This window comes from Salmo trutta, chromosome 22 (assembly GCF_901001165.1).
Source record: "Salmo trutta chromosome 22, fSalTru1.1, whole genome shotgun sequence".
Taxonomy (NCBI): Eukaryota; Metazoa; Chordata; class Actinopteri; order Salmoniformes; family Salmonidae; genus Salmo; species Salmo trutta.
The window spans coordinates 46,547,357-46,678,880 of NC_042978.1; the positions used below are offsets into that span (position 1 = coordinate 46,547,357).

A 131,524-nucleotide genomic window follows, 5' to 3' on the forward strand; every position below is an offset into this window, starting at 1 on the left:
TTAAAAGTCCTGGGGGCTTATATAAAAAAAACAATGACCTTCAAATAGCCAACACCATACTACCCACTCTCTCTCCATTACCCACTCTACTATCCACTCTCCTCACTACCCACTCTCTCCATTACCCACACTACTACCCACTCTCTCCACTACTACCCACTCTCTCCACTACCCACACTACTACCCACTCTCTCCACTACTACCCACTCTCTCCACTACCCACACTACTACCCACTCTCTCCACTACTACCCACTCTCTCCACTACCCACACTACTATCCACTCAATCCACTACTACCCACTCTCTCCACTACCCACACTACTACCCACTCTCTCCACTACTACCCACTCTCTCCACTACCCACACTACTATCCACTCTCTCCACTACTACCCACTCTCTCCACTACCCACACTACTATCCACTCTCTCCACTACCCACACTACTACCCACTCTCTCCACTACTACCCACTCTCTCCACTACCCACACTACTATCCACTCAATCCAAATGATACCTCTAACTAAACGTCTACAATGACATAATCACACTATACAATATGATTTATCCCCAAACGGAACATATTTGGGGAATAATAACTTTTCACATCAATGAAATATACTGTATGTATAGTATATACTTTCATAGGTATGACAACATTTCATTAGGAGATGTGGCCTCAATTCAAAACAGAGGATAGCACTTCAACAAATAACATTTTCTGTAGAGGATAACACTCCCCAAAGTATATTAGCACAGTGCAAACAGAAGTAAAAAAGAAAACGTCCAATAGGAATTCTTCATCGTAGCTGCACTATATTGAAAACAAAACCTAAAAACAGAGAAACAACGGTGACCCATATCAAGACATTTCATATGTTGAGTGGTTGGACTGCTTTAGCTTTAACACGTTGAAATTACTTCCTGAGTGTATGCCACTATTGCTGTAATCATTTCAATGGTATCACAGATGAGGGTGATAAAAGCTTGAATCAGCATGAAATACTTCTATATAAAGCCTCAAGAAAACAAAAGAGATGTGAGGGATGGAGACTGAAGAAGAGAAAGAGAGAGAGAGAGAAAGGGAGAGAACAACATGGCAGCCATGGGGTGAAAGTATTTGTGTTATGTTGGGGTGACTCAGGGTTCAATGCTCGGCCCCCTGCTGTTGCTCAGCAATTACCCTGGTAAGAGGAGTGTAGGGCCACAGTCAATCAGTCCAGACACACACAGAGTCTGGTCCTGGTCAGTCCAGACACACACAGAACCTGGTCCTGGTCAGTCCAGACACACACATAGCCTGGTCCTGGTCAGTCTAGACACACACAGAGCCTGGTCCTGGTCAGTCCTGGTCAGTCCAGACACACACAGAGCCTGGTCCTGGTCAGTCCTGGTCAGTCCAGACACACACAGAGCCTGGTCCTGGTCAGTCCTGGTCAGTCCAGACACACACAGAGCCTGGTCCTGGTCAGTCCTGGTCAGTCCAGACACACACAGAGCCTGGTCCTGGTCAGTCCTGGTCAGTCCAGACACACACAGAGCCTGGTCCTGGTCAGTCCTGGTCAGTCCAGACACACACAGAGCCTGGTCCTGGTCAGTCCAGACACACACAGAGCCTGGTCCTGGTCAGTCCAGACACACACAGAGCCTGGTCCTGGTCAGTCTAGACACACACAGAGCCTGGTCCTGGTCAGTCCAGACACACACAGAGCCTGGTCCTGGTCAGTCCTGGCCAGTCTAGAGACACACAGAGCCTGGTCCTGGTCAGTCCTGGTCAGTCTAGAGACACACAGAGCCTGGTCCTGGTCAGTCCTGGTCAGTCTAGAGACACACAGAGCCTGGTCCTGGTCAGTCCTGGTCAGTCTAGAGACACACAGAGCCTGGTCCTGGTCTTTGACCTTCAACAACCTTGACGGATATCAGAGCTGAAAACAAAATGGCTAAGTGACACTGACCATTTGAGCTAGCTTGGTATTGCATAATCCAAATCAAGGATAAGGGAGAAAACCTGATACCAAAGTTCAGTCAAATACATTTGAGTATATAATCGTTTAAAAATTATCTCAGATCTGTAGAAAATTAAAAAAAGAATGGAAGGTAAATAGAAACATGTGGCCTGTAGTTGTTCCATCTGTTAAACCGGTGGAGCAGAACAGACGTTTGTTTTTGTTCCATCTGTTAAACTGGTGGAGCAGAACAGACGTTTGTTTTTGTTCCATCTGTTAAACCGGTGGAGCAGAACAGACGTTTGTTTTTGTTCCATCTGTTAAACCGGTGGAGCAGAACAGACGTTTGTTTTTGTTCCATCTGTTAAACTGGTGGAGCAGAACAGACGTTTGTTGTCGTTCCATCTGTTAAACCGGTGGAGCAGAACAGACGTTTGTTTTTGTTCCGTCTGTTAAACCGGTGGAGCAGAACAGACGTTTGTTTTTGTTCCATCTGTTAAACCGGTGGAGCAGAACAGACGTTTGTAGTTGTTCCATGTTTTCAATTCCACTGTTCAATTGGTTGGTGGGAGTTACGGGTTTGTGCGTCAATTCGATTGGTTGACAGAGGTTACGCGGAACCCATGAGCACCTGGACAGGAGGCGTGGCCTTGCCGTCCGCAGGTGAAGCCGGGTACAGCGTGTCGGTGCGGTTGACACGCAGGAATGGTGGGATACTGGAGGACTTGATGTGGAGGATCCTGGTGTCTGTGACCTCACAGTCAATCTGCATCATCACCTCAAACTCCTTGTCCTTGATTACACGATCTGTTAACGAGACAGGGAGAATCAGTGCATTAGAAAAACAACAAGATTCCTCAGTCGAAGCCCAGCTGAGCCTGGCTATACCTTCCCTCCTCCCCCCTCCCTATGACAGAGAGAGAGAGGGAGTAGATGCCACTATCATAGTAGTAGAGTGGAGTGGGCAGTTAGTTAGGGGTTAAGAGCCAGAGAGAGGGATGAAGGAGAGGTAAACAGAGGAGAGAGGTGAGTCACCCACTGGCATTCTCTCCTGTAGAGAGAAACACAACAGCTCTAAACAAAGACAGACATGCAAACCAGAGAGAGAAAGAACATAAAGAAGTAAAGCCCCCTGGTGTGAGAGAAAGAGGGAGAGAGAGGAAGATGGGGAGAGAGGAAGAGGGGGAGAGAGAGAAAGAGGAAGAGGGGGAGAGAGAGAGAGGAAGATTAGGGGAGAGAGAGAGAGGAAGATTAGGGGAGAGAGGAAGATTAGGGGAGAGAGGAAGATTAGGAGAGAGGAAGATTAGAGGAGAGAGGAAGATTAGGAGAGAGGAAGATTAGGAGAGAGAAAGAGGGAGAGAGAGGAAGAGGGAGAGAGAAAGAGGGAGAGAGAAAGAGGGAGAGAGAAAGAGGGAGAGAGAAAGAGGGAGAGAGAGGGGGAGAGGGGGAGAGGGGGGGAGAGAGGAAGAGAGGAGGAGAGAGGGGGAGAGAGGGGAAGAGGGGGAGAGGGAGAGAGGGGAAGAGAGGGGAAGAGAGGGGGAGAGGGGGAGAGGGGGAGGGGGAGAGAGAGAGAGGAAGAGGGGGAGAGAGAGAGAGGAAGATTAGGGGAGAGAGAGAGAGGAAGATTAGGGGAGAGAGGAAGATTAGGGGAGAGAGAGAGAGGAAGAGGGGGAGAGAGAGAGAGGAAGAGGGGGAGAGAGAGAGAGGAAGATTAGGGGAGAGAGGAAGATTAGGGGAGAGAGGAAGATTAGGGGAGAGAGGAAGATTAGGAGAGAGAAAGAGGGAGAGAGAGGAAGAGGGAGAGAGAAAGAGGGAGAGAGAGGGGGAGAGGGGGAGAGGGGGGGAGAGGGGGAGAGGGGGGGAGAGAGGAAGAGAGGAGGAGAGAGGGGGAGAGAGGGGAAGAGGGGGAGAGGGAGAGAGGGGAAGAGAGGGGAAGAGAGGGGGAGAGGGGGAGGGGGAGAGAGAGAGAGGAAGAGGGGGAGAGAGAGAGAGGAAGATTAGGGGAGAGAGGAAGAGGGGGAGAGAGAGAGAGGAAGAGGGGGAGAGAGAGAGAGGAAGAGGGGGAGAGAGAGAGAGGAAGAGGGGGAGAGAGAGAGGAAGATTAGGGGAGAGAGGAAGATTAGAGGAGAGAGGAAGATTAGAGGAGAGAGGAAGATTAGGAGAGAGGAAGATTAGGAGAGAGAAAGAGGGAGAGAGAGGGGGAGAGGGGGAGAGGGGGGGAGAGAGGAAGAGAGGAGGAGAGAGGGGGAGAGAGGGGAAGAGGGGAAGAGGGGGAGAGGGAGAGAGGGGGAGAGAGGGGAAGAGAGGGGGAGAGGGGGAGAGGGGGAGAGGGGGAGAGGGGGAGAGAGAGGAAGAGGGGGAGAGAGGAAGAAGAGGAGAGAGGAAGAGAGGAGAGAGTAAGAGAGGAAGAGAGGGGGGTATGAGAGGCTTCAAACCGAACACCGATGGCATTACAGCATGTGTGGGCTAGAGAAACATCATGAAATATAAGCTATTCCTAAAACTGGGTTTCTGCACACTGTTGGCAAACATTTCAAAAAATGACCAAACGTCCCACCTCTCCTTAGCCCGCTGACTGAGTGGCCAAAACACTGAGACAGCCAGGACACACACACACACACACACACACACACACACACACACACACACACACACACACACACACACACACACACACACACACACACACACACACACACACACACACACACCAAATTCAAACAGCATGACTTTGAGGTACCTACCAAAAGACCCCAGGTCTGTGTGTGTGTGTGTGTGTGTGTGTGTGTGTGTGTGTCTCAGGTCTCTCCTTTCCCCTTTTACTAGTGCCACCTGGACGCCTTCCAGAAAGCTCCTTCCTTCCCACACGGACCGTCAGTGGCAGTCTGGCAGGATAGTCTGCTGTGTGCCAGTGTGTGCGTGCGTCACCCCCTTTGTTTTGATTAAGCCTCTGGGTCTGACAAAACAACATTAGTGGAAACTCAAGAGGGCATTTGTGATTCAGTGGTCAGCCAGCTTGACATAAAGATTATGGAGATAAGAGTGGGCGCTGGGCACAGTTTGGAATTGTTTTTTTTTCTGGCATCCAAAACTAAGCAATTCGTCAGCAAATTTAATAATGGAATTGTTAGAGGCAATTTCTGTCAACAAAAACAAATTATTTTCTAATAAGATAGTGGGCCATTTAAAATGCTTCTAACAACCTAGCTACCAATCCAGCCAACCGTGTTACCAATCCAGCCAACCGTGTTACCAATCCAGCCAACCTAGCTACCAATCCAGCTACCAATCCAGCCAACCCTCCAGCCAACCGAGCTACCAATCCAGCCAACCTAGCTACCAATCCAGCCAACCTAGCTACCAATCCAGCCAACCTAGCTACCAATCCAGCCAACCGTCCAGCCAACTGAGCTACCAATCTAGCCAACCTAGCTACCAATCCAGCCAGCCATCCAGCCAACCTAGCTACCAATCCAGCCAGCCAACCGAGCTACCAATCCAGCCAACCGTGCTACCAATCCAGCCAACCGTGTTACTAATCCAGCCAATTTAGCTACCAATCCAGCCAATTTAGCTACCAATCCAGCCAGCCATCCAACCTAGCTACCAATCCAGCCAGCCATCCAGCCAACCTAGCTACCAATCCAGCCAGCCAACCGAGCTACCAATCCAGCCAACCGTGCTACCAATCCAGCCAACCGTGCTACCAATCCAGCCAATTTAGCTACCAATCCAGCCAACCTAGCAAACAATCTAGCCAACCTAGCTACCAATCCAGCCAACCGTCCAGCCAACTGAGCTACCAATCTAGCCAACCTAGCTACCAATCCAGCCAGCCATCCAGCCAACCTAGCTACCAATCCAGCCAGCCAACCGAGCTACCAATCTAGCCAACCTAGCTACCAATCCAGCCAGCCATCCAGCCAACCTAGCTACCAATCCAGCCAGCCAACCGAGCTACCAATCCAGCCAACCGAGCTACCAATCCAGCCAACCTAGCTACCAATCCAGCCAACCGTGTTACCAATCCAGCCAACCTAGCTACCAATCCAGCCAACCGTGCTAACAATCCAGCCAATTTAGCTACCAATCCAGCCAGCCATCCAACCTAGCTACCAATCCAGCCAACCGTGCTACCAATCCAGCCAACCGTGCTACCAATCCAGCCAATTTAGCAACCAATCCAGCCAACCTAGCTACCAATCCAGCCAACCTAGCTACCAATCCAGCCAGCCAACCGAGCTACCAATCCAGCCAACCGTGCTACCAATCCAGCTACCAATCCAGCCAACCGTGTTACCAATCCAGCCAACCTAGCTACCAATCCAGCCAACCTAGCTACCAATCTAGCCAATTTGGTGCCAAATTGGTGCCAATTTCTGGATTGGTAGCAATAGGCTGAGAGAGGCTGGACTGAGGGCTTGTAGGCATCACCGGCAACAATGTCGCCTATGGGCACAAATCCACCGTGGCTGGACCAGACAGGACTGGTAAAAAGTGCTCTTCACTGACGAGGTTGTGTCTCACCAGGGGTGATGGTAGGATTCGCGTTTTGTCGTCGAAGGAATGAGCGTTACACCGAGGCCTGTACTCTGGAGCGGGATCGATTTTGGAGGTGGAGGGTCCATCATGGTCTGGGGCAGTGTGTTACAGCATCATCGGACTGAGCTTGTTGTCATTGCAGGCAATCTCAATGCTGTGCGTTACAGGGAAGACATCCTCCTCCCTCATGTGGTACCCTTCCTGCAGGCTCATCCTGACATTACCCTCCAGCATGACAATGCCACCAGCCATACTGCTCGTTCTGTGCGTCACTTCCAGCAAAACAGGAATGTCAGTGTTCTGCCATGGCCAGCGAAGAGCCCGGATCTCAATCCCATTGAGCACGTCTGGGACCTGTTGGATCGGAGGGTGAGGGCTAGGGCCATTCCTCCCAGAAATGTCCGGGAACTTGGTGGAAGAGTGGTGTAATCTCACAGCAAGAACTGGCAAATCTTGGTGGAAGAGTGGTGTAATCTCACAGCAAGAACTGGCAAATCTGGTGCAGTCCATGAGGATGAGATGCACCGCAGTACTTAATGCAGCTGGTGGCCACACCAGATACCGACTGTTACTTTTGATTTTGACCCCCCCTTATTCAGGGACACATTATTCCATTTCTGTTAGTCACATGTCTGTGGAACTTGTTCAGTTTTTGAATCTTGTTATGTTCATACAAATATTTACACATGTTAAGTTTGCTGAAAATAAACGCAGTTGACAGTGAGAGGAGTTTTTTTTTTTTTTTGTGCTGAGTTTATTAGAATTTACCGGTTTCTCGCAGTTATTTATCCCAGGAAAAGGGAGTTTGGTTTGGGCGGGAAATCTTGGTATCCCGGTTCCCGGTATTCAACCCTACAAAGTACAAAGCACGAGCTCTCAAACACCCCATAGGTGGCGTAAACAGATAGCTGGACGTCTATGAACACGCTGTCATACATCACCGCAACGAGTCATCACATTGATGAGAAGTTGGACATGAAGTCCCTCCCATGTACTGACCACTGAGAACATGGAGGAGAGGAAACACAGCAGAGAACCTGAAACGGCATTAACTACCATTGTTGCCGAGTGGGTAGGGGACAGCAGTAAGGTGAGCGTCGTCTGGTAGCCAGGACTGCGGTAGATGGACGGCAGCGTAGCCTAGTGGTTAGAGTGTTGGACTAGTAACCGAAAGGTTGCAAGAACGAATCCCCGAGCTGACAAGGTACAAATCTGGTCTTTCTGCCCCTGAACAAGGCAGTTAACCCACTGTTCCTAGGCTGTCATTGAAGATAAGAATTTGTTCTTAACTGACTTGCCTAGTTAAATAAAAGGTAAAAAAAATAATAATAATAAACTGCACTGCCCCCTAGCGGTCATACGCAGGACCATATCTGCATTATGAATTCACATGTATTTTAATGATTTTTTCCCCTGTCGTTTAAACTACATAAAAAAAATTGCAGTTTAAACATGAAGACATGTTGATGTTTTATATTTTTCACATCTCTAATGTCTGGCTAATAACCGGTCTGATATAGAGAGACGTCTATAGAACCGGTCTGATATAGAGAGACGTCTATAGAACCGGTCTGATATAGAGAGACGTCTATAGAACCGGTCTGATATAGAGAGACGTCTATAGAACCGGTCTGATATAGAGAGACGTCTATAGAACCGGTCTGATATAGAGAGAGACGTCTATAGAACCGGTCTGATATAGAGAGAGACGTCTATAGAACCGGTCTGATATAGAGAGAGACGTCTATAGAACCGGTCTGATATAGAGAGAGACGTCTATAGAAACGGTCTGATATAGAGAGAGACGTCTATAGAACCGGTCTGATATAGAGAGAGACGTCTATAGAACGGTCTGATATAGAGAGAGACGTCTATAGAACCGGTCTGATATAGAGAGAGACGTCTATAGAACCGGTCTGATATAGAGAGAGACGTCTATAGAACCGGTCTGATATAGAGAGAGACGTCTATAGAACCGGTCTGATATAGAGAGAGACGTCTATAGAACCGGTCTGATATAGAGAGAGACGTCTATAGAACCGGTCTGATACAGAGAGACGTCTATAGAACCGGTCAGATACAGAGAGACGTCTATAGAACCGGTCAGATACAGAGAGACGTCTATAGAACCGGTCAGATACAGAGAGACGTCTATAGAACCGGTCAGATACAGAGAGACGTCTATAGAACCGGTCAGATACAGAGAGACGTCTATAGAACCGGTCTGATACAGAGAGACGTCTATAGAACCGGTCTGATACAGAGAGAGACGTCTATAGAACCGGTCTGATACAGAGAGAGACGTCTATAGAACCGGTCTGATACAGAGAGAGACGTCTATAGAACCGGTCTGATACAGAGAGAGACGTCTATAGAACCGGTCTGATACAGAGAGAGACGTCTATAGAACCGGTCTGATACAGAGAGAGACGTCTATAGAACCGGTCTGATACAGAGAGAGACGTCTATAGAACTGGTCTGATACAGAGAGAGACGTCTATAGAACTGGTCTGATACAGAGAGAGACGTCTATAGAACTGGTCTGATACAGAGAGAGACGTCTATAGAACTGGTCTGATACAGAGAGAGACGTCTATAGAACTGGTCTGATACAGAGAGAGACGTCTATAGAACTGGTCTGATACAGAGAGAGACGTCTATAGAACTGGTCTGATACAGAGAGAGACGTCTATAGAACTGGTCTGATACAGAGAGAGACGTCTATAGAACTGGTCTGATACAGAGAGAGACGTCTATAGAACTGGTCTGATACAGAGAGAGACGTCTATAGAACTGGTCTGATATAGAGAGAGACGTCTATAGAACTGGTCTGATATAGAGAGAGACGTCTATAGAACTGGTCTGATATAGAGAGAGACGTCTATAGAACTGGTCTGATATAGAGAGAGACGTCTATAGAACTGGTCTGATATAGAGAGAGACGTCTATAGAACTGGTCTGATATAGAGAGAGACGTCTATAGAACTGGTCTGATATAGAGAGAGACGTCTATAGAACTGGTCTGATATAGAGAGAGACGTCTATAGAACTGGTCTGATATAGAGAGAGACGTCTATAGAACTGGTCTGATATAGAGAGAGACGTCTATAGAACTGGTCTGATATAGAGAGAGACGTCTATAGAACTGGTCTGATATAGAGAGAGACGTCTATAGAACTGGTCTGATATAGAGTGAGACGTCTATAGAACTGGTCTGATATAGAGTGAGACGTCTATAGAACTGGTCTGATATAGAGAGAGACGTCTATAGAACTGGTCTGATATAGAGAGAGACGTCTATAGAACTGGTCTGATATAGAGAGAGACGTCTATAGAACTGGTCTGATATAGAGAGAGACGTCTATAGAACTGGTCTGATATAGAGAGAGACGTCTATAGAACTGGTCTGATATAGAGAGAGACGTCTATAGAACTGGTCTGATATAGAGAGAGACGTCTATAGAACTGGTCTGATATAGAGAGAGACATCTATAGAACTGGTCTGATATAGAGAGACGTCTATAGAACTGGTCTGATATAGAGAGACGTCTATAGAACTGGTCTGATATAGAGAGACGTCTATAGAACTGGTCTGATATAGAGAGACGTCTATAGAACTGGTCTGATATAGAGAGAGACGTCTATAGAACTGGTCTGATATAGAGAGACGTCTATAGAACTGGTCTGATATAGAGAGAGACGTCTATAGAACTGGTCTGATATAGAGAGAGACGTCTATAGAACTGGTCTGATATAGAGTGAGACGTCTATAGAACTGGTCTGATATAGAACTGGTCTGATATAGAGAGACGTCTATAGAACTGGTCTGATATAGAGTGACGTCTATAGAACTGGTCTGATATAGAGAGATGTCTATAGAACTGGTCTGATAGAGAGATGTCTATAGAACTGGTGGGGGCTCCTCTGCTAGGTTTCTGTCCCCAGTGGTTAGGTTGAGTTAGGAGTAGGACCATTTGAACACAACTACTGCTGACAGCACTGTGGTTATTAACCTTTAACTCCTGTTACACTCTGCCACTATGCAGTGAACCTAGAATCCTCAAAATCGTAAAGACGCCGCAGGGTGTGTGTGTGTGTGAGAGAGAGACGATAGCCCACAGTAAAAACACCTGTAATCCAAAAATTATATCAGTCATTTCCAAACATTCTTCTGTTCTAAACATATCACTTCCAATTGATTGAGCTCCTTTCAAACGAAGGGGATCGTTAAACATAACACACACACAGACAGAGAGAGAGACAGAGAGACACAGAGAGACAGAGAGGAGAGAGAGAGAGACTCCTTCACTCCATTTAAGGAGCCAACCCTTCAGCCAGAAATATTTGGGAAATCATAGAACGTCAACTAACTTTTACAGAATCAATTAACCATAGACATACCACTGTTCAGAAATAGCCAATGACCTACATCAATCAATCAAATGTATTTATAAAGCCCTTCTTACATCCGTTGATGTCACAAAGTGCTGTACAGAAACCCAGCCTAAAACCCCCCAAACAGCAAGTAATGCAGGTGTAGAAGCACAGTGGCTAGGAAAAACTACATCAAAGTCCCAATCCCGAATTGCATGTTATTGTCCAGGACAGACCAACCGATGGTTCCCTATTAGCAAAACCGATCCGCTCCCTCCAGATGAAAGCCATTTGGTGACTGGGGGGGGGGAGGGGGGGGGGGGGGGGCATTCCTAATGCAGAGCAAGACAGAGCTGGAAAGAATTACCCTCCCTCCCTCCGCCATGGAGAAATAATGGTATTGAGACAGTTTTTTCTATTTTAAGGGTCTGGCTCAACTAAAGATGCATTCGGAAAGTATTCAGACCCCTTTACTATATCCATATTTTGTTACAGCCTTATTCTAAAAAGGATTACATTTTTAAAAACCCTCATCAACCTACGCACAATACCTCATGACAAAGCGAACAGGTTTTTACAAATGTTGGCAAAAAATAAATAAATGTAATACCTTATTTATATAAGTATTCAGATCCTGTTTCCATCGATCCTCCTTGAGATGTTTCTACAAATTGATTGGAGTCCACCTGTGGTAAATTCAATTGATTGGACATGATTTGGAAAGGCACACACCTGTCTATATAAGGTCCCACCATTGACAGTGCACATCAGAGCAAAAACCAAGCCATGAGGTTGAAGGAATTGTCCGTAGAACTTCGAGACAGGATTGTGTCAAGGCACAGATCTGGGGAAGGATACCAAAAAAATTGATGCAGCATTAAAGGTCCCCAAGAACACCGTGGCCTCCATCATTCTTAAATGGAAGAAGTTTGGAACCACCAAGACTCTTCCTAGAGCTGACTGCAAGGCCAAACCGAGCAATCAGGGGGAGAAGGGCCTTGGTCAGGGAGGTGACCAAGAACCCAATGGTCACTCTGACAGAGCTCCAGAGTTTCTCTGCGGAGAAGGGAGAACCTTCCAGAAGGACAACCATTTCTGCAGCACTCCACCAATCAGGCTTTTATGGTAGAGTGGCCAGACGGATGACACTCCTCAGTAAAAGGCACATGACAGCTCACTTGGAGTTTGCCAAAAGGCCCCTAAAGACTCTCAGACCATGAGAAACAAGATGATCTCTCTGGTCTGATGAAACCAAGATTGAACTCTTTGGCCTGAATGCCAAGCGTCATGTCTGGAGGAAACCTGCCACCATCCCTATGGTGCATCATGCTGTGAGGATGTTTTTCAGCGGCAGGGACTGGGAGACTAGTCAGGATCGAGGTAAAGATTAATGGAGCAAAGTACAGAGAGATCCTTGATGAAAACCTGCTCCAGAGCGCTCAGAACCTCAGACTGGGGCGAAGGTTCACCTTCCAACAGGACATTGACCCTAAGCACACAGCCAAGACAATGCAGAGCCCGGACTTGAACCCGATCGAACATCTCTGGAGAGACCTGAAAATAGCTGTGCAGGGTCAATGTCCAGTTGGAAGGTGAACCTTCAACCCCAGTCTGAGGTCCTGAGTGCTCTGGAACAGGTTTTCATCAAGGATCTCTTGCTCCCCATCCAACCTGACAGAGCTTGAGAGGATCTGCAGAGAAGAATGCAGGTGTGTCAAGCTTGTAGAAGACTCAAGGCTATAATAGCTGCCAAAGGTGCTTCAACAAAGTACTGTGTTCTTGGGGACCTCGACACAATCCTGTCTCGGAGCTCTACCGACAATTCCTTCGAACTCATTGCTTGGTTTTTGCTCTGACATGCACTACCAACTGTGGGACCTTATAGACAGGTGTGTGCCTTTCCAAATCATGTCCAATCAATTGAATTGAAGTTGTAGAAACATCTCAAGGATGATCAATGGAAACAGGATGCACCTGAGCTCAATTTCGAGTCTCAAAACAAAGGGTCTGAATACTTATGTAAATAAGGTATTTCTGTTTTTAATTTAAAAAAAAAGTTTTATATAAATTTGCAAAAAATTCTAAAAAACAGTTTTTGCTTTGTCTTTATGGGGTATTATGTGTAGAATGGAATACTTTCTGAATACTTTCCAAATCTGTCAGAGCTAAAGATGTACATTCACCAGCTTCAGTATTATATATACACACACACACACACACACACACACACACACACACACACACCTCTGTTTAAAACAAATATTATAGATCTACTATGTTCCTCAGACACGGTCATCCGTGTCACATGAGACTTTAAGGGTTAGGACAACCAAGGCCAACTGATGCCAGACTGGGCAGGAAAGGGTGAAATGGGGTCTTCTGTGTAGGTCAGTCTCTCAGTTAAGGAATGTGATCAGAGTAACACAGCAAATATGGAGAAATGGGATATTAGTACCCATGTTAGCAGATGTTCTCTATCTCAAAACACCACATGATAAAAATAAATAAATGTTTTAAGTGCAAACAACTAAGAGTCCTTGAAATAAGTGAGCAAAGTACATCTGGTATAAGACCGGTACATAGAAACAGTTTTGATTTGGCAGGTGGGTATGCATGCATCTACCACACTTCCTGTAATTCAAAAGGGACATGTTTTTTTTTTGTGGTATAATAAAACTAACATCTTACAGAGTCCGTATAATCTCATTGAATACAACCACAATCATTGTTGGGGATTCAGGACATTTAAACGGCTATCGGATTTCACTATTTACGTGACTTCAGTAAACCAAGTGACCAGTGTGGCCATAAGCATTCCACCCTGACGAGACGGACCAAGAACAATGTTTACCTTCATTCATCTTCTACAACGCCTCAGAGAGAGAGAGAGAGTCTTTCCCAATATAATGCCGTGCTCTTCCCTCCCTGCTGAGTAACAATATCAAGTTCCACTGACTGACTCACTCCCTCCCTGGGATAGCTCACCGCTAATCAATTTAGATGCTACATCCAAAGCCAGAATGAAGGGAGGAAGGGAGAGGGATAAATGGAGGGAAAGAAAGAGATCGAGAGAGAAAGACAAAACACAATTTTGCAACAAAAAAAAGAGAGAAAATGTGAAGAAGAGAGAGAGCAAGAATCATTCTGTAATAACGAGGCCAGTTGAAAAGCCAAGAACAACAGAATCATTCATTTAATTATTCACACTCATCTTTTGGCTCAGTATCTCTTAACACGACGAAACCCTTCCAAGTCAGTTTAATGCTCTTGTTCACTGGGGGGAGGGGGGGGGTTGAGTGGTACTGGGGGAAATGATACTAACCCACTCCAGACAGTACTGCAGAGATAAGGTACAGTACGTAGCCTACCATGGATGCCAAACATGGAGTCGGGTCATCTCTATGGCCTTTGTTCTCCCATTAAATCAGTATCAGTGGTCAAGCCAGCCAAGACAAGGACCATAGAGAAAACAAGACCACGATGTTGTCATGGAAATCAAGGCCAAAACACAAACAGATGTTCAGTTAGGACAACACAGAAAATACTTTGGGCCACACGAGAATGACAAATATAATAAACAACTAGTTCAGACAGAAATGTCAACCGATTACGTCTTGAGGTGAACAGGTTTGCTTGTGGATGAGCTAGAGAACTTTATCAGCAGAACTCTAGAGACAGCAGGAGCGGTAGAGATACTCTGAAAGATCGGCTTTACTCCTGAGGTGCTGACCTGTTGCACCCTCGACAACCACTGTGATTATTATTATTTGACCCTGCTGGTCATCTATGAACATTTGAACATCTTGGCCATGTTCTGTTATAATCTCCACCCGGTACAGCCAGAAGAGGACTGGCCACCCCTCATAGCCTGGTTCCTCTCTAGGTTTCTTCCTAGGTTTTGGCCTTTCTAGGGAGTTTTTCCTAGCCACTGTGCTTCTACACCTGCATTGCTTGCTGTTTGGGGTTTTAGGCTGGGTTTCTGTACAGCACTTTGTGACATCAACTGACGTAAGAAGGGCTTTATAAATAAATGTTATTTGATTTGATGGAATCCTGTGGTGCCCAAAGCAACAGCGTGGTTTTTGTGTAATAAATGACTGGTTTCTGAGACATCCTTACACCCTAGCATAGTGAACAACGACTTGGATGACTGCTCTTCAAATGAGCCGATAGCTCAAAACACACTTCATAATGGGTAACACGTACAGATCTATGTGAAAATACAGCCATGTGGTCTGATCGTGATTGGCTCTTGTGCATCTACTCACACTTTTTCCTTCCTGTTAAATTAGCCAATCAACAGCCTGATTGAGGTCTTACAGTACCATACTGTGGAATTGTTAGATTACTTGTTAGATACTGCTGCACTGTCGGAACTAAACTCAGCAACAACAAAAAAAGAAACGTCCTCTCACTGTCAACTGCGTTTATTTTCAGCAAACGTAACATGTGTAAATATTTGTATAAACATAACAAGATTCAACAACTGAGACATAAACTGAACAAGTTCCACAGACATGTGACTAACAGAAATGGAATAATGTGTCCCTGAATAAGGGGGGTCAAAATCAAAAGTAACAGTCAGTATCTGGTGTGGCCACCAGCTGCATTAAGTACTGCGGTGCATCTCATCCTCATGGACTGCACCAGATTTGCCAGTTCTTGCTGTGAGATGTTACCCCACTCTTCCATCAAGATTTGCCAGTTCTTGCTGTGAGATGTTACCCCACTCTTCCACCAAGGCACCTGCAAGTTCCCAGACATTTGTGGGGGGATTGGCCCTAGCTCTCACACTCCAGTCCCAGACGTGCTCAATGGGATTGAGATCCGGGCTCTTCGCTGGCCATGACAGAACACTGACATTCCTGTCTTGCAGGAAATCACACACAGAACAAGCAGTATGGCTGGTGGCATTGTCATGCTGGAGGGTAATGTCAGGATGACCCTGCAGGAAGGGTACCACATGAGGGAGGAGGATGTCTTCCCTGTAACGTACAGCATTGAGATTGCCTGCAATGACAACAAGCTCAGTCCGATGATGCTGTGACACACTGCCCCAGACCATGACGGATCCTCCACCTCCAAATCGATCCCGCTCCAGAGTACAGGCCTCGGTGTAATGCTCATTCCTTCAACGATAAACGCGAATCCGACCATCACCCCTGGTGAGACAAAACCGCGACTCGTCAGTGAAGAGCACGGTTTGCCAGTCCTGTCTGGTCCAGCGATGGTGGGTTTGTACCCATAGGCGACGTTGTTGCCGGTGATGTCTGGTGAGGACCTGCCTTACAACAGGCCTACAAGCCCTCAGTCCAGCCTCTCTCAGCCTATTGCGGACAGTCTGAGCACTGATGGAGGGATTGTGCGTTCCTGGTGTAACTCGGGCAGTTTTTGTTGCCGTCCTGTACCTGTCCTGCAGGTGTGATGTTCCGATGTACCAATCCTGTGCAGGTGTTACACGTGGTCTGCCACTGCGAGGACGATCAGCTGTCCGTCCTGTCTCCCTGTAGCGCTGTCTTAAGCGTCTCACAGTACGGACATTGCAATTTATTGCCCTGGCCACATCTGCTGTCCCATGCCTCTTTGCAGCATGCCTAAGGCACGTTCACACAGATAAGCAGGGACCCTGGGAATCTTTCTTTTGGTATTTTTCAGAGTCAGTAGAAAGGCCTCTTTAGTGTCCTAAGTTTTCATAACTGTGACCTTAATTACCTATCATCTGTAAGCTGTTAGTGTCTTAATGACCGTTCCACAGGTGCATGTTCATGAATTGTGTATGGTTCATTGAACAAGCATTGGAAAGAGTGTTTAAACCCTTTACAATGAAGATCTGTGAAGTTATTTGGATTTTTACAAATTATCTTTGAAAGACAGGGCGCTGGAAAAGGGACGTTTCTTTTTTTGCTGAGTTTAGAAGCACAAGCATTTCGCTACAATCACAACAATATCTGCTAAACATGTGTATGTGACCAATAAAAATGGCCTGATTGAGGTCTTACAGTACCATACTGTTGAATTAGCCAATCAACAGCCTGATTGAGGTCTTACAGTACCAGTGCCAACTCTCTAACATGGCAGCCTTCATCTGAGAGCTTTAAAGCCGGCATTATGACTTTATCCAGAGCCACTTACAGTAGTGAGTGCATCAATTCTTGTGCTTTTTCATACTGGTCCCTTCCCTTCTAGGCAGAGTTCCTCTGTCCAGTGTCTGTGTTCTTTTGCCCATCTTAATCTTTTCTTTTTATTGGCCAGTCTGAGATATGGCTTTTTCTTTGCAACTCTGCCTAGAAGGCCAGCATCCCGGAGTCGCCTCTTCACTGTTGACATTGAGACTGGTGTTTTGCGGGGACTATTTAATGAAGCTGCCAGTTGAGGACATGTGAGGCGTCTGTTTCTCAAACTAGACACTCTAATGTACTTGTCCTCTTGCTCAGTTGTGCACCGGGCCCTCCCACTCCTCTTTCTATTCTGGTTAGAGACAGTTTGCACTGTTCTGTGAAGGGAGTAGTACACAGCGCTGTACGAGAGCTTCAGTTTCTTGGCAATTTCTCTCATGGAATAGCCTTCATTTCTCAGAACAAGAATAGACTGACGAGTTTCAGAAGAAAAGGTCTTTGTTTCTGGCCATTTTGAGCCTGTAAATGCTGATGCTCCAGATACTCAACTAGTCTAAAGAAGGCCAGTTGTATACATCAATCAATGTGTGAAGAAACCCAGAGGACAGGAAGGAAAAAAAAGAGAGCGAGAGACAGAGTGGAGAAGCCATTAAATGTTCAGTGTATGGTGACAGATCTGTAGTAATCTGTAGTGGAGTTGACTTACCATTAATGTTCACGGCTGGCAACACCACGGACATCTTGGGCCTACTTCCTTTGTTGTGGCTGGTAGCGGGAAGTAAAAGGTGATCCTGAGAACAAGGAACAGTCAAAAAGGTCAAAGCTCTAACAGAATGAAGCACACATTGACCTTAGCGAAGACTTCAACACACCAGATCAACAGATGTCAAACTGGAGTTCAAATCTTAGCACACCTTGACCCACACATCAAATACCACGTAACATCAGACTGTATATGTTCAACTTTTAATTAATAACCACATGGCTGTCATAGAAACTGAAAAACACACTGGTGTTCATCAGACAGATGGCTTTCTAGTGAAGGTGGGAAAGGGACCCTATGGTTGCTACTTGTTAATCAAAGGGAAAACCCCATCGACCCACAGCTCCGTCTGTATGAGGTCAATCTCCGTCTGTACGAGGTCGATCTCTCCGTCTGTACGAGGTCGATCTCTCCGTCTGTATGAGGTCGATCTCTCCGTCTGTATGAGGTCGATCTCTCCGTCTGTATGAGGTCGATCTCTCCGTCTGTATGAGGTCGATCTCTCCGTCTGTATGAGGTCGATCTCTCCGTCTGTATGAGGTCGATCTCTCCGTCTGTATGAGGTCGATCTCTCCGTCTGTATGAGGTCGATCTCTCCGTCTGTATGAGATCGACCTCATCTCTCCGTCTGTATGAGGTCGATCTCTCCGTCTGTATGAGGTCGATCTCTCCGTCTGTATGAGGTCGATCTCTCCGTCTGTATGAGGTCGATCTCTCCGTCTGTATGAGGTCAATCTCTCCGTCTGTATGAGGTCAATCTCTCCGTCTGTATGAGGTCAATCTCTGTCTGTATGAGGTCAATCTCTCTGTCTGTAGCGTGTCTCCAAGACAGTTTGACCAAATTCAATCCAGTCAGTCAGTGGATGAGCTACTGACCAACTGCTAACTGTAGAAAGCAATGATATCTCTACTGCTCCACTAAACCCTATAGTACATCTATAGTGTCCTCACACTACAGGACAATATGTCTACTGCTCCACTAAACCCTATAGTACATCTATAGTGTCCTCACACTACAGGACAATATGTCTACTGCTCCACTAAACCCTATAGTACATCTATAGTGTCCTCACACTACAGGACAATATGTCTACTGCTCCACTAAACCCTATAGTACATCTATAGTGTCCTCACACTACAGGACAATATGTCTACTGCTCCACTAAACCCTATAGTACATCTATAGTGTCCTCACACTACAGGACAATATGTCTACTGCTCCACTAAACCCTATAGTACATCTATAGTGTCCTCACACTACAGGACAGTGAGGCGCCAATACAGACAATCCAAACATACTCCAGAGATTACAGTGAGGTCAGGAAGTCACAGCTAAAGGCCACAAGCAACATGAAAGCACCTCACATCTCTCGTCGTAAACATGCTAATCACAAATCAGATGGCTACCATATGGGATAGTCTCTGTCAATGGTCTCTCTCCCCCCACGGCTTCAATAAGTAGTTAAATACTTCAGCGGTGAAATAACCCCGCCAAAACACTTAATATTAATGACTGGCTGTGCCTTTAGATGTTTAGGGAGATTAACAACCCTTGGTCTCAGAGACGATTACAATTACATAAAGGCAAGGATTATAATCCGGATATGACATTCATCTTGAAGTGACAACAGAAATTGTAATAAATGAGAGAGCAAACACAGAGAGAGCACCATCGCCCTTTATGGTTGTGAGGGCTGGGGTTCGCTCACCAACCAAGAATTCACAAAATGGGACAAACGCCAAATTGAGACTGCATGCAGAATTCTGCAAAAATATCCTCTGTGTACAAGGCAAAACACCAAATAATGCATGCAGAGCAGAACTAGGCCGATACCCGCTGATTGTCATCACCTACAGAGAGATGAACCTGGAGATGAGTCCCCGAAGCAAGCTGGTCCTGGGGGGCTCAGTTCACAAACACAAAACAGACCCCACAGAGCCCCAGGACAGCAACACAATTAGACCCAACCAAATCATGAGAAAACAAAAAGATAATTACTTGACACATTGGAAAGAATTAAAAAAAAAAAACTGAGCAAACTAGAATGCTATCTGGCCCTAGAGATTACACAGTGGCAGAATACCTGAATACCGTAGGCAGACCTGGCTCTCAAGAGAAGACAGGCTATGTGCACACTGCCCACAAAATGTGGTAACGGAGCTGCACTTCCTAACTTCCTGCCAAATGTATGACCATATTAGAGACACAAATTTCCCTCAGATTACACACAACCACAAATAATTTGAAAACAAACCACATTTTGATAAACTCCCACGTCTATTTGGTGAAATACCACAGTGTGCCATCACAGCAGCAAGATTTATGACCTGTTGTCACTAGAAAAGGGCAACCGGTGAAGAACAAAGAGCACTACAAGTACAACCCACATACAGTTGAAGTCGGAGTCATTAAAACTAGTTTTTCAACCACTCCACACATTTCTTGTTAACAAACTATAGTTTTGGCAAGTCGGTTAGGACATCTACTTTGTGCATGACAAGTCATTTTTCAAAAAAAAATGTCAAACAGATTGTTTCACTTACAATTAATTGTATCACAATTCCAGTGGGTCAGAAGTTTAAGTTGACTGTTCCTTTAAACAACTTAGAAAATTCCAGAAAATTGTGTCATGGCTTTAGAAGCTTCTGATAGGCTAATTGACATCATTTGAGTCAATTGGATATGTACCTGTGGATGTATTTCAAGGCCTACCTCCAAACTCAGTGTCTCTTTGCTTGACATCATGGGAAAATCAAAAGAAATCAGCCAAGACCTCAGAAAAAAAATTGTAGACCTCCAAGTCTGGAAATTGCTCCCAAGAATGAACCAAACGCCTGAAGGTACCACATTCATCTGTACAAACAATAGTACGCAAGTATAAACACCATGGGACCACGCAGCCATCATACCGCTCAGGAAGGAGATAAGTTCTGTCTCCTAGAGATGAACGTACTTTGGTGCAAAAAGTGCAAATCAAACCAAGAACAACTGGATATAGGTATAAAAGTATCTATACCAACGGTAAAATGAGTCCTATATCAACATAACCTGAAAGGCCGCTCAGCAAGGAAGAAGCCACTGCTCCAAAACCGCCATAAAAAAGCCAGACTACGGTTTGCAGCTGCACATGGGGACAAAGATCGTACTTTTTAGAGAAATGTCCTCTGGTCTGATGAAACAATAATAGAACTGTTTGGCCATAATGACCATCGTTATGTTTGGAGGAAAAAGGGGGAGGCTTGCAAGCCGAAGAACACCATCCCAACCGTGAAGCTCGGGGGTGGCAGCATCATGTTGTGGGGGTGCTTTGCTGCAGGAGGGACTGGTGCACTTCACAAAATAGATGGCATCATGAGGAAGGACAATTATGAGGATATATTGAAGCAACATCAAGACATCAGTCAGGAAGTTAAAGCTTGGTAGCAAATGGGTCTTCCAAATGGACAATGACCACAAGCATACTTCCAAAGTTGTGGCAAAATGGCTTAAGGACAACAAAGTCAAGATATTGGAGTGGCCATCACAAAGCCCTGACCTCATGCCTATAGAAGATTTGTGGGCAGAAGTGAAAAAGTGTGTGCGAGCAAGGAGGCCTACAAACCTGACTCAGTTACACCAGCTCTGTCAGGAGGAATGGGCCAAAATTCACCCAACTTATTGTGGGAAGCTTGTGGAAGGCTACCCAAAACGTTTGACCCAAGTTAAACAATTTAAAGGCAATGCTACCAAATACTAATTGAGTGTATGTAAACTTCTGACCCACTGGGAATGTGATGAAAGAAATAAAAGCTGAAATAATTATCTACTATTATTCTGACATATCACATTCTTAAAATAAAGTGGTGATCTTAACTTTTACTAGGATTAAATGTCAGGAATTGTGAAAAACTGAGTTTAAATGTATTTGGCTAAGGTGTATGTAAACTTCCGACTTCAACTGTATATTATTACTTGTGAATGATGCCCAGATCGTGTGCAGTAAGGCAAGAAGCACATTAAACCTTGGCTGCGGGCTACACTAGTTAATTTAGCAGACATAGCAAGATCAGGACAATTCAGAGTATTCTGTTCTTCTGAAATAGACTACATTTTCTTCATATCATGTTTCTTTAGACCTGGCTAAAATAAATAAATAAATAAAAAAAATAAAAAATATATATATAGTAATGAAACGGCAGGGAGCAGGTTTCGAACCCTCGACCTTCAAGTCCGAAGTCCGGCGCGCTATCGACTGTGCCGCAAAAGCATGCTCCAGCGGCAGAGTCGATTTCCGCGCTTATAAACCCAGGGTCGTTACACACACACACACACACACACACACACACACACACACACACACACACACACACACACACACACACACACACACACACACACACACACACACACACACACACAGAGAGAGAGAGAGGTGGTTCTAATCTAGATGAAATGACAGAGGCAGAATGTTGTTTAGATAGAGACATACATAGCTAACATGTGTGACCCAGCCGGTCTCTCCTGAGACTGCCTACATATTGCGCCACCACTTCTGTCACTATCAACCTGCTCTGCTCAGGGCCCAAGTTTGAACCTACATGGTAGGGGAGGGGGGAGGGAGAGACGAGAGAGAGAGAGACAGAGGAGAGAGAGCGAGAGAGACAGACAGAGGAGAGAGAGACAGACAGAGGAGAGAGAGACAGACAGAGAAGAGAGAGACAGAGGAGAGAGAGACAGAGGAGAGAGAGACAGAGGAGAGAGAGACAGAGGAGAGAGAGACAGAGACAGTGAGAGGTAGAGAGACAGAGGAGAGAGAGACAGAGACAGTGAGAGGTAGAGAGACAGAGGAGAGAGAGACAGAGAGAGAGACAGAGAGAGGTAGAGACAGAGGAGAGAGAGAGAGAGAGAGAGAGAGAGAGAGAGAGAGAGAGAGAGAGAGAGAGGTAGAGAGACAGAGGAGAGAGAGACAGAGAGAGAGACAGAGAGAGGTAGAGACAGAGGAGAGAGAGAGAGAGAGAGAGAGAGAGAGGTAGAGAGACAGAGAGAGAGGTAGAGAGACAGAGAGAGAGACAGAGAGAGAGAGAGGTTGAGACAGAGGAGAGAGAGGTAGAGAGACAGAGGAGAGAGAGACAGAGAGAGAGACAGAGAGAGGTAGAGACAGAGGAGAGAGAGAGAGAGAGCGAGAGAGAGAGGTAGAGAGACAGACGAAACAGAGACAGAGGAGAGAGAGAGAGAAGAGAGAGAGTTCTTCTGCTGCTCTGGGGTTTATTCCTGCACCAACATTGACAACGTTTTGGCAAAATGGTTGATCATTACAAAATGGTTGATCATTACAAAGAATGAAAAGCTAGAGAGAATGAACAGGGTCCGTATCCACAAAGTCAGTTCGGCTTGCGAGGTATACCGTATACCGGGGTATCTGGAAATAGAAGGCCACGGAATGTTTTTTCAATAAATCTGAATATTTGTAGCTAATTATTAAGTTAACACCTGCAGTCAACTTGTGCAATACGTTAGGAGATAAAGCAGATTGTGTTATTAATATCACCTGTCATTTATTTTTATTTATATTATGAAGGTTACCATAGTTCCCCAGAACAGTTGAGCCAGTCACGTGTTGATTTGAAAATAGCACAACGGGAAACGGCGGGAGCTGATGAGACCATAGCGTTGTCATTCATACATTACATACATACATACATACATACATACATACATACATACATACATACATACATACATACATACATACACTGCTCAAAAAAATAAAGGGAACACTTAAACAACACAATGTAACTCCAAGTCAATCACACTTCTGTGAAATCAAACTGTCCACTTAGGAAGCAATACTGATTGACAATACATTTCACATGCTGTTGTGCAAATGGAATAGACAACAGGTGGAAATTATAGGCAATTAGCAAGACACCCCCAATAAAGGAGTGGTTCTACAGGTGGTGACCACAGACCACTTCTCAGTTCCTATGCTTCCTGGCTGATGTTTTGGTCACTTTTGAATGCTGGCGGTGCTTTTACTCTAGCGTTAGCATGAGACGGAGTCTACAACCCACACAAGTGGCTCAGGTAGTGCAGCTCATCCAGGATGGCACATCAATGCGAGCTGTGGCAAGAAGGTTTGCTGTGTCAGTGTAGTGTCCAGAGCATGGAGGCGCTACCAGGAGACAGGCGAGTACATCAGGAGACATGGAGGAGGCCGTAGGAGGGCAACAACCCAGCAGCAGGACCGCTACCTCCGCCTTTGTGCAAGGAGGAGCAGGAGGAGCACTGCCAGAGCCCTGCAAAATGACCTCCAGCAGGCCACACATGTGCATGTGTCTGCTCAAACGGTCAGAAACAGACTCCATGAGGGTGGTATGAGGGCCCGACATCCACAGGTGGGGGTTGTGCTTACAGCCCAACACCGTGCAGGACGTTTGGCATTTGCCAGAGAACACAAAGATTGGCAAATTCGCCACTGGCACCCTGTGCTCTTCACAGATGGAAGCAGGTTCACACTGAGCACATGTGACAGACGTGACAGAGTCTGGAGACGCCGTGGAGAACGTTCTGCTGCCTGCAACATCCTCCAGCACTGGGTCAGTCATGGTGTGGGGTGGCATTTCTTTGGGGAGCCGCACAGCCCTCCATGTGCTCGCCAGAGGTAGCCCGACTGCCATTAGGTACCGAGATGAGATCCTCAGACCCCTTGTGAGACCATATGCTGGTGCGGTTGGCCCTGGGTTCCTCCTAATGCAAGACAATGCTAGACCTCATGTGGCTGGAGTGTGTCAGCAGTTCCTGCAAGAGGAAGGCATTGATGCTATGGACTGGCCCGCCTGTTCCCCAGACCTGAATCCAATTGAGCACATCTGGGACATCATGTCTCGCTCCATCCACCAACGCCACGTTGCACCACAGACTGTCCAGGAGTTGGCGGATGCTTTAGTCCAGGTCTGGGAGGAGATCCCTCAGGAGACCATCCGCCACCTCATCAGGAGCATGCCCAGGCATTGTAGGGAGGTCATACAGGCACGTGGAGGCCACACACACTACTGAGCCTCATTTTGACTTTTTTTAACCTCTCTGCCAGTTGAATCCCGTGGCGCGATATTCAAATACCTTAGAAATGCTATTACTTCAATTTCTCAAACATATGACTATTTTACACCATTTTAAAGACAAGACTCTCGTTAATCTAACCACACTGTCCGATTTCAAAAAGGCTTTACAACGAAAGCAAAACATTAGATTATGTCAGCAGAAATCCAGACCTCCATGGGTTGATAAATTGGATTTCCATTGATTATTTTTGTGTGATTTTGTTGTCAGCACATTCAACTATGTAAACAAAAAAGTATTTAATAAGATTATTTCATTCATTCAGATCTAGGATGTGTTATTTTAGTGTTCCCTTTATTTTTTTGAGCAGTGTACATACATGCATACATTAATTGTGCGGCTCATATGAGGTGATGAAGCTCCACTTGTATGTAATTCACTGCTAAATGTTTGCCATCAGATATCTAAATAATGGCTTTCTGTCAGAAATCCAAAGAGCTCTGGATGAGTTACCTGTACAGTTGCCATTTTTTCCGTGCTTCCTGCTAGCGTTTTTTCCCCTCCTCCTCCGTTCTTCTCCCCTCTGCTCCATTTACACATGCTGCTCTTCCTTCAGACAAGCATGCATCGCAACTATGTTCATTTGCAACATTTTCTCTCATTCGCTTTCACCTGTAAATGTCACTTCGGTAGCTACCAGCTATGCTTGTATAGCTAACAACGTCTATGTGATTTCGCTATCATTTTTTGCAAATGTTGTTAGCATTCTGGTAATAGGGGCCCAAGGGGGTTTTCTTGCGGTTTTAGCGCCCCCTTGTGTACTAAGCCGGTAATACCCTAAATCCCGGGATGAGAGAAGGACGGTATGACGATATGAAAATCTGGATACCACCCAAGCCTAGTAGGAGGTGCTAATCTTATTCATTATGATCTAAAAGGCAAAACTGATCCCAGATCAGCACTCTTACTCAGAGCTTTGTGGATATGGGCCCAGGTCTACGTTTCAGTTATATCATTATGGAAAATCAGACTAAGTTGAGGAATTGGACCCCAGTCCTGCTGCTCTTCTCACCAGAGCCCTGCCTGCTGCAGAGGCTGCCTGCTAATCTGACATGGCTGCTGCTACCATGGCGACGGTCAGAGCAGGTTGCTGGAACTTTACTGGACGCCGGTCACAGGAACCGCTGACCTCACCTCAGCTCACACTTACATAAAGCCAGTAAAGGCACAGGTACAGCATACTGAGACGATGGTGCCCGCGACATGTCCGCAAAATCACCTAAACATGACTGGGTTTTGTCCAGATCTATTCTTTCCGTCACCTCAGTCTCATTTCACACTGCCACAAAACCACAGGTAACGTAAAGCTATAAATGTCTGTGTCTGTGCCTCGATCTAGGTTGGGCAAAATTAAAGATGGCAGTGTTCGCTTTAGCAATCTCACTAGTATAAAGACCTCCTCCATTCCTGCCATTATTGAAAGAGATTGTGATACCTCACATCTCAAAATTGGGTTACTTAATGTTAGATCCCTCACTTCCAAGGCAGTTATAGTCAATGAACTAATCACTGATCATAATCTTGATGTGATTGGCCTGACTGAAACATGGCTTAAGCCTGATCAATTTACTGTGTTAAATGAGGCCTCACCCCCTGGTTACACTAGTGACCATACCCCCCGTGCATCCGGGCAAAGGCGGAGGTGTTGCTAACATTTATGATAGCAAATTTCAATTTACAAAAAAAAAAAAAGACGTTTTCGTCTTTTGAGCTTCTAGTCATGAAATCTATGCAGCCTACTCAATCACTTTTTATAGCTACTGTTTACAGGCCTCCTGGGCCATATGCAGTGTTCCTCACTGAGTTACCTAAATTCCTATCAGATCTTGTAGTCATAGCAGATAATATTCAAATTTTTGGTGACTTTAACATTCACATGGAAAAGTCCACAGACCCACTCCAAAAGGCTTTCGGAGCCATCATCGACTCAGTGGGTTTTGTCCAACATGTCTCTGGACCTACTCACTGCCACAGTCATACTCTGGACCTAGTTTTGTCCCATGGAATAAATGTTGTGGATCTTAATGTTTTTCCTCATAATCCTGGATTATCGGACCACCATTTTATTGCGTTTGCAACAAATAATCTGCTCAGACCCCAACCAAGGAGCATTAAAAGTCGTGCTATAAATTCTCAGACAACCCAAAGATTACTTGATGCCCTTCCAGACTCCCTCTGCCTACCCAAGGACGTCAGAGGACAAAAATCAGTTAACCACCTAACCGAGGAACTCAATTTAACCTTGCCAATACCCTAGACGCAGTTGCACCCCTAAAAACTAAAAACATCTGTCATAAGAAACTAGCTCCCTGGTATACAGAAAATACACGAGCTCTGAAGCAAGCTTCCAGAAAATTGGAACGGAAATGGCGCCACACCAAACTGGAAGTCTTCCGACTAGCTTGGAAAGACAGTACCGTGCAGAATCGAAGAGCCCTCACTGCTGCTCGATCATCCTATTTTTCCAACTTAATTGAGGAAAATAAGAACAATCCGAAATGTCTTTTTGATACTGTCGCAAAGCTAACTAAAAAGCAGCATTCGCAAATGGAGGATGGCTTTCACTTCAGCAGTAATACATTTCTGAACTTCTTTGAGGAAAAGATCATGATCATTAGAAAGCAAATTACGGACTCCTCTTTAAATCTGCGTATTGCTCCAAAGCTCCATTGTCCTGAGTCTGCACAACTCTGCCAGGACCTAGGATCAAGGGAGATACTAAGGTGTTTTAGCACTATATCTCTTGACACAATGATGAAAATAATCATGGCCTCTAAACCCTCAAGCTGCATACTGGACCCTATTCCAACTAAACTACTGAAAGAGCTGCTTCCTGTGCTTGGCCATCCTATGTTGAACATAATAAACGGCTCTCTAAAACTATCGGCCTATATCGAATCTTCTATTCCTCTCAAAAAAAATTGAAAAAGCTGTTGCGCAGCAACTCACTGCCTTCCTGAAGACAAACAATGTATACGAAACGCTTCAGTCTGGTTTTAGACCCCATCATAGCACTGAGACGGCACTTGTGAAGGTGGTAAATGACCTTTTAATGACGTCAGACCGAGGCTCTGCATCTGTCCTCGTGCTCCTAGATCTTAGTGCTGCTTTTGATACCATCGATCACCACATTCTTTTGGAGAGATTGGAAACACAAATTGGTCTACATGGACAAGTTCTGGCCTGGTTTAGATCTTATCTTTCGGAAAGATATCAGTTTGTCTCTGTGAATGGTTTGTCCTCTGACAAATCAATTGTAAATTTTGGTGTTCCTCAAGGTTCCGTTTTAGGACCACTATTGTTTTCACTATATATTTTACCTCTTGGGGATGTCATTCGAAAACATAATGTTAAATTTCACTGCTATGCGGACGACACACAGCTGTACATTTCAATGAAACATGGTGAAGCCCCAAAATTGCCCTCGCTAGAAGCCTATGTTTCAGACATAAAGAAGTGGATGGCTGCAAACTTTCTACTTTTAAACTCGGACAAAACAGAGATGCTTGTTCTAGGTCCCAAGAAACAAAGAGATCTTCTGTTGAATCTGACAATTAATCTGGATGGTTGTACAGTCGTCTCAAATAAAACTGTGAAGGACCTCGGCGTTACTCTGGACCCTGATCTCACTTTTGAAGAACATATCAAGACTGTTTCAAGGACAGCTTTTTTCCATCTACGTAACATTGCAAAAATCAGAAACTTTGTCCAAAAATGATGCAGAAAAATTAATCCATGCTTTTGTTACTTCTAGGCTGGACTACTGCAATGCTCTACTTTCCGGCTACCCGGATAAAGCACTAAACAAACTTCAGTTAGTGCTAAATACGGCTGCTAGAATCCTGACTAGAACCAAAAAATTTGATCATATTACTCCAGTGCTAGCCTCCCTACACTGGCTTCCTGTTAAGGCAAGGGCTGATTTCAAGGTTTTACTGCTAACCTACAAAGCATTACATGGGCTTGCTCCTACCTATCTTTCCGATTTGGTCCTGCCGTACATACCTACACGTACGCTACGGTCACAAGACGTAGGCCTCCTAATTGTCCCTAGAATTTCTAAGCAAACGGCTGGAGGTTGGGCTTTCTCCTATGGAGCTCCATTTTTATGGAATGGTCTGCCTACCCATGTGAGAGACGCAGACTCAGTCTCAACCTTTAAGTCTTTACTGAAGACTTATCTCTTCAGTAGGTCCTATGATTAAGTATAGTCTGGCCCAGGAGTGTGAAGGTGAACGGAAAGGCTGGAGCAACGAACCGCCCTTGCTGTCTCTGCCTTGCCGGTTCCCCTCTCTCCACTGGGATTCTCTGCCTCTAACCCTATTACAGGGGCTGAGTCACTGGCTTACTGGTGTTCTTCTATGCCGTCCCTGGGAGGAGTGCGTAACTTGAGTGGGTTGAGTCACTGACGTGGTCTTCCTGTCTGGGTTGGCGCCCCCCCCTTGGGTTGTGCCGTGGCGGAGATCTTTGTGGGCTATACTCGGCCTTGTCTTAGGACGGTAAGTTGGTGGTTGGAAACATCCCTCTAGTGGTGTGGGGGATGTGCTTTGGCAAAGTGGGTGGGGTTATATCCTGCCTGTTTGGCCCTGTCCTGGGGTATCATCGGATGGGGCCACAGTGTCTTCTGATCCCTCCTGTCTCAGCCTCCAGTATTTATGCTGCAGTAGTTTATGTGTCGGGGGGCTAGGGTCAGTCTGTTACATCTGGAGTATTTCTCTTGTCTTATCCGGTGTCCTGTGTGAATTTAAAGATGCTCTCTCTAATTCTCTCTTTCTTTCTCTCGGAGGACCTGAGCCCTAGGACCATGCCTCAGGACTACCTGGCATGATGACTCCTTGCTGTTCCCAGTCCACCTGGCCGTGCTGCTGCTCCAGTTTCAACTGTTCTGCCTGCGGCTATGGAACCCTGACCTGTTCACCGGACGTGCTTGTTGCACCCTCGACAACTACTATGATTATTATTATTTGACCATGCTGGTCATTTATGAACATTTTAACATCTTGACCATGTTCTGTTATAATATCCACCCGGCACAGCCAGAAGAGGACTGGCCACCCCTCATAGCCTGGTTCCTCTCTAGGTTTCTTCCTAGGTTTTTGGCCTTTCTAGGGAGTTTTTCCTAGGGAGTTTTTCCTAGCCACCGTGCTTCTTTCACATGCATTGCTTGCTGTTTGGGGTTTTAGGCTGGGTTTCTGTACAGCACTTTGAGATATCAGCTGATGTACGAAGGGCTATATAAATAAATTTGATTTGATAAATGTAGCAGCTCTGAACGTTGCAGTCCACAGGGTCAGAGTGGATACAGGGTGCAGAGACTGATCACTGTTACAGCAGACTACAGTACAGGAAGGCAAGAATTAGTGCCTCTAGTTAGTCTGCTATAGAAAATGTTGGATTTAAAACCAAAAAAAATCTCAAATGAAGTCCAGAGCTTTGGCAGGCTTATAGTCACATCACCATCACACGAAGGGGAACAAAAACAAAAGCCACACCCCCTCTCTGTGAAACACCCTGCTGAAACCCAGGAAACACCCTTCTGAAACCCAGGAAACACCCTGCTGAAACCCAGGAAACAAAACACAAGCAAATAATAAAGCGGCAGAGCTAATAAAGGGCTGTAAAAATGTAAACAATCACCGTGGACAACGGGGTGACAAGCTGTGGGCTCAGCACGTCACAGAGCTGGAGGAGTTCCCTTCCTCTCTCCTTTAACGGTCTCTCCATCCCTCCTTACATCTCCCCATCTTTCTCCGTTTCAGACTCCCTCCCTCTATCAATCTCTACCTTCATCCCCTCTCTCATAAAATCATTACAGAATTGATCCCCTTTAAGCCTCTTGTGATGCTGTTGACAAGGGCAGAAAAGTCAGCCATTAACTATCCCAATATAAAGTCAGACTTTTGATCCACCTTTTTCCTCAGAGATCATGGAGGAAGAGACATCCAATATGGCTGTATCTCAACAGAGATCATGGAGGAAGAGACATCCAATATGGCTGTGTCTCAAGTATGGTTTAAAGTCTTAAGACTATTGACGAGTTAGCACTGAGGTCCAAGGTTAAACAGGGCAGAGGTTAATGGTTTTTCCCTGGCCACACTACGCTGTCCAGTCCTGCTCAGTTCCTTCTGTAACCAGATAGATTGGCACTTGACCTTCAGATTTTTTACAATTCAGGGCTTGATTCAATCCGTGGCGTAGAAAATCTGCTTTGTAGTAGCGCAGTTTTAATGTAAAGGTATTTTTAGATTGTGCCAACATATGCAGCGTTTACCGTGAATGCAGTCTGCGCAAACTCGGAAACATTGCCTTTAAATGTCAATTGCGCAATAACGCTGATCTTCTGTCCTACTGATTAAGTCAAGCCCTTAACTTTAATTTAAACAGGAAGTCTCACTGAGGTCAGAAGACCTCCTTCCCATCTACAACATGTAATGACCAAAGAGAACACAACTGTCGTCATGGTTTCTGTAGTCGCCATGTCAACACTTCCTCAACAAGGGTTTGTTTGTGATTTCCTTTGAGACAAGAGTTCATGACATGAACCCTGACCTTGGCAATCATTGGATGCCTGCCATAGCCTGAGGAACACTGAATAATAACATCTGCACAGTAAGAAGTAACTTACTTATTATTAGTATTATTGTTATTATTATCATCATCATAATCATTATTATTGTTGTGATTATTACTCCAAATAGTAGTGGTAAGAGTAATAGAGGGGATGGTAACGTAGTAGTTTGATGATGGTGGTGGTAGTGGTAGCAGTAGTAGTAGTAGTAATGATGATGGTAGTATTAGATATAGAGGTATACATGATACTAGTGGTAATATTAGTAGAGATATTAGAGGTATACATGATACTAGTGGTAATGGTAGTAGTAGAGATATTAGAGGTATACATGATACTAGTGGTAATGGTAGTAGTAGAGATATTAGAGGTATACATGATACTAGTGGTAATGGTAGTAGTAGAGATAGAGGTATACATGATACTAGTGGTAATGGTTGTAGTAGAGATATTAGAGGTATACATGATACTAGTGGTAATATTAGTAGAGATATTAGAGGTATACATGATACTAGTGGTAATGGTAGTATTAGATATAGAGGTATACATGATACTAGTGGTAATGGTAGTATTAGATATAGAGGTATACATGATACTAGTGGTAATATTAGTAGAGATATTAGAGGTATACATGATACTAGTGGTAATGGTAGTAGTAGAGATAGAGGTATACATGATACTAGTGGTAATGGTTGTAGTAGAGATATAAGAGGTATACATGATACTAGTGGTAATGGTATAGTAGAGATAGAGGTATACATGATACTAGTGGTAATATTAGTAGAGATATTAGAGGTATACATGATACTAGTGGTAATGGTTGTAGTAGAGATATTAGAGGTATACATGATACTAGTGGTAATGGTTGTAGTAGAGATAGAGGTATACATGATACTAGTGGTAATGGTTGTAGTAGAGATATTAGAGGTATACATGATACTAGTGGTAATGGTTGTAGTAGAGATATTAGAGGTATACATGATACTAGTGGTAATGGTAGTAGTAGAGATATTAGAGGTATACATGATACTAGTGGTAATGATAGTTGTAGTATTAGTGTTAATAATAGTGGTGGTAGCATTTATTTTAGTAGTAATAATAGTAGTCCATATTATTTATTAGATTTTCCTATCACTCTTCACTGTTACCATTTGATTGTTATTTTAAATGATGTATTCTAATAATAACTAATCACTTTTAAATTATTATAATTCATTATTTTATTACAATGTCAAATCAAATTGTATTAGTCACATGTGCCGACTACAACAGGTGTAGAGTTTACAGTGAAATGCTTACCGTAATTTCCGGACTATTAAGCGCACCTGAATATAAGCCGCACCCACTGAATTTAAAAAAAATTATATTATTTTGAACATAAATAAGCCGCATGTCTATAAGCCGCAGGTGCCTACCGGTACATTGAAACAAATTAACTTTACACAGACTATAACGAAACACGGCTTGTAACAAAAAATTTGCAGTAAGCTTTAGTTGTCTTTTTGCACTGAGTCAATTCCTCACGCTGCTGTTTCCAACGTCTTATCATCGACTCATTAAGACCAAGCTCCCGTGCAGCAGCTCTATTTCCTTTTCCAACAGCCAGATCAATCGCCTTCAACTTGAAAGCTGCATCAAATGCATTTCTCCGTGTATTTGCCATGATGAGGGTGACAAAATGACTACCGTAATCAGAATGATGGGAAGTTTGAGAGCGCTCGATTTAATCTAAGCCGCGAGGTTCAAAGCTGGGAAAAAAGTTGCGGCTTATATATAGCCCGGAATTTACGGTACTTACGAGCCCCTAACCAACATTGCAGTTAAAAAAAAATAAGGATAAGAATAACAGATAAAAGTAACAAGTAATTAAATGCGGTAGTAGAGAGAACAGTCTATGACTTGGGTGGCTGGAGTCTTTGACAATTTTTAGAGCCTCCCTCTGACACCGCCTGGTATAGAGGTCCTGGATGTCAGGAAGCTTGGCCCCAGTGATGTACTGGGCCGTACGCACTGCTCTCTGTAGTGCCTTGCAGTCGGAGGCCGAGCAGTTGCCATACCAGGCAGTGATGCAACCAGTCAGGATGCTCTCGATGGTGCTGCTGTAGAACCTTTTGAGGATCTGAGGACCCATGCCAAATCTTTTCAGTCTCCTGGGGGGGAATAGGTTTTGTCACGCCCTCTTCACGACTGTCTTGGTGTGCCAAGGAACTTGAAGCTCTCAACCTGCTCCACTGCAGCCCCTTCGATGAGAATGGGGGCGTGCTCAGTCCTCTTTTTCCAGTAGTCCACAATCATCTCCTTTGTTTTGATCACGTTGAGAGAGAGGTTGCTATCCTGGCACCACACGGCCAGGTCTCTGACCTCCTCCCTATAGGTTGTCTCGTTGTTGATCATGCCTACCACTGTTGTGTGATCGGCAAATTTAATGATGGTGTTGAAGTCGTGCCTGTCCGTGCAGTCATGAGTGAACAGGGAGTACAGGAGGGGACTGAGCACGCACCCGTGAGGGGCCCCTGTGTTGAGGATCAGCGTGGCGGATGTGTTGTTACCTACCCTCACCACCTGGGAGCGGCCCGTCAGGAAGTCCAGGATCCAGTTGCAGAGGGAGGTGTTTAGTCCCAGGGCCTTAGCTTAGTGATGAGCTTTGAGGGCACTATGGTGTTGAACGCTGAGCTGTAGTCAATGAATAGCGTTCTCATATAGGTGTTCCTTTTGTCCAGGTGTGAAAGAGCAGTGTGGAGTGCAATAGAGATTGCATCATCTGTGGATCTGTTGGTGCGGTATGCAAATTGGAGTGGGTCTAGGGTTTCTGGGATGATGGTGTTGATGTGAGCCATGACCAGCCTTTCAAAGCACTTCATGGCTACAGACGTGAGTGCTACGGGTCGGTAGACATTTAGGCAGGTTACCTTAGTGTTCTTGGGCACAAGGACTATGGTGGTCTGCTTAAAACATGTTGGTATTACAGACTCGGACAGGGAGAGGTTGAACATGTCAGTGAAGACACTTGCAAGTTGGTCAGCGCATGCTCGCAGTACACGTCCTGGTGATCCGTCTGGCCCCGCAGCCTTGTGTATGTTGACCTGTTTAAAGGTCTTACTCATATTGGCTGCGGAGAGCGTGATGTATGTATACTGCTCAAAAAAAGAAAGGGAACACTTAAACAACACATCCTAGACCTGAATGAAATAAATCATCTTATTAAATACTTTTTTCTTTACATAGTTGAATGTGCTGACAACAAAATCACACAAAAATAATCAATGGAAATCCAATTTATCAACCCATGGAGGTCTGGATTTGGAGTCACACTCAAAATTAAAGTGGAAAACCACACTACAGGCTGATCCAACTTTGATGTAATGTCCTTAAAACAAGTCAAAATGTGCCTGTATGACCTCCCTACAACGCCTGGGCATGCTCCTGATGTGGTGGCGGATGGTCTCCTGAGGGATCTCCTCCCAGACCTGGACTAAAGCATCCACCAACTCCTGGACAGTCTGTGGTGCAACGTGGCGTTGGTGGATGGAGCGAGACATGATGTCCCAGATGTGCTCAATTGGATTCAGGTCTGGGGAACGGGCGGGCCAGTCCATAGCATCAATGCCTTCCTCTTGCAGGAACTGCTGACACACTCCAGCCACATGAGGTCTAGCATTGTCTTGCATTAGGAGGAACCCAGGGCCAACCGCACCAGCATATGGTCTCACAAGGGGTCTGAGGATCTCATCTCGGTACCTAATGGCAGTCAGGCTACCTCTGGCGAGCACATGGAGGGCTGTGCGGCTCCCCAAAGAAATGCCACCCCACACCATGACTGACCCACCGCCAAACCGATCATGCTGGAGGATGTTGCAGGCAGCAGAACGTTCTCCACGGCGTCTCCAGACTGTCACATGTGCTCAGTGTGAACCTGCTTTCATCTGTGAAGAGCACAGGGCGCCAGTGGCGAATTTGCCAATCTTGGTGTTCTTTGGCAAATGCCAAACGTCCTGCACGGTGTTGGGCTGTAAGCACAACCCCCACCTGTGGACGTCGGGCCCTCATACCACCCTCATGGAGTCTGTTTCTGACCGTTTGAGCAGACACATGCACATGTGTGGCCTGCTGGAGGTCATTTTGCAGGGCTCTGGCAGTGCTCCTCCTTGCACAAAGGCGGAGGTAGCGGTCCTGCTGCTGGGTTGTTGCCCTCCTACGGCCTCCTCCACGTCTCCTGATGTACTGGCCTGTCTCCTGGTAGCGCCTCCATGCTCTAGACACTACGCTGACAGACACAGCAAACCTTCTTGCCACAGCTCGCATTGATGTGCCATCCTGGATGAGCTGCACTACCTGAGCCACTTGTGTGGGTTGTAGACTCCGTCTCATGCTACCACTAGAGTGAAAGCACCGCCAGCATTGAAAAGTGACCAAAACATCAGCCAGGAAGCATAGGAACTGAGAAGTGGTCTGTGGTCACCACCTGCAGAACCACTCCTTTATTGGGGGTGTCTTGCTAATTGCCTATAATTTCCACCTGTTGTCTATTCCATTTGCACAACAGCATGTGAAATTTATTGTCAATCAGTGTTGCTTCCTAAGTGGACAGTTTGATTTCACAGAAGTGTGATTGACTTGGAGTTACATTGTGTTGTTTAAGTGTTCCCTTTATTTTTTTGAGCAGTGTATATTGTATACATTGTTGCTCATGGCAATAAAGCAGCTTGAATTAGAGAGAGCGAGAGCGAGAGCAAGAGAAAAAGAAAGAGAAAGAGAGAAAGAGAGAGAGTGCCTAGAGGTGGTGAGAAGCAGGTCAGTTTTAATCCGCCGGTCTGTTCCGACTCAGCCTTGGCCCCAGGACCATGAACACGACTTTGTTTGAATGGACGGCAGGAAGAGTTTCAAATTTACAAGCCTGTTTTCGACTGCAATTAGTCATTACCTAATGTTAGCTATTTTTCCAATAAACAATGTCATTAAGTGTCCTTTTTTTCGGTCTTTGGCCCAGTTTAGAGTGTCTGGAAGTGCAGCGGTATATAGTCTACAAAGGGATGGAACCGAGAACATAGGGATCCAGGGCTTTATGGAAGTAATTATAATCCATGGAAACTTGTGCAACCTTTAACAGATTTGGTTTTCTTTTGTTTAGTCAGAGCTGGAGCACAAGAAGTGTGTACGGGAGAGGTCAATCCAGGCTAGTTTACGTAGAGCTGTGTCTGCTCGCCAGGGTTGGGTAAGTTACTTTCTAAATGGAATCTGTTACAGTTACTAGTTACCTGTCCAAAATGTATATCAGTACTGTAACTTTCAGATTACCCAAACTCAGTAACGTAATCAGATTACTTTCAGTTACTTTTCTATAACTTTCCTCTTAAGAGGCATTAGAAGAAGACAAAAATGATCCATCAAACACATTTGGTGTGTCATCATAGAGGTCTCTGATTGGTGGTCATCATTAGGTGTGTCATCATAGAGGTCTCTGATTGGTGGTCATCATTAGGTGTGTCATCATTGAGGTCTCTGATTGGTGGTCATCATTTTGTGTGTCATCATAGAGGTCTCTGATTGTTTTACCTGAGAGAGTCTGACCACCAAAGTTAAACTCAGTAGTGGAGTGCGGGTAAAATCACCGGGGAAGCTTTCTCCAGAAGAAATATCCATATTACAACCTGTTCTTTGATAAGTGCGTTGTTCGCTGTATAAACTGATAGTTCATAGGACTTGGAAAAGGAGAGTCGTACACTCTAGGAGCTCAGATGCAATAATTGTATAACCAACGTCGACAGCCAAACAGTCTTCATATGCCTTGCCACCGTGATATATAGGCCTTAGGACGAGACAACAAGAAGATACAGCGGCAGAATAAACTCAACCACACCTTTGTTTCATCACAAAACCAGAGAGTAACCTCTAGGCACAGTTTAACTGGTGATTATGAATGGCCTGGGGATAGGCTGGAAAGAGGAGCTACACCCTTCCTTCCCTTCCCACCCAAATCCAAACCTTAACACAGACGGAGTGTGAGCTGACTGATGCTAATGTCTTGGACCTGGCCCCTGGATGTAGATTAGGCCTAATACCTGGCCCCTGGATGTAGATTAGGCCTAATACCTGGCCCCTGGATGTAGATTAGGCCTAATACCTGGCACCTGGATGTAGATTAGGCCTAATACCTGGCCCCTGGATGTAGATTAGGCCTAATACCTGGCCCCTGGATGTAGATTAGGCCTAATACCTGGTCCCTGGATGTAGATTAGGCCTAATACCTGGCCCCTGGATGTAGATTAGGACTAATACCTGGCACCTGGATGTAGATTAGGCCTAATACCTGGCACCTGGATGTAGATTAGGCCTAATACCTGGCCCCTGGATGTAGATTAGGCCTAATACCTGGCCCCTGGATGTAGATTAGGCCTAATACCTGGCCCCTGGATATAGATTAGGCCTAATACCTGGCCCCTGGATGTAGATTAGGCCTAATACCTGGCCCCTGGATGTAGATTAGGCCTAATACCTGGCCCCTGGATGTAGATTAGGCCTAATACCTGGCCCCTGAATGTAGATTAGGCCTAATACCTGGCACCTGGATGTAGATTAGGCCTAATACCTGGCACCTGGATGTAGATTAGGCCTAATACCTGGCCCCTGGATGTAGATTAGGCCTAATACCTGGCCCCTGGATGTAGATTAGGCCTAATACCTGGCACCTGGATGTAGATTAGGCCTAATACCTGGCACCTGGATGTAGATTAGGACTAATACCTGGCCCCTGGATGTAGATTAGGACTAATAGCCTCTCTGTGTCTGATGATTTCACCCTGCATCTGTGATGTTCTACATAGACAATACATCACAGACATGTACATAGAGTCATATTTGAGGCATCTCACTGTTCCCTCTCTCTTCGAGAGAAAACATCAGGTCTCTCCTTTAGAAGAGTGAGGAGCACACAGGGTGGCCAAGAAGAGCGGAGCAAACATTTGCAGCGTTTTTCCTTTTATATGTTATTAATAATCCATAAGTCGATCCATCTGTATCCCATCAGCATTTGCAGTGTTTCTCTAACCAGCCCTAGGGACATGGAAATAATGTCTCTGGAAGCCTGCAACTAAATCCACCCCTTAGTTGATTTAGATTACTGAATAGATGTCACCTATCAAACATTATTTTAATGTGAACTAGCCAGCAGGTATAGATTGTGTTTAGGTTACCTTTGAAGTGGTATAATATGTATCAAATGAACAAACGTTCTAAAGTCATTCCAAGCTCACCCTGCGGAAAGACACCACGTAGAAGGTGTCTCCACGGCGATGAATCTCATCAAAGAAGTCGTTGTAGGTGCGGTGAGGAGCGTAGTACACCTGCAGCTCATTACCTGGGCTCCTGTGGGGGGGAGAGAGACAATATTTACTTCAGTTACAGGCTCCGCTGTATACAACAAACACCAGAACGGATTCTAAACTCCTTTCCTCAGGGACATTTGCATGAATATGCAGTTGAGCTTTTGTTTTCACAGGAATCAAACATGTGCATTCTTGCAGTGCAAGATGAATAACAGATTTAATACATTTTGACAGAGTTGATCAAATCCACAGATAAAACATCAGGAGAACAGACACACCAGCCTCAGTCTTAGGACCTCACAAGCCCTAGACACACAAGCCCTAGACACACAAGCCCTAGACACACAAGCCCTAGACACACAAGCCCTAGACACACAAGCCCTAGTCAATGATCACATTTACACACTAATATCCTGTTATTATTCGGGATACTTAACGTCATATCCCATTTACAATAACCCCAAAAAACAATGTCTCCTGGGTCATGAGAAACCTGGATAAGATGCCTGAGATTTGCTGATCTTAGACGGGATACTCTGGCATGTAAACATCGTATCGCGTTTAGTGTGGGTTTTTTTGCGGTCTGCACAGGCTCCGTTTCACATATCATTGGTGTTGTGTGGTGTTTTCATCTGATTGTCAAACAAATCATTAAAAAAAAGTAAGTTACCTGCTCAGTTTGATCCACCATACTAATTCCATCATAAATAGTTTTGCTGATACTCCATACTAGACCGTATAGTCTACTGGCTTAGGCTACTTTCACCCTCATTTAGATATGTTTCTGCTAACATGTTTCTGCTTATAATTTCCGACATTTGGTAGGCCAGATTACTATAACTTCCGACATAGGCCATTTGTTTGTCAACTATAGTTTGATACACGCAGCTTCTTTTCTGTCATAACTTGTTGCCCCAGAAGACTAAATAAACTAGGGCTCAGCTGAATTACATTTTTTATTTTACCTTTATTTAACTAGGCAAGTCAGTTAAAAACAAATTCTTATTTTCAATAACGGCCTACCGGGGAACAGTGGGTTAACTGCCTTATTAACTGAATGTCTTACATAGATAGAATGAATGCATTAGTAATCTAGTTTACACCGGCAAAGTTGTCTGTTTCGTTTAGGGGCCGGGGAGAAAATACAATACATTTCAAAACAGTGGAAAGATTGTTCCCATAGCAAAATGTCCAAATGTCATCAGTTTGACCAGTTTTAAGGAAATGAAAAGCTGAAAAAACTATGAAACATGTTTCTGATAAGACTTCAGTTTGTCTTGGGTGCATATTTTGTGGTTGAAATACTGTCTGCTTGCATAATAGTGTCAAATATACCAGTTATATGCACAGCACATTTGTGTTTTCTCAAGAGATGCTGAAAGAAAGAAATTATATTTCTCCACTCCTGTTCCCAAGACAAAATGTACATTTGTTTTGTATAATTGTACTGCAAGAAATGCATAATTCTGCATGAGTTAATATTATATTACATGTGAGAGGTTATGGGCCTACAATCAGTGTCCATATTTCAGTTACTATTCCATTTAACCCATATGAACTTAAATTAAGAATATCCTGTTTATTCATGGCAACAGTGATACTTGTGAGCGGGAAATCAAAAGGTGCATGTAAACAGCTTATCCCGCATAAGACTTAAAGCAGGATATGAGCTACTATCCGGGAAAACTGAGCATGTAAACGTGGTCCTTCTCTGCAGTCTGTATCCCACTTTAATGACAGACAGTCAGGGTCAAGGTTAAAGGTTTGGCAGGGCCTGCTACTATGCCCCAGAGTGTCTGGTTGGCCATCAACTTGATTTTCAAATGTGGGAAAGTCAAAAGCATGAGGAAAATGTAGTACCAAAATAAAATATGATTGCAAACAGAAACATTAGTCCTCTGGGGGCACAAATACAAAATGTCATATTTAGAATATTTAAATTTTTCCATTTCATACTAAAAACAGAACTTGTACTGCAAGCGAATATGTAAGTTAATGTTGTATGGTGTCCTGAAAAGTTGAAAGCTGTTTTATAAAATCGGATTTACAAATGGGAAAAGCTTTGTGAGGCAGATCTAAGAGTGTAAGTCAAAAAGCCAGCAGTAAAGACATCAGATAGATACTCCCAGGCAGACTGACGCATTAAAGACATAAGATAGATACTCCCAGGCAGACTGACGCAGTAAAGACATCAGATAGATACTCCCAGGCAGACTGACGCAGTAAAGACATCAGATAGATACTCCCAGGCAGACTGACGCAGTAAAGACATCAGATAGATACTCCCAGGCAGACTGACGCAGTAAAGACATCAGATAGATACTCCCAGGCAGACTGACGCAGTAAAGACATCAGATAGATACTCCCAGGCAGACTGACGCAGTAAAGACATCAGATAGATACTCCCAGGCAGACTGACGCAGTAAAGACATCAGATAGATACTCCCAGGCAGACTGACGCAGTAAAGACATCAGATAGATACTCCCAGGCAGACTGACGCAGTAAAGACATCAGATAGATACTCCCAGGCAGACTGACGGTCTGAACACTGGAATAAGGTAAACATGACATGCATGTAGAAATCAGATATATGTTGTATATAAACACTCCTCCACTCACTTCTCTGTGGAGTCAGTGTACTGGACTGTTAGGACCTGGGACACCTCAGCCTTCTTATCCTCTTTCTGTATGGAGAGAAAGAGACAGAGGAGAGAGAAAGACAGGAGAGAGAGAATGAGACAGAGAGAGAGAGAGTTAGTGGTTAGAACATGTTAATGAAGAAGTGAAAACTACTGGTGATACATTTGTTGGCTGTGTATGTTGGTACAGTATAGTATGTTGGTACAGTATAGTATGTTGGTATAGTATGTAAGTACAGTATATGTCCAGGTGTGTATAGTATGTTGGTACAGTATAGTATGTTGGTACAGTATATGTCCAGGTGTGTATAGTATGTTGGTACAGTATAGTATGTTAGTACAGTACCGTAATTTCCGGACTATAAACCGCAACTTTTTCCCCATGTTTTGAACCTTGCGGCTTAAACAATGACGCGGCTAATATATGGATTTTTCCCGCTTTCAATAAAAAATAAATAATAAAAAAAAAACATTGTGACGTGCTCAGTTTTTTGGCGGCATGAAGCTTTCATTAGATCAATGAAATTGCCGAACGGGTTAAGGTCAAACAACTTTTTTGTTTACTGTTTAGATTAAATCGAGCGCTCTCAAACTTCCCATCATTCTGATTACGGTAGTCATTTTGTCACCCTCATGGCAAAGACACGGAGAAATGCATATGATGCAGCTTTCAAGTTGAAGGCGATTGATCTGGCTGTTGGAAAAGGAAATAGAGCTGCTGCACGGGAGCTTGGTCTTAATGAGTCGATGATAAGACGTTGGAAACAGCAGCGTGAGGAATTGACTCAGTGCAAAAAGACAACTAAAACTTACTGCAAATTTAAAAAAAATTGTTACAAGCCGTGTTTCGTTAAAGCCTATTTATTTTTGTTACAAGCCGTGTTTCGTTAAAGCCTATTTATTTTTGTTACAAGCCGTGTTTCGTTAAAGCCTGTGTAAAGTTAATTTGTTTCAAAGTACCGGTAGGCACCTGAGGCTTATAGACATGTGCAGCTTATTTATGTTCAAAATAATACTTTTTTTGTTAAATTCAGTGGGTGCGGCTTATATTCAGGTGCGCTTAATAGTCCGGAAATGATGGTATATGTCCAGGTGTGTATGTGTTTTCATTCCACACAATCAATGACAAGCTCTCTGGCCTCTTTTTTCCAGCAGAGAGCTGGGTGACACTATCCTTTTCAGGAAGACGTCACATCACCAAGGCTGTGTTTACACAGGCAGCCCAATTCAGATTTTCTTGCCACTAATTGGTCTTTCGACAAACCAGATCACATCTTTTGCCAATAATTGGGCAAAAGATCAGAATTGGGCTTCCTGTGTAAACACAGCCCAAGTCACTGACCATCTCTAGCTCAGGGGCCATGCCAGCCACACAGTTTCCACCAGACAAATGACATCGCACCAGGCATAACTCAAGTGTTTTTCTTGTGAGAGCATAGCTGGGCCATCCTGGGCTTGACTTCCTGGATGGTTCTCATTAAAACCTTCAAACCAAGGGTTTAGGGAAACAGCTAGCTGTGAATACCTCCCAAACAAATGGCTCAAAACTAAAAAACAGACATATCTGTATGCTCATTTATTTGAATGAGTAGAAATGAAACCAAAAATGCTAATGTTGTTTCGATTCAACTGGGCTGCTAAGGCCTTTCTAAGTAGTCATGGTGTTTCAGGGGGCTGTGTATGGTAAATACAGGGAAAACAGAGGTGTTTCAGGGGGCTGTGTATGGTAAATACAGGGAAAACAGAGGAGTGTCATGTTTCAGGGGGCTGTGTATGGTAAATACAGGGAAAACAGAGGTGTTTCAGGGGGCTGTGTATGGTAAATACAGGGAAAACAGAGGTGTGTCATGTTTCAGGGGGCTGTGTATGGTAAATACAGGGAAAACAGAGGTGTTTCAGGGGGCTGTGTATGGTAAATACAGGGAAAACAGAGGTGTGTCATGTTTCAGGGGGCTGTGTATGGTAAATACAGGGAAAACAGAAGGTGCAGCTCATTGCTGAACAACTCAACTGTTTCCTTTCAGTAGAAACTCAGTCATTCTGACTTAACTAAGCCACAGGTTTTTGTTGAACAGTTCACTTTACCTGCTTCACATTTACAAACTATCAATATTACTTCAATTAGCTAACCACCTAGCTTCACATTACAAACTATCAATTTTACTTCAATTAGCTAACCCCCTAGCTTCACATTACAAACTATCAATATTACTTCAATTAGCTAACCTCCTAGCTTCATATTACAAACTATCAATATTACTTCAATTAGCTAACCTCCTAGCTTCATATTACAAACTATCAATATTACTTCAATTAGCTAACCTCCTAGCTTCACATTACAAACTATCAATATTACTTCAATTAGCTAACCGCCCAGCTTTACAGAACATTAACACAAGTACAAATCCTTTCTTGAAACTAAATCATGATCGTCTACTAATGTCGTGTCCAATAAACAAACAAACTGTCCTCAATCTTTCCACCTCTACATCTGTCCAATAAACAAAACACTGAGTAGTGGACCTGCCCACTCCTAAAAACACGTTGTAGAGTGGTGCTGTTCTGTATCGGAATCCTTCAACATGTTGGAATCATAAGAACCCAAGAAGTCTATAGGGGTCCTGGGAAACTATATCTCCATCTTCTCTGACACAGTGCCTGTGTGGACTGGAGAGGGTGGGAACTTGAGTATTGGACTGTCATGGGATGACACATACACCCGTCATCAGCTGACAGATTGTTTAGATGAGGGCTTTGTTCATTCTGCTAAACAAAGAGGAAGAGAGAGAGCAGAGGGGAAAGTGATTACTAAAATCCTTCCTCTAACAGTTGTGTTTACTTTCCCAAGATTGCTGGATTAGGTTCATTCCCATGAAGAGAGAGGGAGAGGGGAGGAGGAAAGGGGAGGAGGAGAGGGACAGGGGAGGAAGAGAGGGAGAGGGGCAGGGTAGAGGAGAGGATAAAAATAGTAAAAAGAGATCCAAAAGACCTAAGAATTTAAAACATGAACTGGCGTAACACAACAGATCGGTTACTAAACTGGCGTAACACAACAGATCGGTTATTAAACTGACGTGACATCACAGATGGGTTATTAAACTGACCTAACATAACATCACAGATCGGTATTAAACTGGCGTAACATAACAGATCGGTATTAAACTGGCGTAACATAACAGATTGGTATTAAACTGGCGTAACAGATCGGTATTAAACTGGCGTAACATCACAGATCGGTATTAAACTGGCGTAACATCACAGATCGGTATTAAACTGGCGTAAGATCACAGATCGATTATTGTACAGTTTGAAAATCTTTTATTATATGTGTGAGTGTGAGTGTGTGTGTGTCAGTGTGTTAGTGTGTGTGTGACGGGTGCTGCTTTACTAGATGCATCAGTACTGTGTGAGTGTGTGTGTGTGTGCGCGTGTGTGTCAGTGTGTGTGTGGTGGGTGCTGCTTTACTAGATGCATCAGTACTGTGTGAGTGTGAGTGTGTGTGTGTGTGCGCGCGTGTGTCAGTGTGTGTGTGTGGTGGGTGCTGCTTTACTAGATGCAACAGTACTGTGCGTACAGGGATAGTCCTATTGGCTCGGTGTTGGCTGTTGCTCATGCGTCTGGTCTTGGTCCGCTCCACCTCATGTCGATGGACCCAGCCTCGCAGCTCATGGTTCAACCTGTCAACCAAATCACTGAGTCAAGTCATTTAGACATTTCCACATGCATGTGCACTCCGTAGACGAAGAGATCTGGTTGGCTGTCCCCATCTGCTTTACTGTGATAGGTTTCTCCATCTAAAGCCTATAAGTTGTGTCCTTACTCTGTCTACATCTCAGATTTGATTTTAATTCAGCCACTGTAGCACTTTGAGGTAGTAGTAGTAGTAGTAGTAGTAGTAGTAGTAGTAGTAGTAGTAGTAGTAGTAGTAGTAGTACTACTACTACAACACTTGAATTTATAAAACTCTCTAATTAAAGCCAACAATAAGACAAGACTTAAAACCCATCTAAATGGATTCACGATGAAGGCATATCTTTATGACATGTAAAGAAACACTACGTCTGATTAATTGTTCCATAAAGCACGGGAGCCAATTTGCGGCAGTGATGAAGAGAGTCCATATGGAGTCCATATGCTGAACCTCCAGAACCGATATGTTCTGAGCGTGCATAAACTAAGCCTTAAATGGTTTCCATCTAACTATTGAAAAAGACCCAGGAAAGATATTAATTCACCTGAATCAGATATGGACATCACTTTACTAAATGTTGTGGTTTAGATGTCGTTATTTAAAGGCGTACATAGTCTTAAGGCCTAATGTGGAGGAACTAGAGATGGGGCTAAGTAGGGTTGCAAAAATCTGGAAACTTTCCCAAAGTTTTCTTTTTTTTTTGTGGAAACCCTGGTTGGAATCAGGAGAGAATAAAGAGTGAAACAGAGTGTAACCCTAGGGCAGAGTGAAGCAGGGTTTAACCCTAGGGCAGAGTGAAGCAGGGTTTAACCCTAGGGCAGAGTGAAGCAGGGTTTAACCCTAGGGCAGAGTGAAGCAGGGTTTAACCCTAGGGCAGAGTGAAACAGGGTTTAACCCTAGGGCAGAGTGAAACAGAGTGTAACCCTAGGGCAGAGTGAAACAGAGTGTAACCCTAGGGCAGAGTGAAGCAGAGTGTAACCCTAGGGCAGAGTGAAACAGAGTGTAACCCTAGGGCAGAGTGAAACAGCGGGTAACCCTAGGGCAGAGTGAAGCAGCGGGTAACCCTAGGGCAGAGTGAAACAGAGTGTAACCCTAGGGCAGAGTGAAACAGCGGGTAACCCTAGGGCAGAGTGAAACAGCGGGTAACCCTAGGGCAGAGTGAAGCAGAGTGTAACCCTAGGGCAGAGTGAAGCAGCGGGTAACCCTAGGGCAGAATGAAACAGAGGGTAACCCTAGGGCAGAGTGAAACCCTAGGGCAGAGTGAAACAGCGGGTAACCCTAGGGCAGAGTGAAGCAGAGTGTAACCCTAGGGCAGAGTGAAACAGGGTGTAACCCTAGGGCAGAGTGTAACCCTAGGGCAGAGTGAAACAGCGGGTAACCCTAGGGCAGAGTGAAACAGAGGGTAACCCTAGGGCAGAGTGAAACAGAGTGTAACCCTAGGGCAGAGTGAAACAGCGGGTAACCCTAGGGCAGAGTGAAACAGCGGGTAACCCTAGGGCAGAGTGAAACAGAGTGTAACCCTAGGGCAGAGTGAAACAGCGGGTAACCCTAGGGCAGAGTGAAACAGGGTTTAACCCTAGGGCAGAGTGAAACAGTGTAACCCTAGGGCAGAGTGAAACAGCGGGTAACCCTAAAGCAGAGTGAAACAGCGGGTAACCCTAGGGCAGAGTGAAACAGTGTAACCCTAGGGCAGAGTGAAACAGTGTAACCCTAGGGCAGAGTGAAACAGCGGGTAACCCTAGGGCAGAGTGAAACAGTGTAACCCTAGGGCAGAGTGAAACAGCGGGTAACCCTAGGGCAGAGTGAAACAGAGTGTAACCCTAGGGCAGAGTGAAACAGCGGGTAACCCTAGGGCAGAGTGTAACCCTAGGGCAGAGTGAAACAGCGGGTAACCCTAGGGCAGAGTGAAACAGAGTGTAACCCTAGGGCAGAGTGAAACAGCGTAACCCTAGGGCAGAGTGAAACAGCTGGTAACCCTAGGGCAGAGTGAAACAGAGTGTAACCCTAGGGCAGAGTGAAACAGCGGGTAACCCTAGGGCAGAGTGAAACAGCGGGTAACCCTAGGGCAGAGTGAAACGGCGGGTAACCCTAGGGCAGAGTGAAACAGCGGGTAACCCTAGGGCAGAGTGAAACAGTGTAACCCTAGGGCAGAGTGAAACAGCGGGTAACCCTAGGGCAGAGTGAAACAGCGGGTAACCCTAGGGCAGAGTGAAACAGGGTTTAACCCTAGGGCAGAGTGAAACAGCGGGTAACCCTAGGGCAGAGTGAAACAGGGTTTAACCCTAGGGCAGAGTGAAACAGCGGGTAACCCTAGGGCAGAGTGAAACAGAGTGTAACCCTAGGGCAGAGTGAAACAGAGTGTAACCCTAGGGCAGAGTGAAACAGAGTGTAACCCTAGGGCAGAGTGAAACAGCGGGAACCCTAGGGCAGAGTGAAACAGCGTGTAACCCTAGGGCAGAGTGAAACAGAGTGTAACCCTAGGGCAGAGTGAAACAGCGGGTAACCCTAGGGCAGAGTGAAACAGAGTGTAACCCTAGGGCAGAGTGAAACAGCGGGTAACCCTAGGGCAGAGTGAAACAGGGGGTAACCCTAGGGCAGAGTGAAACCCTAGGGCAGAGTGAAGCAGAGTGTAACCCTAGGGCAGAGTGAAACCCTAGGGCAGAGTGAAGCAGAGTGTAACCCTAGGGCAGAATGAAACAGCGGGTAACCCTAGGGCAGAATGAAACAGCGGGTAACCCTAGGGCAGAGTGAAACAGAGTGTAACCCTAGGGCAGAATGAAACAGCGGGTAACCCTAGGGCAGAGTGAAGCAGAGTGTAACCCTAGGGCAGAGTGAAACAGAGTGTAACCCTAGGGCAGAATGAAACAGCGGGTAACCCTAGGGCAGAGTGAAGCAGCGGGTAACCCTAGGGCAGAATGAAACAGCGGGTAACCCTAGGGCAGAGTGAAGCAGCGGGTAACCCTAGGGCAGAGTGAAACAGAGTGTAACCCTAGGGCAGAGTGAAACAGCGGGTAACCCTAGGGCAGAGTGAAACAGCGTGTAACCCTAGGGCAGAGTGAAACAGAGTGTAACCCTAGGGCAGAGTGAAACAGCGGGTAACCCTAGGGCAGAGTGAAACAGAGTGTAACCCTAGGGCAGAGTGAAACAGAGTGTAACCCTAGGGCAGAGTGAAACAGAGGGTAACCCTAGGGCAGAGTGAAACAGAGGGTAACCCTAGGGCAGAGTGAAACAGCGGGTAACCCTAGGGCAGAGTGAAACAGGGTTTAACCCTGTTAAACAGAGTGAAACAGGGTGTAGAACTGACCTGAGGCATTTGGTCCTGTTGACAGGCGGCAGACACGGAGGAGGAGGTCCGAAAAACAGAGGATCCTTCTTCACCACCATCAGAGCCTTATCCTCCGAACTAAGACAGATAGACGGACGGACGGAGGGAGGGAGACAGAGAGAGACAGGGAGAGAGACACAGACAGGGAGAGTGACACAGACAGAGAGGAAGAACAAAGAGAAAAGTTAAGATTTCTTTTACTTTGGCGGCAAAAAACGAACTATTCTTGGATACAGGTGAGAGATTCCCCACTGAGGTAGTGACTGGAACCAAGATGGCTGCCTACCAAGGCCACGCAGAGCCCTGAGACGACCCACAGAGTAGTGTAGCTAAGAGACCAAATGACACGCAACTCTTCAACATGAAGGCCATTAATCCCATGTTAAATTATATCTGCATGTACAGTATGCCAAACTAGGCCGTGAAACAGTGACATGTGCAGAGCTGGCGGCGGGTCTGAAGACTTTAAAATGATGAGTCGTACAATCCAGGAAGTGCTGATCTGTTCAATACAACGTGTCCACAGTCTGTCACAGGCTGGGGAATACCACGGATACATTGGGGATCACGCTGCCAATAACAGAACTCTGGGATAAGCTTCTGCTGACACCGAGCTATGGCACAGAGAAAAGACGAGGGCAAGTGCAAACTCGACGACTCAGAGTTGAAATACGGTGAGCGGGCTGAGCCTAAATAATGGAAATGGAACGGGGCCAGACTAAACACTCACAGAATATCACAACCAAGATAAAGAAAACTTACATAACACCGGGAGGGAGGGAGAGAGGCTGGGAGGGAGGCAGGGATAGAGGGAGGGAGGCAGGAATAGAGGGAGGGAGGGATAGAGGGAGGCAGGGATAGAGGGAGGGAGGCAGGGATAGAGGGAGGCAGGGATAGAGGGAGGGAGGGAGGGAGGCAGGCAGGCAGGGATAGAGGGAGAGAGGGAGGCAGGCAGTCAGGCAGGGATAGAGGGAGGGAGGGTTTTTACCTTGTCAGCTCGGGGATTTGCTCTAGCAGCTTTTTGTTACTGGCCCAACGCTCTAACCACTAGGCTACCTGCCCGAAATAAATATAGTAAGCCTAGCCTATCAAAGCTGATGGGATCCTCCTCTTTTTAATAGAGGCCATCACTCTGTTTTCTCACGCAATTGCATAGACTATAGAAATGTTGTGCAACATGAGCTCATGCAGTGTTTGATTAGATTTTCAAAAACATTTGTATTGACGTCAGAGTGATTAGAGGGACAGTAGAGTGCTGAGTACCAGACAATTAGCAAGTTTGGTAGGCTACTAATGACCAGCAGCAGCATCAGAGCTTGGAGAAGCCTACAGTGACTAAACGGTCACGTGGAATGTGACTGCAATCCGTGCTTGTGACCGCCGGTGTGGCAGTAATACAGTCACGTAACAGCCCTAGACATACGCTGTCAACTGTGGGACCTTATACAGACAAGTGTGTCTTTCCAAATCATGTCCAATCAATTGAATTTACCACAGGTGGACACCAATCAAGTTGTAGAAACATCTCAAGGAGGATCAATGGAAACAGGATGCACCTGAGATCAATTTAGAGTCTCATAGCAAAGGATCTGAATACTTATGTAAATAAGGTATTTCTGTTTTACATTTTTTTCAACCCAACCCAGTCTCTACCTCTACCTCTCCAGTCCAGGTCAACCCAACCCAGCCTCTACCTCTCCAGTCCAGGTCAACCCAACCCAGCCTCTACCTCTCCAGTCCAGGTCAACCCAACCCAGCCTCTACCTCTCCAGTCCAGGTCAACCCAACCCAGGCTCTACCTCTCCAGTCCAGGTCAACCCAACCCAGCCTCTACCTCTCCAGTCCAGTCCAGGTCAACCCAACCCAGTCTCTACCTCTCCAGTCCAGGTCAACCCAACCCAGTCTCTGCCTCTCCAGTCCAGGTCAACCCAACCCAGCCTCTACCTCTCCAGTCCAGGTCAACCCAACCCAGTCTCTGCCTCTCCAGTCCAGGTCAACCCAACCCAGTCTCTACCTCTACCTCTCCAGTCCAGGTCAACCCAACCCAGTCTCTACCTCTCCAGTCCAGTCCAGGTCAACCCAACCCAGCCTCTACCTCTCCAGTCCAGTCCAGGTCAACCCAACCCAGCCTCTACCTCTCCAGTCCAGTCCAGGTCAACCCAACCCAGCCTCTACCTCTCCAGTCCAGTCCAGGTCAACCCAACCCAGCCTCTACCTCTCCAGTCCAGGTCAACCCAACCCAGCCTCTACCTCTCCAGTCCAGTCCAGGTCAACCCAACCCAGCCTCTACCTCTCCAGTCCAGGTCAACCCAACCCAGCCTCTACCTCTCCAGTCCAGTCCAGGTCAACCCAACCCAGCCTCTACCTCTCCAGTCCAGTCCAGGTCAACCCAACCCAGCCTCTACCTCTCCAGTCCAGTCCAGGTCAACCCAACCCAGCCTCTACCTCTCCAGTCCAGGTCAACCCAACCCAGCCTCTACCTCTCCAGTCCAGGTCAACCCAACCCAGCCTCTACCTCTCCAGTCCAGTCCAGGTCAACCCAACCCAGTCTCTACCTCTCCAGTCCAGGTCAACCCAACCCAGTCTCTACCTCTCCAGTCCAGGTCAACCCAACCCAGCCTCTACCTCTCCAGTCCAGTCCAGGTCAACCCAACCCAGTCTCTACCTCTCCAGTCCAGGTCAACCCAACCCAGCCTCTACCTCTCCAGTCCAGGTCAACCCAACCCAGCCTCTACCTCTCCAGTCCAGGTCAACCCAACCCAGCCTCTACCTCTCCAGTCCAGGTCAACCCAACCCAGCCTCTACCTCTCCAGTCCAGTCCAGGTCAACCCAACCCAGTCTCTACCTCTCCAGTCCAGGTCAACCCAACCCAGCCTCTACCTCTACCTCTCCAGTCCAGGTCAACCCAACCCAGCCTCTACCTCTCCAGTCCAGTCCCACCATGGTCATCTTACAGTGGAACATGGAGTCTGATCTGTTCGAAGACAGCGTTTTTAAACTTTGTTTTAAGACATGGGATCAGCAAATATACAAAATTAGTGTCAGGTAACCAACCATCTCAGAGACAAGCCAACAACGTCCCACGTTCTGGCCCTGGTCCACGGAACTGAGATAGACCGTTTCTCTAAGGCACTGCATCACAGTGTTGCGGCGTCACTACAGCCTGGGGTTCGATCCCCAGGCTGTGTCATTACCGGCCGTGACCGGAAGTCTTATAGGGCGGCACACAATTGGCCCAGCGTCGTCCGGGTTAGGGGAGGGTTTGACCAGGGGGGCTTTACTTGGCTCATCGCGCTCTAGCGACTCCTTGTGGCGGGCCGGGCGCCTGCAAGCTGACTGCGGTCGTCAGTTGAACGGTGTTTCCTCAGACTCATTGGTGCAGCTGGCTTCCGGGTTAAGTGAGCGGGTGCTCAGAATATCCTGACCTGGACAACACTGACGTAGGACAACACTGACGTACACTGCCGTGTGTGTGTGTGTGTGTGTGTGTGTGTGTGTGTGTGTGTGTGTGTGTGTGTGTGTGCAGTATAAACATAGTTAAAGTGCAGAGCCAAGGGGAGGCAGGTTTATGACATGCAGCATGCCCACCACAGCCAGGTGTGTGGTGATGCTAAGTTAGGTCATTACCGGTGGGTCGGAGGGGTGGTCTGGAGGGATTCGGGGCCCACCGGGGTCTCGGTCTCTTGGGAGAAGTCCAGCAGATGTCTGCCGCTGTGCATAGAGCCAGCCTGGAGTTTAGAGCCACGGCCACCTTCAAACAAACTGAAGCAGGACGGGACAGGGAGAGGGTGGGAGAAGGGGAGAGATAGGGAAGGGGAGAGGAGAGGATGGTTGAAGAGAGAGAGAGAAAGAGGGAGACAGAGAGAGGAGAAAAACCACTGAGTAAATAAGGCTAAAATCAATGAGCCAAACAGCCAGTGGTCCAAAGCAACAGCAGAGTCTCAACTTTGACCTCCATGTGTCTCATCATTTCAAAGCCATCTGGCCCCATACGGTGACTATTTTACATTCCAATGGACGGCCCCAATAGTGTTCCTCTAAATACTCAGACTCACATGCTCATTCAGAGTTACATTCAAAACCACACTATGTTCTCTCAGTCTGCTACTGAAACAGCATATTCCTAGCTAGGAACACCAACACTTCACAAGCGCTTGCACACACGCCCCTTGAACTCAAACTGTTTGGGGAACACAGGCTACGATGTGATTTTCTACCCTTCTCTCAGTCCCAGAAGTGGGCACTTGCTCACTCCCCCTGACCTTTTTAAAGGCATTGCAGTGGGAATAAACAAGTGCACACTTGGGGTAGAATGAGAGAGACTCACCTCAGTCCCTGGCAGGCAGGCAGGCAGACTCACCTCAGTCCCTGGCAGGCAGGCAGGCAGACTCACCTCAGTCCCTGGCAGGCAGGCAGGCAGACTCACCTCAGTCCCTGGCAGGCAGGCAGGCAGACTCACCTCAGTCCCTGGCAGGCAGGCAGGCAGACTCACCTCAGTCCCTGGCAGGCAGACTCACCTCAGTCCCTGGCAGGCAGACTCACCTCAGTCCCTGGCAGGCAGACTCACCTCAGTCCCTGGCAGGCAGACTCACCTCAGTCCCTGGCAGGCAGACTCACCTCAGTCCCTGGCAGGCAGACTCACCTCAGTCCCTGGCAGGCAGACTCACCTCAGTCCCTGGCAGGCAGACTCACCTCAGTCCCTGGCAGGCAGACTCACCTCAGTCCCTGGCAGGCAGACTCACCTCAGTCCCTGGCAGGCAGACTCACCTCAGTCCCTGGCAGGCAGACTCACCTCAGTCCCTGGCAGGCAGACTCACCTCAGTCCCTGGCAGGCAGACTCACCTCAGTCCCTGGCAGGCAGACTCACCTCAGTCCCTGGCAGGCAGACTCACCTCAGTCCCTGGCAGGCAGACTCACCTCAGTCCCTGGCAGGCAGACTCACCTCAGTCCCTGGCAGGCAGACTCACCTCAGCTCAGTCCCTGGCAGGCAGACTCACCTCAGTCCCTGGCAGGCAGACTCACCTCAGTCCCTGGCAGGCAGACTCACCTCAGTCCCAGGCAGGCAGACTCACCTCAGTCCCAGGCAGGCAGACTCACCTCAGTCCCAGGCAGGCAGACTCACCTCAGTCCCAGGCAGGCAGACTCACCTCAGTCCCAGGCAGGCAGACTCACCTCATTGGTCCAACATTGAGCATGAGGAACACCAGCACAACCATGAGACAAATGGCCCGCCTCTTAGGAGCACTGGTCTTCAGAACCGTGTTCTACAGGAATAGGAAACGCATCATCACATTATATCACAGGAAACATCATCATTACATCACACATCCACTCCCAGCCTGGCCCAGAAAACATTTTCTATAGTTGACAGGTATTTTTGTGGTCCAACTCTGACCTCTGATAGTAGTCCCTCCAGCTGTCTCTTCAGGGTGCCGTTCTCGTTCTTGAGCAGCTGGTTCTCAGACAGCGCCATCTTGAGACGGACCTCCAGCGTCAGCAGGTACTCTTTCTTCTTTTTACGGGACTGAGATGCTGACTCCCTGTTCTTTATCATCCTCTGCTGTCGCTGGGACACCTTCGACTGGAGGAGAGAGAGAGGGAGACAGAGAGAGAGAGAGGGAGAGAGAGCGAGAGAGACACACGTTAGCCTATACGGGCCATTTGCAACCACTGATCTGTCGTTAAACCATCAATATATGCTAAAATCATCCGCAAAGCTGATCTCCCATTATTGGCCACCGATTTACCCCTAGAGCTGATGTTGGGGTTTACTCTTAGTTCTGATTTCCGCCGACATTTTTCAAGAACATTTCACCCTGTGGTGGGCATCATCATCATCATCGCAACAATTTAATTACATTTTAGTCATTTAGCAGACGCTCTTATCCAGAGCGAATGCATACATCTCAATTCATTTCATACATTGTTTTTTTTTTTTTCCCTCCCGTACTGGGCCCCCGTGGGAATCGAACCCACAACCCTGGCGTTGCAAACACCATTGCAAACACCATTGCAAACACTATGCTCTACCAACTGAGCCACAGGGAAGCTGCTATTATAGCAGACTATGGTGATTTATCTACAACTGAATTAAAGTATTTCATTTCCTCGTTTACCACCACCATATAGCCTTACCCTGAACATTTTATCAATGGAAACATCATGGAGTAATGACTTTACTTGTCTTAACAATAAAGCCATGAGGGCTAAAGGAAATATTCCTGAACTGTAGGCTACACATTTGACATGTAAGGGATAAATCAACGAGGGTTATGCGTTCTCTGAAAAATAATCAACGACCTACGTGGAAGGTGTGTTCCAGGACGTGCTAGTGGAGTGAAACTGACCTTCCACAAAGTTGCATTATCTTCCAGAGAACGCATTAGAGCCCCGAGTTGATTTCCCTTTTATACCAAGGCTATAATTTAAACACATTTACCTCAACAAATGTGTTCATTTGCAAGTAGAAATGTGTTTCAACATCCACTGGAAGTAGCATGCAAGTTTACTAGATAGCTACAGTAGTTGTCCTGGTAACCAAACAGACTTGTTAGTTTAGCTAACCAAGTCATCAGTCCTAGCTTGCTAATATGAATTGAACTTTGTTTTCAATTCAACTTTTTTTGCTTTCAAAAGCTGCTCAATTAGAACAGTAAGAATGAACTATAGCCATTGAATTCTACCTTGCTAATATTCCGCGCATTATAGGGAAATGAACGAATTCCCTTCAAGCCAATCAGCAACAATTATTCAACGATGCCATGGTATAACTGAAACTAAAACGGTGATTGTGTTACATTTTTTCCCCCTCAAATGATCTTGTATTCTAATAAAGTTATTTAAAACAGACAGATTTTGATGGGTATTTGTATTATACTAATACGATTTCCGCTGTGACATGGACAGCGGCTCTATGGGGTTAAAGTTCTACAAATGAAATGATCATTATTATTATTTTTTAAATAACTGTTAATCGCTTTGAAAAACAAAACACACAGCTTGGCGTGATTGTCTGTATGATGAACTGGTGGTTAGGCTCAGAGACATCATGTCCACAGGGACCTGTACCCCATCAAATTCTTCCTGTTGAAAAAAATGAACTAAGAAAATCTGTAATACTACTAGCCACCTAGCAATTTTATGAATTTGGCTCTAGGTTCCCAATCTCCCAACCTCATAACTAGCCTTGTAGCTAGCTTGTCTAACTATTTTAGCTGGCTTGCCTGCTGGCAAGGTTGGTAGACTTTAGAAAAGCAAACGATAACTCAATGTACTGAATAAGACTCACATTTAGCAGAGATGCAGTGTAGCACATTTAGTTTCTTTAAAAAGAAGAAGAAAAAGAACCACCAGCCAGGATGATACAGACCGCTCAAGAGGTATGCTTAAATATGCAGAACAATAGACAGATTTAAATCAGAATTATTATGCCTCTAGATTTCAGGAAAAGCTAGTTCAGGTTTTTGAAAAAATTAAGAAAATCCGTAGCCTCGCTCCGGACCCCCCAACGTACTTTGTGCCCCCTCAGATTTTGGAGGTTCATGACGCCCCTGGGTAGACGTAGGGAAGAGTAACATTAAAAATGTTGTAGGAAGTGGAGAATGCAGTGATTATTTATTTATTTAACAACGTGATAACAGTGAACCTTTCTACGTCGTTACAGGGCTACAGTAACTAGGCCCATAGTCCTACTGAGGTATATGGTACTTTATTGAAGAAACAATGTCTGAATTGGAAAGAAATGTGGTAGGGAGAGTCATTTATAAATTATTTTGAAGTCGCCATCTTAAAACAAAAAGACAAAGTGCTTTGTTATAATGATATTTAAAAATGGTCTATCACACATGCTGCAATTCATATCACTTTCATTTACAATGTGGTAATTCATTAAAATCCATATCACTAATTTATAATGTGGTAATTAATTTAAATCCATATCACTAATTTATAATGTGGTAATTAATTAAAATCCATCACTTTAATTTATAATGTGGTAATTAATAAAAATGTGGTCTTCAATAGCTTTATTTTTGCAGAACAGTATCCTCGAAGCATAACTTGGCTATGTAATTGTCTGTAATTAAACGTGTTAACTAAATCATTGTAATTGACATAGGCTACATTTCCAGTCGAATAATTCAACTTCAGTTATATTCGTCCATTTCTCTTTTTCCCCATTTTGATTTGGTTGTTCCTGATAGGATGTTACTTCATTGGGGCAGGCGTAGTGAACACAGACAAGGACCATTTCCGCTGTCGAGTATCAAGCCGGCTTGACACCGTGACAACGTCAGATCAGCTGGTCTAGATCGTTTACTCTATTCCGCTGTTCTTTTCGTTGTAACTTGGGTTATTTTAGTTTGGAGAACCATGTAATCTCCCGTTAAGAAATCCAGCGCTAACCTGCAGGTGAGCGTCATGTTCTGCCTGTTCGTTGCAATGCACCCCCCATTAGTTTGTTTCATTGACATTTCTACCCAGGTTACTATCATCCCAGTCCCATATCACAGCTGATTGAAATGAAAAGTGTAAACATCATGATGAAAAGGGTAAAAAAAAACAAGACAGTCATTAGAATAAAGGTTTGATCTGTGAGTGCCCTGGGGACCTTCTGTCCCAAGTTAGTAGTGGTTCTAGTTCTCAGGGGAGGTTCTAGTTCTCAGGGGAGGTTCTAGTTCTCAGGGGAGGTTCTAGTTCTCAGGGGAGGTTCTAGTTCTCAGGGGTGGTTCTAGCTCTTCTAGTTCTCAGGGGAGGTTCTAGTTCTCAAGGGAGGTTCTAGTTCTCAGGGGAGGTTCTAGTTCTCAGGGGAGGTTCTAGTTCTCAGGGGAGGTTCTAGTTCTCAGGGGAGGTTCTAGTTCTCAGGGGTGGTTCTAGTTCTCAGGGGAGGTTCTAGTTCTCAGGGGTGGTTCTAACTCTCAGGGGTGGTTGTGTCAACAGGAGACAGTAGGGTTGTTGTAGTTCTCAGGGGTGGTTCTAGCTCTCAGGGGTGGTTCTAGTTCTCAGGGGTGGTTGTGTCAACAGGAGACAGTAGGGTTGTTGTAGTTCTCAGGGGTGGTTCTAGCTCTCAGGGGTGGTTGTGTCAACAGGAGACAGTAGGGTTGTTGTAGTTCTCAAGGGAGGTTCTAGTTCTCAGGGGAGGTTCTAGTTCTCAGGGGTGGTTGTGTCAACAGGAGACAGTAGGGTTGTTGTAGTTCTCAGGGTTGGTTCTAGTTCTCAGGGGAGGTTCTAGTTCTCAGGGGAGGTTCTAGTTCTCAGAGGTGGTTGTGTCAACAGGAGACAGTAGGGTTGTTGTAGTTCTCAGGGGTGGATCTAATTCTCAGGGGTGGTTCTAGTTCTCAGGGGAGGTTCTAGTTCTCAGGGGAGGTTCTAGTTCTCAGGGGAGGTTCTAGTTCTCAGGGGAGGTTCTAGTTCTCAGGGGAGGTTCTAGTTCTCAGGGGAGGTTCTAGTTCTCAGGGGTGGTTGTGTCAACAGGAGACAGTAGGGTTGTTGTAGTTCTCAGGGGAGGTTCTAGTTCTCAGGGGAGGTTCTAGTTCTTCTAGTTCTCAGGGGAGGTTCTAGTTCTCAGGGGAGGTTCTAGTTCTCAGGGGAGGTTCTAGTTCTCAGGGGAGGTTCTAGTTCTCAGGGGTGGTTGTGTCAACAGGAGACCGTAGGGTTGTTGTTGTTCTCATGGGAGGTTCTAGTTCTCAGGGGAGGTTCTAGTTCTTCTAGTTCTCAGGGGAGGTTCTAGTTCTCAGGGGAGGTTCTAGTTCTCAGGGGTAGTTCTAGTTCTAAGGGGTGGATCTAGTTCTCAGGGGTGGTTCTCGTTCTCAGGGGTGGTTCTAGTTCTTCTAGTTCTCAGGGGAGGTTCTAGTTCTCAGGGGAGGTTCTAGTTCTCAGGGGTGGTTCTAGTTCTCAGGGGTGGTTCTAGTTCTCAGGGGTGGTTCTAGTTCTCAGGGGTGGTTCTAGTTCTCAGGGGTGGTTCTAGTTCTTCTAGTTCTCAGGGGAGGTTCTAGTTCTCAGGGGTGGTTCTAGTTCTCAGGGGTGGTTCTAGTTCTCAGGGGAGGTTCTAGTTCTCAGGGGTGGTTCTAGCTCTCAGGGGTGGTTGTGTCAACAGGAGACAGTAGGGTTGTTGTAGTTCTCAGGGGTGGTTCTAGCTCTCAGGGGTGGTTGTGTCAACAGGAGACAGTAGGGTTGTTGTAGTTCTCAGGGGAGGTTCTAGTTCTCAGGGCTGGTTGTGTCAACAGGAGACAGTAGGGTTGTTGTAGTTCTCAGGGGAGGTTCTAGTTCTCAGGGGAGGTTCTAGTTCTCAGGGGAGGTTCTAGTTCTCAGGGGTGGTTCTAGTTCTCAGGGGTGGTTCTAGTTCTCAGGGGAGGTTCTAGTTCTCAGGAGAGGTTCTAGTTCTCAGGGGAGGTTCTAGTTCTTCTAGTTCTCAGGGGAGGTTCTAGTTCTCAGGGGAGGTTCTAGTTCTCAGGGGAGGTTCTAGTTCTCAGGGGTGGTTCTAGTTCTCAGGGGTGGTTGTGTCAACAGGAGACCGTAGGGTTGTTGTTGTTCTCATGGGAGGTTCTAGTTCTCAGGGGAGGTTCTAGTTCTTCTAGTTCTCAGGGGAGGTTCTAGTTCTCAGGGGAGGTTCTAGTTCTCAGGGGAGGTTCTAGTTCTAAGGGGTGGATCTAGTTCTCAGGGGTGGTTCTCGTTCTCAGGGGTGGTTCTAGTTCTTCTAGTTCTCAGGGGAGGTTCTAGTTCTCAGGGGAGGTTCTAGTTCTCAGGGGAGGTTCTAGTTCTCAGGGGTGGTTCTAGTTCTCAGGGGTGGTTGTGTCAACAGGAGACAGTAGGGTTGTTGTAGTTCTCAGGGGAGGTTCTAGTTCTCAGGGGAGGTTCTAGTTCTCAGGGGAGGTTCTAGTTCTCAGGGGAGGTTCTAGGTCTCAGGGGAGGTTCTAGTTCTCAGGGGTGGTTCTAGTTCTCAGGGGTGGTTGTGTCAACAGGAGACCGTAGGGTTGTTGTTGTTCTCATGGGAGGTTCTAGTTCTCAGGGGAGGTTCTAGTTCTCAGGGGAGGTTCTAGTTCTCAGGGGTGGTTCTAGTTCTCAGGGGTGGTTCTCGTTCTCAGGGGTGGTTCTCGTTCTCAGGGGTGGTTCTAGTTCTTCTAGTTCTCAGGGGAGGTTCTAGTTCTCAGGGGAGGTTCTAGTTCTCAGGGGTGGTTCTAGTTCTCAGGGGTGGTTGTGTCAACAGGAGACCGTAGGGTTGTTGTTGTTCTCATGGGAGGTTCTAGTTCTCAGGGGAGGTTCTAGTTCTTCTAGTTCTCAGGGGAGGTTCTAGTTCTCAGGGGAGGTTCTAGTTCTCAGGGGTGGTTCTAGTTCTAAGGGGTGGATCTAGTTCTCAGGGGTGGTTCTCGTTCTCAGGGGTGGTTCTAGTTCTTCTAGTTCTCAGGGGAGGTTCTAGTTCTCAGGGGAGGTTCTAATTCTCAGGGGAGGTTCTAATTCTCAGGGGTGGTTCTAGTTCTCAGGGGTGGTTGTGTCAACAGGAGACCGTAGGGTTGTTGTAGTTCTCATGGGAGGTTCTAGTTCTCAGGGGAGGTTCTAGTTCTTCTAGTTCTCAGGGGTGGTTCTAGTTCTCAGGGGTGGTTCTAGTTCTCAGGGGTGGTTCTAGTTCTCAGGGGTGGTTCTAGTTCTCAGGGGTGGTTCTAGTTCTCAGGGGTGGTTCTAGTTCTCAGGGGTGGTTGTGTCAACAGGAGACAGTAGGGTTGTTGTAGTTCTCAGGGGAGGTTCTAGTTCTCAGGGGTGGTTCTAGTTCTCAGGGGTGGTTCTAGTTCTCAGTGGAGGTTCTAGTTCTCAGGGGAGGTTATGTCAACAGGAGAAGGGCATTTCATCATTCATATCATCTGATTTATCAACTGGATCACTAAAACAGGTGGCAAAGGATGACGTATCCATGAGCACTCATAGTCCGAGAGTCAGAGAGACAGAGAGACAGAGAGAGAGAAGAGGGATCTGGCACAGAACGCCAGTGAGCATCACTCTGGAATGTGGCTCCTTAAAATAAAGAGTGAGAACCATAGGAGAAGAGAGGGGGATGTGTGAGAAGAGAGTGGGTGGGAAAGGAGCGACAGAAAGCGAGAGAGAGTGAATGGAAAGAAGGTGGGGTTAACATAAAAGCTAGCCTTGCTCTACTTCATTTCCTAAGATAATTATTTAGCCTCGCTGACGGCTACCGCTCGCTGACGGCTACCGCTCGCTGACGGCTACCGCTCGCTGACGGCTACCGCTCGCTGCAGCAGAAAATAATAAAACAGACATAAGACGTCACATCGTAAACGGTTCCCCCGGCAACACAGCATGGGTTGGTATAGCCAGTGTATATACTCTTTCGAAGTTCAAGCTTTAAACACTTTAGCCTATCTGAGAGATGGCTCTGTCTGAGAACCAGGTGCCAAAGAACCAGAAAGGCATCTTGAAGAGACAACTATCAGAGGTTTGAGTTAGGCCACATACACCCACTAGAAATAAAATGTCATTTGTCCCAGTCAAAAACTTTCAACCGGAGAATCTTACCCCTTACCATCCTGAACATCACCTCTTATCCCAAGGATTTAGTCAACACTCAATCATCCTAACACAAACACACACTTCCCCCATGTGTGTGAATGACAGCTAAACACATCCCCTCCCAGGAAGCTGACTGCACCCCTCTCCCCCCAGCAGCAGTAAGCCTGTAAGACACTGGATCTAATGGACCAGCTGGTTGATTAACTTATTTGGATCCGGAGAGCAGACGAGAGGAGGAGAGATGACAGCTCCATAACTGTTTGTATTCCGTCTCCTGAGAAACTCTCCCGCTCGGTCCTCCCAGCCCAGATCTGGGATCCGTGCCACCAGAGCCTGGGAACGTCAGGAGACAGAGGTTACCAGGACACGGGGTGGGCTCTGGTTCCGTCGCCACATCAACAGAACCGGTAAGGAGGGGGGGAGTTGGGTTGAGTGCCACTGGCAGGCCTGGTAACTTTTCACTGAGAGATTCCAACCGCCTTCAGTTGGTAGCCTGAACCTCAACCCCAGCCGCTCCCAGCACCTTATCTTGAATTCTCCATTCATAAGACTCACGTTTTGAGGTTTGGCACACGAGACTAATCAGAGGGAAATAAACAGAGGCACCACAAAGCCTGTTCCTTGATCAGGACTGTTCTTTCCATTCAGGTCACCTCAGAGGTTAATTCAGGAGGAAGTGTGTGATGATCCGTTAACCCTTCGAAACTGAGATCTTTTAACAAGTAAGATGAAAACATTTCTTTAGTTTACGAGGGGATGTTAAAAATGTTTCCACAGGCCAGCATCTGGACACACATCGTACCCAGGATCACAGCATCCTCCCCTGGCCTGGTGTCTACCCGTGTTGGGGGCTTCCCCGAGGCCTGTAGTGTAATGAGTTACAGCCCAGAACGTAGCAGAAAATCTCAAAGGAAATCTGAGCATATTATTTTACAAATAGCTCACTTTTTCAGCTTTGCCACTCTACTCGACACCTGTCCCAATATTTAGCAAGCTTTTCACACCCTCACAATTACAAACAGTGCATTCGGAAAGTATTCAGACCCCTTCGCCTTTTACAAATGTTGTTACTTTACAGCCTTATTCTAAAATGGAATATCATTTTTTTTATTCCTCATCAATCTACAAACAAAAACCTCATAATGACAAAGTGAAAACAGGTTTTTAGAAATGTTTGCAAATGTATTAAAAATAAAAACAGAAATACCTTATTTACATAACTATTCAGATCCTTTGCTATGAGACTCTAAATTGAGCTCAGGTGCATCCTGTTTCCATTGATCATCCTTGAGATGTTTCTACAACTTGGAGTCCAACTGTGGTAAATTCAATTGATTGGACATGATTTGGAAAGGCACACACCTGTCTATATAAGGTCCCACAGTTGACAGAGCAAAAACTAAGCCATGATGTCGAAGGAATTGTCCGTAGAGCTCCGAGACAGGATTGTGCCAAGGCACAGATCTTTGGATGGGTACCAAAGAATGTCTGCAGCATTGAAGGTCCCCAAGAACATAGTGGCCTCCATCATTCTTAAATGGAAGAAGTTTGGAAACACCAAGACTCTTCCTAGCGCTGGCCGCCCGGCCAAACTGAGCAATCAGGGGAGAAGGGCCTTGGTCAGGGAGGTGACCAAGAACCCATGGTCACTCTGACAGAGGTCCAGAGTTCCTCTGTGGAGATGGGAGAAGCTTCCAGAAGGACAATCATTTCTGCAGCACTCCACCAATCAGGCCTTTATGGTAGAGTGGCCAGACGGAAGCCACTCCCCAGTAAAAAGGAACATGACAGCACGCTTGGAGTTTGCCAAAAGGTACCTAAAGGACTCTCAGACCATGAGAAACAAGATTCTCTGGTCTGATGAAACCCAGATTAAACTCTTTGGCCTGAATACCAAGCGTCACCTCTGGAGGAAACCTGCCACCATCCCTACGGTGAAGCGTGGTGGCAGCATCATGCTGTGAGGATGTTTTTCAGAGGCAGGGACTGGGAGACTAGTCAGGATCGAGGTAAAGATTAATGGAGCAAAGTACAGAGAGATCCTTGATGAAAACCTGCTCCAGAGCGCTCAGGACCTCAGACTGGGGGCGAAGGTTCAGCTTCCAACAGGACAATGACCCTAAGCACACAGCCAAGATAATGCAGGAGTGGCTTTGGGACAAGTCTCCGAATATCCTTGAGTGGCCCAGCCAGAGACCGGACTTGAACCCGACCGAACATCTCTGGAGAGACCTGGAAATAGCTGTGCAGCGACGCACCCCATCCAACCTGACAGAGCTAGAAGGCCAGCATCCCGGAGTTGCCTCTTCACTGTTGACATTGAGATTGGTGTTTTGCGGGTACTATTTAATGAAGATGCAAGTTAAGGTCTTGTGAGGCGTCTGTTTCTCAAACTAGACACTAATGTACTTGTCCTCTTGCTCAGTTGTGCACCGGGGCTTCCCACTCCTCTTTCTATTCTGGTTAGAGCCAATTTGCGCTGTTCTGTGAAGGGAGTAGTACACAGCGTTGTACGAGATCTTCAGTTTCTTGGCAATTTCTCGCATGGAATAGCCTTTATTTCTCAGAACAAGAATAGACTGACGAGTTTCAGGAGAAAGTGCTTTGTTTCTGGCCATTTTGAGCCTGTAATCGAGCCCACAAATGCTGATGCTCCAGATACTCAACTAGTCTAAAGAAGGCCAGTTTTATTGCTTCTTTATTTAGAACAACAGTTTTCAGCTGTGCTAACATAATAGCAGAAGGGTTTTCTCATGATCAATTAGCCTTTTAAAATGATAAACTTGGATTAGCTAACACAACGTGCCATTGGAACACAGGAGTGATGGTGGCTGATAATGGGCCTCTGTACGCCTATGTAGATATTCCATAAAAAAATCATCTGTTTCCAGCTACAATAGTCATTTACAACATTAACAATGTCTACACTGTATTTCTGATATATTTGAGGTTATTTTAACCTGTTAGGGCTAGGGGGCAGTATTTACACGGCCGGATAAAAAACGTACCATATTTAATCTGGTTACTACTCCTGCCCAGTAACTAGAATATGCATATAATGATTGGCTTTGGATAGAAAACACCCTAAAGTTTCTAAAACTGTTTGAATGGTGTCTGTGAGTATAAGAGAACTCATATGGCAGGCAAAAACCTGAGAAGATTTCATGCAGGAAGTGGCCTGTCTGACAAGGTGTTGTTGTTCTTGCCTCTGTTTATTGAAGACTCAGGATCTTAGCTGTAACGTGACACTTCCTATGGTTCCCATAGGCTCTCAGAGCCCGGGAAAAAGCTGAACGATATCGAGGCAGCCTCTGGCTGAAACACATAATCGCCTTTGCCAAGTGGCCGATCAGAGGACAAAGGGCTTAGGCGCGTGCCCGAGTTGACCCCATGCTGTATTTTCTTTCGTCTGTTTACCTAATTGCAGATTCCCGGTCGGAATATTATCGCTTTTTTACGAGAAAAATGGCATAAAAATTGATTTTAAACAGCGGTTGACATGCTTCGAAGTACGGTAATGAAATATTTAGAAATCTTTTGTCACGAAATGCGCCGTGCGCGTGACCCTTATTTACCATTCGGATAGTGTCTTGAACGCACGAACAAAACGCCGCTGTTGGAACATAACTATGGATTATTTGGGACCAAACCAACATTTGTTATTGAAGTAGAAGTCTGGAAGTGCATTCTGACGAAGAACAGGAAAGGTAATCAAACTTTTCTAATAGTAAATCGGAGTTTGGTGAAGGCTAAACTTGCTGGGTGTCTAAATAGCTAGCCCTGTGATGCCGGGCTATCTACTTAGAATATTGCAAAATGTGCTTTCACCGAAAAGCTATTTTAAAATCGGACATATCGAGTGCATAGAGGAGTTCTGTATCTATAATTCTTAAAATAATTGTTATGCTTTTTGTGAATGTTTATCGTGAGTAACTTAGTAAATTGTTAGTAAATTTCGCCGGAAGTTTGCGGGGGGTATGCTAGTTCTGAACGTCACATGCTAATGTAAAAAGCTGGTTTTTGATATAAATATGAACTTGATTGAACAAAACATGCATGAATTGTATAACATAATGTCCTAGGTGTGTCATCTGATGAAGATCATCAAAGTTTAGTGCTGCATTTAGCTGTCTTCTGGCTTTTTGTGACATTATATGCTAGCTTGAAAAATGGGTGTCTGATTATTTCTGGCTGGGTACTCTGCTGACATAATCTAATGTTTTGCTTTCGTTGTAAAGCCTTTTTGAAATCGGACAGTGTGGTTAGATTAACGAGAGTCTTGTCTTTAAAATGCTGTAAAATAGTCATATGTTTGAGAAATTGAAGTAATAGCATTTCTAAGGTATTTGAATATCGCGCCACAGGATTCAACTGGCTGTTACGTAGGTGGGACGATTTGGTGCCACCTGCCCTAGAGAGGTTAATGGACCAAAAAAAAAAAGTTTTTCTTTAAAAACAAGGACATTTCTAAGTGACCCCAAACTGTTGAACGGTAGTGTATGTAAATGTGATATTTCAGTTTTTGATTTTTAATACATTTGCAAAAATGTCCCAAAAACTTTTTTTGCTTTGTCATTATGGGGTATTGTGTGTAGATTGATGAGGGGGGAAAAAAACTAAAAGTAATCAATTTTAGAATAAGTCTCTAATGTAACAAAATGTGGAAAAAGTCAAGGAGTCTGAATAATTTCCCAAGGCCCTGTAAACACAAACACGCTCACAGCTCAAACACAGATCGGCACAGAGGACTGACGTAAACACACTCAAACACCTGCCTGAAGTAGGCCCCGCAGTTTACTGATCACTCAATCCACCGTGCTCTGGCCAAACCACAACGATACAGTCAAAACAGCTGCGATGTGTCAAAACACACACACACACACACACACACACACACACACACACACGGCTCAACTGCTTTGTGTGGGCCAAGGCGGCCGTGTCATGCAAAAAGCAAAAAGTCTGTTTAAGGCAGCACACCTGGCCTAACACAACAAACACAGCTAAACCATTTACCACCACTTTTCAGCGTATAAAATATGACAAACAGAGTTAAAATCCTTTTGATAAGTCTAAATACATGTTAGTTCTCTGGAACCATGGATGGACTATTTATCCCGAGTCCTGAGTGAGATTCTGGTTGATTTCAGCTCCAAAAACCTGGTCCTGGTTTTGATGTTTTTCTCACAATGAAACCACTCCCCTTTAATTGCTGTATTGTAACATTATTGACTCTGTCAGGTTTGTAAAACGTCCTGAGTGGCTGGTTTGTTTTGGCCTCTTGTAGCTCGGCGGCATTCCTGGTCAATGCTCTCTCTCTCCAGACTCCTCCTCTCCAGACTCCATCACGATAATTTAACTACCAGACCAGACACTTTCCGTCCTCGTCTCCACTCAGCTGTTTCAGAGCCGTGTTTGCACAGTCCGAGGTTAACCATTACCACTCATAAAAACAACAACAACTGGAGAAATATTGCTGGGTTAACGTTCCATGTTAATGTCAACAGCAATCCTTCAGTCGACTGGACTGGCATAACAGGGTAGTCTAGTTTATTCCTCCAGAGCAGGGATGGAGGTGGGGACCACTAAATAATCGTAACTCATCATGAGGGGCACACATTGGCTCGCAGGACTGCGTACCCACATCCATACCTACAAATGCAGTCAGAGACGGCCCAAGTCTTTTGGGGGCCCTAAGCTAAAATGTTGAAAAACTGCTGATGCACAACCAAATTTTGAAATTGCACCTTGTGTATTCTAACTCTGAGTCATTAGCCGGGTGCTTTCTTACGAGTCATTAGCCGGGTGGTTTCTTATGAGTCATTAGCTGATCATGTCATTCCACTAACAATAACTTTCACGTATAAGTTGAAAGATGTAGGTGCACAGAAATACATTTAGGAGCACAATGAGACATTTTTTTAAATATTAAAAGCTAAATTAAAATTCCAGGTCGCACTGTAGAGTCCTGATTAGAGCTCTGCTACCTGACAGGCAGATATTACACATCTGTTTTCATCAATAACTAGGCTACGGACAGGGTATCACTAATATTTAGAAGCTGCTCTATTGTACAGTCAAATGACTAAGATCATAACATGGTGTCAGAAGAGCTTCAGCCTTGTCAAATATAAGACAGGAGAGATTATTTCACAGACAATGTTCCTCGAGTTTAGAGTGAGCAGAGCAGCCCATGCGGAGTCGTTGCTACGGTTACTCACAGAGCAGAGCGCATGCAGAGCGCATGCAGAGCGAACTGAGCGCAGGGAACGAGTGACAGGCAGAGAGGAGCAGCTCATGGATTTACTAACAGAGGAAGTTATTTCTGATTTTGGGTTCGGGTTTCAGGCAGAAGCAATCAGGCCTGGGTAGAGTAGGGCCTGAACGTGGCAGGTGTGGGTAATGTTAAAACTCCTGCCAGTGCAGGGCTCTAGCCCTGGTATGATGAGGACTACACTACCATTTACATAACATTTTACATTATAGTCATTTAGAAAACGCTCTTATCCAGAGCGAGAGTGACATCATTATATAGTAAAACATAGGGCTAAAAGTGTAACAGAGAGAGAGAGACCGAGAGAGAGAGACCGAGAGAGAGAGAGAGAGAGAGAGAGAGAGAGAGAGAGAGACCGAGACCGAGAGAGAGAGAGAGAGACAGAGAGAGAGACAGAGAGAGAAATATGCTTATTATATGCTTATTGTTGAATGAATGGTTATTTTGACCCTTGCTTATTGTTGTTATTTACTGTTGTCCCGTTGACAATTTTGATTCTTATTATTTTCATATTGTAAATATCCAAAGTAAGCTTTGGCAATATGTACATTGTTACGTCATGCCAATAAAGCAAATGTAATTTAATTGAAATTGACAGAGAGAGGGGGACAGAGAGAAAGGGGGGGACAGAGAGAGAGAGGAGGACAGAGAGAAAGGGGGGGGGCAGAGAGAGAGAGGAGGACAGAGAGAGAAAGGGGGGGACAGAGAGAGAGAGAGGAGGACAGAGAGAAAGAGGAGGACAGAGAGAAAGGGGGGGACAGAGAGAGAGAGAGAGGAGGACAGAGAGAAAGGGGGGGACAGAGAGAGAAAGGAGGAGAGAGAGAGATTATACATTCAAATCTGTCAGCTAGTTTACCATCTAGCTCCAACTGTTTACTGGTGGTAACCATAGCAACATGGCCACCGAGGCAGGAAGCAGCACCAGCAGCAAATACTGAGAGACCCCCCCCCCTTAAAAAAATGTTTCCCCCCCAGCAGAAATCAAAATCAGAGAACTGTTTACTGGTGGTAACCATAGCAACGACAGCACTGAGGCAGCGACAGCAGCAGCAGAGACTGAGAGACTTTAACCCCTGTTTTTTAATCCCCAGCAGAAATAAATCAGAGAAGGGAAGAATACATTTTAAACCCCGAATTCTGAGGGAGAACCCAGAAACTTTGTTTGCCGACTGCTCACAAAACAGGACTGTTACAAACATGTTATTTTACACAGACCACACTACTGCCTGGCATACAGCTGTAACCAGGCATTTCAGCTATACCACAAAGAAAGGCATCTGCAAGGGAAGGCAAATCCACATTTTTGAGGACAGCGACAAGGACCAGGAAAACAGGTTTCTGACGGTAAATATGTACCAGAACGGCACCGTCATGGTCCAGGGCAGTGAGGCTGCACTCAGCTCTGTTGTGCAGGACTTCCCCACCCTAACGAAGATAGCGGAAAGCAAAAAAGACAAGGACAGCACCCCAACCTCTCCTCTCAGGCACCCCAACAGCAGGACTCTCCTCCCCCTGCCTGCCTACAACCACCAGAGCCTGTTGAGAGACAGGCTGGCTCTGTTAAAGGTATGGGTTACTGAGCTGAAGGAGCAGCCCCCGAGCTACACCACCTCCAGCCCAGACACAGAGCTTCTACAGGACCAGATCAACCAGTGCAGGACCCAGCTGAAGAACTCTGTCCAGGAGCTGTGAGAGAGCCTTACCACAGCTCTTGAGGAGGTAAAGACCACCATGAGGAGAGAGCCTTACCACAGCTCTTGAGGAGGTAAAGGCCACCATGAGGAGAGAGCCTTATCACAGCTCTTGAGGAGGTAAAGGCCACCATGAAGAGAGAGCCTTACCACAGCTCTTGAGGAGGTAAAGGCCACCATGAGGAGAGAGCCTTACCACAGCTCTGGAGGAGGTAAAGGCCACCATGAAGAGAGAGCCTTACCACAGCTCTTGAGGAGGTAAAGGCCACCATGAGGAGAGAGCCTTACCACAGCTCTGGAGGAGGTAAAGGCCACCATGAGGAGAGAGCCTTATCACAGCTCTTGAGGAGGTAAAGGCCACCATGAAGAGAGAGCTGGCGCAGGTAAAGGAGGAGATGGCAAAGGAGTTGTCTGTCATCAAGAGGGTGCTACAGCACAGAGAACAGACTGTAGAGACTCCCAGAGAGAAGCTGCAGCCCCTCACCACCCCTAACAACCCCACTGACCCACCTTTACCCACAATCCCCCCCATACCGACAACACTTTACCCACACCCCCAGTCAACAAAGAGGCCCACATCGAGACACCTACTACAGAGAGAAGCTCTCTGGCCCCCCCTGACACACCCCCACACACCCCTCCATGTACACAGGCCCTGTGTGCTCCAGCCCCAGACCGAAAACGCACTAATCTGGTAAAACCCACTGAGGTGGCCATCCTCATTGACTCAAATGGGAAATTCATCCAAGAAGATAAACGCTTCCCCCAACACAAGGTGTGCAAAATATGGTGCCCAAAAACACAGGATGCACTCCACATCCTGTCCCAGCCTGACTTTGGCACACCAGGCCACATCATTATTCACACCGGCACCAACAACCTGCGAGAGGAGCAGGAGAGAGTAGGCAGCCTGGTCAACAGAGTAGCAGAGATGGCCTCTGAGTGGTTCCCCAACTCCCACATCACCATCTTCAATCTGCTGCCCCGCAAAGACTTTCATCCCCGTACCATCCAGAAAGTCAACGCTGACATCACCAGAGGGTGTGGCCTACTCCCGAACATACACGTTGCTCACCACCCCAACAATCACCCCAGAGCATCTGCACGGCCACTCCCACCTGAGGAAGCAGACAGTAGGGATGTTTGCCAAGTCTCTAAAGGACGTGGCACTTGGTAGACAAACACCCCATGCCGCACTGGACAGAGGAGCACCCAGAGACCCCTACCAGACCACTGCACCACCAAGGAGCCCCAGGCCCCTTCAACACCACACCAGACCCAGTACATCCCACAGGCTCCACCCACCACCAGAGCATCACCACTACCATCGGCTTAGCCAGACTGGACCGGGCCCAGCCTACTACCCCACACCAGACCACCACATCTACCAGACCAGAGAGGAAGTCCCACGGCCCAGACCTGGCCCCACTCCACAGGGCCCAACCTACTACCCCACACCAGACCACCACCTCTACCAGACCAGAGAGACAGCCCCACGGCCCAGAGCTGGCCCCACTCCACAGGCCCCAACAGCAGGACCAGCACAGCTACGCAGAGGTTGTCAGAGGACAAGAGACTCTGTAGGTTTGAGTGAGATTAACTAGTATGGGCTATGTGCCACCCGCGGTACAGCCAGTGAAATAGCAGGGCGGAAAATTCAAAACAACAAAAATCTCATAATTCAAATTTCTCAAACATACAAGTATTATACACCATTTTAAAGATAAGATTCTCCTTAATCTAACCACAGTGTCCGATTTCAAAAAGGCTTTACGGCGAAAGCAAAACATTAGATTATGTTAGGACATCACCTTGACAAGAAAAACCACACAGCCATTTTCCAAGCAAGGAGAGGCGTCACAAAAACCAGAAAGACCGCTAAAATGAATCACTAACCTTTGATGATCTTCATCAGATGACACTCCCAGGACTCAATGTTACAAAATACATGTATGTTTTGTTCGATAAAGTTCATATTTATATCCATAAACCCCATTTTACATTGGCGCTTGATGTTCAGAAAATGTATTCCCACCAAAACCGCCGGTGAATGAGCGCATCTATTTACAAAAATACTCATTATAAACGTTGATAAACTTTACAACAGTTAGTGAAAGAATGATATACTACTCTTTAATGCAACCGCTGTGTCAGATTTTAAAATAGCTTTTCGGCAAAAGCACATTTTTCAATATTCTGAGTACAGAGCTCAGCCATCAAAGCAAGCTATACAGTTACCCACCAAGTTCTGGAGTCAACTAAACTCAGAATTAGTATTTTAAATCTTCCCTTACCTTTGCTGATCTTCGTCGGAATGCACTCCCAGGACTCCCACAAGAAATGTTCTTTTTGTTCGAAATACTCCATATTTATGTCCAAATACCTCCTTTTGTTCGCGCGTTCAGATCACTAATCCAAAGGCATAACACGAGAGCGCAGAACCAGAGACAAAAAGTCAAATAGTTCCATTACCGTTCATAGAAACATGTCAAACGATGTTTACAATCAATCCTTAGGGTCTTTTTAACATAAAATGGTGATAATATTCCAACCGGACAATAGCGTATTCATTACAGAGGAAAAAGAAGGAGAGGCATGCCAACGTGCCCACGCAGTAAACAACTCACTGGTCCCAGGCAGTCCACTGCCAGTAGCAGTAGACGGATGAAACAAGTTTCTAAAGGCTGCTGACAGCCAATGGAAGCCTTAGGAAGTGCAAAATGACCCCACAGACACTGTAGTTTGAATAGCGATTAGATAGAACTACAACTCACTTCCTGGTTGGATTTCTTTCCTCAGGTTTTTGTCTGCCATATAGGTTTTGTTACACTCACAGACATCATTCAAACAGTTTTAGAAACTTCAGAGTGTTTTATATCAAAATCTACTAATAATATGTATATCCTACGTTCTGAGCCCGAGTAGTAGGCAGTTTAATTTGGGCACGTCATTCATCCGAATTTCCGAATACTGCCCCCCTGTCACTAAAACGTTTTAAACAGCTCCTCCAATACATCTGCACACACACACACACAGTACTAAAAGTTAGTTGTTCAATTAATAGGTATATATATATATATATATATAAAAACATTGTTTTTAGCTGTTATCCTGTTCATCTCTTAACAACGTATTAGTTAGTAGTTACTGTATTTCTGACTGCTATTCTTTCTTTTTGCAACATGAAATCACTATCAGTTAGCATGTGGAACATTCAGGGCCTAAACTCATCAACCTATCAGTTAGCATGTGGAACATTCAGGGTCTAAACTCATCAACCTGTCAGTTAGCATGTGGAACATTCAGGGCCTAAACTCATCAACCTTTGGACTGAAGAGTTTAGCACTGGAGTTCAACAAAAATCTTAAAGATGTTGACGTCATCATTCTGCAGGAGACATGGTGTAAGGCTGACGTTGTCACTCACTGTCCCACAGGCTACAGAGAGGTCATTGTGCCATCACAGAAACACAGCTCTGTCAATAGAGGCAGAGACTCTGGATGACTGATCATTTGGTACAAATCCAAACTACAACATCTAATTGCTCCCCTCAAAATTGGTAAATATCACATTTGGTTAAAACTGAAAAAAATAATCGTACTGACAGAAAAAAAAGTGTTCCTTTGCGCAATATATATCCCCCCCTCAGAATCCCCATATTACTCAGAGGAGATCTTCCCCACCCTTGAGGAAGAGACGTGCCATTTCCAGGCCCAGGGAAATGTGCTCATCTGTGGGGACACAAATGCGCGCACAGGAACACTACCTGATCTAACGAGCACACGAGGGGACAGCTTTATTACAGGTCATACTGTTTCTAACTGTCTTCATCTCCCCCATAGAAACAACAGTGACAGCACCGTCAACAAAACAGAAGGGATCTTTTACAGCTCTGTAGAAGTCTGGGTCTGTACTTTGGCAATGGTAGGTTACGGGGGGACTCTTTGGGGAGATTCACCTACTGCTCACCTCTTGGCCACAGTACAGTAGACTATATGATCACAGACATGGACCCTTTCTCTCTCAGCTCATTCACTGTCAAGCCACTAACACCTCTGTCTGATCACAGCCAAATTACGTTGTTCCTCAAAAGAACAGACCTGGAAACAACCACACATTCACAGCCCAGTAAGCTGTACAACATCAGAAATTCATACAGATGGGCCCAAAACAGCACAGAAGAATACCAGAAAGCAACCTGGAACCAAAATATCCAAACACTCTTGAATAACTTTCTGGAAACCACATTCACTCACAGGAAAGAAGGCATCAATCTAGCAGTAAAAAACATCAACTATATATTCAGGCAAATGGCAAAAGAAGCACAATTGAAATTAATAAAAACAAAACAAAAAAGACCACAGATAACAACTGGTTTGATGCAGATTGTAAAATTATGAAGAAAAACTTAGAACACTATCCAACCAAAAGCACAGAGACCCAAATAATGGTGAATTACTCCTTCATTACTGTGAGACTTTAAAACTCTAGAAACGTACACTCAGAACCAAAAAAGCATAGTACAACAGCAAGCAGCTGACACTAGTTGAGGAGTCCATAAACACAAACAACTTCTGGTAAATTTGGAAATAACGAAAAAAATCTAAACAAAAAGGAATTAGCGATACAAAATGGTGACATATGGACAACCCATTTTAAAAACACTCTACAACACCGTTCAAATTGACACAAAACGCAGAACAACGCCAAATTCATGAGAAGTTGAATGGATTAGAAAACGCTATAAAGGACAATCAAAATCCATTGGACTCCCCAAATACTGACCAGGAGCTCTATAAGAAACTTCAGGCCCTCAGATTTTAAAAAGCCTGCGGACCTGATGGCATCATAAATGAGATGCTCAAACTCACTAGTGCAAAATTTCAATTGGCTAAAAAATAATTTCAATTGGTTTAAAAATAAGCTCAACTGGACACCTTAATGAGGCAGTGAATGAACTGAGAGAGAAAGCACGCAGGGCATTCTACGCCATTAAAAAACAAATTCAACTTGAAATACCTATTAAAATGTGGCTAAAACTAATTGAATATGTCATTGAACCAATTGCACTTTATTACAGCGAGGTGTGGGATCCACTTGCAAAACAAGATTTCATCAAATGGGACAAACACCCCATTGAAACCCTGCATGCAGAGTTCTGTAAGATTCTCCTACATGTCCAGAGGAAAACTACAAACAATTCATGCAGGGCAGAATTAGGCCAATATCCACTAATAATAAAAACTCAAAAAAGAGGAATTCAGTTTTGTAATCTAAAATGCAGTGACCCCCTCTCATATCATTACCAAGCCCTGCAATGTCAAGAGCTGAGCAAAGAAAAGAGTCCCCTCATCCAGCTGGTCCTGAGGCTGAGTTCACAAACCTGTTCTACTAACACACTGAAGCCTCAGGACCCTCATCCAGCTGGTCCTGGGGCTGAGTTCACAAACCTGTTCTACTAACACACTGAAGCCTCAGGACCCTCATCCAGCTGGTCCTGGGGCTGAGTTCACAAACCTGTTCTACTAACACACTGAAGCCTCAGGACCCTCATCCAGCTGGTCCTGGGGCTGAGTTCACAAACCGGTTCTACTAACACACTGAAGCCTCAGGACCCTCATCCAGCTGGTCCTGGGGCTGAGTTCACAAACCTGTTCTACTAACACACTGAAGCCTCAGGACCCTCATCCAGCTGGTCCTGGGGCTGAGTTCACTAACCTGTTCTACTAACACACTGAAGCCTCAGGACCCTCATCCAGCTGGTCCTGGGGCTGAGTTCATAAACCTGTTCTACTAACACACTGAAGCCTCAGGACCAGAACATCCAATCAGAATAAAACAAATTACAACAGTCAAAACAAAACTACATTACTTATTGGGAAACAGAAGCACAAAGCAAAATGCAGTGCTATCTGGCCCTAAATGGACAGTACACCGTGGCTAACTATTTGACCATGGTTACTGATCAAAACCTTAGAAAAACCTTGACAAAGTACAGGCTCAGTGAGCACAGCCTTGCCATTGAGAAGGGTAGACACAGGAAAACCTGGCTCCCTGTAGAGGAAAGGCTGTGCAACCACTGTACAACAGCAGAACCTGAGACGGAGCTGCATTTCCTGACAAAATGTCAAAAATATAAAACAATTAGAGAGTGTCATTTCCCCAAATTTGAAACCCTTATTCAAGGTTTAAAGACCTCTCTGATGAGGATAGGCTACCTGTCCTGTTGGGGGAGGACACAGAGAGCTGTGTGTTGGCAGCGCACTACATTGCTAATCAACCTGCACATGTCCTCAACTGTATGATTATTGTTATTGTTGAATGTATGGTTATATTGACCGTTGGTTATTGTTGTTACTGTTGTCCCGTTGACAATTTTTGATTCTCATTTTTATTTATTTTTATATTGTAAATATGCAAAGTAAGCTTTGGCAATATGTACATTGTTACGTCATGCCAATAAAGCGAATTGAAAGAAAGAAAGAGAGAGAGAGAGAGAAAGAAAGAGAAAGAAAGAGAAAGAAAATTGAACCATTCTCATTTCATTTAAAACTCACCACCAGACCAATCAACCTGCACATGTCCTCTACTGTATAATTATTGTTATTGTTCAATGTATGGTTATTTTGACCCTTGGTTATTGTTATTACTGTTGCCCCGTTGACAATTTTGATTCTCATTTTTATATTGTAAATATCCTTTGGCAATATGTACATTGTTACGTCATGCCAATAAAGCGAATTGAATTGAGAGAGAGACACACAGACAGAGACACACAGACAGAGACACACAGACAGAGACACACAGACAAAGACACAGACACAGAGAGACACAGACACAGAGAGACACAGACACAGAGAGACACAGACACAGAGAGACACAGACACAGAGAGACACAGACACAGAGAGACACAGACACAGAGAGACACACAGAGAAAGAGAGAGAGAGAGCGAGAGACAGAGAGAAACAGAGAGAGAGACAGAGGATGTGTGCTTCCGAAAGATCCTTGTGAAAACCACAAGGGCTGTTGCAAGTGGTGGTTACTGTAAGGAATTACTGGTCCTCACAGCCACAGGAATGATCTTTTACTACCTGCTGGCTATATGAAGGACCCTTCTAGAAACCAAGACCAATCTAAAAGCAATAAGCCCGAGTTCAAACAGCGCTCTATCGAACACTGAATATAAAAAATAAGTCACTTTCTCTTTGGAAGAAGTTAAAGTGCCATCTGAAACAATAGTGTGAGTCTCTTCCACTCTTCCTGTGCAGTGCTGCTGAAGTACGCCTCTGTTTGATGCAGCGCGCCAGAGAAGTTCTTCCACTGTCGGGAGAAATGCTAATGCATGTTAATATATGTTAATTGCATGCAAATGAAAGGTTGCATCTCTATCACACCCACAACGGAAGCACAACCATGGCCTCGGATTAGCAGGTGGAGGACTTCTGTGAGAGGTCGCTGTTATGCCTGAATTCGACCCAAAACCCAACGAGGTTGAGAGTGGTTGTATGAAACCATTCGGTATGTCAAGAAAAGCTTTTAAACGTGCCAGCCCACTTCATTTCTATTCAAGTTTGACTCGCCATAAATTTGGCGTTTGAACTGTGCGTAAGCCGCCATTTTCAAATGAGTTTACAACATAGTAACAAAAAGATCAAAAGAAACAAAAACTATCCCTTAGCTTTTAATAGAGAATAATGAAAGCTGCCCCCTAAAACGAAACCAGCACAAAAGACACAGAGGACTTTTACTGAGAAACCACTGGCTAGTATAAACCAAAAAAATAAGCTATAACTGACTATTCTTGTTTTGTTTGTGCCTGGTTTGCGTCTTTTGGACGGCCTCTGCTGAAGTGAAATAATACCTTGTCTGAGCTGAAACCAGTGTAGTGCGGTGTGTAGGACTTCTCAGTACTGGCAATTACACCGCCCTGCGATGACTGGGATAGTGTGTAGACACCGCAGGAGGTCACTAGTGTGTACGTGTGTATGTGTTGCAGCTGTCCTTACATCACCCTAGTGAAACATAAAAGCACTGGAAGGACACCACCCCTTTGACCTGTCACCTGATATTTCCTCCAACTGAGTGTAGCCAGCTGTTTTACCATTCCATTACTGCAACACATTCTGACTGTAGCCAGCTGTTCCATTACTACAACACATTCTGACTGTAGCCAGCTGTTCCATTACTGCAACACATTCTGACTGTAGCCAGCTGTTCCATTACTGCAACACATTCTGACTGTAGCCGGCTGTTCCATTACCGCAACACATTCTGACTGACTGTAGCCCGCTGTTTTACCATTCCATTACTGCAACATATTCTGACTGTAGCCAGCTGTTCCATTACAGCAACACATTCTGACTGTAGCCAGCTGTTCCATTACTGCAACATATTCTGACTGTAGCCAGCTGTTCCATTACAGCAACACATTCTGACTGTAGCCAGCTGTTCCATTACTGCAACACATTCTGACTGTAGCCAGCTGTTCCATTACTACAACACATTCTGACTGTAGCCAGCTGTTCCATTACCGCAACACATTGACTGTAGCCAGCTGTTCCATTACCGCAACACATTGACTGTAGCCAGCTGTTCCATTACTGCAACACATTCTGACTGTAGTCTGCTGTTTTACCATTCCATTACTACAACACATTCTGACTGTAGCCAGCTGTTCCATTACTGCGACACATTCTGACTGTAGCCAGCTGTTCCATTACTGCAACACATTCTGACTGTAGCCAGCTGTTCCATTACTGCAACACATTCTGACTGTAGCCCGCTGTTCCATTACTGCAACACATTCTGACTGTAGCCAGCTGTTCATTACTGCAACACATTGACTGTAGCCAGCTGTTCCATTACTACAACACATTCTGACTGTAGCCAGCTGTTCCATTACTGCAACACATTCTGACTGTAGCCAGCTGTTCCATTACTGCAACACATTCTGACTGTAGCCAGCTGTTCCATTACTGCAACACATTCTGACTGTAGCCAGCTGTTCCATTACTGCAACACATTCTGACTGTAGCCAGCTGTTCCATTACTACAACACATTCTGACTGTAGCCAGCTGTTCCATTACTACAACACATTCTGACTGTAGCCAGCTGTTCCATTACTGCAACACATTCTGACTGTAGCCAGCTGTTCCATTACTACAACACATTCTGACTGTAGCCAGCTGTTCCATTACTGCAACACATTCTGACTGTAGCCAGCTGTTCCATTACTGCGACACATTCTGACTGTAGCCAGCTGTTCCATTACTGCGACACATTCTGACTGTAGCCAGCTGTTCCATTACTGCAACACATTCTGACTGTAGCCAGCTGTTCCATTACTGCAACACATTCTGACTGTAGCCAGCTGTTCCATTACTGCAACACATTCTGACTGTAGCCAGCTGTTCCATTACTACAACACATTCTGACTGTAGCCAGCTGTTCCATTACTGCAACACATTCTGACTGTAGCCGGCTGTTCCATTACCGCAACACATTCTGACTGACTGTAGCCCGCTGTTTTACCATTCCATTACTGCAACATATTCTGACTGTAGCCAGCTGTTCCATTACTGCAACACATTCTGACTGTAGCCAGCTGTTCATTACTACAACAGACTGTCATTTTGTAATCGTCACCTATACTGAACATCAAGAGGCGGGACACAGAATGGAACAAACAACTTCTGAGACTGAAGAAACATCTTTAGGACGATGAAGTGAATCATCAACAATGGTATACTGTAGACTGGGTGCATTTCCTGTACGCTGTACAGTTAATGTGGATTCACATTACACACCGCCGCGTAGCATTCACGTCTGTAGCTATGAAGTGCTTTGAAAAGCTGGTCATGGCTCACATCAACACCTTTATCCCAGAAACCCTAGACCCACTCCAATTTGCATACCGCCCCAACAGATCCACAGATGATGCAATTTCTATTGCACTCCACACTTCCCTTTCACACCTGGACTAAAGGAACACCTATATGAGAACGCTATTCATTGACTACAGCTCAGCGTTCAACACCATAGTGCCCTCAAAGCTCATCACTAAGCTAAAGACTCTGGGACTAAACACCTCCCTCTGCAACTGGATCCTGGACTTCCTGACAGGCCGCCCCCCAGGTGGTGAGGGTAGGTAACAACAGATCCGCCACGCTGATCCTCAACACCGGGGCCCCTCAGGGGTGCGTGCTCAGTCCCCTCCTGTACTCCCTGTTCACTCATGACTGCACGGCCAGACACGACTCCAACACCATCATTAAGTTGGCCGATGACAACAGTGGTAGGCCTGATCCCCGACAACAACGAGCCTATAGGGAGGAGGTCAGAGACCTGGCCGTGTGGTGCCAGGACAACAACCTCTCTCTCAACGTGATCAAGAGAAAGGAGATGATTGTGGACTACAGGAAAAGGAGGACCAAGCACGCACCCATTCTCATCGACGGGGCTGTAGTGGAGCAGGTTGAGAGCTTCAAGTTCATTGGTGTGTCCACATCACCAACAAACTAACATGGTCCAAGCACAACAAAACCTATTCCCCCTCAGGAGACTGAAAAGATTTGGCATGGGTCCTCAGATCCTCAAAAGGTTCTACAGCTGCACCATCGAGAGCATCCTGACGGGTTGCATCACTGCCTGGTATGGCAACTACTCGGCCTCCAACCGCAAGGCACTACAGAGGGTAGTGCGTATGGCCCAGTACATTACTGGGGCCAAGCTTCCTGCCACCCAGAACCTCTATACCAGGCGGTGTCAGAGGAATGCCCTAAAAATTGTCAAAGACTCCAAAGACTCCAGCCACCATAGATTGTGCTCTCTGCTACCGCACTGCCACCGGTACTGGATAGCCAAGTCTAGGTCCGAGAGGCTTCTAAACAGCTTCTACCCCCAAGCCATAAGACTCCTGAACATCTAACCAAATGGCTACCCAAATGATTTGAATTGCTGCCCCCCCCTTAACCTGTTTGGTATAGGGGGCAGTATTGAGAATTTTGGAAAAAATATGTTCCCATTTTTAACGGCCTCCTACACCAACTCAGAAGCTAGAATATGCATATTATTGTTCAGGTTTGGATAGAAAACACTCTGAATTTTCTAAAACTGTTTGAATGGTGTCTGTGAGTATAACAGAACTCCTATGGCAGGCAAAAACCTGACAAGGTTTCAAGCAGGAAGTACCCTGTCTGACAAGGAGTCGTGCGTCTTACCTCTTTTTATTGAAAAGTAAGGATCTTAGCTGTAACGTGACAATTCCCAGGGCTCCAATAGGCTCTCAGAGCCCGCGAAATAACTGAAGGTTTACGAGGGAACCTCAGGTTGAAATATATTATCGCCTTTTGTAAGTGGATGCTCGGAGGACCTTTCAATGATGCGCGTGCATGAGTCGCTTCTGAGGAGAAATTTTATTCGGCTGTTTAGGCTCAATGCATACTCCCGGTCGGAATATTAACACTTCTCTATGACATAAATGGCATAAAAATTGGTTTTAAACAGCGGTTGACATGCTTCGAAGTACGGTAATGGAATATTTAGACATTTTTGACACGCCAATGCGCCATGCGCGACACCGCGAAAAAGCATTCTAGAACTCACGAACAAAACGTCGCTGTTGGAACATAACGATGGATTATTTGGGACCAAACCAACATTTGTTATTGAAGTAGAAGTCCTGGCAGTGTATTCTGATGAAGAACAAGCAAGGTAAGAACATTTTTCTTATAGGAAATGTGATTTTGGTGGAGGCTGAACTGGGTGGGTATCTAAATAGCTAGCCCTGTAACGCCGGGCTATGTACTTACATTATTGCAAAATGTGCTTCATCCGAAAAGCTATTTTAAAATCGGACATATCGAGTGCATAGAGGGGTAATGTATCTATAATTCTTAAAATAATTGTTATGCTTTTTGTGAACGTTTATCGTGAGTAATTTAGCAAACTGTTAGTAAATTCACCGGAAGTTTGCGGTGGTTATGCTTTTTCTGAACGTCACATGCTAATGTAAAAAGCTGGTTTTTGATATAAATATGAACTTGATTGAACAGACATGCATGTATTGTATAACACAATGTCCTAGGTGTGTCATCTGATGAAGATTATAAAAGGTTAGTGCTGCATTTAGCTGTGGTTTGGGTTTATGTGACATGATATGCTAGCTTGAAAAATGGCTGTGTGATTATTTCTGGCTGGGTACTCTGCTAACATAATCTAATGTTTTGCTTTTGTTGTAAAGCCTTTTTGAAATCGGACAGTGGGGTTAGATTAACGAGATTCTTGTCTTTAAATAGCTGTGAAATAGTCATATGTTTGAGAAATTGAAGTTATAGCATTTCTAACGATTCAAAAATCGCGCCACTGGATTTCAGTAGCTGTTACGTAGGTGGGACGAGTTCGTCCCACATGTACTAGAGAGGTTAACGCTGCTGCTACTCTCTGTTTATTATCTATGCATAGTCACTTTAATAACTCTACCTACATGTACATATTACCTCAATTACCTTGACTAACTGGTGTCCCTACACATTGACTCTGTACCGGTACCCCCTGTATATAGCCCCCACATTGACTCTGTACCGGTACCCCCTGTATATAGCCTCCACATTGACTCTGTACCGGTACCCCCTGTATATAGCCTCCACATTGACTCTGTACCAGTACACCCCTGTATATAGCCTCCACATTGACTCTGTACCGGTACCCCCTGTATATAGCCTCCACATTGACTCTGTACCATAACACCCTGTATATAGCCTCCACATTGACTCTGTACCGGTACCCCCTGTATATAGCCTCCACATTGACTCTGTACCATAACACCCTGTATATAGTCTCGCTATTGTTATTTTACTGCTGCTCTTTAACTACTTGTTACTTTTATTTCTTAACCATATTTTTTTAAACTGCACTGTTGGTTAGGGGCTCGTAAGTAAGCATTTCACTGTTAGGTCTACACCTGTTGTATTCGGCGCATGCGACTAATACAATTTGATTTGACATTAACTTTTTAAGGTATAGGGGGCAGTATTATCATTTTCAGATGAAAAGCGTGCCCAGAGTAAACTGCCTAATACTCGGGCCCAGAGTCAAATATTTGCATATTATTAGTAGATTTGGATAGAAAACACTCTGAAGTTTCTAAAACTGTTTGAATGATGTCTGCGAGTATAACAGAACTCATATGGCAGGCAAAAACCTTAGAAAAATCCAACCAGGAAGTGGGAAATCTGAGAACTGTAGTTCTTCTTTTGAATCCCTATCGAAACGACAGTGTCTGTGGGGTCACGTTGCACTTCCTAAGGCTTCCATTGGCTGTCAACAACCTTTAGAAACGTGTTTCATCCTTCTCCTGTTACTGAGCAGAAAATAGGAGCTCAGTCAATGAGTGGACTGCCTGGGACCAGTGAGTTGTTTACTGCGTGGGGACGTTTGGCGCGCCGTTCCTTCTTTTTCCTCTGTAATGAATACGCTATTGTCCGGTTGGAATATTATCGACGTTTTATGTTAAAAAGACCCTAAGGATTGATCGTAAACAACGTTTGACATGTTTCTACGAACGGTAATGGAACCATTTGACTTTGTGTCTGCATATTATGCCTTTGGATAGTGATCTGAACGCACGAACAAAACGGAGGTATTTGGACATAAATATGGAGTATTTCGAACAAAAAGAACATTTCTTGTGGAAGTAGGAGTCCTGGGAGTGCATTCTGACGAAGACCAGCAAAGGTAAGAGAATATTTATAATACTAATTCTGAGTTTAGTTGGCGGGTATCTGTATAGCTTGCTTTGATGGCTGAGCTATGTACTCAGAATATTGAAAAATGTGCTTTCTCCGTAAAGCTATTTTAAAATCTGACACAGCGGTTGCATTAAGGAGAAGTATATCTATAATTCTTTCAATAACTGTTGTAAATTTTATCAACGTTTATGATGAGTATTTTTGTAAATTGATGTGCTCATTCAGCGGGAGTTTTGGTGGGAATACATTTTCTGAACATCACGCGCCAATGTAAAATGGGGTTTTTGAATATAAATATGAACTTTATCGAGCAAAACATACATGTATTGTGTAACATGAAGTCCTATGAGTGCCATCTGATGAAGATCAAAAGGTTAGTGAATATTTTAGCTGTATTTTTGGTTTTTGTGATGCATGCCCTTGCTTGGAAAATGGCTGTGTGGTTTTTCTTTAAGTTTATGTCCTAACATAATCTAATGTTATGCTTTCGCCGTAAAGCCTTTTTGAAAATCGGGCAATGTGGTTAGATTAATGAGAAGTTTCTTTAAAATGGTGTAAAATAGTTGATTGAGAAAATGAGATTTTTGCTGTTTCGTATTTCGTGCCCTGATATTTCACTGGCTGTTGATAGTGTGTACCGCGGGTGGGACGCTAGCATCCCACGTAGCCCATAGAAGTTAAGCTCAGCTGTATGCCAATCCTGGATGCTGCAAATCTAGTTTCTGTCAGTCTAGAAAAAAGACTGACAGCATCATAAATAATAATGGTGGCTAGTTTTTCTAGCTGCCATTTTGTGTTTTCGTATTTCACCCAGGAATTAAAAATCAATGAACTGAAGTGAAGAGGAACTAGCACCACAGAGTGAGATACAGTCTTCCATTGTTGTGGAAAGGAGAATGAAATCAGAGGCATATGAGCATGATCAAACACAGACATGTAGGACACACGCACTCTCGCTCACACACACAGCAGACACTTACATCTTCGTCAGAGCCAGGGCTGTGGAGTGTGACTGCAATGGGGGCGGGCCTCTCTTGGGTCAATGATGGCATGGTAACCAGGTGCCCGGTGACTGCCTGTGGCGTGTGGATCTGCAGCACCTGGGCCGGCTGGCACAGCACCAACGGACCACCTGTTAGGAGGGGACAAACAACACTTAGATTATATACTGTACCCTTTACTAAGCTGTTATTAAATAATAAGCTGTGTGTTTCGGTATTCCTCGCCAGTCGCTAACCACAAAAACAACAGAGCGCTTGGTCACCTGTGACAGCTGGGAGTCAGTCTGGCTATTATCAGCAGCCCCTCTTCCCCAGTGCTACTGTCTGGTCCCTCTCAAAAAGCGTTCCCCCTTTCCTCAGTGGTACTGTCTGTACAGAGTGCACCCAGAGCTCCTTCTACCCTCTGACCTCTCAGCGACCCTGCATTAACCCCTGAGCTTTAATAACCTGTAGGAGAACTGAACACTGGGGAACTAACTGGTCAGATGTTAACCATCAGGGTCAACGGCCGGTCACATTCCTCCCCTCCTACCTGTATTAAAGGGAGGGAAGAACAGACAGAAAAATGGAACACGTCTGTCTGTGTACATGATTCGATTTCTCAATAGATGTATTGCGGTCTCACGGTAATATATACTATGTTTCTAAAAACACCATATCCATGGTTTACAGCTCTGTGCCAGGAACCATCCGTCACACAGAAACACTGGCACAGCACCCACCGGGTCCTGCTAAATGACCTGTCAGCGTTAATGGTGATGATTAGACAAAGCTACAGCGCTGATGAAGGAACGCGGATGAGATGAGGACTGCTTCTTTTACCAAGTCAAATAGTAGATCTACAGCAGAGCTACCAAATCAAAATCAAGCTTTATTTATACAACACATTTCAGACATGGGAAAAATGAATAAAAACAAATGAAAATAAAAAGAAATATTCACAACAAACATCAGAGGATAAACAAACTAAAGAACAACAATAAAAACGGAGACTAAAAAAAGCACAGTGAGGAAAAGGAAAGCTAAGGTATGTTTTAAGATCTCTTAAATACATCCACAGTTTCAGCCCCCCTCTGGCAGGCTGTGCCCGATCCCGTACGTTCACAGTTTCAGCCCCCCTCTAGCAGGCTGTGCCCGATCCCGTACGTTCACAGTTTCAGCCCCCCTCTGGCAGGCTATTCCAGAGGCTGGGGGCATAGTAACTAAAGGCTGCCTCTCCATGCCTCTTGGTCCTAGGCTTTGGGATAGTTAAAAGGCCAGAGGACCTAAGGGACCTACTGGGTACATAACTTAAAAGCATGTCTGACATGTACTGGGGTGCACAATCATGGATTGATTTAAAAACCAATAGAAGAATATTAAAATGAATTCTAAAACTCACAGGCAGCCAGTGTTGAGACTTTAAAACCAGTGTAATATGTGCTTTCTGTCTGGTCTTGGTCAGTACCTGTGCTGCAGCATTCTGTATGTTTTGCAGTTGACCAATGGCTTTCTTGGGTAGACCAGACAGGAGAGCCTTACAGTAGTCAAGCCTGCTTGTAATAAAAGCCTGGGTGAGTTTCTCTGTAGCAACCTGAGAGAAACGGCCGCACCTTGGCAATGTTCCTCAGGCGGTAAAAGCTATTTTTGTCACATTCCTCATGTGTGATTCGAAATTTAGTTCACAATCTAAAATGACACCTAGGTTTTTTTTACCTGGTGTTTTATCTTTATTGCCCGTGAATTAAAATGTTCGGCGAGATTCTCTCTCTGTACTTTGGCTCAAACGATAAGTAACTGTTTTTTCTTGATTTAGTTAGAGAGGAAGTTGTGAGCCATATACACTACCGTTCAAAAGTTTGGGGTCACTTAGAAATGTCCTTGTTTTTGAAAGAAAACCTAGGTGTTAGTTTAGATTCTGTAATAAATAGAAGGCTTAAATTGTGATGTCACTTTGCTGAGCATGTCTGTGTCAACCAGGGAAAATAACTCCATAGTACCTTTGCGTGGTAGACTAAGGCACATATTAAACTTCTTATCAGGTCTTGACTGACACCCAGCCTAATGTTTGTTATCTTATCTCTAAAATATGCTGCAAACGCATCACATTTCAACGTGGAGGAAAGTTCATATACAGTAGGTTTGCAGGTGTAGGATTTCTCTCAAATGACTAGCGATCAGATTAGAGCCCGTCTGGCATTTAGAAAGTATTCAGACACCTTGACTTTTTCCACACTTTGTTACATTTTAGAATAAGGCTGTAACGTATTTCATTGTTTTCCCCCCCCTCATCAAATCTACACACACACACACACACACACACACACACACAATACCCAATAATGACAACGCAAAAATAAAAATACTGAAATATCACATTTCCATAAGTATTCAGACCCTTTACTCAGTACTTTGTTGAAGCACCTTTGGCAGCGATTACAGCCTCAAATCTTCTTGGGTATGACGCTACAAGCTTGGCACACCTGTATTTGGGGAGTTTCTCCCATTCTTCTCTGCAGATCCTCTTAAGCTCTGTCAGGTTGGATGGGGAGCGTTGCTGCACAACTATTTCCAGGTCACTCCAGAGATGTTCAATCGGGTTCAAGTCTGGGCTCTGGCTGGGCCACTCAAGGACATTCAGAGACTTGTCCCGAAGCCACTCCTGTGTTGTCTTGGCTGTGTGCTTAGGGTCATTGACCTGTTTGAAGGTGAACCTTCTCCCCAGTCTGGGTCCTGAGCGCTCTGGAGCAGGTTTCCATCAAGGATCTCTCAGTACTTTGCTCCGATCATCTTTCCCTTGATCCTGACTAGTGTCCCAGTCCCTGAAAAACATCCCCACAGCATGATGCTGCCTCCACCATGCTTCACTATAGGGATGGTGCCAGGTTTCCTCCAGACGTGACACTTGGCATTCAAGCCAAAGAGTTTAATCTTGGTTTCATCAGACCAGAGAATCTTGTTTCTCATGGTCAGAGTCCTTTAGGTGCCTTTTGGCAAACTCCAAGCGGGCTGTCATGTTCCTTTTTACTGGGGAGTGGCTGTCCTTCTGGAAGGTTCTCCCATCTCCACAGAGGAACTCTGGAGCTCTGTCAGAGTGACCACTGGGTTCTTGGTCACCTCCCTGACCAAGGCCCTTCTCCCCTGATTGCTCAGTTTGACTGGACAGCCAGCTCTAGGAAGAGTCTGTGGTTCCAAACTTCCAAACTTCCATTTAAGAATGATGGAGGCCACTGTGTTCTTGGGGACCTTCAATGCTGTAGAAAGTTTTTGGTACCTTTCCGCAGATCTGTGCCTCGACACAATCCTGTCTCGGAGCTCTACGGACAATTCCTTCAACCTCATGGCTTGGTTTTTGCTCTGACAACTGTGGGACCTTATGCAGACAGGTGTGTGCCTTCCCAAATCATGTCCAATCAATTGAATTTACCATAGGTGAACTAATCAAGTTGTAGAAACTTCTCAAGGATGATAAATGGAAACAAGATGCACCTCAGTTCAATTTCGAGTCTCATAGCAAAGGGTCTGAATACTTATGTAAATAAGGTATTTCTGTTTTTATTTTTAATACATTTGCAAACATTTCTAAAAACCTGTTTTTGCTTTGTCATTATGGGGTATTGTGTGTAGATTGATGAGGACAACATTTTATTTAATCCATTTTAGAATAATGCTGTAACGCAACAAAATGTGGAAAAGGGGAAGGGGGCTGAATACATTCTGAATGCACTGTATATGCCAAGTTGCTCTCTCAGAATATCATAATGGACCTGCAACTTTGGCATTCACCACTTTTCTAATTGATTTAGTTTCCTCACTCATCCAAGGGGCTTCTCCCATTTGGATGTGGCTTTTTTCAACCTTACTGGAGCTATGGCATCAATGGTTGTCCTTCATTTGCTAAAGTTATCAACTAAATCATCACAAGAGGAAAGCAGAATAGGTGTATTGTTCATACACAAAATCTGTAGCAACTTCAGAGGTAAGATAGCGTTTCTTAATAATACGTTCAGTATTCCTCTTTGCTCTGGGCAACAAGGTAGTAAAAAAGACAGTGGTGATCAGATAAAGCAACATCAACAATAGAGGATATGTCAATATAAAGCCCCTTGGTAATATCCAGGTTCAGAGTATGGCTGTGGTTATGGGTGGGCCCAGTAGAAAGTCCCTTGGTAATAACCAGGTCCAGAGTATGGCTGTGGTTACGGGTGGGCCCAGTAGAAAGCCCCTTGGTTATAACCAGGTCCAGAGTATGGCTGTGGTTATGGGTGGGCCCAGTAGAAAGCCCCTTGGTAATAACCAGGTCCAGTAGAAAGCCCCTTTGTAATACCCAGGTCTGGAGTACGGCTGTGGTTATGGGTGGGCCCAGTAGAAAGCCCCTTGGTAATAACCAGGTCCAGAGTATGGCTGTGGTTATGGGTGGGCCCAGTAGAAAGCCCCTTGGTAATAACCAGGTCCAGAGTATGGCTGTGGTTATGGGTGGGCCCAGTAGAAAGCCCCTTGGTAATAACCAGGTCCAGAGTATGGCTGTGGTTATGGGTGGGCCCAGTAGAAAGCCCCTTGGTAATATCCAGGTCCAGAGTATGGCTGTGGTTATGGGTGGGCCCAGGAGAAAGCCCCTTGGTAATAACCAGGATCAGAGTATGGCTGTGGTTATGGGTGGGCCCAGTAGAAAGCCCCTTGGTAATAACCAGGTCTATAGTATGGCTGTGGTTATGGGTGGGCCCAGTAGAAAGCCCCTTGGTAATAACCAGGTCCAGAGTATGGCCACGGTTATGGGGGGGCCAGTAGAAAGCCCCTTGGTAATAACCAAGTTCAGAGTATGGCTGTGGTTATGGGAGGGCCCAGTAGAAAGCCCCTTGGTAATAACCAGGTTCAGAGTATGGCTGTGGTTATGGGAGGGCCCAGTAGAAAGCCCCTTGGTAATAACCAGGTTCAGAGTATGGCTGTGGTTATGGGAGGGCCCAGTAGAAAGCCCCTTGGTAATAACCAGGTTCAGAGTATGGCTGTGGTTATGGGAGGGCCCAGTAGAAAGCCCCTTGGTAATAACCAGGTTCAGAGTATGGCTGTGGTTATGGGAGGGCCCAGTAGAAAGCCCCTTGGTAATAACCAGGTTCAGAGTATGGCTGTGGTTATGGGAGGGCCCAGTAGAAAGCCCCTTGGTAATAACCAGGTCCAGAGTATGGCTGTGGTTATGGGAGGGCCCAGTAGAAAGCCCCTTGGTAATAACCAGGTCCAGAGTATGGCTGTGGTTATGGGAGGGCCCAGTAGAAAGCCTCTTGGTAATAACCAGGTTCAGAGTATGGCTGTGGTTATGGGTGGGCCCAGTAGAAAGCATCTTGGTAATAACCAGGTCTAGAGTATGGCTGTGGTTATGGCTGGGCCCAGTAACATGTTGGAAAGTCCATGAAGCTCAAAATATTCATAAATTCAATGGTCTTGGAGTCAGTCTCTTTGTCAACATAAAAATTTAAATTGCCCCACACAATGATTTTTTAAATAAAGAGTGAAGGAAAAGCAGCCAACAAGTTGGAACTCCTTCAAGACTGTTGGAAAAGCATTCCAGGTGAAGCTGGTTGAGAGAATGCCAAGAGTGTGCAAAGCAGTCATCAAGGTAAAGGGTGGCTACTTTGACAAAGACAAATTTAAATATATTTTACATTTGAGATAAGAGATTTTTTGGTTACTACATGATTCAATGTGTTATTTCATAGTTTATGTCTTCACTATTATTTTACAATGTAAGAAAATAGTAAAAATAAAAGATAAAACCCTGGGATGAGTAGATGTGTCCAAAATGTTGACTAGTTCTGTATGTGAGTGACGATGGTGTCAATATTAGAGTAGTTGGCCAGAACTGTGGGCAGGAGGGAGTTGTTGTCATGGACACAGGCTCCTGGGTGACAGGTGATCTTGGTCGGTCCACAGATCGAAGGCAGGCCAAAATCTTTCACCATCGAGCTGTCCACAATGGTGGTCTTGATGGAATCCGATGAGGGAAGAGGGGGAGCAGGCTGGGACCGTCTTGGGCGGGGGGCTTTGAGACAGGCTAGCCCGACTCTTAGTACCAGCAACAGCGGATGGCATCGGAAACCCCAGGAAGGTGGAAGATGGCCTGAGACCCTTCTGTCTTGAGTCAGCGACCTGCTGAACTGTGGTGGTCGTGGAGAGGGTGCCACTGGGCAGCCGCCAGCTGGCGATATACTCCCAGGATCAGTGCTGACTCACGGTGCTGGTAGGTCCGTCTCGGGGCAAAGCTCTGATAGCTGGATCGGATCTTCTCGGATAGATAAAGGGTGGCCAGACTGCCTCCCCGATCTCCTATGCCTTGCGAGTGTCCAGTCTCCAGTCCAGGGTCGTGGAGTTGAGCTGAACATCCATCTGTTGAATTGGGACAGATTAACGCCTCCTGACTCATTGACAGTTTTGCTACAGGAGGCATTTAAAAATGAGATTCGGTTTGCCTGGGTTACAGCAAATTTGGTGTACTTAGAAAGCAGGTAATCCTTTTCTCGCAGCCAAGCGAGCAACTGGTGGATCTCTTCCCTGAGTTCCTTGATAGTGGTGCATTTAGGGCAGACAAATCCCTGTCCATCGTTCAGTTCCACCTTATCTTAATCTTGTGATTGTGTGGAAATTATCTCACACCTAAAGCATTTGTGCCCAGTCGTGGATAAAAACACTAGATGGTTAGTACTACTAGCGTTAGCCTGCTCCGTTTCCATGACGGCTAGCAGCTAACAGCTACTTAATAGGAATCCGGAACACAAACTTGAGATCCCAGCCGTAAAGGCTAACCGCGTCGCGGAATCCGTAGCAGTAAAAACTTTAGCTATGATTAAGGAAAACTATTTCATAAACACAACAAACTTAGTTTAGACAGTACACTGTTCTGTTGCGCACTCCCATTAGGTTTACACCAGGGTTCTCCAACCCTGTTTCTGGAGAGCTACCCTCCTGTAGGTTTACACCAGGTTTATCCAACCCTGTTCCTGGAGAGCTACCCTCCTGTAGGTTTACACCAGGTTTATCCAACCCTGTTCCTGGAGAGCTACCCTCCTATAGGTTTACACCAGGGCTCTTCAACCCTGTTCCTGGAGAGTTACCCTCCTGTAGGTTTACACCAGGGCTCTTCAACCCTGTTCCTGGAGAGCTACCCTCCAGTAGGTTTTCGCTCCAACCCCAGTTGTGACTAACCTGATTCAGTTTATCAACCAGCTAATTGTCTAGAATTAGGTGCGCTAGATTAGGGTTGGAGTGTAAACCTACAGGCCGGTAGCTCTCCAGGAAGAGGGTTGGAAAGCCCTGATCTAGAGAGAAAGTTCTATTCAAACTCTAAACTAAAAATGGGTTTTGATTGTGGTTCAAATTCACATTCAAGACTACAGAGGTCAGATATTCCACAGTGTTGGTTTAGTCCCGGGCAGACTGTGACATAACTGTTTGTATTGGCCCAGACTCAGCTGAGGTAGAAGATCAGGAAGAGGATCAGATTGGTAAGTCTGAATGAAACACAGGCTGGTGAGCCGAGGTAAGGAAACACTACTAAAACATTGACTCACAAATGATTAAACACAGATCCTAAAAAGAGAGGCAACGAAAGTAGAAATAGGGCGACACCTGCTGGCCAACGATACACAACACCCTCCCAAACTCTCACCCAAAACTTCCCTAATGCTTTACAGATCGACTGCCCCTAAAAACCAAAACGTGGCATCGATATGAGTCAGAAACATTTATTATAGTGTCATAATTGACTACAGAGTGTAAATAGGAAAATGTTTGGTCATAAAGGCAGTCTAAAACTGAGTTTGGAACCTCATCACAACGAGTAAATTAAGATTTGGGTTTGGATATACAATTATGTCAACATATCATGCCTCCTTTCGCCAAGCTCCACGTGCAAATTGCCCCTCTGCTCACTTTGCTTCCTATTACACTGGCCGCGTAGAACCGACAATGGACCACACGTCAACGCGTCAAAGAAGGGAGGGAAGATCACCCTTCTCAAATCAAACAGTAAACTAATCTGCTCTGCTTGGTCATGTTGTCTACAAGCAAGGTAGTTGCATCGTCCAGAAACATACATCACTTTTCCATAAAATAAGTGTTTCAATTGTAAAACTAGTTTTCACTGGGAAGGCAGATAACACGTTATCAAAAGCAGTCACTTCTGCATGTGAAAACACGGAATCCTACTCATCACTCCATGTGACTGATTATTATTTGTTTTGAGCCGACTTTGCCGTCGGCCAGAGCGCGGCACCTGGCTCACTCCTGGGAGGCAGCCCGGTTCCAAACCGAACGCAAATCACTTTTTACCCGGTTCAAACTCCTCCCAGGAGTGAGCCAGGGATAACCCGGGACAGAGCCAGGGATAACCCGGGAGCCAGGGATAACCCGGGATAACCCGGGACAGAAAAAGAAACCCATAGAATGGGGCTCCGTCTCCCCCAAAACGTTCAAATCAAAAGGATCCCGGCGGTTTGAGACTGAACATCCCTACACAGATTGACCAACCAGTGGTGGTGACTATACCGGTTGCTAGACTACAGACTGCTGGTTATGTATAATTTGATCATCATTATCATAGCTGACGCTAGCTAGCAAACTAAGATTGAGGGGACCACCGTATTTTAACTAGCTTACATTAGCATTGGTAGCTATTTTTTCACAAACTTTGCTAGCTGTTTCCTACTATTTATTTGCCTACTTTAGCAATGTCATCGTATTTCCATTCCACTCTAAATTAGTGTAATTTAGACGAAACAGTCACATTAGCCTCTGAGGAGCAACCCATGTCTGAAGCACAAATAAATATTGGATGCAGCGATGGTAGTATTAGCTCATTTATGTCTGACTAGGACTACAACAGTGTACTGGCAGCAACAAACTCAAACCAACGCAGGGCCATAGCAGAACATGTCACAGTTGGTTGCACAGTGTAACAGCGTTACCGGCCTGAATATAATCCCATCTGGAGCCGGTCAGTCTACATCTGTAATTCATAGAATGAGTTTACAAAACGAGATTACGTTATTTCTCAAGATATGTTTATAATTGAGGGATGATGACAATCGTTGACCCTGTTTTTTCCCCTGTTAGACCAAGTGTAAGACTGATCTCCGCCGGGGCCTACCAGAGGAGCAAAGGTGGGTATCATTAACATGTCCTGCAATGTGATTACAATGGTTTAGCGACCTCCAAAAATAATTGAATTCACTGTTCACTTGCTATTTTCACAGTTTATCAGGCAAGACCTCATTATAAAAGTGTGTCATGCAACACAAGTAGCCTTGTGACACCTCCGCTGTTGCCAGTCTCCCTGGACTCCTATGAAAAGAACACGCTATCATGAGGCCTCTAGTGACCCGAGTTACTGCCCTGATCAACAACGACAGGTAATGTGTGTTATGTAAAAAAAAAAAAGTTGGATTCAAAACTACCCGGGTTGATAAACTAGTAGCTAATTCTCCAGCCAAGCAGATACAACTAAGTATAGTCATTTTGGTTGTGAAGTGCATTAGCAAAAATATTTGTCCTTTCTTTACAACAAAATGCAATTTACCACATGGCTGTCCATTATATCACCCCGTCACAGGCCCACATGGCTGTCCATTATATCACCCCGTCACAGGCCCACATGGCTGTCCATTATATCACCCCGTCACAGGCCCACATGGCTGTCCATTATATCACCCCGTCACAGGCCCACATGGCTGTCCATTATATCACCCCGTCACAGGCCCACGTGGCTGTCCATTATATCACCCCGTCACAGGCCCACGTGGCTGTCCATTATATCACCCCGTCACAGGCCCACGTGGCTGTCCATTATATCACCCTGTCACAGGCCCACGTGGCTGTCCATTATATCACCCCGTCACAGACCCACATGGCTGTCCATTATATCACCCCGTCACAGGCCCACAAGGCTGTCCATTATATCACCCCGTCACAGGCCCACGTGGCTGTCCATTATATCACCCCGTCACAGGCCCACGTGGCTGTCCATTATATCACCCCGTCACAGGCCCACGTGGCTGTCCATTATATCACCCCGTCACAGGCCCACGTGGCTGTCCATTATATCACCACGTCACAGGCCCACATGGCTGTCCATTATATCACCCTGTCACAGGCCCTTCCAGTCAACACCACATCATAAGATTGCCTGCTGCAGTTGTTCGAGAGATGTCCAGTTTGCAGCCGAACATGCAGCATAGAGAAGACCAGCAAGGGGGCCCTCATCAGCATCATGCAGACAGGCCCTCGCTGTGAGCCTTCCTATAAATAGAACAGTCAGCCACATGTTGGCAAGTATCCAGCCAGCAACCTTCACCTGTCAGTGTCAACAGCTTTCAAAGGCTCATCATTTGTACAAATACAGAAGGTTACTTTGACACATTACTTTGACACATTAGGTAACCCAATTGTGAAAAATAATGTGTGTAAACTGCTTATTTTCTACTTCTTAGATGCATATAATGTCCAGAGTATAACCTAGTAGACCCAGGGCGATACCAGTATCGTGGCACTCATTAGTAATCGTGGCACTCATTAGTAATCGTGGCACTCATTAGTAATCGTGGCAAGGGAACAAAACAAGATGTGGATTTAACTTCTTTAGAAAAACAGCCCTAATGTTGCAAACAGACATCATGATGTCATCCAGAGTCACATGTATCTATAGCAACAATATTTTACATACAGCAGGTTAAAGGGTTAAAGAGTTCGGTGTTTTTTGTGTTTAGATTTTTGCCATGGAAAGAATATTGCGATAATGGTGCCGTCTCAGCCCTATAACCTAGCCTAGTGGAACCAGCCTGATCACCGTGATGTCCAGGGTATAACCTAGCCTAGTGGAACCCGCCTGATCACTGTGATGTCCAGGGTATAACCTAGCCTAGTGGAACCAGCCTGATCACTGTGATGTCCAGGGTATAACCTAGCCTGGTGGAACCAGCCTGATCGCTGTGTTCACCATATAATGTCCAGGGTATAACCTGGTGGAACCAGCCTGATCACTGTGTTCACCATATAATGTCCAGGGTATAACCTAGCCTAGTGGAACCAGCCTGATCACCATATAATGTCCAGGGTATAACCTAGCCTAGTGGAACCAGCCTGATCACTGTGATGTCCAGGGTATAACCTAGCCTAGTGGAACCAGCCTGATCACCATATAATGTCCAGGGTATAACCTAGCCTAGTGGAACCAGCCTGATCACTGTGATGTCCAGGGTATAACCTAGCCTAGTGGAACCAGCCTGATCACTGTGTTCCCATATAATGTCCAGGGTATAACCTAGCCTAGTGGAACCAGCCTGATCACTGTGATGTCCAGGGTATAACCTAGCCTGGTGGAACCAGCCTGATCACGGTGATGTCCAGGGTATAACCTAGCCTAGTGGAACCAGCCTGATCACTGTGATGTCCAGGGTATAACCTAGCCTAGTGGAACCAGCCTGATCACTGTGTTCACCATATAATGTCCAGGGTATAACCTGGTGGAACCAGCCTGATCGCTGTGTTCACCATATAATGTCCAGGGTATAACCTAGCCTGGTGGAACCAGCCTGATCACTGTGATGTCCAGGGTATAACCTAGCCTAGTGGAACCAGCCTGATCACTGTGTTCACCATATAATGTCCAGGGTATAACCAGCCTGATCACTGTGTTCACCATATACAGTGGCTTGCGAAAGTATTCACCCCCCTTGGCATTTTTCCTATTTTGTTGCCTTACAACCTGTAATTAAAATAGATGTTTTGTGGGTTTGTAACATTTGATTTACACAACATGCCTACCACTTTGAAGATGCAAAATATTTTTTTATTGTGAAACAAACAAGAAATAAGACAAAACAGAACTTAAGCGTGCATAACTATTCACCCCCCCCAAAGTCAATACTTTGTAGACCCACCTTTTGTAGCAATTACAGCTGCAAGTCTCTTGGGGTTTGTCTTTACAAGCTTGGCACATCTAGCCACTGGGATTTTTGCCCATTCTTCAAGGCAAAACTGCTCCAACTCCTGCAAGTAGAATGGGTTCCACTGGTGCACAGCAATCTTTAAGCCATACCACAGATTCTCAATTGGATTGAGGTCTGGGTTTTGACTAGGCCATTCCAAGACATTTAAAATATTTCCCCTTAAACCACTCGAGTGTTGCTTTAGCAGTATGCTTAGGGTCATTGTCCAAACAGGTTTCCCTCAAGAATTTGATTGTATTTAGCACCATCCATCATTCCTTTAGTTTCCCAGTCCCTGCCGATAAAAAACATCCCCACAGCATGATGCTGCCACCACCATGCTTCACTGTGGGGATGTGTTCTCGGGGTGATGAGAGGTGTTGGGTTTGCGTCAGACATAGCGTTTTCCTTGATGGCCAAAAAGCTCAATTTTAGTCTCATCTGACCAGAGTACCTTCTTCCATATGTTGGGGAGTCTCCCACATGCCTTTTGGTGAATACCAAACTCGTTTGCTTATTTTTTTCTTTAAGCAATGTCTTTTTCTGGACACTCTTCCGTAAAGCCCAGCTCTGTGGAGTGTACGGCTTAAAGTGGTCCTATGGACAGATACTCCAATCTCCGCTGTGGAGCTTTGCAGCTCCTTCAGGGTTATCTTTGGTCTCTTTGTTGCCTCTGATTAATGCTTTCCTTGCCTGGTCCGTGAGTTTTGGTGGGCGGCCCTCTCTTGGCAGGTTTGTTGTGGTGCCATATTTTCAATTTTATAATAATGGATTTAATGGTGCTCCGTGGGATGTTAAAAGTTATGGATATGTTTTTATAATCCAACCCTGATCTGTACTTCTCCACAACTTTGTCCCTGACCTGTTTGGAGAGCTCTTTGGTCTTCATAGTTCCGCTTGCTTGGTGGTGCCCCTTGCTTAGTTAGTGGAGTTGCAGACTCTTTGGCCTTTCAGAACAGGTGTATATATACACTGAGATCATGTGACAGATCATGTGACACTTAGTTCATTAGATTGTACACAGGTAGACTTTATTTGTGTGACTTCTGAAGATAATTGAATGCACCAGATCTTATTTAGGGGCTTCATAGCAAAGGGGGTCAATACATATGCACGCACCACTTTACCGTCGTTTTTTTGGTACATTTTTTAAACAAGTTATTTTTTTCATTTCACTTCACCAATTTGGACTATTTTGTGTATGTCCATTACATGAAATCCAAATAAAAATCCATTTAAATTACAGGTTGTAATAAAACTAAATTGGAAAAACATATTTTTGCAAGACACTAATGTCCAGGGTATAACCTAGCCTGGTGGAACCAGCCTGATCACTGTGTTCACCATATAATGTCCAGGGTATAACCTAGCCTAGTGGAACCAGCCTGATCGCTGTGTTCACCATATAATGTCCAGGGTATAACCTGGTGGAACCAGCCTGATCGCCGTGTTCACCATATAATGTCCAGGGTATAACCTAGCCTGGTGGAACCAGTCTGATCGCTGTGTTCACCATATAATGTCCAGGGTATAACCTGGTGGAACCAGCCTGATCGCTGTGTTCACCATATAATGTCCAGGGTATAACCTGGTGGAACCAGCCTGATCACTGTGTTTACCATATAATGTCCAGGGTATAACTTAGCCTGGTGGAACCAGCCTGATCACTGTGTTCACCATATAATGTCCAGGGTATAACCTAGCCTGGTGGAACCAGCCTGATCACCATATAATGTCCAGGGTATAACCTAGCCTGGTGGAATCAGCCTGATCACTGTGATGTCCAGGGTATAACCTGGTGGAACCAGCCTGATCGCTGTGTTCACCATATAATGTCCAGGGTATAACCTAGCCTGGTGGAACCAGCCTGATCACCATATAATGTCCAGGGTATAACCTAGCCTGGTGGAACCAGCCTGATCACCATATAATGTCCAGGGTATAACCTAGCCTAGTGGAACCAGCCTGATCACTGTGATGTCCAGGGTATAACCTAGCCTAGTGGAACCAGCCTGATCACCATATAATGTCCAGGGTATAACCTAGCCTGGTGGAACCAGCCTGATCACTGTGTTCAACATTCTATTTCCCTTCAAATGTTATGATCTCTGACGTGAAATAGAACTGCAAAGGCAGTGATCAGGTTGGTTGACCCAGGCTAATCATAACCACCATAGATAATGTAAATCAGTGTGTGTGTGTGTGTGTGTGTGTGTGTGTGTGTGTGTGTGTGTGTGTGACCAACCAGTATCTTTGAGGGCCCAGGTGCTAATCTACACTGCTATGCCCATCAATCGGGGCTCTGGCAAAGACCTTATCTCCAGCCTCACCTCTTGCCTGCTTTCCAATGGTCATCAATGGGGAGAACACAATTAGGTACATTTAGTCTGACCGGTTTAAACTTCAGCATAGCATCTGTGTGTGCGTCATATCACCTATCCCTAACTGCCATTGGTAATAGAACAGTGGCTGTGTGTGTGTTCACTGAAGCATGAGATACAGAGAGACCTGGCACTCAACACGTCCACAGTGAGGTGATTACTAATAATACAGTCCAGTAACAGCAACACTTTTCATTCTGTGTGTCACTGATGAACTCTGCCTACTGTATTTCTACAGATGGACTGGAGATGCTTTTGCCAGACGGCAGCCTCAGTCGTTTGATGGGGAGACCATAATTGGGAAGGTTTTATCTGACCTGTTCAATCTTCAACAAAGGATAGGTAATATCTGAAACACAAACAGGTAATAACTGCCATTGGTAATAGAACAGGGACTGTGTGTGTGTATGTGTTCACAGAAACATGTATGGAGCCAAGACATGGAGACTTGCAAGATGATGTGATGAAGTCCAGACAGACAGGCTAGATACTGATGTCTCTAGATGGACAGAGACCAGGCAATCTGACAGACAGGCTAGATACTGATGTCTCTAGATGGACAGAGACCAGGCAATCTGACAGACAGGCTAGATACTGATGTCTCTGAATGGACAGAGACCAGGCACTCTGACAGACAGGCTAGATACTGATGTCTCTGAATGGACAGAGACCAGGCACTCTGACAGACAGGCTAGATACTGATGTCTCTGAATGGACAGAGACCTGGCACTCTGACAGACAGGCTAGATACTGATGTCTCTGAATGGACAGAGACCTGGCACTCTGACAGGCTAGATACTGATGTCTCTGAATGGACAGAGACCAGGCACTCTGACAGGCTAGATACTGATGTCTCTGAATGTAGAGAGACCAGGCACTCTGACAGACAGGCTAGATACTGATGTCTCTGAATGGACAGAGACCTGGCACTCTGACAGGATTGATACTGATGTCTCTGAATGGACAGAGACCAGACACTCTGACAGACAGGCTAGATACTGATGTCTCTGAATGGACAGAGACCAGACACTCTGACAGGCTAGATACTGATGTCTCTGAATGTAGAGAAACCAGACACTCTGACAGACAGGCTAGATACTGATGTCTCTGAATGGACAGAGACCAGGCACTCTGACAGACAGGCTAGATACTGATGTCTCTGAATGTAGAGAAACCAGGCATTCTGCATTAAAAATGTTAGTAGACACTTACTTGTATTGTCTTTTTTTAAATGATTGAAATGAATGGTATCAGTCAATATGGGGAGGGAGAAACGCTGTGTATTCTGCACCAGGATCAGGGAACTCCTGTTTGTGGTACATTGTGTTGTGCCTGGACACATCCCTTAGCCGTGGTATATTGTGGTACATTGTGTTGTTCCTGGACACATCCCTTAGCCGTGGTATATTGTGGTACATTGTGTTGTGCCTGGACACATCCCTTAGCCGTGGTATATTGTGGTACATTGTGTTGTGTCTGGACACATCCCTTAGCCGTGGTATATTGTGGTACATTGTGTTGTGCCTGGACACATCCCTTAGCCGTGGTATATTGTGGTACATTGTGTTGTGCTTGGACACATCCCTTAGCCGTGGTATATTGTGGTACATTGTGTTGTGTCTGGACACATCCCTTAGCCGTGGTATATTGTGGTACATTGTATTGTGCCTGGACACATCCCTTTGCTGTGGTATATTGGCCATATATCATGAACCCCCCGAGGTGCCTTATTGATATTATAAACTGGTTACCACCGCAATTAGAGCAGTAATACCAGTGGTATAGGGTCTGATATACCACGGCTGTCAGCCAATCAGCATTCAGGGCTCGAACCACTCAGTTTATAATATGTATTATAGTGTAGTGAGTGCAGTTTTAGACTCACCTATAGGTGGCGCTGGCTGTATGCTGACAGGGGCAGGTTTGACCACAGCAGGGTGAGGCACCAGGGTGGTCTGCAGGGGCTGGATGATGATGGTCTGGAGAGGGCCCGCGGCATGCTGGGCTACAGCTGTTACAACTGGTCTGGGTTGGATGGATACCTTGGGGGTGAGCTGGATAGGCATCTTCACTGGCTGGGCTGGCTTGACTGTGAGACGGATCATAATTCACAACTGTTTCCATTTTTTAATGGGGCTTTCTTCCCCCTCCAGATGCCATTGTATGTATCATTGAAAGCAGGGCGAATGGACTTGAACCAATAAACATCTGTTGTTTGGTTGTACTAATGTTTGGCTTGAGTCGTCATACTTTTTCCTATCCATTAAAACTAACAAAGTCAATCAATAACATATTTCCAAATCAGAAACAGATTGGCGAGGAAGAGTGATACAGTATTTTCACTGAAAGCCAATGTAACTACAGGAAGAAATGGCAGCCTGAAATAAAATATCAAAGAAAAGGAGGAGGAGGAGGATGATGATGATGGAGAGGTGTCTGTCTGACCTCGCGTGGCCTGACTGGTCCTCTTGGGGGCCCTCTTGGCCAGGGGCAGGGGGGGCTCTGAGAAGCCGCTGGACTCGGAGCAGACAGAGACGGCAGGAGAGGGCTGAGGAGATATGGCTAGATCATCCTGTAGAGGGCAGCAGAGAGACAGGTTTTACAATACCTCCTGAAGGTCCAGTGTTCCCCTATATGCATTTAGACGCAGCGCAACTGCTAAATTGTGACCACCACTGCTAAATTGTGACCACCACTGCTAAATTGTGACCACCACTGCTAAATTGTGACCACCACTGCTAAATTGTGACCACCACTGCTAAATTGTGACCACCACTGCTAAATTGTGACCACCACTGCTAAATTGTGACCACCACTGCTAAAATACAAAATATTTGAGTGTTATAATGCCGATTGTATAGATGTAAGGCCAAGGATGGCCCCATCCACCGCTGCAAAATATCTTGCTAAAAGGAACTACAAAGTTCTTGACGACTGATGCTGTTGGCAACATCCAAAATATCTTTGAGGTGTAGGCACAAATGTCCTTGATCATAATGGCAGGAGAAATAAACAGTGTGCCGTATAGGGTCACAAGATCTAACCCTAGTCCTCTTTCTGACATGCTGTGAATACAACTGCCTGCTACATTATGTTAATATGGCCAGAGTTGTCATCACCTCATTTTAACGAGGGGGCGGGGCCACACCTCTGGCAGATGGTGGATAATTAGTCTGACAAGGTGCTTCAGACCTTCCTTAATGAGGTGCTCAAGTGTGTGTGTGTGTGTGTGTGTGTGGATTGCGAAAGCAGATGGCAGAGGTAGCAACGTGTGTAACGGAACCATGTGGAGCGAAAACACACAAACTAACACAGATGGGCCTAGACGCACACTGGAAATACTCCCAGCCATACAAAATAGGCACATCAAAAACATAAATGCAAAATGACCTACAGCGAAACACACTGGAGAGAGACAGGGGACTTACTTGTATGGAGTAAGGTGACAGGGCCTCTCGGGATGCAGGCGAGGTGACAGAGCTCATGGTACGGGCAGGAGAGAGAGAGTCCACACTCAGATCCCCATCTGCAGACAAGGACACAGAGCTCATGGTACGGGCAGGAGAGAGAGAGTCCACACTCAAATTTACACGAGAGAAATACTGGTACTGACATGTTCAAACAATTTTTGTCCAAAACAATATCACCTTATACCATAGACCTGATTAGACCGGTATTAGACACACCTGTGTAGGTGCTGCCTGTGTCAGTGCTCCAGGGAGGCAGGTCCATGTCAAAGTCGAGGTCAGGGGCATGGCCGGCCTAGAGGGTTAAACAGAGCAGACACACAATCACTGTACTTCACATTATGATGGTTCACTGTGAATCTGGTCTGTTACGATTTTCTAAAGTGGAACTGACAGCGTTTTAGCAACATGAAATCTTATTTAAAAAATCTGTTCATATACAACCCCAGGGAAGAATATGATGCTTTTAAATGCATTTTCTTTTTTTTTTCTTTTTTACATTTTATGACAAGGGAGATATGGTCATTCATAGAATGTTTGGAAATTATGTATACTAAAGGCATTTGTGAAAATTCTATAGCAATATATAGAGTGGGAAAGTGGCTGTGTGTTGGTACAATTAACAGACACTGCAGTAAATAAAACCTCCAGTACCGGAGTCGACACAGACCGTTGTGCCATAGCCAATCAGAGCTACAGTAGGCCTATATGCAAATAAGCCATTTGCCACACGGGCCTGCCATCATTTACAAAACACTAAAAGGGCTGGGCAATATATCTTTCTCGGGAGGGGAGTCGGCCCAATCACCCACTCGTCCAATGACAACATCCTCCCGGGCAGCTAGCTAGCTAACGTTACACTCCGTTTTTTTTTAGCTTGGTAAATAAATAGCTAGCCTATTAGCCATGGTATGACTGACCTGTGATCATTGCCATTGCTAGTTTGATTGCATTGGAATTCCCAGCTTTTGTTACATTCATCTGTTTTTACCCCAAAATATTGAGTCTTTGAAACTGAAACAGTGTATTCCTAAATGGCTGGAGGAACCAAACAACGTTAACATACCGGCTGTGATTTACAACCCGATAGAAATATCTGTGTGACTTCCAAGACATTTATTGGTGAATGATATGAATCATGCATTGATCCGCATCCATCTATTCTGCCAACAACGCCTTACTTTACATCATAGAAGTTGTAATCAAATAGAACCGATTGGTTTTGTAGCATAAACTGGGAATTTGATATTTTTTTAATTGATATTATGATTTGTCTGTTTGTTTCATATCTGCAAAGTAGTTAAAACGCTTGTCAGTTCCACTTTAAGGGACAGTGTTGCCTAGAGTGTGTCTGTGTATTCCTGTACTCACATATCCCACACACTCCAAGGCCTGAAGAAGTTCGTCTGCATCTCCAAGGTTGTCCAGCTCGTCAAACAGGCTGATGTCTGCTTGAGAGCAAGAGACACACACGTCTGATTTAACAGTAGCCTTACATGAAAACAATACTTGTTGCCTTCGCCAAAGACTAACTACCGTTTTCATCAAAGGCTAGTTTAACAGATGTCTTGACTTGTTTCAGATAGTTATCCACAACGTCAGGTCAGATAGTTAATCACAGTTTAGCCATATGGGGCTACAAAGAAGAATTCATTAATTTAAAAAAAACAACATTTTTAGTCATTTAGCAGACGCTCTTATCCAAAGCGACTTACAGTAGTGAATGCATACATTTCATGCATTTTTTTTGTACTGGCCCCCCGTGGGAATCGAACCCACAACCCTGGCGTTGCAAACACCATGCTCTACCAACTGAGCCATAGGGAAGGGCCCAATTCATATTGTAAACGGCTTCTCTTAGTCATAGATATGGCTATTCACTTATTATTTACACATTGTTAATGCATAACTGATGGCCCACTTGTTTGATCAAATTAGTAAACATTCCATTTACGTTTTCCTGTTTGTAAGGGCTCCCGAGTGGCGCAGCAGTCTAAGGCACTGCATCTCAGTGCTAGAGGCATCACTACAGACCCTGGTTCGATTCCAGGCTGTATCACAACCGGCCGTGATTGGGAGTCCCATTGGGCGGCTCACAATTGGCCCAGCGTCGTCCGGGGTAGGCCGTCATTCTAAATAAAATTTGTTCTTAACTGACTTACCTAGTTAAATAAAGGTTAAATTAAAACATTTTAAAAATTGGAATGTGCTTTAAAATGACTAAAAGCAAATCTAAACTGTGTAGACATATTGGATAGTACATTTTCTTGAAATGCCCAGTTCACTAAAAAAAATCACCCAAAATGTAAGCTAGACTGTCACAGAGCATCAAAGAATAAAAAAACAATGGATAGAAAACTATTTTTTGTTCATTTTGACCATGAGGAAATATAACCAATTTTTAGTGTGGCCCTTCAGACCTCGTTGAAGACAATGCTTCTGGGCTGCATCATGTTAACTCCTCTCTCATACTGACTCTAGTCTGTCCTGAAGAACCACTGGGAGTCTGGACTGTATCATGTTATCTCCTCTCTCATACTGACTCTAGTCTGTCCTGAGGAACCACTGGGAGTCTGTCCTGAGGAACCACTGGGAGTCTGGACTGAGTTGTTATCTCCTCTCTCATACTGACTCTAGTCTGTCCTGAGGAACCACTGGGAGTCTGGACTGTATCATGTTAACTCCTCTCTCATACTGACTCTAGTCTGTCCTGAGGAACCACTGGGAGTCTGGACTGTATCATGTTATCTCCTCTCTCATACTGACTCTAGTCTGTCCTGAGGAACCACTGGGAGTCTGGACTGTATCATGTTATCTCCTCTCTCATACTGACTCTAGTCTGTCCTGAGGAACCACTGGGAGTCTGGACTGTATCATGTTATCTCCTCTCTCATACTGACTCTAGTCTGTCCTGAGGAACCACTGGGAGTCTGGACTGTATCATGTTATCTCCTCTCTCATACTGACTCTAGTCTGTCCTGAGGAACCACTGAACCCACTGGGAGTCTGGACTGTATCATGTTATCTCCCCTCTCATACTGACTCTAGTCTGTCCTGAGGAACCACTGGGAGTCTGGACTGTATCATGTTAACTCCTCTCTCATACTGACTCTAGTCTGTCCTGAGGAACCACTGGGAGTCTGTCCTGAGGAACCACTGGGAGTCTGGACTGTATCATGTTATCTCCTCTCTCATACTGACTCTAGTCTGTCCTGAGGAACCACTGGGAGTCTGGACTGGATCATGTTATCTCCTCTCTCATACTGACTCTAGTCTGTCCTGAGGAACCACTGGGAGTCTGGACTGTATCATGTTATCTCCTCTCTCATACTGTCTCTAGTCTGTCCTGAAGAACCACTGGGAGTCTGTACTGTATCATGTTATCTCCTCTCTCATACTGACTCTAGTCTGTATCATGTTATCTCCTCTCTCATACTGGCTCTAGTCTGTCCTGAGGAACCACTGAACCCACAGGGAGTCTGGGCTGCATCACATTATGCTGCACAGAAGTTAACACACTTGATCGACGCAGCACGGCATGTAGAAACTGTTCATTACTGTTGGCAAAACAATGTCCATTACAGGCTAGAACACTTTACAATGCAAGAAGATACCGGAAGCTTCCAGCTTTGTAGGCTAGCTTTCTTTGCTAGCTTACAGCTGAAGCTAAAATCACTTCACTACCCTATTACCTTGTTTGTGATACACACAATAACGCAAAATATTGCTGGATTACAAAGCGGATTGTCACCAAAAACATTATTCATTCACTTTGTCTCCCCAGTCAAGATCATCTTTGCTCGAGCCTCGAACAGACTGTGTGTAAATGTCATGGGTCTCAAAGTAGCAATCGGCAGTAGAAACAATAACAAAGCCGCATCCCGCCCCTGGTACAGTGAAAAGCTGAGGGATGTAAACACAAATTCATAGACAGAGAGCTATGGATGCAAGGACTGACCATCCATGATATGAAAATCATATTTTTAACCATGTTTTGAGGCTATATAGTGTTTGTTTACGTTTTTGTTGTTTACACCATTGGAGTAAAACAAGCTTGTATTTTGGGTTCTGATGGGGTGTGACAGTTGAACTAAGCTCATGAGGCATTTACAAGTTCTATTCTTTATGAATCAATGGATACATACCAGTACATTTATAAGTCCAAAAATAGATGTAACAACTGCTGATTGCCCCTTTAAAGAGACGGTGCATACTTTTATAAAAGAGATTGCTTCTTCTATGCAAACGTTGTTGATCAGCATAATAAAATAAAGACCCAAATGGAAGGGAAACAGATTTCTTTTCATCCATGAAAACTCAGCCAGAACAAGCTCAATAACTCAATGCATGAACGCAGTCCTATTGAATATGCATTCACCTGTATTGTGAATAGACCTAGGCTACATCTTGATTAACCCAGTTTATCAACAGACTACAGATTTACTATTCAAACAAATTATTACTATTATGTAGTTCGACTTTTTTTTTTACCAAAGTCAAATTGAATGTTTGATTGTATAATTGATTCATTAATGCTTACATTAAAATTACTAATGTAATGAATGATATTGAAATCAATAGATCTGTCTGTGACTTTGGATAATACGCCTTATTTTGCCCTGGTATCATTTCGGTGTTGTTTTGGTAGAGTATCGTGATGGTATCGAGTATTGTGATAAAAGGTATCGAAGTAAAAATTCCAGTATCGTGACAACACTAGAGTCTACAAGAAAGACCACACAACATGTCGTTTCCAATGGCAGCAAATTACACCTAGTGGGCAGAGACAAGCACGAGCCGATTGGCGCGTTCTAGCAGGTATTTGCATATACAAAATCCATCTCGCTCCATCTTGGTAGTGATTGGAAACGCCAACCGGATGCTTCACATTTATACATCCGGTAAAATATCTGTCTCAATGTTCTATCTTTGCTTAAAATGTAACGGTTGGCTCCTTAATTAAGAGTACATTTTGGGCCATATCTATGACTAAAAGGAGAAGACGTTTAGCAATCTAATTTTTTTGTATCTCTTCTCGCGAATTCATAACCCTACCCCTCCTAACAGGCTAGCTAGTACCGCCCCAAAAAATACAAAATGATAATAATAATAATAACAATAATAATAAATATATTCGTACAGGGCAGAGACAAATAATTTAACTTAGATTGTAGAGAATTCAGATTGTAAAACGTTCTCTTTTTAGACATGGCGATAGCGGTTACTGACTTGAGGCAGCTAAGTAAACGTTAGCTAGCCAGCTTGCCAAATAACTAGCTAGCTACCATGTTAGCAATAAGCAGGCAAATGAAGAACATTCATTCGATCGAGTATAACCATCGTAAAGACAACCAACATGTTGACATTTGTGGTACACATTTCCGAGGAGTGAGTGTCTCTCTTTAGCGCTACACTAGCAAGCTAACGTTAGCTGTTGGCAAGTGACGCTTGCTTACCCCACTCGCCATCCTGGTCGATGGACATGGTGCCAGTTTCACTGTTCATCATTTGTTGTTCTTGAGTCTCGAAGTCTAACATTAAATCGGACGACATCCTTCCTCGAATACATTAGTAACCGATTTTAAAGAAATATGTTATAGTTTATTCTAATAGGTCAAAAGCTTAGCATCGGCTGTACATGTTGCTGGTTCGTATTCACTGATAAATGTTCTTCCTGTTCTACGGGGAAAAAAGATACACGTCTTGCTTTACCGTAAATCTACGGCTCCCGAGAAGGATCTATAAAGCCCTCGGTGGTTGTAATGACGAGATACACCATGAGGTTGCAGCAAAGCACAGGTTCTAAAAAGTATAATTTTCCTCAACCAGTGGGTGCACACAATTAGCCATATCCGTCACCCCAATTTAAAACAATTCTTTATATTAGTCCTAAAGTGAAGGGGACAGATATTTTGTCATCGGTAGGCTTAGAAGGGCATCATTGGTTTAGTAGGGTTAATTTATGCAGAGAAAGCTGACGTTCTGATTTAATCGTCTAGCGACTTTTGGCCCCTATTCATGCCTTTAAATTAAAAACACAACTACACCCCAAAAACACAATTATTCACTAGTTCCACCCCAGTAGCAGCCTCAAATATGTTTAAATTAACAAAAAATAGTCCTACAATTATATCCTCCAAGTGAAAGAGGCCTTGTCCACTCAGACTATGGTCTGCTGTAGACTATATCTGGAAATGCTGTATTACACATTTGAAAGGTGAGACAGAATCAGCCAGCTCAAATAGCCTAGCTACGTTCCATAGCCAGGTTTCCTTTCCAATCGATCAGACAGACAGATGGGGACATGCCAGCCAGTTCAAGCTGGGCCGGGGCCCTGTTCTGTGGTAACAATAGAAGCCTGTTCTTTCCAGGTATATTCTTAGAACTTAGTGGTGATTCCTAAATGCCCCAGCCGCAGGTCACTCACATTGGCATAGTAAAGATCAGTACCAAGTGCCTGCCTGTAATAATCTGTCCTGGGCAACTTGGGACAGGGAAGGCTTAACCCGAAGTGGTCTTCCTGATTACCTCCCTACGCATTGGACGGATTGGATCTGCTCTGTTCTATAAGAACAGCGCTAGATAAAGATATTTAACCTCTTTCTTTACTTGATCACTATGTGACAAAGTAACAAGACCATTGTAATATTCATATGTGTAAACATACTGAATTATAATTGGATGCATTTGACCGCCTTATCATACTGTGCTATGATTGGTTAAGACCACCCAGATGGTTAGGTCATGGTCAGTTGATCATGGTTGGAGATACGCGAACATGCCAGTTGTAGCTAGCTACTAAAGAGCTACGTTGAGAAATGTCCTGTAGTACTGCATTTTATTATTTTGTACAAAGCGTACAAAACAAGACAACCATTAAAACATAATCAACACTGTTGGTAGGTTGATGTAGTCTTGATTGTCCTGTGTTACTAACTGATAATGACATTGAATGGTAGTGGTAGTTGTTTGGAGACGCGTGGTATGATGGGTAGTGGCGTTGGTGTTTTAACCTGACGATAGATCCAGGTCTAGGAGGTCCCATCATGGTGATTGTGTGTTAACCCCCTAGAACCAGACAGGAGATTAACAGGTTACCCTAATGCCAGGTCCAGGTCTAGGAGGTCCCATCATGGTGATTGTGTGTTAACCCCCTAGAACCAGACAGGAGATTAACAGGTTACCCTAATGCCAGGTCCAGGTCTAGGAGGTCCCATCATGGTGATTGTGTGTTAACCCCCTAGAACCAGACAGGAGATTAACAGGTTACCCTAATGCCAGGTCCAGGTCTAGGAGGTCCCATCATGGTGATTGTGTGTTAACCCCCTAGAACCAGACAGGAGATTAACAGGTTACCCTAATGCCAGGTCCAGGTCTAGGAGGTCCCATCATGGTGATTGTGTGTTAACCCCCTAGAACCAGACAGGAGATTAACAGGTTACCCTAATGCCAGGTCCAGGTCTAGGAGGTCCCATCATGGTGATTGTGTGTTAACCCCCTAGAACCAGACAGGAGATTAACAGGTTACCCTAATGCCAGGTCCAGGTCTAGGAGGTCCCATCATGGTGATTGTGTGTTAACCCCCTAGAACCAGACAGGAGATTAACAGGTTACCCTAATGCCAGGTCCAGGTCTAGGAGGTCCCATCATGGTGATTGTGTGTTAACCCCCTAGAACCAGACAGGAGATTAACAGGTTACCCTAATGCCAGGTCCAGGTCTAGGAGGTCCCATCATGGTGATTGTGTGTTAACCCCCTAGAACCAGACAGGAGATTAACAGGTTACCCTAATGCCAGGTCCAGGTCTAGGAGGTCCCATCATGGTGATTGTGTGTTAACCCCCTAGAACCAGACAGGAGATTAACAGGTTACCCTAATGCCAGGTCCAGGTTTAGGAGGTCCCATCATGGTGATTGTGTGTTAACCCCCTAGAACCAGACAGGAGATTAACAGGTTACCCTAATGCCAGAAGTCAGAACGATTAGGGGCTTTGGATACATCCGTTGCTATGGAAACTGCTATGTCTGGGTATGATTCGTTTTTCCATTAGATAATAACTGGTAGGTATATCTGAAGCACAACATCAGTAATTACATTGTAATTTCATAATTCATAACAGACCATTAATATACTATCGTCTTGATAACAGTCCATTCAGACTATCTAATCTAATTTAATTTGGGATAAAAAAATACATCTGTGCAAATCCTACAGCAATCCTGCAAGTCCATACAGGAATTCTACAGGAAAAATCCCAAATTGTTTTTGTGCCCTCTTTCCTGTGAAACAACCTGCAGGGTTTCTGTAGGATTTTGACTGTGAGTTAGTTAGTGGTTTCCTGTAATCCTTTCTGTTTGTTTACAACAGGATCCAATGCTGTGAACATAATACAGATAGTTGTACCTGTACATGGTGAGGTGGGATACACATGTGACTGACAGCTCCTTACAATCCTGTTACACTCATAGATTGGTGTCTGTTCACAGCCTTCAAAAGTGTTCCATGAATGAGACTCAACATTGTGTCTTTTGAGACCACCAGTTTGTTTGTTTCATGGATTTGCCATAGATTGTATTAGGTCTGTTTCCCTCTTTTACCCTACCCCCCCCCCCCCCCCCATCCCCCCCCCCCTTTTACTGGGGCTGGCTATCAGGGATGCTGGTGAAAGACAACAGCCAAACTTCAAGGAAAGAATAAGGAGGTGGAAAGGGAGAAAGAAAGAAAAAGAGAGAGAGGGAGAGAGGGAGAGAAAGAAAGCGAGAAAGAGCAGATCTGATTCATATGGGAATTTAATACTAGCCCAGCTCTATCATCGAGACTCATGAAAAATATTCTCATTCCTGGCATGCTCACCAGAGCACTTTCCCTGCCAACTAACCACACAGGGAAGGAAACAAAATGAGATAAAGAGGACCCCAAGGAGATGGAGAGGCAGAGAGAGAGGGCGGTTAGAGAGACAGAGTGTCCCTGGACCTGGAGAGAGAGCGAGAGAGAGAGAGATAGACAAGAGCTTGCTTAGTTATAAACAAAAAGAAGGTCCCTCCCTTCCAAACAGAATCCCGGTCTACCACATTTCATCTTTTGTGTTTGTGAGCTGGATGATGTTCGTTACTGTTGTGTGGCATTGTCTCATCCCAGCAGCCACAGGGAAGGGGAACATTTATCATCTCAAGCCTATGTATGGGGATGGGGGTTGGGGTGTAGGTGGTTGGGGGAGGGGAGCAGAGGGGTTTGATAAAGCATGATGGAGATGGGTTAATGAGGACAGAAGCAGATGAAGAGAGAACCGTCTCCCATGACTTCCCTTAAACACACTATAAGCACAACCAGAGAGAGAGGGGAAAGAGTGTATTTTTGCAGGCATGCGTGCATTGGCTGTTTTGTGTTCTGTATTCTATGTTCTGTATTAGGTATTCTGTATTCTGTGTTCTGTATTCTGTGTTCTGTGTTCTGTGTTGTGTATGTGTGTTTCATTCAACATGGTTATTTATGCTGTGCATGTGTAATGGAGGTCGTTCGGTGAACTAGGCTCATGTGATGAGTAACGTCTGCCTTAGACCTGAAGACTATAAGATCCTCAAGCTAATGCATAGGCTTTAGTTCAGTGGGCTAACACATTCCTGACTCTAGGTTGGTCAGTGTTTCTCCTTCTCTGTTCTGCTTCTGTTCTCCACTATAAGAGCTGTGCTAGCAGGTGGCCCAGGTCTGTTGTGTTGGGTGAGGGATTAGGCTTTAGGACATTGTTTGGTGGGAATGGTGCTGTGAATACAAAGGGATTAGTCCAAAGGGTTGCTTCATTGACCGTGTGTGTGTGTGTGTGTGTGTGTGTGTGTGTGTGTGTGTGTGTGTGTGTGTGTGTGTGTGTGTGTGTGTGTGTGTGTGTGTGTGTGTGTGTGTGTGTGTGTGTGTGTGTGTGTGTGTGTATGTATGTATGTATGTATGTATGTATATATTTGTGTTTGGGAGGTGGCTTGGAATTTAGGTGATGATGGTAGAGATCTAGGTGGAATGGCAAAATAAAACACCCCACAGCTTCAGTAGTCCAACACCCCACAGCTTCAGTAGTCCAACACCCCACAGCTTCAGTAGTCTAACACCCACAGCTTCAGTAGTCCAACACCCCACAGCTTCAGTAGTCTAACACCCCACAGCTTCAGTAGTCCAACACCCCACAGCTTCAGTAGTCCAACACCCCACAGCTTCAGTAGTCCAACACCCCACAGCTTCAGTAGTCCAACACCCCACAGCTTCAGTAGTCCAACACCCCACAGCTTCAGTAGTCCAACACCCCACAGCTTCAGTAGTCCAACACCCCACAGCTTCAGTAGTCCAACACCCCACAGCTTCAGTAGTCTAACACCCCACAGCTTCAGTAGTCCAACACCTCACAGCTTCAGTAGTCCAACACCCCACAGCTTCAGTAGTCCAACACCTCTCAGCTTCAATAATCCAACACCCCACAGCTTCAGTAGTCCAACACCCCACAGCTTCAGTAGTCCAACACCCCACAGCTTCAGTAATCCAACACCCCACAGCTTCAGTAGTCCAACACCCCACAGCTTCAGTAGTCCAACACCCCACAGCTTCAGTAGTCCAACACCCCACAGCTTCAGTAGTCCAACACCTCACAGCTTCAGTAATCCAACACCCCACAGCTTCAGTAATCCAACACCCCACAGCTTCAGTAGTCCAACACCCCACAGCTTCAGTAGTCCAACACCCCACAGCTTCAGTAGTCCAACACCTCACAGCTTCGCCTATCTTTGAGGTAATGTTGACAATAACATTAGGCCTTCTACTCAATCCTGTTGAATATTTGCACAGGCTCCATTCCTTGACTGCCATACAAATGAAATGCCATTTAAGAGATATGCTAAAAGGCTATTTTATATGACCTCAGTCTAGGCAACATGAAAGCGTGGTATGGTGTTGTGATTGTAAATCTTACATCTGATTTTCTCCCCTAAATTTCTCTCTCCATGTGGTCCATAAAACCATGTGCAACCCTTTAAAATAAAAATCCCAATGCCTTGAACCACATGCAGCCATTAGGAACACACAAAAGAGAGAACTGACAAATAGCCCTTTTAATGCCTCTCTTTGACTTTAATGAATTTATGTAATCTAATGGAGGTGGTGGGGGTGGGGATGAGGAGGGGTAACAAATGAAAAGCCCTGATCAGTGTACAATGACTGGAGAGAAAAAAATACCATTCATCTTGGGTAGCATCCTCCGTTGCTCGTTGTTACAAGGCCGCGGGTCGAGGTGCTTGTTCCATTAATAACAGGGCAGCGAAAGGCTCTCTCTTAGTGGTCAGAGACCGGCGTTGACAGAGCATCTGCGCGGCCTGCTCCCCCCAGTTGAAGATTGTGAATCCCTCAACGAGGGTTGACTCCTCAGTAACCTTCTGAGGTACCGCGAACTCACCCTCAAATGACCCCGAAATATCTAGGGGGATTCCAGGGGGTCACGAGACCCGGACCCGCACGTTTCAATAGGTAAACAGCTGAATGTGGAGGGTGCTTTGTGTTGCCGGAGAGAGAAAAATAACTATATATCACCACATAAACAAAAACATTACACACAGGCGTTCAGATTACACATAGGATACATTACACACATACGCACACACGGACACATTTTTTGGGGAAAAATCTGAATCAATCCCATTTAAAGGAAATGGGCCTAATCATATTCAAAATAAAGCTAAATGTGTGAACATAATTCAGAAGGTGAAAATATTGTAGGCTATTAAAATCGGTAAGCAGCCTATTCACACAATTTATAACGAGGGACTACACAAAACAATATGCCTACTGGCCCTACAAAATGTCTTATTGATCTTTGCCAGGTCGCAGTTGTAAATGAGAACTTGTTCTCAACTGGCCTACCTGGATAAATAAAGGTGAAATAAAAAAAATGAAATAAATAAATTGTTCAATTAATCAAAATGTAATTACAGAGTAATTACAAAACATAGCCTAAAGGCAAAGATTAGACAAAAATAATATTTTTTTTATTGTTGAAATTATGAATAGGCTTTATTTGGTAGGCTATAAAACACACAAATGAAATGTAGCCTAAAATAAAATGAGTGTAGAAGTAGAGGGTATAGAAAGGCTTTTGAAAATGTGGAAACATCCACCTGATTTCACTTGGTTTAAAAAAAAAACACGGCTCTGGCTTTTCGAACGCCATATTGGAATTTTTTTCTCGTTACTTTCTGTTTGCGAAAATGATTTGTGTCACATTTTATACATTCTAGGTTGCAACGTTGTAACGCTGCGAGGCGAGAAGTTTCGTCAGGTTCGTGTAGATATCTCGATGACTGTTGTCATTGGGAGGAGACCTGTTTTGCCACCCCCTTGCCGGGCCCCGCGTTGACCTGCCCTTGCACGGTTCTCCCGGTTGGGGAGTGTTATACGCTGGGATGATGTTGCTGCCTGTGACCGTGCGGCTATAGAGAACGGACACAGCGCTAACTCACACATTATGGACAGAAGGCATAATGACCCTTATTTACACCCCAGTAAGTATCTTTCCTTGCTCTGTTTGAAATACCTTTATCCCTCGATAGTCGTTGTATAGTTCTGCTATTTGGAGACGGTTCATGGCGTGTTTTTCTCGGAGTGCCAGCGGGCGAGTTAGATGGAGCAGTCCACGGACTCGGCTGGATATTTCCCTCCATAGATATTTATTCAATGTTTAGTTAGCCTGCTTAGCACCCGTCCGGCTGTACTGCCTCTTGACATGAAGGGCTACGGCCAATGTAAAAGTCAGGGATCGCGGTTCTCCTGTTCAGACAAGGTCAAAGGTTGGCAGCTTAATTGCGCTTAAATGTATGTAATTTATGATGGTGGTCCGGTGTTTCTTGCCAACTGTTTTTGACATAAACACAATTTATTGGTTTACAATGGTGTTTTCCCTATCGTGGACGATATGTTTAGACCTAACGATCGAAAGAGGGGGGGGCTTTTCTGTCCAGGTCTTCAACAAAACTTTCCCGAGTGGAAAGCAACCATCTTATTGCGCTGCTTGGTCAATGTGGAGACTGGAGGCTGCCCAGTTGGAGTTATGGTTCACACATACACACCTCTTGTTACGTTTTGACAGCCAAGTGAAACTGCACAGAAAACAAGAATAAAAACAACAAACATTTGAGGAGACCTAGGCAGCAAATAGGCCCATAGCTAATAACACGGTTATTTATTATGTATTGGTTGTAGCCTAGTCTGCAGCCTACTAATGTAATCCTAGTGCATGATGTGTGTAAAAGGCATTACATGCTGAGGTGAATACTAACATGCTGTGAGACTTTTGTGATGCTTTCAGTCTGTGATTTGTGCACAGTTAAGTTACAGCCCAGGGCTTCTTTAAGTCCACATAGTGAGTCACACACTACATGCATCATTTATCATGTGATGTTCTCCTTGAATGAAACATTCATTGCCAAGCCACTGCAATATAGTATGATGTTATTGTCATCAACAGTGCTTTGTGAAAATGTCAGGGGATCTCGAGTCTGTTGGGCTCCGAGTGGTGCAGTGGTCTAAGGCATCACAACAGACCCTGGTTCGATTCCGGCCGTGATTGGGAGTCCCATAGGCAGGCGCACAATTGACCCAGCGTCATGCGGGTTAGGGTTTGGCCGGGGTAGGCCGTCATTGACAAGGTGAAAATCTGTCGTTCTGCCCCTGAACAAGGCAGTTAAACCCACTGTTCCTAGGCCGTCATTGTAAATAAGAATTTGTTCTTAACTGACTTGCCTAGTTAAATAAAGGTTAATTAAAATAAAAAAATCTAAAACCACATTAAAGGGATTGGAGTCTCTTGAAGTCATCTATCTTTGGGATGTTGTTGCCTGACTTGCCTCCTAGATATTTCAGCATCATGTATGTGGGTGAAACTGCCATCACTATGAATGGTTGTGTCTCCTGGTAATGGGAGACTGTGGGAGTCTGGGACAGGACGTGCTACCTGTCCCAGACCTGCTGTTTTCAACTCTCTAGAGACAGCAGGAGCGATAGAGATACTCTCAATGATCGGCTATGAAAAGCCAACTGACATTTACTCTTGAGGTGCTGACCTGTTACACCCTCGACAACTGTGAATATTATTATTTGACCATGCTGGTCATTTATGAACATTTGAACATCTTGGCCATGTGCTGTTATAATCTCCACCCGGCACAGCCAGAAGAGGACTGGCCACCCCTCATAGCCTGGTTCCTCTCTAGGTTTCTTCCTAGGTTTTGGCCTTTCTAGGGAGTTTTTCCTAGCCACCGTGCTTCTACACCTGCATTACTTGCTGTTTGGGGTTTTAGCCTGGGTTTCTGTACAGCACTTTGATATATCAGCTATAGAAGGGCTAAATAAATACATTTGATTTGATTTGATTTGTGAAGCGGTGAGCAAACAGATTACAGAATATTCATAAACAGACCATTTGTATCCCCTCAGACTAGAATCTTACTCAGTTCACTTCTGTTGTGTCTTGTTGAAATTGTTATACCTACAGTGTACTGTCATAACAAGTTCATAGGTCAAATAAGGTGTTATTTTATTCATTTTATTCCATAACAGAGTTATGATATGAAACATTCAATTCTATCATCTTTTTTTTATGGTTTATTATTTTGTACTAAACATAAACTGTTGTAGTGACACAGAGTTCTGTGAAGGCTGTAACAGGCCATTCCAGTTAACTGTACTGTCATTCGATTGACACACTGCTCAGAACAACCTACTGTACAGGAAAGCATATGTAATAGCTATAATATAGTGTTGTTTTCATAGCAATGGACGATCACGTTGACAAAATAAAAAAACTGCCCCTTGGAATTTGTAACATGTAATAGAGAATCTGTGCATCGATCATACCGTAGAGATCCTACAGGATGTTATCAATAAAATTTCACAATATGTCGCGGAGCGTTCGATTTGGAAAGGAGACCCCCAGCTCCCCTAAAACCATTGACAACTACAAGCCGTTTTCAAGGGATTGTTAAATAAAATGTTATAACTATTTGGTTTTAATATCGTCACCTCTTGAAGAGCATAGTCAGAACTACAAATTTCAGATTATTCCACATTTAGCTCTGTCATCAGAGTTATACAGGAAGTAACTGCATGCTTTTGATGATCAGTAAACATCAATTGATCATGTAGTTTCAGATACGTGATGGTAGCCTATCAATTTGGCATGTAGCTAGTAGGCTTGGGAGGTATCCAGATTGTCCTACCTTCATACCGACCTTGTGTCATACCCTGGATATTCGGTAATACCGGCACTGAACACAAGGGTCGCTGTTTTCAAACCCCACTGATACTCTGTAATCCGAAGGTGCCAATGCTTTGCATGGAGGAATCTGAAATTTGTAGTTCTGACTCTTCAAGAAAATAGATGTATAGCGGTTTGGAAATAAACTCTTCAAATACAGTTTATAAGGCTTTTATACCAATTTGCTGTATACCGGTAAATAGCCTCTAAAATATATGTAAACAGACCATAAATATCTAAATGATTTTTCTTGGAAAGCTGTGAATGCTGTTATATGATACAATATCAGTACTTGTTGCATTCACAACTTGTCTAAGTCCTGTCAACAACTGATTTCAGCCAGTGTATGGCTGTGGATTGACTGCACTGGTTGAACGGAAGGTTGGCATATCGGCAGTTAATTAGAAACATGTATAGAATCATTCCTCTAAAGATGGCTAGCTAACAAACATACAGTACAGGAACATTCTTCAAGTTCATTATTTTACACTATCTTACACAGCAATGGCAAATCATGGTTGACCAATTCCCTGACCAAAATGGCTGACCTTTATCGCGTCATAAGAAGGTTAATGTCCATTCTAGTATTCCAATTCCTAATTCTGTGAAGCAAATCAGGGAGAGGTCAGATTCAGCAGCACATCATAGTTTAATAAAGTTTGGAGAACTTCTGTGGATTATGCCAAGTAATAAATGTTCTTGCTTTTTGGCATTTCTGTGGTTTCCCGTCAGTCTGTGGGTTCACAGACGTGCAGGTATTTATTCTGCTGCTGCTGCTGTTCAGGGAAACGATATGCACATAACTCACAGATCTGTGGAAGTCCTGGAGATAAAGACAGTCAACGGAGATAGGGTGGAAAATGATTATTGGAATGGGAAAGAAAGAGACAGAGAGAAGAGGGAGTAAAGAGAGAGGGAAAAGAGAGAGAAGAGAGAGTGAGAAAGAGAGTGGAGAGAGAGAAGAGAGAGAGAGGGAAGCAAGAGAGATGCAAGAGAGGGATGAGAGAGAGGGAAGAGAGAGAGGAGAGAGAGTGAGAAGAGAGGAGAGAGAGGAGGGAAGCAAGAGAGAGAAAAAGAGTGGGAAGAGAGAGAGGAGAGAGAGAAGAGAGTGAGAAAGAGAGAGGAGAGAGAGAAAATGAGTGGGAAGAGAGAGAAAGAGAGGGAGAAGAGAGAGGGGTCCCACCAGGACTGGTTGACAGTAGCTCTCTGAACTCTTGTTTAACTGCTGCCAAGGGTCAATGATCCTCTTGATTTCTGTTTGAGTAACCAAATCAAATTGTATTTGTCACATGCGCCGAATACAATACAATGAAATGCTTACTTACAAGCCCTTAACCAACAATGCAGTTTTAAGAAAATACCTATAAAAAAAGGTAAGAGATAAGAAAAACAAAACAATTAAAGAGCAGCAGTAAATAACAATAGCAATAGTCTGGGTAGCCATTTGATTTGCTGTTCAGGATTCTTATGGCTTGGGGGTAGAAGCTGTTTAGAAGCCTCTTGGACCTAGACTTGGTGCTCCGTTATCTCTTGCCATGCGGTAGCATAGAGAACAGTCTATGACTGGGGTGGCTGGAGTCTTTGACAATTTTTAGGGCCTTCCTCTGACACCGCCTGGTATAGAGGTGCTGGATGGCTGGAAGCTTGGCCCCGGTGATGTACTGGGCCGTACGCACTACCCTCTGTAGTGCCTTGCGGTCGGAGGCCGAGCAGTTGCCATACCAGGCAGTGATGCAACCCGTCACGATGCTCTCGATGGTGCAGCTGAAAAACCTTTTTAGGATCTGAGGACCCATGCCAAATCTTTTCAGTCTCCTGAGGGGGAATAGGTTTTGTCGTGCCCTCTTCACGACTGTCTTGGTGTGTTTGAACATGTATGTTGGTGATGTGGATGCCAAGGAACTTGAAGCGCTCAACCTGCTCCACTACCGTCCCGTCGATGAGAATGGGGTGTGCTCGGTTCTCCTTTTCCTATAGTCCACAATCATCTCCTTTGTCTTGATCACGTTGAGGGAGAGGTTGTTGTCCTGGCACCACACAGTCAGGTCTCTGACCACCTCCCTATAGGCTGTCTAATCGTTGTTGGTGATCAGCCCTACCACTGTTGTGTCATCTGCAAATTTAATGATATTATTGGAGTCGTGCCTGGCCGTGCAGTCATGAGTGAACAGGGAGTACAGGAGGGGACTGAGCACGCACCCCTGAGGGGCCCCTGTGTTGAGGATCAGCGTGGCGGATGTGTTGTTACCTACCCTTACCACCTGGGGGCGGCCTTTCACGAAGTCTAGGATCCAGTTGCAGAGGGAGGTGTTGAGTCCCAGGGCCTTAGCTTAGTGATGAGCTTTGAGGGCACTATGGTGTTGAACGCTGAGCTGTAGCCAATGAATAGCGTTCTCCATATAGGTGTTCCTTTTGTCCAGGTGTGAAAGGGAAGTGTGGAGTGCAATAGAGATTGCATCATCTGTGGATCTGTTGGTGCGGTATGCAAATTGGAGTGTGTCTAGGGTTTCTGGGATAATGGTGTTGATGTGAGCCATGACCAGTCTTTCAAAGCATTGCATTGCTACAGACGTGAGTGCTACGGGTCAGTAGTCATTTAGGCAGGTTAGCTTAGTGTTATTTGGCACAGGGACTATGGTGGTCTGCTTGAAACATGTTGGTATTACAGACTCAGACAGGGAGAGGTTGAAAATGTCAGTGAAGACACTTGCCACTTTGTCAGCGCATGCTCGGAGTACATGTCCTGGTAATCCGGCCTTGTCAATGTTGACTTGTTTAGGTCTTACTCACATCGGCTGCGGAGAGTGTGATCACACAGTCGTCCGGGACAGCTGATGCTCTCATGCATGTTTTAGTGTTACTTACCTCAAAGTGAGCATAGAAGTTACTTAGCTCGTCTGGTAGGCTGTGCTTCCGTTTGTAGTCTGTAATAGTTTACAAGCCCTGCCACATCCGACGAGCGTTGGAGCTGGTGTTGTACAGATTCGATTCTTAGTCCTGTATTGACGCTTTGCCTGTTTGATGGTTCGTCAGAGGGCATAGTGGGATTTCTTAGAAGCTTCCGGGTTAGAGTCCCGCTCCTTGAAGTGGCAGCTCTATCCTTTAGCTCAGTGCGAATGTTGCCTGTAATCCATGGCTTCTGGTTGGGGTATGTACGTACAGTCACTGTGGGAACAACGTCCTCGATTAACTTATTGATAAAGCCAGTGACTGATGGTGGTGTATTCCTCAATGCCATCGGAAGAATATTCCAGTCTGTGCTAGCAAAAACAGTCCTGTAGTTTAGCATCTGCTTCATCTGACCACTTTTTTATAGACCGAGTCACTGGTGCTTCCTGATTTAATTTTAGCTTGTAAGCAGAAATCAGGAGGATATAATATGGTCAGATTTGCCAAATGGAGGGCGGTGGGGAGAGGCTTGTACGCTTCTCTGTGCGTGAGTGAAGTAAAGGTGGTCCAGAGTTTTTTCCCCTTCTGGTTGCACATTTAACTAGAGGTCGACCGATTATGATTTTTCACCGCCGATACCGATATTGGAGGTCCCAAAAAAGCCGATACTGATTAATCGGCCGGTTTTTTTTACATTTATTTATTTGTAATAATGACAATTACAACAATACTGAATGAACACTTATTTTAACTTTAATATCAATACATCAATAAAATCAATTTAGCCTCAAATAATAATGAAACATGTTCAATTTGGTTTAAATATAGCAAAAACAAAGTGTTGGAGAGGAAAGTAAAAGTGCAATATGTGCCATGTAAAAAAGCTAACGTTTAACCTCTCTAGGGTATGTGGGACTAAATCGTCCCACCTACTCAACAGCCAGTGGGAATCCCGTGGCGCGATATTCAAATACCTTAGAAATGCTATAACTTCAATTTCTCAAACATATGACTATTTACAACCATTTTAAAGACAAGACTCTCGTTAATCTAACCACACTGTCCGATTTCAAAAAGGCTTTACAACGAAAGCAAAACATTAGATTATGTCAGCAGAGTACCCAGCCAGAAATAATCAGACACCCATTTTTCAAGCTAGCATATAATGTCACAAAAACCAAAACCACAGCTAAATGCAGCACTAACCTTTGATATCTTCAATCAGAATGACACTCCTAGGACATCATGTTATACAATACATGCATGTTTTGTTCAATCAAGTTCATATTTATATCAAAAAACAGCTTTTTACATTAGCATGTGACGTCAGAACTAGCATACCCACCGCAAAACTTCCGGTGAATTTACTAAATTACTCACAATAAACGTTCACAAAAAACATAACAATTATTTTAAGAATTATAGATACAGAACTCCTTTATGCAATCGCGGTGTCCGATTTTAAAATAGCTTTTCGGCAAAAGCACATTTTGCAATATTCTGAGTAGATAGCTCGCCATCACGGGCTAGCTATTTTGACACCCACCAAGTTTGGCACTCACCAAACTCAGATTTACTATAAGAAAAATTGGATTACCTTTTCTGTTCTTCGTCAGAATGCACTCCCAGGCTTCTACTTCATCCACAAATGTTGTTTTGGTTCAAAATAATCCATAGTTATGTTCAAATATCCTCTGTTTTTTTCTTGCGTCAAGACACTATCCGAACGGTGACGCGCGGACGCGTATCGTGACAAAAAAATTCTAAATATTCCATTACCGTACTTCGAAGAATGTCAAACGCTGTTTAAAATAAATTTTTAGCGATTTTCTCGTAAAAAAAACGATAATATTCCGACCGGGAAAACCCTGTTTTCGTTCAAAAGACTCAAAATCTAAAATGGACTCTTCACGTGCACGCGCGGCACACACCGTCTCATTGTTCTCAGATCGCCCACATATCCAAATGCGCTACTGTTTTCAGCCATGGCTGCAAAGTACTCATTCAATGTCTGGCGCCTTCTGAGAGCCTATGAGGCCGTAGGAATTGTCACGTTACAGCAGAGATCCTTTGTTTTCAATAAAGAGAGTGTAGAAGGCCAAGAAATGGTCAGAAGGAGGGCACTTCTGTACAGAATCTTCTCAGGTTTTTGGCCTGCCGATATGAGTTCTGTTAATAACTCAACAGAACCACCATTCAACAGTTGTAAAGAAACGTTAAGGGGTGTTTTCTATCAAAGCAAACATTATATGCATTCTAGTTTCTGGGCAGTAGTAATAACCGGATTAAATCAGGTACGTTTTTTATCCGGATGTGAAAAATACTGCCCCCTACCCTAGAGAGGTTAAGTTCCTTGCTCAGAACATGAGAACATATGAAAGCTGGTGGTTCCTTTTAACATGAGTCCTTCAATATTCCCAGGTAAAGAAGTTTTAGGTTGTAGTTATTATAGGAATGATAGGACTTTCTCTCTATACGATTTGTTTTTCATATACCTTCTTATAGGCACTTCAGTATTGCCAGTGTAACAGTATAGCTTCCGTCCCTCTCCTCGCTCCTTCCTGGGCTTGAAACAAGGAACACATCGACAAACTGCCACCCTCGAAGCAGCGTTACCCATGTAGAGCAAGGGGGGAAAACTACTCCAAGTCTCAGAGCGAGTGACGTTGAAAACGCTATTAGCGCGCACCGCTATCTAGCTAGCCATTTCACATCGGTTACACCAGCCTAATCTTGGGAGTTGACAGGCTTGAAGTCATAAACAGCGCAATGCATTGCGATGGACTGCTGGGCAAAACGCACGAAAGTGCTGTTTGAATGAACGCTTACGAGCCTGCTGCTGCCTACCATCGCTCAGTTCAGACTGCTCTATCAAATCATAGACTTAATTATAACATAATAACACACAGAAATATGAGCCTTAGTGTCAGGGGTGTCGTAGGGTAAGCGGACCCAAGACGCAGCGGGTAGACATGTGCACTCATCTTCTTTTATTAAACGGACCAAAGAAGGTAAACCAAAATAAAACACGTACACAACAAAAACACAACGACTAATAACAGGCCCGGTAAGGCACAGAGCTATACCCAGCACAAATCTCTCACAAATACTAAAACAAACACATACCTATTATAGAACCCTCAATCAGAGGCAACGAGAAAACACCTGCCTCCAATTGAGGGTTCTACCCCCAATAAACTAAACATAGAAATTACAAAGAACTAGACTAAACATAGAAATACATAAACATAGAACAGTGCCCAAAACCCCGGAATAATAAATCAAACACACCACTAAACACACAACACCACCCTGAACCACATAAAACAAATACCCCTGCCACGTCCTGACCAAACTACAATAACAAATAACCCCCTATTACTGGTCAGGATGTGACACTTAGTTCCGGATTCAACCATATTAATGACTATCATCTCGAAAACAAAACGTTTTTCCTGTCAGTGAAATACGGAACCGTTCCGTATTTTATCTAACGGGTGGCATCCCTAAGTCTAATATTCCTGTTACATTGCACAACCTCAATGTTATGTCATAATTACGTAAAATTCAGGCAAATTAGTTCGCAACGAGCCAGGCGGCCCAAACTGTTGCATATACCCTGACTCTGCGTGCAATGAACGCAAAATGACACAATTTCACCTGGTTAATATTGCCTGCTAACCTGGATTTCTTTTAGCTAAATATACAGGGTTTAAAAATATATACTTCTGTGTATTGATTTAAGAAAGGCATTGATGTTTATGGTTAGGTACAGTCCGTGCAATGATTGTGCTTTTTTCGCAAATGCGCTTTTGTTAAATCATCGCCCGTTTGGCGAAGTCGGCTGTCTTTGTTAGGAAGAAATGTCTTCACAGTTCGCAATGAGCCAGGCGGCCCAAACTGCTGCATATACCCTGACTCTGTTTGCAAGAGAATGGACACATTTTTCCTAGTTTAAAAATAAATTAATGTTTGCAGGCAATATTAACTAAATATGCAGGTTTAAAAAATATATACATATACTAGTTAACCGTAAGGTTGCAAGGAACTGAATCCCCGAGCTGACAAGGTAAAAATCTGTCGTTCTGCCCCGGACAAGGCAGTTAACCCACCGTTCCTAGGCCGTCATTGAAAATAATAATGTGTTCTTAACGACCTTGCCTAGTTAAATAAAGGTCTAAAAAATAAAATTGGACAAATCGGTGTCCAAAAATACTGATTTCCGATTGTTATGAAAACTTGGAAAGGAGCCCTAATTAATCGACCATTCCGATTAATCGGTCAACCTCTACATTTAACATGCTGATAGAATTAGGTAAAACTGATTTAAGTTTCGCTGCATTAAAGTCCCCGGCCACTAGGAGCGGCGCCTCTGGATGAGCGTTTTCCTGTTTGTATATGGCGGTATACGCTTATTGTGTGAGGTTTTATTGCCAACGTCGTCTGTGGTTGTATGTAGACAGCTACGAAAAAAACAGATGAAAATTCTCTAGGAAGACTAGTGTGGTCTAAAGCTTATCATGAGGTACTCTACCTCAGGCGAGCAAAGCCTCGAGACTTCCTTATATATCGTGCACCAGCTTGTTGTTTACATATATGCATAGGCCACCCGCCCCGTGTCTTAGCAGAGGCTGCTGTTCTGTCCTGCCGATAAAGTGTATAACCCGCCATCTGTATGTTCTTAATGTCGTCGTTCAGCCACGACTCGGTGAAACATAAGATAGTTAACAGTTTTTAATGTCCCGTTGGTAGGATATACGTGCTTTCAGTTCGTCCATTCATTTTCAGCGATTGAATGTTAGCTAGCAGGTTGGAAGGCAAAGACAGATTAGCAATTTGTAGCCTGATGCTCACGAGGCACCCCGATCTTTTTCCACAAAATCTCTGTTTCCTTCTCCAGCGAATGACGGGGATCTGGGCCTGGTCGGGTGTCTGCAGTATATCCCTCCCCTCTGACTCTTTGAAGAAAAACTCTTTGTCTAATCTGAGATTAATAATCGCAGTTCTGATGTCCAGAAGCTCTTTTCGGTCCGTAAGAGACGGTAGCAGCTACATTATGTACAAAATAAACAACGAACAACGTGAAAAAACAAACAAAATAGCACGGTTGGTTAAGAGCCAATAAGACGTTAGCCTTCCCCTCCAACGCCATCATGGATACACACACACACACACACACACACACACACACACACACACAACACACACACACACACACACACACACACACACACACACACTCACTCACTCACTCACTCACTCACTCACTCAAATAGGCGATTACCAGGCTCCGTAAATGCACATCTATTGTGTGCCGTCTGCTAAAACATATGACAGTTTTCAGTTGGTCTGAAATGGCAGAATCCTTGTGCAAATATGGCATTGGTCGACACACCCACACCTGTATGGCTTGGTATTACCGGGGGGGGGGTGTTTCAATAGAGGGAGAGTGAACTTGTGAGTTGTTATTTACAGGCTGGTTTGGTTTCATAGTCAAATAGGCCCTCCCATTCATATGCTTCGTCACATGCCTATTTGTCACATTGTCTTTTCTGCTATGCAATGCTTGGATGTCTTGACACTTTTTAATTTAGTTTATGTACTTCGACTTTTACTAGAGCCAGGACGATACCAGTATCGCGATACTCCTTAGTATTGTGGCAAGGAAACAAAACACGAAGCGGATTTAACTTCTTCAGGAAAACAGCCCTAATGTTGGAAACAAAACATCATTATGTCGTCGTCCTGAGTCACATTTATTTATTTTCCAAACTACAACACACAATATGTTACAGCAGGTTTTTAAAGGACCAAAGAGTGTCTGCTTCATGTTTTTCATTTTTTTGCCATGTAAAAACAATATTGCCATCCAACAGCCCTACTGACTGTTGTTATCTCACCTGCTATCATCACAGCCCTACTAACTGGTGTTATCCTCACCTGCTATCATCCACAGCCCTACTAACTGGTGTTATCCTCACCTGCTATCATCACAGCCCTACTAACTGGTGTTATCCTCACCTGCTATCATCACAGGCCCTACTGACTGTGTTATCCTCACCTGCTATCATCACAGCCCCTACTAACTGGTGTTTATCCTCACCTGCTATCATCACAGCCCTACTAACTGGTGTTATCCTCACCTGCTATCAATCACAGCCCTACTGACTGGTGTTATCCTCACCTGCTATCAATCACAGCCCTACTAAATTGGTGTTATCCTCACCTGCTATCATCACAGCCCTACTAACTGGTGTTATCCTCACCTGCTATCATCACAGCCCTACTAACTGGTGTTATCCTCACCTGCTATCATCACAGCCCTACTGACTGGTGTTATCCTCACCTGCTATCATCACAGCCCTACTAACTGGTGTTATCCTCACCTGCTATCATCACAGCCCTACTGGACGGGTGTTATCCTCAACCTGCTATTCATCAACAGCCCTACTAACTGGTGTTATCCTCACCGCTAGCATCACAATATCATCAGCCCTACTAACTGTTGTTAATCCTCACCTGCTACTACACATACAGCCCTACTGACTGGTGTTATCCTCACCTGCTATCATCACAGCCCACTACTACGGTGTTATCCTCACGCTGCTACATCACAGCCCTACTGACCTGTGGTTATCCTCACCTGCTATCATCAATCACCTGGGAAACACCATTATAAAACAGCACACCTGGGAAAACACCATTCTAAACAGCTTAACCTGGGAAAACACCATTCTAAACCAGCTTACCTGGGAAACAACCATTCTAAACAGTCTTACCTGGGAAAACACCATTCGAAAAACAAGCACACCTGGGGTATGAAACACCATTTTAAAAACGAGCTTACCTGGGAAAACACCATTCTAAACAGCTTACCTGGGAAAACACCATTCTAAACAGCTTACCTGGGAAAACACCATTCTAAACAGCTTACCTGGGAAAACACCATTCTAAACAGCACACCTGGGAAAACACCATTCTAAACAGCTTACCTGGGAAAACACCATTCTAAACAGCTTACCTGGGAAAACACCATTCTAAACAGCTTACCTGGGAAAACACCATTCTAAACAGCTTACCTGGGAAAACACCATTCTAAACAGCTTACCTGGGAAAACACCATTCTAAACAGCTTACCTGGGAAAACACCATTCTAAACAGCTTACCTGGGAAAACACCATTCTAAACAGCTTACCTGGGAAAACACCATTCTAAACAGCACACCTGGGAAAACACCATTCTAAACAGCTTACCTGGGAAAACACCATTCTAAACAGCTTACCTGGGAAAACACCATTCTAAACAGCTTACCTGGGAAAACACCATTCTAAACAGCTTACCTGGGAAAACACCATTCTAAACAGCTTACCTGGGAAACACCATTCTAAACAGCACACCTGGGAAAACACCATTCTAAACAGAACACCTGGGAAAACACCATTCTAAACAGAACACCTGGAAAAACACCATCCTAAACAGCGCACCTGGGAAAACACCATTCTAAACAGCTTACCTGGGAAAACACCATTCTAAACAGCTTACCTGGGAAAACACCATTCTAAACAGCTTACCTGGGAAACACCATTCTAAACAGCTTACCTGGGAAAACACCATTCTAAACAGCTTACCTGGAAAACACCATTCTAAACAGCACACCTGGGAAAACACCATTCTAAACAGAACACCTGGGAAAACACCATTCTAAACAGAACACCTGGAAAAACACCATCCTAAACAGCGCACCTGGGAAAACACCATTCTAAACAGCTTACCTGGAAAACACCATTCTAAACAGCTTACCTGGGAAAACACCATTCTAAACAGCACACCTGGGAAAACACCATTCTAAACAGAACACCCTGGGAAAACACCATTCTAAACAGAACCCCTGGAAAAACACCATCCTAAACAGCGCACCTGGGAAAAACACCATTCTAAAAACAGCTTACCTGGGAAAACACCATTCTAAACAGAATCACCTTGGAAAACACCATTCTAAACAGAACCTGGAAAACACCATCCTAAAACAGCACACCTGGGAAAACACCATTCTAAACAGCTTACCTGGGAAACACCATTCTGAAACAGCGCACCTGGGAAAACATCCATTCTAAACAGCACACCTTGGAAAAACACCATTCTAAACAGCACACCTGGGAAAACACCATTCTAAACAGCGCACCTGGAAAACACCATTCTAAACAGCTTACCTGGGAAAACACCATTCTAAACAGCACACCTTGGAAAACACCATTCTAAACAGCTTACCTGGAAAACACCATTCTAAACAGCGAATCTGGGAAAACACCATTCTAAACAGCACACCTGGGAAACACCATTCTAAACAGCACACCTGGGAAACACCATTCTAAACAGAGCACCTGGGAAAACACCATTCTAAACAGCACACCTGGGAAAACACCATTCTAAACAGCACACCTGGGGAAAACACCATTCTAAACAGCTTACCTGGAAAACACCATTCTAAACAGCTTACCTGGGAAAACACCATTCTAAACAGCACACCTGGGAAAACACCATTCTAAACAGCTTACCTGGGAAAACACCATTCTAAACAGCTTACCTGGGAAAACACCATTCTAAACAGCTTACCTGGGAAAACACCATTCTAAACAGCTCACCTGGGAAAACACCATTCTAAACAGCTCACCTGGGAAAACACCATTCTAAACATCTTACCTGGGAAAACACCATTCTAAACAGCACACCTGGGAAAACACCATTCTAAACAGCACACCTGGGAAAACACCATTCTAAACAGCACACCTGGGAAAACACCATTCTAAACAGCTCACCTGGGAAAACACCATTCTAAACAGCACACCTGGGAAAACACCATTCTAAACAGCACACCTGGGAAAACACCATTCTAAACAACTTACCTGGGAAAACATCATTCTAAACAGCACACCTGGGGAAAACACCATTCTAAACAGCTCACCTGGGGAAAACACCATTCTAAACAGCTTACCTGGGAAAACACCATTCTAAACAGCTTACCTGGGAAAACACCATTCTAAACAGCTTACCTGGGAAAACACCATTCTAAACAGCTTACCTGGGAAAACACCATTCTAACAGCTTACCTGGGAAAACACCATTCTTAACAGCTTACCTGGGAAAACACCATTCTAAACAGCTTACCTGGGAAAACACCATTCTAAACAGCTTACCTGGGAAAACACCATTCTAAACAGAACACCTGGGAAAACACCATTCTAAACAGCTTACCTGGAAAAACACCATCCTAAACAGCACACCTGGGAAAACACCATTCTAAACAGCTTACCTGGGAAAACACCATTCTAAACAGCACACCTTGGAAAACACCATTCTAAACAGAGCACCTGGGAAAACACCATTCTAAACAGCACACCTGGGTAAACACCATTCTAATCAGCTTACCTGGGAAAACACCATTCTAAACAGCTTACCTGGGAAAACACCATTCTAAACAGCGCACCTGGGAAAACACCATTCTAAACAGAGCACCTGGGAAAACACCATTCTAAACAGCACACCTGGGAAAACACCATTCTAAACAGCACACCTGGGAAAACACCATTCTAAACAGTACACCTGGGAAAACACCATTCTAAACAGCACACCTGGGAAAACACCATTCTAAACAGTACACCTGATAGTGTTTCCATATGTGACAGAAATGAAAATCTCTGTTAGAAACTTAAAAAAGGGGGAATCTAAAAATGCAACAACTAGCACGGGCTGCTAATATGACTAGGATTATCATCAACTAGCACGGGTTGCTAATATGGCTACGATTATCATCAACTAGCACGGGTTGGTAATATTGCTACGATTATCATCAACTAGCATGGGCTGCTAATATGACTAGGATTATCATCAACTAGCACGGGCTGCTAATATGACTAGGATTATCATCAACTAGCATGGGCTGCTAATATGACTAGGATTTATCATCAACTAGCATGGGATGCTAATATGACTAGGATTATCATCAACTAGCATGGGATGCTAATATGACTTGGATTATCATCAACTAGCATGGGATGCTAATATGACTAGGATTATCATCAACTAGCACGGGCTGCTAATATGACTAGGATTATCATCAACTAGCACGGGCTGCTAATATGACTAGGATTGTGCCTTTGGCTTCTGGACAGCGAAAGAACGTTGATATGAAAACCAATAGAGCAGGAGAGAAACGGCATAACGGTGGGTCCAAAAGGGAAGTACATGGAAATTTGCCAAAATTATATAATTACTCCCATCTATACATAAATACATTAATGATTCAAAACGCTTCACCAGAAAGCATGGCTTAGCCACAGAGGAATCAAGGATCCTTAGTTTCTTAAAAAATAAAAATAGCTTTGGATCGTTTCAGATCACAAGCTCTTAGGCCTATGCCTGTTTGGGAAGCCCTCAGTTTGGGCAGCGCACGTGGCAATAGGCCTAGCTCATTATTGACAGGCTGCTGTCAGTGAAAAGCATCTAAAATATATGTGAAGATAGTGTGTCTTGAGTAGAATTTTAAATGTTGAGACAAGAAGAAGGGGGGGTGTGTGGTGAAGATATAGACAAGTCTCTCTCCAGAAGGGGAGGGGTGTGTGGTGAAGATATAGAATAGTCTCTCCAGAAGGCGAGGGGTGTGTGGTAAGATAGACTAGTCTCCTCCAGAAGGGGAGGGGTGTGTGGTGAAGATATAGACTCGTCTCTCTCCAGAAGGGGAGGGGTGTGTGGTGAAGATATAGACTAGTCTCTCTCCAGAAGGGGAGGGGTGTGTGGTGAAGATATAGACTAGTCTCTCTCCAGAAGGGGAGGGGTGTGTGGTGAAGATATAGACTAGTCTCTCTCCAGAAGGGGAGGGGTGTGTGGTGAAGATATAGACTAGTCTCTCTCCAGAAGGGGAGGGGTGTGTGGTGAAGATATAGACTAGTCTCTCTCCAGAAGGGGAGGGGTGTGTGGTGAAGATATAGACTAGTCTCTCTCCAGAAGGGGAGGGGTGTGTGGTGAAGATATAGACTAGTCTCTCTCCAGAAGGGAGGGGTGTGTGGTGAAGATATAGACTAGTCTCTCCAGAAGGGAGTGTGTGGTGAAGATATAGACTAGTCTCTCTCCAGAAGGGGAGGGTGGTGAAGATATAGACTAGTCTCTCTCCAGAAGGGGAGGGTGGTGAAGATATAGACTAGTCTCTCTAGAAGGGGAGGGTGGTGAAGATATAGACTAGTCTCTCTCCAGAAGGGGAGGGTGGTGAAGATATAGACTAGTCTCTCTCCAGAAGGGGAGGGTGTGTGGTGAAGATATAGACTAGTCTCTCTCCAGAAGGGGAGGGGTGGTGGTGAAGATATAGACTAGTCTCTCTCCAGAAGGGGAGGGTGGTGAAGATATAGACTAGTCTCTCTCCAGAAGGGGAGGGTGGTGAAGATATAGACTAGTCTCTCTCCAGAAGGGGAGGGTGGTGAAGATATAGACTAGTCTCTCTCCAGAAGGGGAGGGTGGTGAAGATATAGACTAGTCTCTCTCCAGAAGGGGAGGGTGGTGAAGATATAGACTAGTCTCTCTCCAGAAGGGGAGGGTGGTGAAGATATAGACTAGTCTCTCTCCAGAAGGGGAGGGTGGTGAAGATATAGACTAGTCTCTCTCCAGAAGGGGAGGGGTGGGTGGTGAAGATATAGACTAGTCTCTCTCCAGAAGGGGAGGGGGGTGTGGTGAAGATATAGACTAGTCTCTCTCCAGAAGGGGAGGGGTGTGTGGTGAAGATATAGACTAGTCTCTCTCCAGAAGGGGTGTGTGTGAAGATATAGACTATCTCTCCAGAAGGGGGGGTGTGTGGTGAAGATATAGACTAGTCTCTCTCCAGAAGGGAGGGGGTGTGTGAAGATATAGACTAGTCTCTCTCCAGAAGGGGAGGGTGGTGAAGATATAGACTAG

The 131,524-nt window shown here is 44.9% G+C and overlaps 1 protein-coding gene and 1 long non-coding RNA gene across 2 annotated transcripts; both read right to left on the reverse strand.

The window, feature by feature from the left end:
* Nucleotides 1–2,031: 2,031 nt before the first annotated feature.
* atf6 (activating transcription factor 6) lies at nucleotides 2,032–107,129 on the reverse strand. Its single transcript, XM_029708220.1, has 16 exons — nucleotides 106,872–107,129; nucleotides 102,787–102,863; nucleotides 101,635–101,710; nucleotides 101,377–101,474; nucleotides 100,394–100,520; nucleotides 99,834–100,037; nucleotides 83,596–83,747; nucleotides 53,779–53,964; nucleotides 53,556–53,647; nucleotides 52,011–52,145; nucleotides 48,363–48,461; nucleotides 44,942–45,044; nucleotides 41,348–41,412; nucleotides 38,656–38,767; nucleotides 17,682–17,766; nucleotides 2,032–2,750 (listed from the first exon to the last, which is right to left on the reverse strand). The coding sequence occupies exons 1-16, from the start codon at nucleotides 106,966–106,968 to the stop codon at nucleotides 2,554–2,556; spliced, it is 1,905 nt and encodes a 634-aa protein (XP_029564080.1). The 5' UTR covers nucleotides 106,969–107,129; the 3' UTR covers nucleotides 2,032–2,553.
* On the reverse strand, nucleotides 50,010–51,423 carry LOC115158857 (uncharacterized). The gene is made up of 2 exons (XR_003868753.1): nucleotides 50,674–51,423; nucleotides 50,010–50,438 (listed from the first exon to the last, which is right to left on the reverse strand). It is a non-coding gene; the product is annotated as an uncharacterized LOC115158857 (long non-coding RNA).
* Nucleotides 107,130–131,524: the final 24,395 nt, after the last annotated feature.

Bases quoted from the DNA above. Each gene is read 5' to 3' on its own strand.
- atf6 (XM_029708220.1), bottom strand. From the start codon at position 106,968: ATGTCGTCCGATTTAATGTTAGACTTCGAGACTCAAGAACAACAAATG. The intron at 83,748-99,833 runs GTGAGTCTAAAA...CCCTCCTAACAG, and splicing joins ACAGCCAGCGCCACCTATAG to GTGGTCCGTTGGTGCTGTGC. The intron at 45,045-48,362 runs GTCAGTTCTACA...TTTGGTTGACAG, and splicing joins AACAGGACCAAATGCCTCAG to GTTGAACCATGAGCTGCGAG.